This window comes from Tiliqua scincoides, chromosome 3 (genome assembly GCF_035046505.1).
Source record: "Tiliqua scincoides isolate rTilSci1 chromosome 3, rTilSci1.hap2, whole genome shotgun sequence".
NCBI classification, from domain to species: domain Eukaryota; kingdom Metazoa; phylum Chordata; class Lepidosauria; order Squamata; family Scincidae; genus Tiliqua; species Tiliqua scincoides.
In genome coordinates, this window is record NC_089823.1 from 225,083,900 (window position 1) to 225,222,863 (window position 138,964).

Here is a 138,964-nt window from a genome sequence, read left to right on the forward strand (position 1 = left end):
AATTCTGGCATAAGGATTAGGTGTTCATCTAATGGTCATCTAACGAATCCAATTTTGGTTAATAAAGGGGTTAGACAGGGTTGTGTTCTTGCCCCCCTCTTATTTAACTTTTATATAAATTCATTGATCACTTATTTGATGATCTGGCCTTACATCCCCCAAAGCTTGCTGATCGTCATGTTCCTGTTTTGGCATATGCCGACGATGTGCTTATATTATCAAGAACACAGGTCGGCATGAGGAGGGCTCTTCGCCATCTAGCCCTGGTCAGTTCACAGGAGGAATTAATTATAAATTCTGATAAAACAAAGGTGCTGGTTTTTGCTAGACATTATAAGGCCTTTCGATGGCTCCTAAATGGGAAACCCATTGAGCAGGTTAAAATAATAAAATACCTGGGGGTGATCTTTCATTATCAAGGAGGCCGTTTGGCCCACAAAAACTATGTCGGTCAATCAGCTCAGAAAACATCTGGTGCCATTTATCGTTTTTATTTATCCAAAGGCGCCAAATTTCTCCCTGCGGCTTTAAGGCTGCACACTGCTAAAACTAGGGTTCAATTGCTCTATGGCTCTGAGATCGCCCCATATTTAAATACCAGGTCTTTGGAGGTGATCCAGACCAAATTTTTGCGCTAATTGATGTATGTTCCCCGATGAGTGCCAAACACTGTGGTCAGGTTGGAATCCGGTACCCCAAGTATGGAGATGTCGATGTGGCTAAATGCCTTACATTATTTTTTGAAGATTCTCTCGCGACAGGATAACTTTACTTATTTGATCTTTTCGGATCCTTTTGTAGGCACCTGGGAAAAAAGGTGCTTGGATCATTTCAAACTCTGCAATCTCTCTCCAGAGTCTTTAATGATGATGAGCCCGGGAGACGCAAAAGAAATTTTGCGTCAGAGGTTGGTAGACCTTGAATTGAGATCTGCGAGAGCCAGACTTTCTGTGTATGTTTTTCTTGGGGATCAAGCTCTTGCATTTTCTCCTGCTAGATATTTTTATAATATTGTTATACCTAAATTTAGGATTGCTTTTACTAAAGCTAGGTGTAATGCACTTTTATCAGCAGTTCTTTTGGGGCGTTATGCAAGGCGTCCCTATTCAGAGAGACTGTGCCCCTGCCCTCAAAATGTGGTGGAGACAACTGCCCACATTGTTTTGCAATGTCCATATTATGACGATTTGAGATCTAAATTTATCTCCCCGATCTTCGGTATTGAAACAGGGATGCAGGTGGAGGAGCAGCTTGCTTTTCTGCTTTCTGATGTTTACTCGGATATATCACTCAGGGTTGCCCGCTTCTGTTATGCTGCACAGTTGGTTAGGAAGAAAATTGAGAGTGTAGACCTCTGATTTTATGATTTTATATATGTGTAACGGGGTGTTGGTTTTAATTCTGTGTATTTTGTTTTGTTGTTTGTGACGAGCTGGTCGGATGACCGTAAATAAAGTATCTATCTATATGCTCCTGGAGGCAGGGAATTGCCTTTCTTATAACTGTGTACTTGCTGATGAGCAAAAACCTTTCGACTATATGAACCGTATGGAGTCAAACACCATCATGTGCCATTAAACGGCACACAATAATTGAGGAGCATGAGGTGACCAGTGCTAAATCTGATTGCCTCTGACTCTTAACCTTTCTATAGCTTGGTACAGCAGTCTTCAAACAAGAAACGACTATGTCCCAAAAAAGCCCTCCCTGTCCTGAGTGGCACTTACTGATTGCCACAGCGCTGTGTTTCTTTCAAGCTGATCTAGGCAGAGATGCAGATCTGGGTACCGGGAGGGGAGTTTCTAAACCCTGGATCCAAACCGTGGGCTGGGGTTTGGAGAATCAAAAAAGGTTGGCAACCTTCAGTCCCGAAAGACTATGGTATCGCGCTCTGAAATTTTGGAGAATCAGTTATGCAGATTCAGCACACTGCATAACTAGACTCACATGGAGAATGTGTCAATTTTTGTGCTAATGTTTGCTAATCCCCATGATAGACTTGAGAGTTTGATGGGCCCAGCCCAAGTCGGTTTTGAGATAATTTCCTAGGATAGGTGTGCAATAGTTTTTGAATAACTTGGTCTATCATCCCACCCCTGTCCCAGAACTGTTTCTTACAGCTCCAGTTTAGTGCTACATACATACAACGAGCAATAACGCAAGATGATGCAATAAAGGAAGATGATTTACATTAGTCTCTGGGCCACATAATTAACATCTGTAATAAAGCAAAAAACTAGGAACTGAAACCTGCATAGGAGCAAAGAGGTCAGGATGATATTTAGGACAGTAAATGATATTCATGGAAATGACTGTCAGATGACTATTAGTACTAGGACTAAAATTTTAATTATAAAATTATTTTTATAAATTAAAAACACAACAAACAATTCTACACTTCTCCAGAATATATTCAGTAAATAGACTCTGTGCTACTTCTAACAGGAAGATCCAACAGAAAAATTGCCTATGTGGCCAGTGGGTTGTTCCCAAGTGCAGTATGGATACCAAAGGGACAGAGAGCTGGCTACTTGCTGTCTCCATGCATTCAGACCATGACATTATCTATCCAATTATAATGCAAGGTAAGTAAACCAAAGGTAACAACCAATACAGGAGAGCCAATTCTCATCTTACATTTTGCACTTTGATATCCACACTTGAGAACAATGTGTAGTGAAAATTGGCCCTGAGATAATTCAAAAAAGCTAGAGAAAATGCCTAGAAAATAATGTGCTTTTTTGTAGTTAGCTGTGCTCACGCAAACATTGGTATTCACCTTTAACAAGCCTTCTGTGGTTACCTCTGTGCCTTCTCTCCTCACTTAAAGGAGCATCAAAGGAAAAGGAATCTGCAAGGGAAGTGGTATTCTTGACTGTGAAGCAGGAAAGAACTGAAAGACCATCTATTTCAACCGCTTTCTAGAAGACCAAATGCTCCATGCATTAATAAGTAAATAGCCTCCTTCCAAATTAACTATCTGAATGGAGAAAAATGTATTAGTTCCACATCATCTAAGATAAAATTTGTACATACCAGCCCTAAGGCTGGTACACAGATGCTGTAGATATACACAGCATAAACAGATGCTATAGATATAATTGAAAACTCTTCCTAAAGATAGTTATTATGTAAGATGGCTGATGTACAAGATTAGTGCATTTTAATTTGTGGGGTGTTTTGTCTTGGAGGAAGCACTGCAGGGGCCAATCAAGTGCCAAATGTATATGCTGAACTGACAGACTCCACGCTAGGATACTATATACCAGCGGTTTTCAAACTCTCTTGGAGAGTTTGCACTGCTGCAAGTCCTATTGGGGGTGGGGGAAGGCAGTGACGCAACCCCCAGGATCGTGCCTCTCAGCAGGGCTGCAGGGACTGGGATGCACTCACCAGTCCCTGCAGCAACCTGTCAGGGGTGTGGGCACCCCTGTGTGAGCATCTGCAGGGCTCCCCAGCTCGTTAGAAGTGAAAGTGGAATGATCGTGCTCCACTTCCAGATCTGTGGAGGTGGACTGCAATTGCTCCACTTTCTCTTTCTGCAGGCTGCAGACGCTTGCCCAGGGCTCCCCACACCCACGACAAGCTACTGCAGGGGCTGGTGAGTGCATCCCAGTTCCTGCAGCCCTCCTGAGCGGCACGATCCTGGGGATCGCATCACTGCCTCCCCCTGCCCCCACCCCTTAAGGGGAAAGAGGCCAGGGCCTCCAGGCTGGGAAGTTGTGACCCCCCCAGTCCAAAAACCACTGCTATATACCATGGTGGCCAAACAACGGCACGCAAGCCACATATGGCTCTCTGACAGATAATGTGCTGCTCATGGTATACGTTGGCTGAGCTTCTTTTGCATCACAATTAATATAAAAGGTAAATAAAAATTTTTCAAGTTTTATAATTATTTACTAGGTATAAACAGAGAGTCCACTAGATTAAGTTTAATGTTCATGGTGAGTAAATGCATTTAAGAATTTAAATGTCTCTTAAATATTACGGCGCTCAAACATCTGAAGTTTATTGTATGTGGCTCTTATGTTAAGCAAGTTTGGCCAGACTGATATATACTTCTGAGGGCAGTTGTTTACAATCCCACATGTGTGAAGTGTGTAACTGGTTTCTTAGGGGAAGAAGCTGTAACAGACTTTTCCAACTGGGGCATTTGTGCTTTTCTTCTTATTTGTTACCTTCAGAGGGTCAATCCTCCGATACACTACATAAGAAAAATTATAATCCCCTTCAGGAAATAATCATTAACCTATACACTGTACAATGAATGACTCTGTGTGTGTGTGTTTGGTATTCATACAATGTTTATCTACTATAAATATGAGTTTGTGCTCTAATTGTGAATTACCAGAAATGGAAAATTGTTCCAGTATCCAGATGCTCAACAGACATTTCAATATCTCTCTTGGATATTGAAATCATTTACAAATCAAAATTAGCATAACATACAACTCAGTTAAACTGAAGTTTTTCAGTTTGAATTATTTACAACCAACTGCTTGTTTACGAGAATTAAGTCCTACTGAATTCAACAGGAATTGTTTCCATGTAAATGCACAAATTTACAGCAGGAGTGCAACAGTACAATCCAGTGGTGAACTTCCCCAACCCCACACCCGGGGCAAAGATCCACGATGGTGCCCCTGTGGGATGCTGCTGCCCCCCGCATGCAAATCTGCCCCCCCCCACCACAATGAAATGGAGCCTCACATGACTCTGGGAAGCCTTCTGAGTCACTGTGTTCAACGGGCTTATTCTCAGGTACGTGTGTTTAGGATTGCAGCCTTAATTTCTCTGAAGTGAACGGAACTAAACTGGCTTAAGTGCTTTCCATTTAAATGCAACATGGCTTGAACTGAACAATTCATTTCCATTCATGTACCAAAGAGTTGCTAGGAATATACTCTTAAGTCTCTAATCCTCCAGTTGTGCTTTGGCAAAAATGACCTTTTTGACAAATCTTTATCTGCAATTAGTAGTTCCCAAACACATGCTGACTATGAAACAGTTCATATGATCGGATTACAGCTTTGGCCACATGACATTCTATAACATATTTGCATGTTCCTGCCATATGTGAAAAATCTCTACACAGTAAGCAGGAGGAGTTGGAGAATGATGCAAACTTCGCAATACTTGAATGTTTAGCTTTACTTACACACACAGCTTGTGGCTCTCCTTAGTTCTGAAAGAACAGGATTACTTCAGGCTTCTGATAACCTTGCAACAGTTAATCTGTTAACAGTCAACTATAGCAATTAGAAAAATCGTTCTGAAGCTTCCAAAAATTCCAGATTAAAATCATGATCACACCATGCATGTATAAATTCTTTTTGCTAATTTTAAACCACCTTTAAACAAACAACAGGTAAGGTGTTAATGCACAAATAAAAACAAATGCCTTTTATAAGAAATCATAAATTTAAAAAATTGGGGGGTTTCCTCTGGTTTCCCAAAAATACTCAAAATACAGATAGAGAACTGTAACTGTACTATTTACTATTATGTTTGTCACTTAAACATCTAGTAAATTATTACCAAGGAATAAATTTATCTTAAGAGATTCACAGCACAATCCTATCCATATCTACTTCGAAGTAAGTTCCATTGAGTTCAATGGGACTTACTCCCAGGAAAGTGTGGATAGGATTGCAGCCTCATACTACTACTGAATTACATTATGTCTGACATAAAAACAGTCAACTTGTTGGAAGATTCACATTCAGGTACATGGTGGTTCACAACGTACTTGGTGTTTCTTCTGTACACGTGTCACTGAAACAGATGAAAATGGGCTTGCTCAGGAGATATTCTTGATGAACTGGGCCCTATATCACTTAGGGCACAATCCTAACCAGGTCTACTCAGAAGTAAGTCCTATTGTGTTCAATGGGTCTTACTCCCAGGAAAGTGAGGTTAGGATTGCAGCCTTAACCATGTTAATCTATTTCTGTCCAGCCCACAGGTGTACACATTTGATCCCTGTTGTGTATATGCAATGTTGGGCAGAAATGGCTTAACTGAATGAAAGCCAGAAGATCTTCCAATCTTCGATGCAAAGTCTTAAATACGTATATGCACTGGATAAACAGACTTCCAAACACTTTTGCTTAATACATGCCTTTGGTCTGAGGTCCTAAACCATAAGACAAATAGCTTTGCAGATAACACTGGGCCATAAGAAAATGTTAGAGCTCAAACCACTAATACTTCAAAAAGTGCTTATCCAAAAAGGAGAGGGAAGAGCAACATCCCTAGCAGCATCCAGCAGAATATCTACTGGGGGAAACAAGGGGAGGGAGAGACAACAGGAAAAAGAAAAAAATTCCAAAAAGTCTGCTGATCCAATTTGCCCTTTAGGGCTATCTGATAAATTGGAGCTGCACATCAGTTCATGGATGACAAGTTTCCATTTGGCTAGCACATAGTCGGGTATGCATTAACTCCTTTGGTCTATGTCAGGGGTGTCCAAACCCCGGCCCGGGGGCCACTTGCGGCCCTTGGGGGCTCTCAATCCAGCCCTTGGGTAGCCCCCAGTCTCCAATGAGCCTCTGGCCCTCCAGAGACTTGCTGGAGCCCACGCTGGCCTGACGCGTCTGTTCGACCTCTCACCTGAGCTGTAGGACAAGGACTCCCTCCACTACTTGCTGTTTCACATCTGTGACATAGCAGTGGCAGTGAAGGAAAGGCTGGCCTTGCTTTGTGCAAGGCCTTTTATAGACTTTGAGCTACTGCAAGACCTTCATTCATTCATATAAGTTCAATCTCTAATAATTCATTTATGTAAATGTATTCAAATTTTAAATGTAAATTAATTCTTTTTTTTTCCCCCCCGGCCCCTGACACAGTGTCAGAGAGATATGGGCCCTCCTGCCAAAATGTTTGGACACCCCTGGTCTATGTTAACTAGCAGCAAGAAAAAAACAGAAGGATAGCCACATAATGCCCTCTTTAGTGCATAGCAACATACAAAGAACCAACATCATGTATGTGCTTTTAGTACTCGTGGGGAAGGGTGCCATGCCCAGGACAGCATTGTCACTTTCAGCAGTGTTGTCACTATGGGCAGCAGACTTTCTGTACAACACCATTTGTCAAGAATGCATCCCTATCCCACCCACCCCAAAAAACATTCATACTTTGTATTCATGGGAGTGCTGCTTAAACTGACATGGAGTATATGTAGAGTTCAGGTGACCAAAAGTCTGATCATGGATGGTCTACTCACTGCATTCTCAAAACACATGTTTACAGAAGAGCGTCTGTGCTTAAAGAAAATACTATAATGGTGGGTGAGCTGCAGGGTTATGAGAGGTCAGTTGCAAATTCCCTTCAAATTGTACGCTCAAGATTAATTGAAACTCGAAGAGCACAATTAAATGCATAGCATTTTACCATAATCAATGCTTCCACAGACTCTGTGGACTCTTCTGTTAATCCATATTCTTAAAAAGCTTTCTACAAAGGAAAAAAGTGTATAGAAACACAATTCAAAACTGTAATCAAGGTTATTTTTTTTAAAAAAAGCTTAAATCTTGTATGGTAAATAATTGCCTTTTTTGGGAATAAGCATCACCCACATTATATATACTTCATAGAGCTTTTCACTGAATCTACCTCACTCTGTATTGGACTACAACAATTTGCCAATACAGCTTATGCTTTCCGATAAGCTGGATAATGGCTGGAAAGTTTGGAAGATAACATGAAATACGCTCTTCCAACAGTCTATGTGGGAAAAGATGCTTAGCAAAATACAGCAGTAATAATCACATCAAAAGCTAAGATGCTGTCTTATTACTTCATGAGTCCACCATCTGGTGGAAGCTGTTTAAAGCCTCAATTTTCCACTAGGATTCCTTCAAGGAGTTGATCCGTGCGCAGATTTTCAGTGCAGGTCCTAGCTTAATATTCATTGCACTCATGAGATGATCCTCTTTTAATAAGAGAAGAGCCTGCCCATCAATCTCCTGGACTCGAAATTCATCCGCAATATCCTGACAACCTGCAAGGAAAAAACAAATATTATGCTAGAAATAGACACTGGTCTATTGGCATCAGGACGTTTTCAGGCCTGATGTAATGACCTTCCAGTGCATAAGAACATAAGAACAGCCCCACTGGATCAGGCCATAGGCCCATCTAGTCCAGCTTCCTGTATCTCACAACGGCCCACCAAATGCCCCAGGGAGCACACCAGATAAATGAGAAAATGCAGATAAATGCAGAAAATGAGAACATATTTACTTGAACATTACTGAAAATTTATCTTTGTTTGCACTGTGGTTTATACAAAGGAGCACAGACTATCAAGCATCCTTAAGCAAATGGTGCCTTTTCTTACTGCCAGGCCGGAACAATCAAACCGTTGCTTCAAATACCACAACAGTGCAAATGGAACAGAAAGTGCAAGTGGCATCTGCTCCTTTTCCCTCCATATCTCTGCGTGCTCTGTAATAAATCATTTGTGTCTCCTGGGTGGAGCAAACGCTCATGTTCTATTTCAGAAGAAACAAAGATGCAATGGAGTGGGAAGTGTGAGATACCTGTGCTTCCTGTTCCCTTCAAAGTACTGTTGCATCTGAGTGGCTCTGACCAACACAGCTTATACTCTGCTGCACAGAGGCAGTAAAAAATAGGAACAGTTTCTTAAGCCACAGCGCTGGTCAACAGGTCTTCCTCATTCCTGTGCTCTAGTGACGTGATTTGGCCCTGGCCCTGCCCCTGCACAGGGGTGGCAGCACTATCAGTGCTACTACACTGGTGCTCAGAAGAAGGTCCTGCATGAAATAGTTGGGGTACATAGGTCTGGCAGGAGGTCTGGTCTAGAGGGTAGAGCCTCCATTTGCCTGAAGATAATATCCACAAGGTCACCAGTTCGAGGCCACCAGCACCGTGCGACCTTGAAGCAGCTGACAAGCTGAGCCATGTTATTCCATCTGCTCTGAGTGTGGGAGGATGGAGGCCAGAATGTGAAACCACATCAGAAAGAAACATCTGAATGTTGTGGTTCTTGGAAGATAGAACCTTCTTTCAATTGTAAAAATCCCTATGGGGATTTAAATAGCCTGCCTATGTAAACCGCCTTGAATAAAGTCTTGAATAAAGACCAAGAAAGGCAGTATATAAATACCTGTATTATTATTTCTACTACTACTACTACTACTACTACTACTACTACTACTACATAAAAGGCTTTTTGGAGATGGGGAGGGGAAGAAGCTGGGTCCTCTTCTCAGAATCCAATGCTGTTGGAGCAGACCCATCGTCCTACAGTCATGCAGTGTTGTGCAAGCAAGAGACTTCAAGGTGTTTAAAAGGAAAGTGGAAATGGACAGGGAGAGGTTGCCACATTAACTGTTATAGCTGAAGCCTCTCATCTGCCCCTACACAATGGCCTCAATGATATAGCATGAGACACCGCCCAACACAGCACTGATTACAGAGATAAAACAGTATCAGTTGTATGATGCCAAGCTGGATGGATGGAAGCAAAGAAATAAACTTTCAGAAGAATCTGAAAATGAAGCAACTATTTTAGAAACTGTTACTCCGAGTTCCTAACCTCAAGGGATTCCGAAACTAAGTTCCAAACACTGAACATGGAAGTAAATAAACAGAATAGTCAAGATCCTCCTCCTTTTCTTTATAACTATAACCAGTTACAATATTTGCCCTTTTCCTCTAACCTCAAGCTAGATCAGACAAGTTGTCCCCTCAGTATTCTTAGCGAATTCACATACCAGGCAAAGAACGTATGAAGGCCCAAACGTCTTCAACACTCCATACAGACGGATCAGATTGCAGGGCAGGTAACAAATCTATGTCTGTTGTCTTCCTAATTCTCAATTCCCTAAGTTCACGCTCCCTTTCCCTCTCACTTTGCCTTCGCAGACGAGTGGTCATGGCAACCGGCACATTGTCTTCCTGAGAAGCCAAGTCTTCTTCTGCGGATGGATAAGTAATTGGAAGCTGGAAAATGCAGTACAGATAAACCACAGTATAATCATTTTCCTTTATGACTCTTACAAAAGGGCACCACTGAGTTCAGTTAGCATTCCACAGACCTGTCTGAGAAAGTGTTCCCTTGGAGCTCCATCAGAGCCACTCGGCCGCTGCCCGCGTCGCCCAAGGCTTTGACTATCAGGGCTTCGGCTCCAACGACTGCTCTTGTCCGCTGTGTATAATCCAAATTTCTTGCTGCAACTGACATTGTACCTAAGGGTCAAAAACATTAAACACTGAAACTCTGGTTACAGAAGTGTTAGGTTCAGTGAGAACTGATGAAAAGAAAGTAATAGAATAAGGAAGTAATAGAATTCACAAGTTTGTGAATAAGGAAACACATTTCTGAATAAGGAAATAAAACAAGACCAACCAAACTTGTCTTGGCTTATCAGAAGAGTTGGAGGGATATTTATGAAAAATGCCTATTAAGTTGTGTTTTTCCTGCTCTCAAAAAGAGCTTGAGGGAAGAAAAGCAGGATATAAACATACTAAATAAAATAAATAGCATTCATGATGCCTGCTGAGGGCCAGAAGTGACATCATTAAGCTGGAAGTGAGGTCATGAAGCAGGTAGGAACTCATTCGCTGCAAATGACAGAAGAAAAAATAAACAGAAGAGATCCTGATGATATTTTCAAGCTATGGTATATAAACCATTTATCACACAGGTCGCCCTTTCAGCAGCACCACCTCTGCTGAGGCATCACTTCGCAACTAAGGAGCAGGAGAGGTGAACATAAGAAGAGCCCTGCTGGACCAGGCCAAAGGCCCATCTAGTCCAGTTTCCTGTATCTCACAGTGGCCCACCAAATGCCCAAGGGAGCACACAAGACAACAGACACAACCTGGATCCTGGTGCCCTCCCCTGCATCTGGCAATCAGAGGCAGCCTGCCTCTAAAACCAAGAGCTTGCACATACCTACTCTGTGAAGTGATACCTCGGTAGACATGGTGCTGCTGGAAGGACGACACACATGGTAATTGGGCCAGCGTTTTCCTCTTTCACCCTGCTTGGTCTGCCCCTTCCTCCACAGCATTCCTTGTCTTCTGAAGCCTCCTTCCATCCAGAGCCTTGGCAGAAGTGGGGCTGCTGAAAGGGCAGGGCTGGGAGAGCCCAATTAACATGAGAGCCAGGGTGGTGTAGTGGTTTGGGAGGTGGACTTAGACTGGAAGCTCCAGGTTCGAATCCCCACTCAGTCATGAAGCTTCCTGGGTGACCCTGGGCCAGTCACTTTCTCTCAGCCTCGCCTACCTCACAGGATTGTTGTGAGGACAAAAGGAGGGGAGCAGCTGCATACACTGCTCTGAGCTCTTTAGAGGAAGGGCGGTATAAAAATGTGAAAAGTAAAATAAATAAATAAATATCATGTGGGCTGGATAAAGAGCTTCCACAGGCCTTATGTTTGACACCCCTGGATTACTGAACAGTAGTATACAGTCCTAATTGCTAGCAAAACAATTATTCAGGGCTGGTTCCATTAGATGAGATGAAACAAGACGATTAATATGTTACACTTTGTCAAATATTTAGTAAATTATTATACAGGGTGTCCACAAAAACACTCCCTGATTTCACAATGTTATGATATCTAAACTAATTCAAATATATTGATAAACATGTTGTGAACCAATTCTCTAACAACAGTTATTTCATTTCTGCCGTATCAGAGAGGACAGTGGATGGCCCTTTCTTCTTTGAGGGAGGAACTGTTACTGGTCAAAGTTACCTGGAGATGCTGACCAACTGGATGTTTTGATAACTAGCTGCTGAGGGTGATGACTACTACCAGCAAGATGGTGTTCTGCCGCACTGGCATCTCGCTGTCAGGAGATTTCTCAATGAGCACCTGCTAAACAGATGGATTGGTTGTACTGGACGAGATGATCAGGTGTTCTGCAAGTGGCCTGCGAGGTCACCGGACCTAACTGTTTGTGACATCTTTCTTTGGGGGTATGTGAAGAGCACAGTTTACATACCACCACTACCTGCAACCCTGGAGGAGCTGAAAATTTCGATAACTGAAGCAGTTCGCATGATAACTCCAGATATGCTGCAGAGCGTCTGGACCAAACTGGACTATCGCATCGATGTTTGCTGAGCAACCAGAAGGGCGCATTGAGTGCCTTTAATGCTACCCTATACCACATGAAACTGAATGAAATCCTGCATCTGAAGCTACTAACTGTGAAAGATTATTACAATAAAGTTGCATGTTATACCTGTTTGAAATCAGGGAGTGTTTCTGTGGACACCCTGTATGTTTACCACCAAGGATAAGCACCATTTGGATTTTCTGCTTCAAGCACCAAAATGTCATGGTCCATCTCCCTTCCCATTACATTCCAAAAAGCTGCACTTCACCACTAGTGTGAAGAGCATGAAAATACTGGTGTGAAACCTCTTCTGGGGCACCATCAATTTGTTTTCATTTGAACCCAGATATTGTGTTATAGAGTCAAAGAATAACGGGCCTATATATTACAAAATATATTTTCTAAAATTCTAACAATAATGTAGAATACCTCTTGGCACAGGACATGGTGCAGAAGCGCTTTGACCGTAGAAACTTGTTTGCATACCCCATTTTTCCACAGAACTCACACTTAAGGAGATCAGTGTCCATTTCATCTAGTCCTTCTAGAGGAAAAAGTAACATAATTGAGTGAGTTCGAACCATTTCAATATGAAACTTTTTAAAAGCTCTTATCTATTAAGTGCTTTGAAAAATGTCCTTCATCTATAAAGAAGTTATGGTTGAATTGACTGATGCACTTCATTACTAGGGTTGTATATTATACTTACCTTCAAATGAAAAGATGTGTGCTAAGGCAGACTGTATTTGCAATCTGTATCAATTATGTAAACCAAACAAATCTGCCTCTATAGGCACTTTATTTGGTATTGGTCATTAAACATTAAGCTGCCTTAAAGTTGGTCAGGCCATTGTTCCATCTAGCTTAGTGCTTTCAGCTATGACTGCCAAGGTCAGCGGCCAAGTCTTCCCTACTAGGAACTGAAACTGAGATCTTGTACACGCAAAGCATCTGCCCTGCCAATGATCTTATAACCTCTTCCTAAATGATATAAATCCTAGCTTAACTGTTTATTGATACTGAATTGAGCAATTGGTCTCCTAGGTGAGAAAGGTCTTTGGCTGACACTCTATCTCCAAGATCTCAGGCAGATGATGTATGCTCGAAGACAGTGTTTCCCAAACTGTGAATCGGGACCACTTGGTGGGTTGCGAACCAATTTCAGGTGGGTCCCCATTCATTTCAATGGTTATTTTATTTTTAATAGACTTGATGCTACCATGGTATGTGACAGCATTTGGGGAAATGTTCCACCTGTACTTTTAACAGGCTACTACGTACAGGTCCAACCTTGTTCTACACGGATTTTTTATATACGGATTTGACTCAACACGAATGGCTACTGCAAATGAGAAGGAATGTGCTGATCCCTGGAGAAAGGGAAAATGCATCTTTTTAAAATCACAGTTTAAAAAACTGCTTTTCTTACTGTTGTAGAGAGACAGTCATGCAAGTGATCATTCTATTCTTCAGCTGAGCCAGGCAAATCAGGGGATCCTTTGCATTTCTAATTGCTGACTGCCTCTCTACAACAGTAAGAAAAGCTGTTTTTAAAACCACAAATGTAGAGGGACGCACTTTTTAATTTTTTTAAATTGCTTTTATTTAACACATTTTATGGCATCAGCAGGGAGTCCCAGAATCAAACCCCTGTGAATGTCAAGACACGACCTTATGAGAAGCAATGGAGGGGCAAGAAACCTGGAAGCGTGTCTTTAAATCTATTTTTCCACTTTTTTATCCACTAGGGGTTCTGGAAAGGAACCCTAGTGGATAATGAGACACAACCTGTATATGCTTTTAACAATTATAGTAAATGGAACTAAGTAGAAGTAGTTGGCAACCTTCAGTCTCGAAAGACTATGGTATCGCGCTCTGAATGGTGGTTCTGGAACAGCGTCTAGTGTGGCTGAAGAGGCCAATTCAGGAGCGAGAATCCCTTCCACACTGGGAGCAAATGTAGTCTGTCCCTGGTCTGTCTCCCTGGCTATGGGCCTTCCTTCTTTGCCTCTTTGCCTCAGTCTGTTGGCCAAGTGTCTCTTCAAACTGGGAAAGGCCATGCTGCACAGCCTGCCTCCAAACGGGCCGCTCAGAGGCCAGGGATTCCCACTTGTTGAGGTCCACTCCTAAGGCCTTCAGATCCCTATTGCAGATGTCCTTGTATTGCAGCTGTGGTCTACCTGTAGGGCGCTTTCCTTGCACGAGTTCTCCATAGAGGAGATCCTTTGGGATCCGGCCATCATTCATTCTCACGACATGATTGAGCCAACGCAGGCGTCTCTGTTTCAGCAGTGCATACTGGTTATGCACTGACCAGAGGAGGCTGGTTAGAAGGAGGTTGAAAGGGAGGGTAAAAAGAGTCCAGTCTCTCCAGAATGCATGGAGGCTGCTTAAAACAACAGTAATAGAGGCCCAGCAGAGGTGTATACCGCAAAGAAAGAAGGGTTCCACTAAATCCAGGAGGGTGCCCGCATGGCTAACCAGCCAAGTTAGAGAGGCTGTGAAGGGCAAGGAAGCTTCCTTCCGTAAATGGAAGTCTTGCCCTAATGAAGAGAATAAAAAGGAACATAAACTGTGGCAAAAGAAATGTAAGAAGGTGATAGGGGAGGCCAAGCGAGACTATGAGGAACGCATGGCCAGCAACATTAAGGGGAATAATAAAAGCTTCTTCAAATATGTTAGAAGCAGGAAACCCGCCAGAGAAGCGGTTGGCCCTCTGGATGGTGAGGGAGGGAAAGGGGAGATAAAAGGAGACTTAGAGATGGCAGAGAAATTAAATGAGTTCTTTGCATCTGTCTTCACGGCAGAAGACCTCGGGCAGATACCGCTACCCGAACGGCCCCTCCTAACCGAGGAGTTAAGTCAGATAGAGGTTAAAAGAGAAGATGTTTCAGACCTCATTGATAAATTAAAGATCAATAAGTCACCGGGCCCTGATGGCATACACCCAAGGGTTATTAAGGAATTGAAGAATGAAGTTGCAGATCTCTTGACTAAGGTATGCAACTTGTCCCTCAAAACGGCCACGGTGCCAGAAGATTGGAGGATAGCAAATGTCACGCCTATTTTTAAAAAGGGAAAGAGGGGGGACCCGGGAAACTATAGGCCGGTCAGCCTAACATCCATACCGGGTAAGATGGTGGAATGCCTCATCAAAGATAGGATCTCAAAACACATAGACGAACAGGCCTTGCTGAGGGAGAGTCAGCATGGCTTCTGTAAGGGTAAGTCTTGCCTCACGAACCTTATAGAATTCTTTGAAAAGGTCAACAGGCATGTGGATGCGGGAGAACCCGTGGACATTATATATCTGGACTTTCAGAAGGCGTTTGACACGGTCCCTCACCAAAGGCTACTGAAAAAACTCCACAGTCAGGGAATTAGAGGACAGGTCCTCTCGTGGATTGAGAACTGGTTGGAGGCCAGGAAGCAGAGAGTGGGTGTCAATGGGCAATTTTCACAATGGAGAGAGGTGAAAAGCGGTGTGCCCCAAGGATCTGTCCTGGGACCAGTGCTTTTCAACCTCTTCATAAATGACCTGGAGACAGGGTTGAGCAGTGAAGTGGCTAAGTTTGCAGACGACACCAAACTTTTCCGAGTGGTAAAGACCAGAAGTGATTGTGAGGAGCTCCAGAAGGATCTCTCCAGACTGGCAGAATGGGCAGCAAAATGGCAGATGCGCTTCAATGTCAGTAAGTGTAAAGTCATGCACATTGGGGCAAAAAATCAAAACTTTAGATATAGGCTGATGGGTTCTGAGCTGTCTGTGACAGATCAGGAGAGAGATCTTGGGGTGGTGGTGGACAGGTCGATGAAAGTGTCGACCCAATGTGCGGTGGCAGTGAAGAAGGCCAATTCTATGCTTGGGATCATTAGGAAGGGTATTGAGAACAAAACGGCTAGTATTATAATGCCGTTGTACAAATCGATGGTAAGGCCACACCTGGAGTATTGTGTCCAGTTCTGGTCGCCGCATCTCAAAAAAGACATAGTGGAAATGGAAAAGGTGCAAAAGAGAGCGACTAAGATGATTACGGGGCTGGGGCACCTTCCTTATGAGGAAAGGCTACGGCGTTTGGGCCTCTTCAGCCTAGAAAAGAGACGCCTGAGGGGGGACATGATTGAGACATACAAAATTATGCAGGGGATGGACAGAGTGGATAGGGAGATGCTCTTTACACTCTCACATAATACCAGAACCAGGGGACATCCACTAAAATTGAGTGTTGGGCGGGTTAGGACAGACAAAAGAAAATATTTCTTTACTCAGCGCGTGGTCGGTCTGTGGAACTCCTTGCCACAGGATGTGGTGCTGGCGTCTAGCCTAGCCGCCTTTAAAAGGGGATTGGACGAGTTTCTGGAGGAAAAATCCATTATGGGGTACAAGCCATGATGTGTATGCGCAACCTCCTGATTTTAGGAATGGGTTAAGTCAGAATGCCAGATGTAGGGGAGAGCACCAGGATGAGGTCTCTTGTTATCTGGTGTGCTCCCTGGGGCATTTGGTGGGCCGCTGTGAGATACAGGAAGCTGGACTAGATGGGCCTATGGCCTGATCCAGTGGGGCTGTTCTTATGTTCTTATGTTCTTATGCTAGGGATTCCAGCTCATTCCAGGACTGTGTTGTTTGGAACTTTGTCCTGCCAGGTGACGCCGAGGATGCGTCGGAGGTAGCGCATGTGGAAAGCGTTCAGTTTCCTCTCCTATTGTGAGTGAAGAGTCCATGACTCGCTGCAGTACAGAAGTGTACTCAGGACGCAAGCTCTGTAGACCTGGATCTTGGTATGTTCCGTCAGCTTCTTGTTGGACCAGACTCTCTTTGTGAGTCTGGAAAACATGGTAGCTGCTTTACCGATGCATTTGTTTAGCTCAGTATCGAGAGAGTGTCGGAGGTTGTTGAGCCAAGGTACACAAAGTCATGGACAACCTACTCCTGGGTAATTGTGGGTAAGAATGCAGCCTAGGATTGTTAAACATTTTCCTGCTTGATGATGTCATTTCTAGTCAGGATATCACTTCTGGTGGATCCTGACAGATTCTCATTCTAAAAAAGTGGGTCCTGGTGTTAAAAGTTTGAGGACCACTGCTCTCAACTGCATGCAGAGCACACATTCTTATCGCTGAGCTACGGTCCTTCCCCTACTACTCACAGAAAGGAGCAAATAGCTGGAGCAAAATTGTTGGAGAAAAGGGGCAAAAGCTGGGTACTAAAACACAGTCACACACCCCAACCTTATGAAATTCAGAGATCTCATAAGACACTTTCAAGCCTATCTTCACAACACTTCTAAGTGCTGAAAGAACGGCAGATAGCTGATGATATACGTTTTTCTTCACTAGATCAGACCAAGAATACCCCTAATATAACATTCTCTCTCAGTCTAACCTATGTAACAGGTAGTCAAGAAGCTAAAAGAGAGTTATCAGCATAACTCCGTGAGGCATCTGGTGGGCCACTGTGAGATACAGGAAGCTGGTCTAGATGGGCATTTGGCCTGATCCAGTGGGGCTCTTTTTAACTAACAAAAAACAACTGAACCACCATGTCAATAAGTTCTACATATACTCGGCAGTATATATACTATATACTATCCAAGTGAAAGGTCTCTTTTTAATTTTGCCTGGTGGTGAGCTGAAAATGAAAATAAATAAAATTCAAGATTTGTTCAATGAAATAATGTGGTCCTATTCCACAGTGGCTCACAATGTAAAAAAGACAAAGAAGAAACTCCAGCAAACAGTCAGAGAAGATTCTGTGGTGCAGTGAGTAGGGACAGTTACTCTTCCCTTGCTAAATATAAGATGACCACCACTTTAAAACTGTGCCTCTTTGCTTAGCAGGGCTTACAGAGAAGGCCATAATGCTGAATGCCCTTCAGGGAGAAAAAGCAGGCTATAAATTTGTAAACAAACAGTGTCTACTATAGGAACCCTGAAACAACATACAATTATTTAAAAGATTGCTTCCCATTGTCCCAGGATAAGTGAACTTTGCACTGAACATTCATATTTGGAAAGCAGTTTTGGGTATTCAATAGCTTGCAGATTCTTAAACATCTAATTGTCAAACAAAACAGATCAGTTCAAATATCTGATGGTTTTTGCAAAATATCAAAGAGGTGGCATAGCATTATCCTTTTTATGGTGTGGAACCTGATCACAGATCTGGAAACTTATATTTCCCCTATAAGCATTAAGATGTAGCAAAATTCTGGTGATATATTTTTTAAGGATGAAAAGATCTAAACTGTGAGCATAGCTGGTTTACACAGCAGGGTTTGGGAGGTTTCGGTAAAGAAGATCACTTTGGCCAAATCCTAACCAACTTTCCAGCACTGGCATAGCTGTGTCAATCCTGCAGCTGGGTGGCAATCACGGAGGCCTCCTCAAAGTAAGGGAATGTTTGTTCCCTTAGAGTTGCATTGCCTTTATATTGGTGCTGCAAAGTGGGTTAGGATTGTGCCCTTCAAGGTATAAGGAAAGGTGTTTTTAGTTGTTGCGATACCCTTGATTTGTAAGCCGCCTTGGGCATTTGCTTTGGCTTAGGAAAGGCAGAGTATAAATTTCTTAAAATAAAATAAATAGAAGGAAATAATTATTTATAGAAACTTTATACTTGGATAGGGAAAGAATGACAGAGAAAGGTCATGCTTGGTATCTAGCTGGACAGGGAGTTCTGGGAAGGAAGAGAGAGAAGAAAGGATAGCCTGAGATTAGCAATCTGCACACCAAAGAGATCTTTACTGAACGGTGAAGCCCTCATCCCAGCTGGCTAGCTGACTGCTAGATGCAGGATGCTTGTACTGTGTTGTTGTTCTTGCACCTTTCTTTACAAGAGTGCACCTTAGTTTGATACTTAGATTTGGAATCCCCCTTGTCCATGCTTTGCATCTCATCTGGAATTCCGGTCAGGAACAAACAGCAGCACAACAATACTCACTGTTGAGCGTTGTTACAATACACCATTGTCAAAATGGTGAAAAGAGGGAAGATGTTCCTATGAATCAACATGGTTTCCGTTAGACCCTATCGAACTGAATGGAATCTGGCTTTGTAGCACAGAGATCACAATTATTTTATGCAAGAGAAAGCCAGCGCGTGCAACCAGTGCAGATGTGCATCCCTGTCCAGGGCTATTTGCATGCAACAAAAATACAACAAGGGTTGGCTGTTTCTTTACAACTTCAGCACTCTCATGTAAGACTGCTTTGATGGACAACTATTGGGAAACTCAACAGAGTTTGAAACCTCAAGAAAACGGCCCACTGGAGGAAAAGCAGAGTAGAATTTTACATTTCAGAACATATTTACAGGTTGAGACTAATTATTCGCATGGGTTCCATTCCAAGCACTCATGTGGATAAAAAAAAAAACTGCACTATAGCAAATCAATTTAAAAAACAAAGTTTCTTTGCTCCAGTGATTCAAAAACAGCCTTGCTGACCTTTTGACTCTAAGATAAGAATCATTAAGAAGACAATCCATCAGCACTTCACTCAGCCCCTCCTTTCACCAATGCAAAATGATCAGTGCTGGGGAAAGGGAGGGGTCCAAAGGAAAGAGAAGGATTGATGGATTGTTAGCCTGCAGCCCTCCCTCCCTCACATTAAGGAGGCTGTTGTTAAAGGACTGTTCAGTTTTTAAAACTGATTTTAAAGGGATGCATTTTTCCCCTTCTCCAGGGATCAGCACATTCTTTCTCATTTGCAGGGGGCCATTCGTGTTGAGTCAAATCCATGTATAAAAAATCCATTTATAAATAGGCTGGACCTGTTTTTCTTTAAGTGAGGCCTCAATCCTCACTTAAATCCCCACTTAAATCCCTCACTTAAATCCCTCACTTAAATCCCCGAGTTAATGCACAAAGTAGCATTAACTTTAACATTAACTAGCATTAACTAGTAGCATAGTGAGGCCTCAATCCTCACTTAAATCCCCACTTAAATCCCTCACTTAATCCCCGAGTTAATGCACAAAGTAGTATAAAACAAGTATATTCAGTAATTAACATTCTGTGTAATAAAGCCACCCTGAATGCTTCAAGCTAGTAGAGTGTATATCTTCAATAATTCATTCTTATGCAAAGATACGATTTAAAAGAAGTGGTAAGAAACATAGGGAATTATATATGATGGGCAACAAAGTAAGACCAATAGATCTTACAACATATTTGAGTTGTTGGAGCTAAGTGTTGATATAAATTTTTTAAATTAATGATTTAGATCAAGGTTATCATTCTAAAAGAGCAATTACAAAAAAGAAGCAATTGTCCGCACTTTGTAAATAGGTACGGTAGAGTATGTGAAATTTTTGCCAAGTAATCAAGCTCCAATTATCGCTCCGCCTGATCTCCGGGTCAATCAGAAGGCAGAGCCTTTCAACTCTGAACAGTTTCCTTTCTCAAGGGCAGACAGGCGCCAAGTTTCTCAAGCAGCAGGCAGGCACCAGGCAGGCAGGGCAGAGATCCCTTCTAGGGCAACTGGTAAATTCCAGCCAAAGTTAACCTTTTAATCTCCTTCCTTCTGCTGCAACCTGGTTCTGGTTCTGCTTGGCAAATGCTTGCAAAGCAGGTCTGTTTTTTGAAATACCAGGATGGGACCCTCCTTCCCAGGCTACAGTTCAGTGTACCATGACTTCAGAATAACACCCATGGAAAGCAGTGGGTCCACTTCTGAGTAAAAAGGGCTGCAAATATATCCAGCTGCATCTCTTTGCTGTGAATTGAATTGCACACTCCCAGTTATGTGTTATATGCTGTATGTAGAGCTTCTGGCTTAACACACCAGACACCTTAAAGGTGGATTTGATTCATGGTTCAACCTTTTTCACTGGCATATCCCTTGGCAGCCCATTTCCATAAATTGTACCCTTCCTATTAGCAAAATGTTTGTAATTAGTAAGACAAGCCCTCATCTCCTCTATATGAAAGCCCAGACTTCATGTATCTATCACAGTGTTTTCTCTTTTTATCTGTTTGGAGAACAGAAGACTCTGCCTTTGCACTGTTTTGCACCAGAAGTGTGCTGAGAAATTCTGGGTGATGGATCACTTTCCATATTATGTTTCAGCTTTTTTACTGTGCTGGTTTTCAATCTCTGGTTCATAGATGAATTGATGACCAAAAACTAGCTATTGGTGGGGCTTTCATAGCCAGCTGGCTACCTCCCTTCTAGGCCGTGCATTCTGGAGCATGGCCTACCTTTTTCTGCCATTATTCCATTCTTTTTCTATTATTATTATTATTATTATTAACAACAGTATTTATATACTTTACCCTGGGGGCTGGGGGCTAAGAATAGGCCCTCAGTTTGGCTGTACTTGTCGTAAGAGGCGACTAAACAGCCACCGGGTAGATGGGACTCGTCAGCCTAGGAAGGCAGCTCATCTAAGAGAAGGAAACTCTGACCTCAAACCTCCACTGCCTTGTGGCTACATCCAGTTCTGGAAAAGGCTTCAGGAGTCAACCTCGAGGCAAAATCAGGAGCCGGAGTCCCTTAGGCAGTTCATGGCTGAACACAGTCACGTTCTGGCAACTCCTGCGACGCCGCTGGAACCAACCGTATTGGCTTCTGCCTTTCCATTGGACCATTCCAGCGACGTGGAGAGGGGGGATTTGCTGCATGGGTAACAGCCTATCCTCCATACCTTCTTTACCCAGGCTTCGCGCACTGGAGAGGACACTCCAACTTCGCCATACGGCGTCGGCACAACACGGGAAGCAGCAGTTTACCGGTTATAAGTCTTTGCTCGATTGGCGTAGAGCATGACGCCAGGGGCTGCTTCCGACGGTGGGAGAGATCATTGCATCTCATTGGGCAGCTACCGCCCGCCTTAAGCTGGGCAGTCCCCAGCCAGTAAGGTGTTGCCTCGCCACGGTCCGTTAACCTCATGGGGTGCGTGGGGTTTAGGGTGAAAACCGACAAGCGGATCGACAACTCTGCACCATGCAACAGAAAACAGAAAACTACTGCCCTAAAGCTGGGCACCTGGAACGTTAGGACACTGACACCTGGCTTCTCTGATGACCTGCAAGAAATAGACACACAAAACAGCTGTCATCGACATGGAGCTGAGCAGACTGCAGATGGACATCGTCGCCCTTCAAGAGACTAGGCTGCCAGATTCCGGATCTGTCAAGGAGAGAAATTTCTCATTTTTCTGGCAGGGAAAACCACCAAACGAAACCAGGGAACATGGCGTTGGCTTTGCAGTCAGAAATACCCTGCTGAAATCCATCATCCCACCTACTGTGGGAAGTGAAAGAATTTTGTCCCTGCAGCTCCAGTCATCAGCAGGACCTATCACTCTCATCAGTGCTTATGCACCGACTCTGTCGTCTCCAGCAGAAGCCAAAGACAAATTCTATGATGACCTGGCCACCACTGTCAAGAAAATCCCTGTAAAAGAGCCATTGTTCATCCTCGGCGATTTCAATGCTAGAGTTGGTGCTGATAACAGTTCATGGCCCACTTGCTTAGGTCAGTTTGGCACTGGGAGGATGAACGAAAATGGCCAACGCCTGCTAGAGTTTTGCTGTCATCACGGTCTCTGTGTCAGCAACACGTTCTTCAACACAAAGCCCCAACATAGAGTCTCTTGGAGACATCCAAGATCAAAGCACTGGCACCAGCTCGACCTGATCCTCACCAGACGCTCCAGCCTTCCCAGCATCAAGATCACACGCAGTTATCATGGTGCTGCCTGCGACACTGACCACTCCCTGGTGTGCAGCAGAGTGAAACTGCAAACAAAGCGACTGTATCACACGAAAAAGGAAGGAAGACCTCGCATTGATACCAGCAAGACCCGGGATCAGAGAAAAGTGGAGGAATTTGCACAAGCACTTGAGGAATCTCTTCCAGGCCCGGCTGACGCAAACGCATCCAACAGATGGGAACATTTCAAGAATACCGTTTACAACACCGCCTTGTCCATATTCGGCAAGACGACCAACAAGGCGGCAGACTGGTTTGAAGCCCACTCTGAGGAGTTGACACCAGTCATTGAGGAAAAGAGGAGAGCTCAAGCAGCATACAAGGCCTGTCCCAGTGAGCGCAACCTGCAGGTCCTCCGAACTGCTCGCAGCAAAGTCCAACAGACTGCCAGGAGATGTGCTAACGACTACTGGCTCCAGCTCTGTTCCGAGATACAGATAGCAGCTGACACGGGCAACATCAAGGGGATGTATGATGGTATCAAGCAGGCCCTAGGTCCAACACAGAAGAAAATTGCCCCTCTGAAGTCTGCCACAGGCGAGGTCATCCAGGATCGGGCGCAGCAGATGGAACGCTGGGTGCAGCACTACTCTGAGCTATATTCCAGAGAAAATGTAGTCACCGAAGAAGCACTGAACAACATTGAGTGCCTGCCTGTGCTGGAAGAGCTTGACAGTGAACCAACCCTAGAAGAACTTCACGTGGCCCTGGACTCCCTTGCCTTTGGCAAGGCACCTGGAAAAGACAGCATCCCTGCTGAAGTCCTAAAATCTGCAAAGAGATCATTGTCACTGAGCTGCATGAAATCCTCTGTCTCTGCTGGAGAGAAGGTGGAGTACCTCAAGACATGAGGGATGCAAACATCATCACGCTGTACAAGAACAAAGGTGACAGGGGTGACTGCAACAACTACCGCGGCATCTCTCTCCTTAGCGTTGTAGGAAAGCTGTTTGCCCGAGTTGTACTAAAGAGGCTCCAGGTACTTGCAGAGAGCGTCTATCCAGAATCGCAGTGTGGATTCCGAGCCAACAGGTCCACCACTGATATGGTATTCTCCCTTAGACAACTGCAGGAGAAATGCAAGGAACAACGACAGCCACTCTTTATAGCCTTCATAGATCTCACAAAGGCTTTCGACCTGGTCAGCAGAGACGGCCTCTTCAAGATTCTCCCCAAGATTGGATGTCCACCCAGGCTCCTCAGCATCATCAGATCTTTCCACAAGGACATGAAGGGCACTGTTGTCTTCGATGGCTCCACATCAGACCCTTTTGACATCCGAAGCGGAGTGAAGCAGGGCTGTGTTCTTGCACCAACCTTGTTTGGGATTTTCTTTGCTGTCCTGCTGAAGCAGGCCTTTGGAACTGCAACAGAAGGCATCTATCTCCGGACTAGATCAGACGGAAAGCTCTTCAACCTCTCCAGACTGAGAGCAAAATCCAAAGTCCAGCTGAAATGTCTGCGTGACTTCCTCTTTGCCGACGATGCAGCTGTCACTACCCACTCTGCCAAAGATCTCCAGCAGCTCATGGATCGTTTTAGCAAGGCCTGCCAAGATTTTGGACTGACAATCAGCCTGAAGAAAACACAGGTCATGGTTCAGGATGTGGACTCACCTCCCTGCATTACAATCTCTGAGCATGAACTGGAGGTTGTCCATGACTTTGTGTACCTTGGCTCAACGATCTCCGACACTCATTCTCTCGATACCGAGCTAAACAAGCGCATCGGTAAAGCAGCTACCACGTTTTCCAGACTCAAAAAGAGAGTCTGGTCCAACAAGAAGCTGACGGAACATACCAAGATCCAGGTCTACAGAGCTTGCGTCCTGAGTACACTTCTGTACTGCAGCGAGTCATGGACTCTTCGCTCACAACAGGAGAGGAAACTGAGCGCTTTCCACATGCGCTGCCTCCGACGCATCCTCGGCATCCCCTGGCAGGACAAAGTTCCAAACAACACAGTCCTGGAACGTGCTGGAATCCCTAGCATGTATTCACTGCTGAAACAGAGACGCCTGCGTTGGCTTGGTCATGTCGTGAGAATGGATGATGGCCGGATCCCAAAGGATCTCCTCTATGGAGAACTCGTGCAAGGAAAGCGCCCTACAGGTAGACCACAGCTGCGATACAAGGACATCTGCAAGAGGGATCTGAAGGCCTTAGGGATGGACCTCAACAAGTGGGAAACCCTGGCCTCTGAGCGGCCCGCTTGGAGGCAGGCTGTGCAGCATGGCCTTTCCCAGTTTGAAGAGACACTTTGCCAACAGTCTGAGGCTAAGAGGCAAAGAAGGAAGGCCCATAGCCAGGGAGACAGACCAGGGACAGACTGCACTTGCTCCCGGTGTGGAAGGGATTGTCACTCCCGGATTGGCCTTTTCAGCCACACTAGACGCTGTGCCAGAACCACCTTTCAGAGCGCGATACCATAGTCTTTCGAGACTGAAGGTTGCCAATACAAATCCTAACCAATTTTCCAGCATTGAAATAAGGGTAATGCAACTCTGAGGTAAGGGACAAACACTGCCCTACCCTGAGGAGGCCTCCATGACTGCCCCCCAACTGCAGGATGCAGCACATGCCCCACTGGCACAGCTATGCCAGTGCTGGAAAGTTCGTTAGGGTTTCGTCCTGATTTATCCACTGTTCATCAATGGAAATTATTAGGGTGGTTCACAACAAATAATAAAACAATGGGTTGTATCGTAAGGTGCTTTCTCTACTCATGGAAGAAGCTCCATTTGTGCATGGAGGGGAAAGGGAAATTTTTGACAATCTCCCCATTCCCTCTGCTATCCCCTGAATATCTATTTCTGAAGGTCCCCCTAATGGAAGAGAATAGAAGATGCTCTTAGGATGCAATCAGTATAATAACTAAAAAGTAAAAACAAATAGTAAACACAAGTTTAAAAACAGCAAAGCAAAAGGAGCAATAAAATACCATTAAAATCTCATCAGGCTCAGGAAAATAGAAAGGTCTTCACTTAGTGCCAAAACAATCTGAACATAAGTGCCTGGTGAGTTCTCTAGGGGAGAGTGAGTTCCACAGAGTGTGGCACGACTGAGAAGACACTTCCTGCTGTTGCTCCCCACCTCATTTGGAAAGGTAGGAGCAACCACAGAAGGGCCTCTTGTGGGGAGTAACAATTCACATACAAAGCTCCCAGGACAAAAAAAGGAAGTAGTTTCTGAGGTATATATAATAAATATAAGGCACAAACCTTCAGCAATTATGTCGTCCACCTCTGTGTCTGAGGAGTTGTCTGCATGTTTTGAATTGTCCTGTAGCTCTGGCTCAACACACATAACACCCATCACCTGGTCCTCCACCAAGAGTCTCTTTTTTGCAGGCTGTTCAACCAGAAGAGATGAACAACTTACCTGTTACAACAATAGCAAGAGAAAACAGTGATACAAGAAAATGGCACATGCCTTGCAGACTGCAAGAGTTGGTGTTCATTAATCTATTCACCAAGTGCATACAGAAACACAGGGCAGATATAAGCGTCAATTTCAAGAAAGGCAGCAGTTTGAGCCTTTTGGAGCCCACATATCATATCTGGCATAAGGAAGAAAAAGAGTAAGATGAGATGAGGATGGTGGAATGAGAAAAGGAGGGGCAAAAACGTTTGAAAGCTTCTTTGCTGGTTTCAGGCCTTGGGCAGCTTTTAATTTTTACAGGGAGACTATTTTGCCTCATACAAAGCGTTTGATCTTAACCGAATGGGATGAAGGTCTGGCTGTCCACAAAGGGGTGGAGGAGAAGAGAAGAACCAAGGGGAAAAACATCAGGAGCTATCAGGCAAGATATATGTTTAAAAAATACCCCAGACACTTCAAACTATTGCTCTTTAACCAAAGCTATTCTTGTACTCCTTTGCAGCTTATTTTGTTTTCCATCCTTCATGTAAGCACTTACAGGAAAGAAAACAAACAATGGGAGTCAGTTTGTCTCTTATAAAAAATGACGACATATACAGGGTATCTCAAAAAAACAAAACTACAAACATTTTAATTAATCTAATTCATGCATACTTCATTGTAGAAAATCTGCAACACTTGCACATTTAAGGGTTTGAAGAAATTGAATTGAAGAAATGGGTGAAACTATCCCAGTCCACACACTGGAGAATGTCTGCAGATCCCAGGCAGCCCAGTCCTGAGTTGCCTGGCACCCAGGGCTGCAATGGTTCAGAAAATGACTGCCGCTGCATCCTGAGCACAACCTGGGCAGTGCCAGTGGCTCCTTGGAAGAAGGGGACTTTTGTCCTCTTTCTTCAGCAAGGGTCTCCCCGACGCACCCCCTCCTCGCTCTCCCTCTGCCTCCCCTGCCCTAGAATGCCTCCTCCCTGCCTCTCCGCCACCCGGCAGTCCGTGCGACCACAGAGTGACGGAGCAGCGATGGTCCACCGGCACTAGCCCAGCACTGGCGCTAGACCGGCGCTGAAGGCCACAGACATGCCTTATGGCACATTTGCAACAGTGAGCACCGGGCAGTAAGCCAGCATGCACAGTATAGGATCTGACCCTTAGTCAACAATAGCAGGAGAGTATAGATGCCAATGGGGATCTTTCTGAGTACCTGGCCTGCGGTCTATTGGTCTGTCTGTCTAACTGGGTTAAGAAACTGCTTTTGTGTACACTATATGCAGTAAATATGTGAATTATAGTATATGTGTGAACTACAGCATAATAAATTTGACACTATAAAATTGTGTACATTTTCTTGAGAAGCCCTGTATATTTGATAAAGAGCAGTGCCTTGAAACTGGCTGGAAATATTTCAAGAATGTACCTATTTTCTACAGCACCTTTGAATGTCTTCTCCTTGCTATTTTTCCTCTCTCAAGTTTTAAGGATGGCTTGGACATAGCTGGTAGCTGTTAGCCAACTTTACCCAACAGTGTGGTATTTTTTTTAAAATGCCTAATCTGATTTTTTCCCCTTGCTACTGATCTCTCTGTCGCAAGCACAGATATAATCATTAATTTATTTTTTTGTCAAAAAAAAGAAATTTTTATTACATTTTAAAATGAGATATAAATTTTTATATCAACTACAACTGCAGTTCTAAGCATGTTTACTCAGAAGTCCCCCTGAATTCAACTCCCCAATAAGTGTTTAGAGCTGTAGCCTTATTTAGATGAGTCAAAACATAGAATGAATTTTAACTCTGATCAAAAAAAAGAATGAAAGAAACACAAGTGTCAAGGGATTACTTGTCTCCCCTGCCCAATGACCCAGACTAGTTTAGAGACAATATGGGGCCAATTTTGGACCATGCATATTTTTGCAGAACCATAATCTCTGACCTCATGGCTATTGTATGCTTCCTAAAACTGATTCACCCAATGTTGGCAATTCAGTCCAATAAATAGAACTGGCTGCCATTAACACCTGCAGTCTCCAAGCTCTTTACTTATCTAAACCATTCATAATACACTTAAGAAAGTGCTTCCTCTCCTGTGCCCATCATCACAATCCCTGTGGTAATTTGTTTGATGGATAGCAGTTACTGATAACAAGCTCGGTTTGTTGTAAAGTTATTCAGAGTAAAGAACTTTAGTTAAGCTATAACTCCAAACAACCGCAACATATTGGTTTTCTAAACAAAATTATTACACCAAAAAAATTGCTCATTGTGACATTTTACACTTACAGGAAAAGGCTCTAAACCCTCTTGGATCACAAAGCCCTCAATAACATGAGTCAGGATTTGTGGTTTAACGATAGCTTGTGGAGGTTTGTTTTCTATGCTAAGGTTCCTATTAGGCACTGATGCACTGTTACTTCTTGTTGTGACAGCCGGAAGCAAGAGAGGTGGTAGTGGAACAGACGCATGTGAAGGGTCTGATGGTGATTTAATTACAGAAGCGCTGACTGATGAGGCCACTGAAGGATGTCCCTCTTGTTCTGGAAGAAAAGTAATGTATTTTTTTTAAAAATAATATACTCAAAATGTCTTCATAGTTATAGAAAACATAACTTGCATTCATGGCCATGTACTGCAGAATTTTCTTCCTACTATGCATGTCATCGACCGACAGATTGCCAAGCTAATTTGGGCTTGATCCAGTAACCTCCTCTTACATGGTGAAAAGCCCTGCAGTTATCACATATGCATAGCAAAGAAAAAATGGCATAAAATAATCTTAATTTGCATAATATGATTAGGGCACAATCCTAACCAACTTTCCAGTACTGACATAGCTATGCCAGTGGGGCATGTGCTGCATCCTGCAGTTGGGGGGGCAGTCATGGAGGCCTCCTCAAGGTAAGGCAATGTTTATTCCTTTACCTTGGAGTTGCATTGACCTTATATCAATGCTGGAAAGTGGGTTAGGAAAATTATTGGGGCCCTACCTACATAATTTTGAATTAGTGCAGAAATGTGGCTTCACTAGCACAGAGCTGGTTGACGGGAGCGATACAGCATGTACTATCATCCCTCTGATTTCTTACCTAAAGCAATTTTTCTATCCTATTAAATATTTCAATTTGTAAACCATTCATCTTTTCCCTATTTATTTTAACAAAAAAAAGATACATTGCATGCTTAAAAACCCTAATACATTGCATCCTTATACCCTGCTACCTGGGCCAACAGGTACTTCCTCAAGTGGTGCTCTTCCTATAATTTGCAGGGAAATAGTACCTGAATCTCTTTACTCCAGCACAGTGTTTTTCCTAGTGACTGCTGCTGGTGTTGTTCTACATCTTTTTAGACTGTCTGCCTTTTGGGGATAGAGACTCATTTCGTTATTTGATTTTCTCTGTAAACCGCTTTGTGAACTTGTCTGTTGAAAAGCGGTATAGAAATATTCTTAAAAATTGACAATAACTACAACAATTTGTGTATACAACTTCCACTCAGAAACAAGCTGCTTTGGACAAAGAACTCATTTGATTCCTATACAACTTATATGGTGGTCCAGCTTTGAAACCTATTGATATTCTTGTCTTTTGTTAAGCAGTATTGACAGAGGTTCACAGAAGCTATCATGAAATGTGAAGCTGTCTTTGTGAAGTTTTGCTTTTAAAAATGTGAATTTATTAAATCATAGCTAGTTAAGAAACGCCTGTGTTCAGATAAATGAATTAACTGTAATACAGGTTATCAAATCAAATGAACCTGTGGCCTAAGATAGGAATTAGAATGCAACGTAACATGCAGGGCTGAAAATGCAATAAGAACTGTGTTACACCTATAACCATGACGTACTGTAAAACTGTTGGGTACTAACAGATGGTTTGCCATTCTTGGGGCTTTGGGAGCTCTAGAGGAGCCTGCAACTCAGCAGAGCTGAAAATTACTAGTACTGTACTTGCCTCTGACCAAGCAGCACCGAACAAAATGCTGAATCCTACATCTAACCTACCCTAACTAACTCCTCCAGCTCTTAAACCCAGTATATCCTCATCATCAATGCTGCCTGCTTTGGGGCCTTCCTCCTTTCTCAAAATCATGCTAGCCATCATTTATTGCAATCTTTAATTTGTCCTCTGCACTTCTCATTAGCCCTGGGTTCTGCTGGGCCACTCTTGCTCCTCACCCAATTCCCTCCACCTCCCTTCCCCCGTACAGGAATTACTAGACTTCTCTGTCCTCTTGTTCCACTGATACTGGGATGGTTTGCCAGTTAGGCAACTCTCCCTCATGCCTGTCTACCATGCCAGGACCTCCAATCACTCCAGTGTTCTGAGCTACAGAAGATATGTCTGGAAAATGAATGGTCCTGTTGCTTGCCTTGGAGTACAACCTTGGGTTGCCTGCTACCAAGTACATCAAATGAGACTAGTTGGCTTGATGACTTGATCTTCCCAATTTCCTTCAACCATGAACATGTGCCCCCTCATGAGTTTGCAATAGTTATGGCTGAAGTAACTTATCTTATGGAAGAGATTTCTGATATACTTCCTTTCTTGCTGTAGTTTAATCCTAAATGCAGGGGTGTCCAAACTTTTGGACAGGAGGGCAACATCATCTCTCTGACACAGTGTCGGAGGCCGGAAAAAAAAGAATTAATCTACATTAAAAATTTAAATAAATCTGCCGCTGCTGCTTCACAGATGTGAAATAGCAAGCAATGGAGGGAGCCCTTGGCCTGCAGCTCACAAGAGGTAGAACAGTTGCCCTCATGCTGAGAGAAGACGTGTTGGGCCAGTGTAGGCTCCAGCAAGTCTCTGGAAGGCCAGAGGCTCACTGGAGACCAATGGGGTCATCGAAGGCCACAAATGGCCCCTAAGCTGGGGTTTGGGCACTCCTGCTACAAAGCAACAAGATGGATGCGCAAAACTGCTTCAGTTCTTCACCAAGAAAATTTAAATATTCAGGATCTTGGGTGAGACTCCCTTTATCTGGTTGCACAATCATCAGGACTTAGTACTGCACTAAGAAAGAAGCACAGCACCAAAAACCGACCTAAATAACTATGCACATCTGCTTTCCTCCTTACCTGAAAAAGGTTCCTCATAGGTAAGCTCGTCTCTGTTTTGCAAAGTTATAGCTGGTGGTGACAAGGTTGGTGGAGTGGGGGTCCTAGCCATACGGTCACATTCTGATTCCTCTGGCATCTCTTCCTCACACATGTCATCTGCATGGTAAATCTGCATTGAACAAATCAGAACTTTTAAGTACACTGAGAATAAAATTGACCATTTAATACACACACACACACATATATATGCACCAATATATTATACAGTCACACAACATATAACATAGTAGTAGTCACTCATGCACTAGGATTCTCCAGACTCACTTCTCTAATGTTTCTACATCGTGATGACCTTGAAAGGCACCCTAAAACTTCAACTGGTCCAAAATGCTGCCCCAGACCAGGGATGGCCCAAGCCTCCAGCACAGCTGGGGCAGTGGGTTTTCTCTCCACCTCCTCCCTTTTGATGGGGTGTGTGTGCATGCACTAGGATTCATGTGACACCATTTCTTCCTGATTGCTTCTGAGAATCTGGAGAGCAATTGAAAAGGGGATGCTGTAATGGTGGCTGCAGTTTCTTACTAGTCAATTGCAGGTTGAGTAACAATACCTAGAGCAGCAGGCTCTGAGGAAGTGATTGGAAAGGGCTGGATGAGCTCTGCTGAGACTAGGTAAGTAGCTGAGTGAGTAGGGGAGGCAATGGGGTCCAGGTGCATGTAGGGCATCTCCCCAGCTCACTGCCAAAGGGAGGTGTTTTACTTTGCCTCATGAGTAGCCTGGATTGAACCAATAGAGATGCCAGAGGACTCAGGCACGTGCCTGGGGTCCAGGAGGTCCAAAGGATGATTCAAAAATCTAAGAATGGTCTTGATTTTCTTAACTCCATGTGAAACCCACACATGAAATTAAGATGTAGAGTCATAGCAACTCACAAGGGCCCTTTGTCCCTGGCCAAACAACTTGCTCCCGGAGATCCTGTGCATGGAGGGCACCTGGGGGCCAGACAGGTCAGTGGCACCTCTGCCTCTTCTCCAATGTCCAGAGGGTGGGAGGAGAATGAACTGCCCCAACCAGCCACAGACACTGACAGTTCGGGGTGTGTGTAGATGGAAAGTTTGGAATTCACACAGAGAAGGGAAGGGAGGAAGTTGCTCAGTGGGGAGAAGAGAGTGGGGAAAGCCATGATGCGTCACATAACCCTCGTATATTCTAATCCTGATCTGAGCTGGTTGATCTGCTTTGGTTACATTTCTAAGGTTTTCAACTCTAATGTCCTAATTGGCTTGAGACTTGGGTGCTTTAAGGAACACCTTCTCTCATGTTCCTCTTCCCACATGCTCTCCATTCAACATCTGAGATTCTGCTGCATTCCCCAACAAAGACAAGGCAGTGGAGTGCAATGTGAAACAAGATCTTTTTAGTCATGGCATCAACTTTCTGGAATTCCATATGGCCCCACAGTTACACTTTTTCAGCACTGGATAAAAAGAGCCTTTTTAGACCTCATTTTTAAAGTTAATGGTCATTAGCCATAATAGTAATATTAATAATATTATTACTTCTTAAATAGTAGTAAGTCAATTAATGGTTGACTGATTGTTGCTTGCTGTTGCAGTGTACCATTTGTGTCCTTTTTATGGACACAAATTTTTTTATTTTGAATTTTATTTATATCTGAGAAAGGCTACTGCTACTGTTTTATTATTTCAACATTCCACAATTGTTTACAACGTTCAAAAAAAAATCATTGGCTACTTTGATTTGCTTATAAGGAAAGTGAGATAGAAATACTTTAACATCCTGCTACTCAAACAGTGAAAAACATGGTTCTTGTTATTGTGACTTCACAGCATAGACTTCATTGCTGACGATTTTAGGTATAACTTCAGTCACAATTCTACTGACAATCTGTGGTACAACACAATTGCTTTCTCTAAGAGAAACTTTGCCTTAAAAATAACGTTGATTTAAAAAAAAAAAAACACTCCCAAAATTTTCAACATTTCACCTAGCTTTAAAAAGAGAAAGTAAGTTAACTGGAGACTCACCATGGGGGTCTCAACAGATACTGCTGGTTGAACTTGAAGGTTTACTGCAACTGTTTGGGGTGGTGGAAGAGTCTGAAATGGTAGCTGGACCAAAGCTTCAGCTGCAGGAAGCTCTTCCTCGGAAACCAAAGTATTGTGCACCAAAACCTGACCCTGGGACAAAATTTCAGGCTGCACTTGTAAAGACTGGACAGGAGGAAGGGGGAGTGATTGATTGTGGTTTGGAGATGCTGACAACTGTGGAGAAGCTGCCACTGGGATTGGTGTGGGCTGCAAAGTTGGATACTGTTGTTGAGAGGTTGGGGATGTTATCTGTTGGCCTGAGGACATCATCACAGACTGATCTGTTGTCCCAACGTGCACTACTTGAGAAGGTGAGAGCTGAGGTGGAAGATTAATTGGTGCTTCTGTAGGACTATCACCAACGTGCACCGCGTCATGTTCAGACTGAAGTGCTGACGATGCTAATGAATGTGGTTGCGAATGAGTAAGACTTTGGGGATGAATAATTATTGTAGGTGACTGGCTGGGTGAAGTAGGTGGGGGAGGAGATACCACCACTGATTGCTGTGAAGACTGGGATGGAGTTGGAGATAGTGGAGGAGGATGAAGGTGAACAGGTGTACCATGCTGTGATGGGGTACTGCTGGGCGTTGGAGGAAGAGTATGGCCTTGAAGTGGGGCACAGTGTTGTGATGGAGATGTTTCTTGATTGGGAGGAAGCTGGAGTGTGATTGGTTGAACCTGCTGTTGCTGAAAGATGAGCTGATGGTGGGAAATTTTTGGAGGAGGTGAATGAAGGGGGGAGTGCTGGTGCTTTAATAGAGGATGAGACTGAAGTGGAGAATAGGACGCTGCAAAGAGAAAAAGGAAAAACAAAAATCATTTAGTATTTATTTCCTTATGACCATTCAGATTTCACAGGGAAAAAATGGACATTTTCATATAGGTAGAACTATGTCTGCCCAGTGTTGGAACAAACAAACAGAGGAATCCATTATCTTTACAAACATCGTCCAGTACCTGTAAGGTGATGCCCTGAGTCTGAGAAACCCTGAGAGAAATATACCTATGAATAGTGAGATGAAAACCTCACTACGTGAATGCAGTCTTTAAAAATGCTACATTTGCTCTATCCAGGGAAATGTACATTTTGCTTTAATAAAAGCAGAACATTGTTTACACTACATGAAGTAAATATTTGCATGTATCTCTGGTTTAGCATACTTTTTTTGTTCTGTTAGTAACAGAGAGGGGAAAGGAGCTAAACCACTGTGTCAAACATAAGGCCTGGGGGCCAAATGTGGCTCGCGGAAGCTTTTTATCCAACCCTCGGGCTTTCAGCTGCTGAGCAGTGCTGAGGTGTCACTGCTGAAAGGATGGTCCGGATGATAACTGGGCTCTCCCACATCCTGAAATATGATCAATTTATGTATTTTCTATCATTTGCAATAAATGAGTTCCTGTGAGAAAAAAGTGTTATTTCTGGTTATCACCTGTTTAATGACACCACTTCCTGACAAATGACATCACTTCCGGCCCTCAGCAGGTGTCATGAATGCTATTTGGCCTGCTGTATGAAATGAGTTTGACACCCTTGAGCTACACAGAGACCTCAGAGTGCCTTGCTCAACCACTGAAAATTCAGGCCATTGTGCCAACACTGCGCCCTACAACAGGTGCTGAGCAAAGTCATTCCAGCCTATCTTCATGGCAGAAAGTGCGGAAACTTTTTAAAAACCAACTTTACGTGCCTAAAGGATTGGGTCATAAATAATGTATTTTATCCTTAAGATTCAAGAATAGCGAATATAGGTTTTTCTTTTTTAATCCTGTATTGGATAGTAGTATGTTCTTTTGGTACTTTGCATTGATTTTTAACATTTGAGATTTTGTGACACATTCCAAGCAGTGCTGCATGTGTCCAGTTGCAAAGAATGTACATGCAATACTGACTGCAAAGCAAAGAATGCCTTGTATTTAAAACAAATCCTTTTAAACAGTGAACTCTCCATCCTACCTGGAGCTATGAGCTGATGAATACTTGATGTACGTGGAACAGATGGACTTCGAGGTTCTGCAGTTGGACTGTCTCCTTTTCGTTTGCTTTCTAAAGGATCTGACTGGCTGGCTTTGGTGCTGGTTATAGGTTTATTAGGACAGACAGCTAGTGTCTGGGCTTGACTGCTGCTTTTCGGAGAGCCGTTCTGTGGACTAGACAGTACACCCAACTTCTGGCTGCGCAATGTCAAATTTTGGACCTGAAGAATAAAATATAAGAAAATCCAAACTGGTTTAATATTAATCAAAGGACCATAATCAACAGATGGCAGAAGTCTAATTTCAGGATTCAACTTTGCAAAATCTACTATTAGTATTTTGCAGATACACAGTACCAACACTAAGTCAGATGTTGAACAGAATACAGAGGTGAACATGGCCCCAGTCAAAGAGAGATCTTACATTAGACTGATGATAGGAACTGAAAGAAAAGAAAACACTTAAGCAATTAAATGAGTGATGATCTTCAAAATCTTTACAAGACTTATCCCTAAGAACACTGTAACTGCCACCAAAACAGTACTGAGAACATATGCTTTGCCTCCTGGAAGCTGATGACAGGGAATTTCTAGGAGGCAAATGCATATGTTCTCATATGTACTGTTTTGGTGGCAGTTACACTTACAGCAGAATGTTGGGGCCCTCTGCTGGCAAAAAAAACAGAAGCAAGAGACTGTGGAAGGATTATAGAGCCAAGGAAGAAACATTAGATGGACTGGTTAAAATGGGACACAGTAAATGTCCTTTAAAAATGTCAGAGGGATAATAAAAGTGATGCAAAAGAACATGAGAGCACACCTAAAAACAGCCTTGTATCTGACCAATAGCCCGTTTAAACAGAATGCACAGGATTGCAGGCTTATGTATCCATTGAGATTAACAAAAAATATCAGAAAGGTCAATAGCTATCAATGTATATTTTTCCAATAAAACAAATTAGACGGAGAAATTCTTTACATACAGAGATGGGGAACTAAATCAAAGGAAGTTTAACATGTGCTCAAAATCATATAGGAATTTTGATAGTAGATTTGCTTGTTCTTGAATGAATGAACATGTGATTAAGTATCAAGGGAGATCTAGGCTTCCTTGAAGCTTTGTTTCAAGGCAGACTTGCATGCATGCTTTGGGTCTTTTTTCTTTGCATACTGCTCTCCACTGAGGAAAGATATATGTTCCTAACAGGTTTACCACACATGCTGTACCAACAAACAACATGATTCTGTATAACATGTCAGTGACAAGCAAGTCCCTTGCCTGCTTTACATTTGCACAGTACATGGAAGAGTGATGGAAGATCTGGTATCTCACTTTGCATATACAATTCTTGTGCACTAGGGACCACAACTTGAAAAATAAAGTAAAAAAAAGTGAATGTGTGAAGTTACTTTGAGGCAAACTTCAAAATAAACCTTGGTCTTCAAAGTTAATGTCTGAACCATAAGACATCTAGCACCACTGAATATAATAAACTGTGCTAGCTATGAATTTTCTGAGCCTATAATCTTGTTCCTAAGAGATCACCTCCTTCCTTAAACCCAGTTACATTCTAATACAATCTGAGAGTATAAGGCAAGATGGCTGGAACATATGGTAAGGCACTCAATGACTACATCCCAACTGGAATATCCTTCTCCCTGGAGACTTGCCAAAGTCCAAATATTTCTTCAAAAACACTGTAATATCTTATTTGGGTAGCTGCTGTATATCGAAGCTAATGTATGTGTACCATGTGCATGGTTGTGGGCATGTGTGTTTGCAACTAATATAAGGTTGGGGCAAAGAGGCTATGTCATGCTATAATTTTAGTTGCTGTAACTGACTTTCAATGTAACATATTAATTACATACAGTGTTTTGTACAGCATACAAGTATAAATTTATATTTATACCATTATAAGACATAACTCAGTGGATGGGCTCATGGTTTGCATTCAGAAGGTCTCAGCTTCAATTCCTGGCATTTCCAGATAGGGCTGGGAAAGATCCTTGCCTGAAACCTCTTCAGCTGCTTCTAGTCAGTGCAGTTTGACCAGTTCAGCATAAGATAGACTTATATGTTCATATTTATTTTTTTAACTCATCGTTGCTCTAAGACCTTGCCATGGGGCACAGAACAAACTGTAAACAAAATATACATAAAAAGGGAGATATAATTTCCCCTTAATAAATAGGTTAATTAAGGGGTGGTTATCATATACTCAGCAGGGACAGAGCAAGTGTTTCTATTCACTTCAACATAGTTTCTTTTCCAATCAGTTGTGATCCTGGCTCCTGTGCCACCCAGATCCAGGACTGCAAAATGCCGCCCCTTCCTCCCATGAGGCCTAGAGGCCTAAAAATGGACATGTGGAAAACTGAAAGTTATGTTTTTAGGTCTTTCGGAAGCCTTCTAAAAGCTTCTTAAAAAGTCTTCTAAAAGACTTTTAGACTTTTAGAAAGTCTTTTAAAAGCTGAAGAAAAACAAAATACAAACAAACAAAAAACAGGTGATGCGGAGGGGAGGTGGAAGTTGTGGCACCCCGCCCGCCCCGCTGGGTGCGCCTCAGCACATCTGTCCCCCTGACGCTCCCAGGTAAGCCAGTGTTTCCAATGGCTGTTTGCTGGTGTCTCTTCTGCGTCCTTTTAAGATTGCAAGCTTCTTGCAAAAGAAAACTTTTTCATTTATTTTGCTATGTGAATTGCTTTACATAAGAACATAAGAACAGCCCCAGTGGATCAGGCCATAGGCCCATCTAGTCCAGCTTCCTGTATCTCACAGCAGCCCACCAAATGTCCCAGGGAGCACACCTGATAACAAGAGACCTGCATCCTTGTGCCCTCCCTTGCATCTGGCATTCTGATATAGCCCATTTCTAAAATCAGGAGGTTGCACACACACATCATGGCTTGTAACCTGTAATGGATTTTTCCTCCAGAAACTTGTCCAATCCCCTTTTAAAGGTGTCTAGGCCAGATGCCATCACCGCATCCTGTGGCAAGGAGTTCCACAGACCAACCACACACTGAGTAAATATATATTTTCTTTTGTCTGTTCTAACTTCCCAACACTCAATTTTAGTGGATGTCCCCTGGTTCTGGTGTTGTGTGAGAGGGTAAAGAGCATCTCTCTATCCACTCTGTCCATCCCCTGCATAATTTTGTATGTCTCAATCATGTCCCCCCTCAGGCGCCTCTTTACTAGGCCCAAGCCTTTCCTCATAAGGAAGGTGCCCCAGCCCAGTAATCATCTTAGTCGCTCTCTTTTGCACCTTTTCCATTTCCACTATGTCTTTTGTGAACTCTTTTGTCTTTGAAAATGATATACAGTATAAACATCAGCTTGTTCTTTCAAACCATTTTCCTTTTTTTAATTTTACACAAAATAGTATCTGCAGAAGTACTTAAAGTTAATCAGTTTCAAGCCAGTCTCATTTTTAAGAGATAATATATTTAGGTATTTAAAACCTATAGGGCAATATGGACAATAAGAAGAGCAACAGAAATAAAACTAAAAACAAAGAGAATACAAAGACAGCTGAGAGTATGAAGAATAAAGAAATCAATAAGGAGAGACCGGGACAAGCAAGTTAAAAGAAAGGGGGCGTTTACTGAGGTGGGAAGATTTCTTCTTTGTGAGGTCACTTCAAGTCTTGATGTCAAAGGCCCTACACAAGAAGGGCTCATCCTTAGTACCCTAGATCTGATGAACAGTCACATGGCATATTGAGTTGTATGCAAATGCAATAAATTCATATTTTTAGCAAAATAAAGTTTATACTGGATAGGTGGTGTTGTCTGCTTCCTTGACTGTGTTCTGAAAAAGGAATTCCTTTACAAACCAAAACATACTCCCATATTTTCAACTACTCAAAAAGACTATTTTAATGTTTTAGAAATACATTTCAGTAAAGATTAAGAGATGAGAAATGCAGAGTAAACTCAAACATGAGACAAGGCATCACTGATTGGTGGGTAATACTCATGCTTTATGATGTCACTGCCGTCATAGAAACCATGGGTACACACAAATGAAAATGCCACAAGTCAGTACAAGAGCATGGAAAGCTGAGAGAGGAGGCAACATCTTGAGTGAGCAAGGTCAGCAAAATTTTTAACAACATTCCAGGGTCTGGGGTTCATTTCTGGTTCGGCCCGAATAGTATGGCTCAAGAGATTGACTGGTTAAACAGTCAATCAGGTCTCTGCAAAGTAGACCTTTATAGTTCCCAGGGGCAGTCAGATCAAGATCGCAAAGTAATTTGTTTTGTTGATGTTTCCAGCCTTAAAGTGAATGATAAAGACCAAAGAACCAAGAGAAGTCACAGCGGTGCTACTGATCCTTCCCTTGACTTACGTAATCTTGAAGAAAAAGAAGTAATTGTAATAAAGGACAACCAGCACGACAATCACACCAATACTGAAGGAGCAGTCTGTCTTTTCAAGCAAGGTTCCTCTGAAGAAGTCAACGTTGTGACCTGGCTTAATAGCGACCTTCAGAAATACGCAGTTGGATTCCAGCATGCACTAACCCCCTCAGGCCCTCGTAGATCTGGTTACGATTCGCCTGCACACGCCAAGATGTCCCAAGGTAGTGACACGTCTTTCAGAGGCTCTGGCCAAAGAGGAGATGATCTTTCCTATTATGTTAACAAGCTCTGTTCCTTGGTAGTTCAGATGGCACATAAAGAAATGAAGGATAAATTTGACAGTGGACGGTGTATTCGCCAGTCAATTCGTGGGTCTGGAAGCAGTCTTCCAGATGAATACAAGTCCAAGTCACATGATGACCCCAGAAAAACTTCTCTCTTTTATGGAGAGATGAATCAATCTAACCAGAATGGATACAGACCAGGAGGATCAGACAGACAAATGTGCCAAAGAAAACCATCAGAACAGGACGATGGTAATGTAAGCAAAGGACTGATGGTGTACGCAAACCAGGTTGCTTCTGATATGATGTTCTCATTCATGAAGACCATGAAAGTGCAAAAGGGAAAGCATCCTCCACCAGCTTGTGTGGTTTTAAAGAAAGTACTCCTCAAACACACCAGAGATGTCATATCTGACTTAATTGATTCCACCATGAAAAATCTACATAATGTCACTGGAGTGCTCATGACAGACTCTGACTTTGTTAACACAGTCAAGAAGAATCTTTTCAATGCAGGAACCCAGAAATCAACTGAGATTCTGGAAGCAATGGTGAAACGCTTATTTAAAGCACTGGCTGGGGATGATAAAAAATCTCAAAGTCTGGCATTTACAGCATTGAAAGCAGGTGCTCGTACCGACTCCAGATCTCAAGGGCTGCAGTTTGCATCACTTAAAAGTGAAATGCATGGCCATGGGAGAGACAAAGGAAATGGACAAATGAGAGCTCTTCCATCTGGAAGCAGAGGTGCAGACAAACACTGTTCAATGGATGTATACGCCAAAGACCTTATTATAACAGCATTAATGTTAATTCAGCAACACCTCTTAGAAAAAAGCAAGGAACAAGGACACCGTGAGACAACCACATCATTTGGCTATGTTCATGGTCATGGTAGTTCTGGTAACTATGACAGAGCTGGCGGTTCCAAATACAGTTCAAAAGGCAGGCACGATGCTCACCTTGAGTCACAGAAATGTGATATATCTAGTATCCTGTTGTCAATCATCCAGAAAGTCCTGAGGGAAGCTGGTATCTGTGATGACAGTGTCTCTGACAGGGGCTATAAGCAGCCTACCTTTACTGAAAGCAGACCACACAAGGCAATATCCAAATCACACGGAGGGGCCGACATGTACGACAACATGGAACAGCTAAACAAACAATTTATTGAGGAATTGATGGAATCTGTAATGAAGCTGGCAATGCTGATGGCTAGAGGCAGTGACCCTGATGGAAGACATGGTGGACACCATCTAGGTGGCTCAGGCTCTGAGGTGATTGTGAACAACCAAAATTGCAACAACAATGTACAGAGCAGAGAACTTCAAGCTGTGCTCCAGTGGTTGGTTGCTTCGCAATTCAATGTGCCAAACCTAACATTCATGAATGAACAAGATGGGGAATTGGCCAAGCTTCCCCGGCTGGCTGATTATGCAGCCAAGAAGGGATACAGTGTAGGAGACATTGTTCAAGAGGTAATGAGGTACTATGAGAAACAGCAGGTGGAGGCCATGTCAGGACAGGCACCCCGGTGTGGATTAGTCGATTGGCTGCTTGCTAAACTGTAAGAACCAGCTCTTCCCTCTCACGTTACTTTGTGCCCAGTGTAGGCACCCAAACCATTCTTTACGGGTGCTACAGATACCACCACCACAGCCCCATTGCAAGCAACAATGACCTGAATCGAACTGGTCGATAAAATGGGTAGCTGGGCAAGCTCATCAATAAAAAAAGAATAAAAAAAGTGAGGGGGAGACAGGCTGTTTTATTGATCACTTCAAATAAGCTTTACAAAAACTAGGTCCTAATTAGCTACACCATCATAAATAATCCAAGGAACCCAGAATAATGCACAAATCAAAAATCAAAATTACTAGGCGAGATCACAGACAGATTTTGAGCACCCACGTTGTGTGCATGAGAACTAATGAGCAAAGAGAGATAAGGAACAAGCAAAGAGAGATAAGGAACAAGAAGCAATGGATTGATTCCACCAATAATGTTTTCAAAGCAGCCCACATCTTCAGGCACAGCACTTGGGAAAGCATTGCTTGCTACAACATTCCAGCTGGCTGCATTTCAGGTTGGCAGCCCAATCCTATGGGGTACTAGTGCCAGTGCTGTAGCCACAGCAATGGGTGTTGAAAATGTGTACCACAAGGCATGTTTGTACCTCCCTGTTAGTAAATGGTGCTGGTGGAGAGGAGGTAAACGCCAAGCGGTGTGGGGAGGGTGGTGTGAGGGTGTGGGGAAGGTGTTTCTGGGTGTGGGGAGGGCAGGAGAGGGAAGACCAGGCCTGGGAAGGGGTTGGGACTGACGAAGGCCTCCAGGAGAGGACTGGGACCAGAAGAGGCCATCAGGACTGGGAGGGGGTTGGGACCGGGCTCAGAAACCCAACACAAGGCTTCTCAATTCTGTGCCAGTGAGCTAGCTGGTGCAGACTTAAGAAGCCCCACTGAGCAGGCTGGGGCTTTACTCGAGGTAAGGGGATGAATATCTCCTTCCTCTGAGGAGACCTCCAGCCTGCTCAGATCCAGCACAGGATCAAGTGGTTGGTGCTTGGAGCTGCTGCTACTGTGCTGGATAGGACTGGGCATCAATCACATCAAATGTTAAAAAGTTTTTCATATTATTATTTATTATTATTTACAGTATTTATATACCACTTTCCAACAAAAGTATATGTTCTTTGTAGTCATTTTAAAATGACTACAAAAAAAGATTTTTGGCCTCGTCTAGTTATACATGGAAAGAAACTTTCCGTCCCTGCTCTAAGGAGCTCCTGCACCCAGAAAATAAATCACAGAACAATGCTTTTTACCCTAGTTAAGTTTATTTAAAAGGTACTCCTTTTCAATAAATAGCCCTTGTGCTCTCACTTTGCTGCTGCCCACAGCAGGACAATAAAGAATAATGCAATTAAACTTTCAGTGACCTGTTCACTATGCCACAAGGGAGAATCTCCTCAGTTCTCAGCTATTTCAAGAGTCGGTTTTCCTTAAACTAATATATGCAGGCTGGCTGTAATCAGAGAGGAAGATGAAACACTAAGCGGCTGAGGTGGAATCATACCATATAATTCATCCTCTGTTGACAAATCTTGCTCACTCAGGGCCAAATCCTGTCCAACTTTCCAGTCCTGGTGTAGCCATGCCAATGGGGTGTGCACTGCAACCTGTGATGGGCAGGTAGTTATGGAGGCCTCCACAAGGTAAGGGAACTTTTGTTTCCTTGCCTCAGGGCTGCATTGCAGCTGCACCAGCACTGGAAAGTTGGATAGGATTGGGCCCCCAGTCAGGTACCACTGATAAATGAACCTTCAATCAGCAAGGATTTTCTCCTAATAGGTACACTAACAAATGGCAGGTGGTGGGATGGGAACAAAATTCTCTTCTTGAGCATGATTATATTTCCCTTTGTCATCTTGACATACATAGATTTCAGCTGCATTGGTACACTTTTATTTCTTGTGCTCTCTCTAGCTGATTCAATTTGGTTTCATGGAAGGCTATATAGTTCTAGGTAATTCCGTGTGATCAACAGGGAATGAGATGAATGCCTGCCATTCTGAGTGTGACAAGGACTGAATTAGCTAATTGTTGCAGTTCCTTCTAACTTGATAGATTTTAGGATCTGACGTTTAGGCCAGCTGCAACAAAACTGCATCTGCATTTTGTTCTTATACAAATGTATCAAAAAGGCACTTAATTTAAGCTTCATTCTACCTGGTTGGTACATCTCTACTACAGCATCACAACATGCGGCAGGCAAAAATAAGTCTCTAGTGCAGGGATGAAGTGTCAAACTCATTTCATATAGAGGGTCAAATGGCATTCATGGTGCCTGCATTCGTGGGCTGGAAGTGACATCATTAAGATAATGATCAGAAATAAGCATTTTATTCACATGTAGAAACTCATCAGCTGCAAATGGCAGAAAAGAAAATGTACACATCTTTATCATATTTTCAAGATATGGGAAAACTTAATTATCAGATGAGCCACCCTTTCAGCCACGTTGCCTCTACTGAGGCATCGCTTCACAGCAGCTGAGAAGTGCTTTGCAAAGTAATGCTTTGGCAGAAGTAGGACAGCTTGCATGATAAATGGACTCTCCAAGTGCATTAGCAGTCCCCTTCTCTCACCCCTTTTGGTCTACTCTTTCCCCCATAGCGTTCCTTGCCTTCTAAGGCCTCCTTCTGTCCCAGAGCCTCAGCAGCTCAGCTGAAAGGACAGTGCTGGAAGAGTCCAATTATCACCTGAGCCAGATAAAGAGCTTCCATGGGCTATATCCAGCCTGCAGGCCTTATGTTAGAAATCCCAGATCTGTCCCAGATGATTATAGAAGATGATTGTCCCAGCTTGTAGACAAGAGGAAGATGAAGACTGTTTTATGAAATGTAGGGAAATTTTCATTCATAAAAGCATCTTAATGAGACTACAATAAGATTCAAAAGAATCTTGATAGACTGCATTGCATTTTAAAAGCAAATGCAGATTTGAGAGTTATAAAATATACATTCATGTTTCAAGAGAGGCAGTATATATAATTTACAATGCTCTAATCCCCTGTGTCTCATACCACTGTCCACTGAAGATGAGATATAGGAAGCTGGACTAGATGGGCCTTTGGTCTGATCTAGCAGGACTCTTCTTATGTTCTTATGTAAGGCTGACCTTATTCTAGGCCCAGTGGTAGTACTTTATTAGAGGTAAGATTTCTCACCTAGTTATGAGGTACCAATAGTTGATAGTTTGGACAACTGCTGAAGTCCATTAAGGGGCCTGAAGACAAAGAGCACTGCCATTTTGGTTCTCATTTTGTACACCTGTCTCTGACGATGTCAACCTCACACTATGCAAGAGTCTATGTCAGTAAGGAGATTCTTCTATCACTTCGTGCAAATCTTTCCACTTCTCAGTTCATCTTATTTACACTCCTACCCCACACACCCTCCCTTAAGGCAATCTCCGCTGAAGTTGCACAAGGTCTTACAAAAACTTGAAGTCAGTTCTGGTATAGCAGCATTCAGACAGTTCCCATTATCCACTGGGGTTAGGTTTCTGAAAACTACAGCAGACAGCAAATCAGATAGTCAGCCATTGATCCAATGGGATAAGTGGGGTTAGGGGGAGGGGTGGCTTACTAGCCAGCAGCAGAAATAGAATTCAGCAGAGACTAGTATGGCAGAATCAAGGCACTGTAGATCTTCAAAATGGTGCCTGTGACTGGCGTGGAGCCCTTTAAAATGGCCATAGGAAGCTTCAGAAGCTCCCTGTGGTCATTTTAAAGGGCTCTGTCCTAGTTTTGGGTGCCATTTTGAGCACTTGCTGCTTGTAAAGGTTTCTGATGCAGAGACCACAGACACTGAGAACACCCCGTGAACAGCATGAGGTAAGCATAAGTCTGCTGGCAGCGGATAAGCAAATCAGCAGGTAGCAGGAACTGACTATACTTCATAAAGAAAAATAGTGACTAACTTTTTATGCAAAATTTATCTTCATAAAATCAACACTGATACAATCATATTGCTACAAATCCGATAGAAGCAAATAACAGGACATGAAGAGCAAGAATATCAGCAGGAAGGAACTACAGACATGGTGTATTACAGGGTTTCTCAAACTGTGGGTTGGGACCCACTTGGTGGGTCGTGAGCCAACTTCAGGTGGATCCCCATTCATTTCAATGGGTATTTTATTGTTAATATTTTAGACTTGACGCTGCCTTGGTATGTGACTGCATTTGGGGAAATGTTTCAGATCCATACTTTTAACAAGGTACTATGTACTGTATATGCTTTTAACAATGATAGTCAATGGGGTTTACTCTCTGGTAAGTGTGGATAGCATTGCAGCCTTTGGGTTGTTTGGGGAATTTGATTTTGTCATACGGGGCGGGGCGGCAAAAATTTTCCTGCTTGATGATGTTACTTCCGGTCATGACATCTCTTCCGGGTTAATGACATCACTTCCAGCAGGTCCCAACAGATAGGTGTTTCTAAAAAGTGGGTCCCAGTGCTAAAAAGTTTGAGAACCACTGGTGTACAATATAATAATGCAAGATGCAAGGGAAGGCCAAATAATTTTATCAGCCGCTGGGGGGGGGAGTTATTTAGGAGGCAGTTTGTTGGTTATTTCAGTATTGCTTCCAACGAGTTCCTCTTTCCTCTCTTAGGTTCAAGATAAAAGTAACAGTTTAAAAATATTTGCCAGTATATACATTAATCAAAAATACTCATAGTGCTCATACAAATATCCCCATACCTATCCCTCACTGAAAGCCTGTTAAAATTCAAAGGCTCCACATTGCTTTTTGAAAAAAATGCCTGGCCAAAAATCTTGAACTCTGCCTGGCCAACAGAAGCAATCCTCAGTATCCATGAAGGAAGAAAATGAGATCAAATATACATTTAAGTGGTAAACTATCTTACCTAAATATACCTACATAAGTTGCTCACCAGAGAAAATTTAACGGTTTAACATTAAATGTTTCCACTTCTACCTTCATTGTGACAGTTATAATTTAAATATAAGCCAAGGTTTGTAAACCCAGAAATTCCCTTACTTGCAGTACCCTAGGATTTGATAGTGCAAGTCTATGCATATCTAGTCAGAAGAAAGCTCCACTGAGTTCAATGGTACTTACTCCCAGGTAAGGGAGGCTGGGGCCAGCAGAATTGAGACTTTAGCAACAGACGACTCAAATGTCTTTGCTGTTATTGCTAATTTATGATTTCAGAAAGACGTGCAAAGATTTGTTTCACCAACATGCTGAGTGTGGCATTTAGAATGCTTGCATTCAATTGCTTATATAGGGTGGCCCTCAGTATCTATTGGGGATCTGTTCCCAGACCCCCCATGGATACACTAGTCAGGCACCCTGTTGACCTCTGAACACAACCAAAGTTTTGCTTCAGTCATGTCCAAAGGGCTTCTGAGGTCTCTGGAGGGCCAAAAGGCACGATTTCTGGTTTAGGGCCGAAAACCTGGAAATCATGCTTTTTGGCTCTCAGAAGGCCTTAGAGGACCTTCTGGAGACACACTGTTGTGATCCAAGATTGGTGACAGATGGTTTAATTTCAGCTCTTACTAACAGCCTTTATAGATTAAGAGGCTGACAGAAGACAAGGAGAGGAAGCTTGCCAAAGTCTCTGGCAAAGTGTGGTGAGAGTTGGTAGGTCTCCTTAACTGCCAGGTAATAATTATGAGGTGCTGGTTGATAACACAGGCCCACAAAATCGAGGGTCAGAAAAGTTTTTCCCAAACTTTATGGTGGTTTGATATAAATTTGGGGTGCCGATTCAAAAAATGGCATCCGTTTTGTCCTATCTAGACATGATAGGAGATATGGTATAGCCTCATTAGTGAATGGTTCAAGCAGCTTCCTCATGAGGAAGCCATGGTGTAGGAGACACCATCAAATGGTCACCAGGAAAGAAGTTATGTTGGGATGCCTAGGTAAGTTGCCTCCTTCTCTTATATTTCAACAGAACCACCCCTTAAGAAGTATCTCTTTGCCTTATTAATAGGTGTGTACTTTTATATTTGTACTATTTACTAGTAGGGTTGTTTGAAAATGGATTTATTTTTTTAAAAATTTGTTGAATAAAAATGCAAAATGTGTTTTTATTCAAATACAGCTTACATTTTAATTTTTTTTAAAAATACCAATTACTATCTTACCCTATCTAAGCAGTAATTGCAATGTCTACTTAGCCATATACCATCAGAAACAAAAAAATCCTTCCAACTTAAACCCTGCAGATCTGTCAGCACAGGTAACTCAATGCTTCTGCACGATGGCTGTTCTCACTCACGTCCATCAATGTGTTCAACAAATAAACCATTTATTTCCTAAACTTTCTCTTCTTTATTCAAACTTAACACTTTGCAATTAGAGGTTATCATGCCCTCAGATCACCTCTCTGAAAGGAGATGAAAAGCAAAAGTTCTCCAAATCAGTCCATTCTGGTTTCATCTGGAATGAGGGATGCTGGTTGCACCTGCAGGGTTGCACCTAAACTTGCTGCCATAGTAGTGGGGTGAGGTTGGGAGCTACCTGATTGTACCTGCAGAGTCGTGCCTAAGCTTGACAGTTTCAGGTTGTTCTTGCTGAGATGGGATGACAGAAGGGAGGCCCTGTTTGCAACCTTCCCAGGTACAGCCAAGATCAGATGTTGCCCTTGTGATGTTGACAGGGTTGTGCCTATTCATGTCTCTCAAGGTAAAGGAACAAATGTTCCCTTACCTTGGGGTTGCGTTGGAGCTGGAAAGTTGGTAGGATTGGGCCCTTGGACTTGCAAAGCACATAGCATTCATATCAATGAAGAAAGCTTGCTGTCAATTTGACTGTACATGAGACAAGAAGACAGAAACAGATGTTCAGCTCCCAGTTTGGAACTGGAAAAACTGGGAAACACCCTCCGCACTTCTTCACAAATATTAGCTCCTAACACAACAGGGTTAAACTTCAAAAGAAAGGAACACACACCACTTCCTAGGACAGGCAGACAGTGTTTAGGAAACCATCACCTTTGTCTTAATCAGAAGTTTCATAATGGGAAGTCTCCCCCAGGTGATCCTATTATATCATTCAGAAGAAGAGAATGCCCAAACCTGAAGTGGTGGGTGGGATGCCCTCTTTTCCAGAGCAGGAATTAATAGTAAGAAGCTACTATTTTGTCTTGTGGGGGGAGGCATTCTTGATCCTCCAAGAAATATCTTGATCCTCCAAGACTGTGGAACTCCTTGCCACAGGATGTGGTGATGGCACCTGGCCTAGATGCCTTTAAAAGGGGATTGGACAAGTTTCTGGAGGAAAAATCCATTACGGAGTACAAGCCATGACGTGTATGTGCAACCTCCTGATTTTAGAAATGGGCTATGTCAGAATGCCAGATGCAAGGGAGGGCACCAGGATGCTGGTCTCTTGTTGTCTGTGTGCTCCCTGGGGCATTTGGTAGGCCACTGTGAGATACAGGAAGCTTGACTAGATGGGCCTATGGCCTAATCCAGTTAGGCTGTTCTTATGTTCTTATATCCAAGAAGTTCCAATTCTGGGCTGGCCTTCAAGGTGAAATCTGTCAGAATCCCCTGCATATCCTGCCTCCTAAAGGCTACTTCCATTGAGGAGAATACAACTATTATGTAATACCTGGTGAAGGTATGAACTGAGAACCAGGTTGTTGCCCTAAAGGTCTCTTTCAAGATGCTGCTACCCTGTTCCTTAGAGAATGAGCTTCTGCTGCCTGAAAGGGAAGATTTCCTCACAGATTTATAGGCCAGCTCCATACAACCAACAAGACCAAGTGCTTGCAATCGCTCAATGACCAAGGTTGACTTCTGGAATGACATGAAAAAGGCCTCTGATTACCTGGCCTGAGCCATCCTGCCCAAGAAAAAAAAAGCAGGGCCCTCTGGATGTCCAAAATACAGCAACTCAAGATGCACAAGATTAGGGCAAAAGAATGGACAGACTAACTCCTGGAACTTGTGCTACAAGGAACGGACTTTGGGCCCAAAGGGAGTTCTGGCTTTAGTACAAATGTGTTCTTATGGAACACACACTACTTTGCAGTAGGGGAAAGGGCCCCCCAGCTCTGAAGCCCATCTCACAGAGGCACTAGCACTTAAGAAAAGAGTCTTGAAGGTCAGCTCACACAGTGGTACCTCAATCATCTGCTCAAACAGAAGTCTCATGAGAACTGCGAGCACCTAGGTAGGAATCCAGCTGGGACTCCTGTGCAGTGGTGTCACTGGGGTTTGTGTCACTGGTGCAGGAGGACAGCGTGTCCCCCCATGATAAACCTCCTCCCATGCAGTGGGTGGGGCAACACCCTGGGCAGTGAGCACTGGGATGTACCATTGCCCCATCCTGCTAGTTTTTTGGTTATAACTTTTGATAGAATAGAGGTATTTCAATTTGGTTTGTTTCATTGCATTCTGCATGATAAATAACTTGATGGTATTATTTTAAAAATTTTGATCAGTACTGGTGTCACCCCCACTGTGTATGTCACCCAGGGTAGCCTGCACCCCCGCACCTCCCTAGCAATGCCACTGATCCTATGCACCAGCAGCAGTAGGTTCAGAAAGGCCATACCCTCCAAAGAACATGTTATTTGTAGGTGGGAAGACAGCACTCTCTCCTTTTGACACCCCAGTACACAACTGTATGTTGCATTTCTTGATCCTTGCGCCACTGTAGAAAAACTTCTGTGTGGAGCCACATGCCTTTTGCATGAATTGCCTCGTATCTAGCAGTGCATCCAGTACTTTGTAAGATAGCCAAAGTGTTTTAGGCAATGCTGCTCAGCCTCCAAGCTGACACATATATGGTCGAGGATAAAGAATTAGACACTATAACAGCAGACCCCATGCTGGCAAGACCCACAGTTATTCTATCAGCCAGGAGCTCTGAAAACCAGAGCCTTCCTGGCCACTCTGAAGCTATGAGGATGACATCTGCCACTTGCACTCCGATCTCCCTTAGGTTTGGGAATCAGATATTGATAGAAAGGTATACAATAGTCCCCAAGGTCATGTTTCCTCAAGTCCACTGACCCCTTCTATGCTTGTTAGGCATCACATGCCATAAACCTTAGGATATGATAGCTTGGTTTTGTTGCAAAGAGGTTCATCACTAGAATCCAGAAAGAGCATGTCATCCCATGGAGGGCCACTCTCAAGTCCTGAATCTATCTCCAACTGAAGCAGTTGGCTACCATGTTGGAAAGGTGTTCCAATTATATTGCTGCAAGATGGTCCTCTGCCCACGAGACTACATGCTCCCTTGTGCAGAGATCTGGACAGAAACTTATCTTGACAACTGCTATATGCTTTTGCTGATGGGCTTAAGATTTTTTGACCTCTTTGCAAAGCGTAAACCCACTTCCAAGGCATAGTATAAAATCATGGTAGTGAGACAATTCGGATGAGTATTAATGATGCAGTATGGTTATAACAAACCATGGAAGGAAGTGGGGGGAGGCTATCAGTCTTCAGGACATACTTCATTTCCCAACCATTATTTGGAGATTGGGGATGCAATATTTGAATCAACCAAGAGCCTTGTAGCAAGATTTTACTCTAGGTTGGGGATGGGTAGCAAATGAGGAAAGAAAAAGGAAACTGTTTTTATGTTTTTATATTTTAGAAGTATTTGTAAATAAAGCCTGCAATGAAAGCCATGTTTTTGCACAATTTTTAGACATTTCTAGCCACAGAGCTTCTTTGGAGGGGAGGTTAGGATGATCTTCTGGAGCTTCTTTGAAATGCCTTTGCTAAAAAGCTACTTGTGCAAAAAAAAAAAAAGTGGAATAAACCATCTAGGCTTCCCCAGAGACAATAGCTCCTAACCAACCCCTTACTGAGTGGGCATGTGCCCACTGATTGAGCAGTCAAGCCCACCTGTCCAGGTAAAGAGGTGGGACGGAGTGGCTAGCTGGTTTCCCCTCATCCAATCAGATAACTCCATGACATCATTAAATCTAGGTTACATAAGGTCAAGTACAAGGATGCTTGGGTAGATTTTTGCCACATCTCCTGTTAGAATCAGCTGCTGGTTTGCAGAAGGCATTCACTTACTTCCCAGTAAGTGCAGAAGGCCTGTATTACTGGGACAGAGTATCATGTTTTTAAACCATCCTTCCTCCAAGGGGATCAGGGTGGTATACATAGTTCCGTCCCTCATTTTCTCATCACAACAGGCGAGGCTGAGAGTAACTAGCACAGGAAGCTTCATAACTCAGCAGGGATTTGAACCTGGAACTTCTAAGTCCAATTCCGAAACCACTATGCAATATGGATTGCTAGCAACATGGATTGTATTTCTAGCTATATAGGGAATTAATTTTGGGCAGGAGGTCTGGCTCAGTTGGTAGAGCTGCCGCCTTGTATGCCTGAAGATCTGAGGCTGCCAGTTCAAAACAACCAGAAGTACCCGAGAACTGACAACATGTTGATATACTGATGAGCTGACCCTCGGTGGCAGAAAGGAGTTGCCGTCAAGTGGAGCGTGGGAGGCGAAGGGCCAGAGAGAGGCCAGACCGGGAAGGAATCCAGCTGGAACGAGGGAGGAGTTCTATGAAAGACGAGAACTATTCAATTGTAAAAATCCCTATGGGGTTTAGAACAGCCTGCCTATGTAAACCGCTTTGGATTAAAGTCTGAGGAGAAATCTGACAACCAAAGAAAGGCGGTATATAAATACCTGTATAAATAAATAAATAAATTTTGATTTGCTTGCTCTCTGAATTCCAAGCCAGCCTGAAAACTTGGGGGAGGAGGGGTAGCAAGGGTCATTGGGATTTTATGTTTTTCTCTTAGATAAGCACCTGACTCTCCCTGATGGGCATTACTAGTTATTGCACCAGATTTATCATGCTGTCTCCTTGTGGTCACCCAGGCATTTTTTCACTAGCCTGCTTGTTGTACTTCTCATTAGCTGTTTGTTTGATTTTCTCTGTAAACCGCTTTGTGAACTTTCTGTTGAAAAGTGGTATATAAATACTGTTACTACTACTTACTACTACTCTACCTCTCCCCCATTTTATTTAACTCCTTTTAAAAATAAAAACTCTATTTAAAAAAGGAGTTAAACAAAATGGGGAGAAACTCTTAATTAAAAACTCTGACAAACTCTGTTTTATATCCGTCACTTGCCTGCCCAGTTTACGTGCATTAGTGATTCAGCAAACTGTCATATCCAGTCATGGGAACTACTGCAATTTGGTGTTAAACAACAAATCAGTGTGTTCTGTGCTTTCCTTCAAAGAGGATGTTTTTCCCAGCCCCCCATTTGATCTCCTCAGCCTGGGATGATGGCAGCAGATGTCTACCAACTACCCTCTCTGTTCAGCTGGTGAGTCAGTAAAACAGCAAGTGCGGAACAAAAAGGGCACACTGAGTGCTAACCATTAGGCCCTATTCCCTTTGATCAGCCTCTTGTTTCCCTAACAAAATAGTCCAGTCCCAATCAATTTTCCAAAGCCACTGTGCCAAAGGTGAATGCATTGCATGGAACTTTTGTTTCCTTACCACAGGGCTTCATTGCGGCTGCATCAGCGCTGGAACACTGGTTAGGACTGGAACTTGCAACAAAATATTGCATCTCCCCACTAACCAAATGACTCAAGCAGATCAATCCCCCCCCCCCATGCTGTACTGTTTTTTTCCAACTCACATCTCAATAGTTCCTGGCTTCTGGGGTACATTGAGCACGTCTAGTGTGCACCAGATTGTTTTTTTCTTTTAAATTTTGAACATAGGAATTATTTGAGAATTAGCACCCACCAGCTATGTTTCAGTGTTGTAACACTGCCTTTGGAAAGGTACCATGATCAAATATGAAAATTAACAACCATTAATTCTCTAACATTAGTTCTAGTGGCTTAGATCCAAAGAGTTGTTTGGGCATACCTAAGCACCTCTTTGGATTCCAGCCATTTGATGCACTCATAATTTTCCCCTACATGTGACAATTTCTCAAAGGCTGGGTAGAGTAGATGGGGAGAGAGGCTGTGTATCAGTCCCTTGTTAAATAATTGAAACCACACCACTGGTGGGTGGTGATGCTGCCTCTTTGTGATGTCACTGCTGCCATAGAAACCATGTGTGCACACAAGTGAAAATGACATCTGGCAGCAGAAGAGCATGGAAAGTTGAGAGAGGAGGTAACATCTTCAGTCTGGCAGGGTCATCAAAGCAGCTCAGCTGAGAAAGAACACCCCCTACAGTCCTAGGTAGAATTCCACATCCAAATCTCAAAAGATGTCTCAGGAAGTTGACTGGCTACACAGCCAGGCAGGCGTGTGTAAGGTCGATCTCTACAATCCTGAGGGAGGGAAAGACCAGGACCGCAAAGTGATTTGTTTTGTCGATGTCTCCAGCCTGAACATAAAAGACTCAGATGATACAGATAAAGATGATGCTGGCCAGTCTAAAGCCAGTGACTCTGCCACAGGACTTGATCTGGGGAAAATGCAAGACAAAGAGGTCATTGTAATAAAAGACAGTGAGGCACCAGAACAGTCTAAGACTGAAGGAGCAGTATGTCTGTTCAAACAAGGTTCAACAGAAGAACTCAATGTTGTGACCTGGCTCTTTGATGACCTGCAGAAATATGCATGTGGATTTCAGCATGCACTGACCCCTTCAACTAGTACTAGCACCTCTCAACAACAAAAGCCATCAGCTGCTGACAAGATGTCCCAGAACAACAACAATACAGCTTTCAAATCTTCGGAAGGTCAAAAAGGACCTGCAGATGAAGTAGCAGGTACTGTTCAAAAGCTCTGTTCTTTGGTTATGCAAATGGCAAGTAAAGAGATCTCTGAAAATCTGGAAGATGCAGCCAGCAAATGTATACGCCAGGCAATTTATGCCACAAAAGATGGGAAAGCTCTCAACCCTGCTTGTGTAAGTAAAGTTGCATCCCAGATGGTGAATGAGGCTATGGATAATGCCAATGAACCTAGCAACAAATCATCTCAAGATAAGATTACAGGCAAGAAGGAAGAAGGTAAAGGAGGTCCCAAGAAAACATCTCTCTTTTATGGCGAGGTATGTTCTAACCAAAGTGAGTCAATGAATGACGAAGAAGTAAAGCACAGTGCCCATATAATTCATCCAAAGAAACAATCAGCTCGTGATGGTGGCTCTTTTAACAAAGGGCTAATGGTTTACGCAAACAAAAATGCTAAGGATATGACGTTCTCGTTTGTAAATGCCACAAAGATTCACAAGAGGCAACCACTTCCCGCTTGTGTGGTTTTAAAAAGAGTGTTTCTCAAACACACACGGGATGTCATATCAGATTTAATTGACTCTACCATGAAAAACCTACACAATGTCACTGGGGTTCTCATGACAGATTCTGACTTCGTTACTACTGTGAAGAAAAATCTCTTCAATGCAGGAACCCAGAAGTCAACTGAGATTTTAGAAGCAATGGTACTACGGATGTATAATGCTTTGATGACAGAAACTAAGGAGAGAGGACATAGTCTTGTATACTCTTTATTAAAAACAGGATGTTCCATGGACCCTAACTCTCCAAATATGCACTTTGCATCGTTGAAAGGGGGATTACATATGAGGGAAAAGACAAGATCAGAGGCAGGACAGACATCAGCCCAGAAAGTAGGTGAGACAATAATTAAGGACGGAATTAGCATGTTACGTTCAAAAACAGGAGGCAAAGCTCCAGACAGGGGTTGTCATGACAGGAGGTCAGAAAAGACTAGCTCCACAACTGAGTTTCTAGCAAAAGACCTCATTTTGACAGCTTTAATGTTGATTCAGCAACATCTGCTAACTCAATACAAGGAACCACATTGTGAGTCAAATACATCTTCCTTTGGGTATTATGAAAAAGGAGGAAAACATGGTTCTAAATCTCATGGCAGCAGCAGGGGTGAGCCACAACAGCAAGATTTCCAGAAGGGAGAAATACAAAGTGCCCTCCTATCAATCATTCAGAAGGTCCTGCAAGAGGCTGGTTTCAATGTAGATGAGTGTGAAGTTAGCAGCAAGCCTTATAAGCAAAACTTTTATGATGATAGGACTGGCAGAAAGTCCACATCCAAACACAGCAGTCCAGAGGTGGATTCCGAAAACATGGACCAAATAAACAAGACATTCATCGATCAACTGATGGAGTCTGTGATGAAGCTGTGTATGTACATGACTAAAAGCCCTGATTTTGTTGTTGAAGATTACTCTGATGATCAAGCCACATACTTTACTGCAAGAAACAAAGGCGTATCATCTCCAGATTCAATGACATCCCACAAACCTCCACGATCGAATATTGGTAAGCCACTTGTGCCTGCTGGTTCTGAGGTGATAGTGAATAACCAGACATCCAATAACAGCTCGCAGAACAGAGAGCTCCAGGCTGTCCTTCAGTGGATGGCTGCCTCCCACTTCCAAGTGCCCAATCTCACATTCATGAATGAGAATGATGAGGAACTGAAGAAGCTTCCTCAACTGGCAGACAAAGCAGCCAAGAAGGGTGCAAGTGTGGGGGATATTCTGCAGGAGGTAATGAGGTATTTCGAAAAACAACAAGTTGATGCCGCTGTGGGAAACATGCCTCGTGGCGGACTTCTTGACTGGTTGCTTGCTAATCTGTAGACAAGTGCCAAAACCTCCCTCTCATTACTCCCACCCAGCGAAGCGCCATCTTAATTACCGGATGGAATAACAATACAGCTCATTTTCCATAGACAACACTTCATCAAATTCCACAGGCTGTCACACACTAGCTGGGCAAAATCATCAATAAAAAAATACAAATGTCAACTGCTATTCATTTGTTTATTAATTCATGTGTACGTATTGTAAATGAGGCAGGAAAGTGTTCAATATGCTGGAGATAAAAAAAACTTGTGGCTTTTTGTAACCAGATTGTTACCCATATAGCTGGTAGATCAAACCACAGATACAATTTCCTGATCACTAGTGGGCAGACAACATTTCCATTTCTTTCTTCCTTAAAGACTGAGGACAGATCCTTTGCTCAACTCCACCCACCTTCACTGCCTCTATCCATCCCACTGTCAGCTGCAGCAACTTTGACACTGGGTGATAACATTGTGTTTCTAAGAATTTCTCCTTCTAGTTTCCTAGCAGGCAAAGCCAATGCAGACTTTATTGTCAAGCAGAATAAGAAAATGAATCTTCTTTGATTTATCAAGGTTCACCATTTTCTTAACAGCACCAGGAAGATAAACTAGAATACAATTCATCATCCCACATGGCTCCTGAATTGTAAAGAAAAGATGGGAAAATGGAATATTTTGATCCACAATACGACTACACTAGTTTATATATTCCTAATCTACAAAGCTTCTTCCTCACCCCAAATATTAAAGTAAAATATTCTACTTTATAAATGTAGCTTTCTGCCAAATTTGATACACTTTCACAGTCACAGGTTCTTTTCATTGTTATATTGAATAGCCATTGTAACTGACTGTGCCAAAATCATGCTCATGCTTGCACAAACAAATCTCTGAGTAACAAAAGTGGGGAAAAAGGTATTTTTCAATTGGATTAGTTGAACCATAGAGTTTCACTAACATCAATTTTTATTCACTGTTTACAAGACAGAAATGTAAACAATGTCAGAGAAACTGAATGACATGTGGGTTTTAAAACTAGTTTAAACTTCCAACTATTCTATCTTTCAGATAGGATTCATCAAGGCTGCACAAGGTGTGGATTCCTACACATAGCAGAATCCTGGGGGAGTGTAGCACTCCTACAATACAAAGTCTACATTTTATTTCTTTGTCCCTGACCCTCAAGCCTTTCTCTTGACAGTGCCTGAAGGATTGTTCCATACCACATGAAGCCATCTCAGACCAAATAGTTCTGCTTGATTGCCTTTTTAATATAACACCACCTGCTCAAAGGGAAAAGAAAGAAGGTGAACTATGACAGTTCTGACTGCTCTACAATTCCCCTAAAAGTGAAAGGCACCACATGTCTTATCAGTTTATGATTACTGTGCTATTCTATGCATGCAAACATATAACACTCAATAATACTGTGTACTGAGGAAGAGGGACTCAGAAATATGAGTCTAAAAGGTTTTAAAGCAAATTTCATCATTTATGTATTATTTATTTAAGAAATGTGTATCCCACTCCCCCCCAACAATTGAGACACTCAAGCCACTGCACAATATAATGATAAAATACAATGAAAACAAAATACAATGCAATAAATACATTTATTTGTTCACATACTATGATTTAGTGCTTGACAGTATACTTCTGGGAATCACAAACTACTCATCTACAGTCCTGTTGCTTTTGAGAGAGAAACACAGGAATTCAGAAAGCACTCCTCTTTCTGGAAATAAAATTTACTTTCAAGTCAGTGGACTCCAGTGGACTGTATCCTAATTTTCAGTAGAATATAGCTGCACAGTCAGAAGTTCCTTCTACTTGTGGAAGAAATGCTGGGCTCACGCAAAGGGTACTCCCACAACAGAGGGGTGCTTGCAAGACTGCAATACTCCTTTGGCTAGCACTAGGAGCTTTAAATGATTGACTTGCACTCAATCAAAGATTATGATATAACCTACAGCAGCGGTTCTTAAACTCTCAAGGAGTTTGAGAACTGAGCTAAGTTTTTGAAGTGGATGGAGGAAGACAGTGATGTGAACCCCAGGACTGTATCACTGCCAGGGACAAGGGTGTTTTAAAAAACCTACCTTAGGTCAGCGCTAGCCTCCTGGAGTATGGGGAGCCCCTCAGAGCCTTCCGCAGGGCTCCCCAAGCCTCCAAAACAGTAAAAATTGCAATTGGAATCCACTTTTGGTTTTACTATCAACCTAAAGTGGGTTCTAATCATGATTTTAATGTTTTGGAGGCTTGGGGAGCCCTGCAGAGAGCTTGGCAGGGCTCCCCAGACCCCCAGAAGTTAGTGCTAACCTTAGGTAGGTTTAAAACCCCCTGGAAGTGGCACAATCCTGGGGATCGTGTTACTGCCTTCCTCCCCAACCTTGCCCCTTAAGGAGCCAGAGACAGGGCTTCTCAGGTTGGTGGCTCATGACCCACCAGTTTGAGAACCCTGACCTACAGCTTTTAAGATTGCAGCCTAAAATAGCAATACCTTTAGTTAGCCTCAATAGGTCCAATGTGCAGAACTGCCATTTTAAAAGCATGGAAAACTTTGTCAAGTATATAACAAATGTCTCTTTTTTAAGCGTTTGCGCAAAAACAAATATGCACTAGGTATTTGTGATTTTCTGCATTTATTCCTTGAAGTTTTAGCATTATCATACTTTATTTGGTTTAGGTAGCACCCAATTCCTCTTCTTTCAGAGCAAGAGTCCCTTTTTCTGCAGCACAATACCCTGGAGCAGTGTTTCTCAAACTGTGGGTTGGGACCCACTAGGTGGGTCACGAACCAATTTCAGGTGGGTCCCCATTCAAATCAATATTTTATTTTTAATATATTAGACTTGATGCTACCATGTACATGACTGCATTTGGGGAAATGTTACAGATCTGTACTTTGAACAAGCTTCTATGTATATCCTTTTAACAATGAGAGTAAATGGGACTTACTCCTGGGTAAGTTTGGGTAGGATTGCAGCCTAGGATTGTTAAAAATTTTCTTGCTTGATGATGTCACTTCTGGTCATGACATCACTTCTGTTGGGTCCTGACAGATACTCATTCTGAAAAGTGGGTCCTGGTGCTAAATGTGTGAGAATCACTGCCCTGGAGAATGCTACCCTTATTTATGAAACTTAGGGCACAATCCTAACCCCTTATGTCAGTGCTTCCCAGCACTGACTTAAGGGCAATGCAGCTCTGAGGTAAGGGAACAAACATTCCCTTATATTGAGGAGGCCTCCGTGAGTGACACCCAACTGCAGGATGCAGTACATGTCCCATTGGCACTGCTATGCCAGTGCTGAAAAGTACTGACTTAAGGGGTTAGGATTGCGCCCTTAGTCATCCTGTTTTATTAATAAAGCATCTTATGTTTGTTTCCTGTTGATTTATCAAAATATTGATATAACATTGCTATAACAGGGGTTTGGCAAACGGACCAGGAAATGTCTCTCTCACTAATGGTAATTTGAATGACAATTATGCCCCTTTCAAAAGTTCTGCCTACAAGGAAAACCGCGCATAATCTATAATCTATAACACTACAGGTACCTTTAGATAATTCTGAATAACCACCTTGTACTCTGGCAAGATTCTAACATTACTGTAGCATTTTAGAGATCAAAAGAATTAGAATATCTGGCCTTTAGTAGAAGATTATCTTCCCTGGACATCTATCTGTTAAAGTTTTTAAACGATATTATGATGAACATATAATGCAATATAAACAAAAAGCACAGAATTATATGCCGGTTCCTCACAACGGTTCTGTGAAATGGATACATGTATACACAAAAATTAAACAAGCTCACCTGAGTAGCTGCAGACTGACAGGGAAACGAAGATGATGATGAGACAACAGGAATGTCAGACTGGACAGCCGCCACAGTGGTAGCAGGTGTAAAAATCAGCTGCGAAGGCAGTAAAAAGAAGACTGAAAGTGATACTGTGCCATGGATACAGACATACAGACCAACTGTTCTACTGAAAATTACAGCTCAAGAACAAAAGTGTTCCATTTGGGTATTGTGCAGCGCAATCCTATTTTGCACTAGAACAGGCAGGCCAGGAGGCCTACACTGTAACCAGCACAAGATTGGGGCCAGCAGTAGCTTAGCTAGAGGCAAGGGGAAACTCTTCCCCTTACCCCGGGTAAGCCACCACAGCCCCAATGGGTCTCCTCGAACTTGTGCCACCTCAGGAAGTGGTACAAATCCGAGGAGAATGGAGCAGCTTTGAGCTGCTCTGTGCTGCTCAGGGAACAGGGTTGGGATCCAGCATAACAGCCAGGCTCCAGCCCTGCCTTCCACCCCCCTGGAACGTCCTCCGCCCACTCCATAACACCCCCCTCCCGCCTCCTCAGACCCGTGTCAGCCAACGCAACTTTTCCTCCCCATGTTGGTGTAGAGGCTGGATGCAGTCTCCGTGGGCCAGTGCGCATCCCTGCACAGGCCCAGCCGACTCCTGAGGAGGTGCAAACGTCCTTTACAATAGTTTGGACTGCACACTAAGTTTCCAGTCCCAATACTATTCTCTTTATTGCAACTTTTTTCAATATCATTCCAGAAACATTTTGGCATTTCTCAGGTTGGGTTCAACCATGTAACCCATTTCTGCCCACCCACAGGTGCACACATTTGATCCCTGTTGTGTATATGCAACATTGGGCAAAAATAGCTTAATCTGGAAGGAACTGTCTTACTCTTTCAGTACCTAATTGAACTATTATGTGCTCCTATTGATTTGCATCGGAAGGTAATTAAGACAAAAACTAAGATGAGCTGAAGTTAGAGAATTGCTTGCCACAAATTTATTTTGGCTAAACACCACCAAAACAAGTCATTCAAAGAAAGACGGGTTCAGCAGCCATCTTTTCTATGCAGTAATTCATGTAATATAGATCAACACCTCTCTTTCTTTTACTGGCCCAAGGATTAGTACTGATTTACGAATCAGGAGCTAGCAAGTCATAACTGAAATCAGTGCTACTCGCCTTTAATAGCCGTATGGCAGAGAAGCTCATGATTGTGTCATCCATCTGAGAAACTATAGCTATCAAAAGAGTTCTACCTGCTATACATATTCCAGTTAAAAAGTTATTCATGCACAGGAGCACACTTGCAGGCAAGAGTTGTCAGCTGTACCCCAGCAGTCTTTCCTACTCACCCAAGATACTCAGCTTATTCCGTTATTATTTATTATTAATCATTAATGGTATTTATATATGGCTTTTCAACGGGAAGTTCACAAAGCGGTTTACAGAGAAAATCAAACAAACATTCCATAGTCTGGAAGAACTTCTAAAGTAAGCCATCCCCTTCTCTTTAGCAACAACTTCTCAAGTTGGAAACAAATAGCAATTTGCTAAATGACCGGTACTTTAAAGCAGGGGTGGGCAAACCCCAGCCCAGGGGCCATTTGTGGCCCTCAGGGACCCCCAATCCATCCTGCAGGGAGCCCCAATGAGCTATGGCCTGTCAGACTGTTGGAGTCCACGCTGGCCCGTGACTGCTGGACGCGACCACCAGATGTGAGCTGCTGGCCAAGTTAAGTGAGGACTTTTATAGTCTCCATGTGTTTTCTGCTTTTCCCTGAGCATTAGTTTAATCCCCCCCCCCATTGCCTCTGAACAACATATGTCTCCATTTGTGTTTCTGGCTTGGTCTGGATGTTTTCACTGTGCAAGAGGTGTGTGGCAAACAGTTCATAGTTCTCATGTGGTTCTACATGCCGGTATTAGAGTTCTTGTGTGTATTATAAATAAGTTCATCCATTCATATAAGTTTGGTCTCTAATATATTCATTTATGTAAATTTATTCAAATTTGAAATGTAAATCAATTCTTTTTTTCCTCAGCCCCCGACACAGTGTCAGAGATTATGTGGCCCGCCTGCCAAAAATGTTTGATCACCCCTGCTTTAAAGCGTCCCCTGGACTGGATGTATATGTACAGCTATCAGTCTTGTATTACAGAGGCACTTCAGCACGGTTCTTCTTCTGAGCAAATTTCATCACCTGTCTCAACTGAAGTTAAATATTACATCAGCACCGCTGTTAACATACATAAAACTAACTAGGGTTCCATCCTAAACAAGTGCCTGAAGTCTAGGATTCAAATTCTAGCTTGGCAGGTATTTTGGGTAGTCTTAGCTACAGTTAATATTGATGTGATGTTGACTAATATGGAAGGGGCGGAATTTGTGCCCAACAAAAAAGCAGAGGAGATCCACTCTGTGATTCACTTTCTTAACTGTGGTTAAGAATAATGTTACATCTGTCCCAGACCTTGGAAACCAAAGACAAGTCTCCACTTCTCCATGCAGTTAGAACTGCCTTGAGTTTTCAAGTAATGACCTTGAGGTAAGTGGTTCCCACTTACATTACATTACTTACATTACTGTTCCCACCCCGAATCAGACCCTTACAGATACATAGGTGGCATTCTTTAACAGATTCAGCCAAAGAAAAGACTAACCTACAGTATCACAAAAGAATGATCAAGGAAAAGAACAAGGAAATGACACTGTTTAGAAAATGAAGAAAACACTAGTAAGAGAAAGTAAAGATGTTTCAGAAAAAATAAAGATGTTTCAGAAAAATGAAAGTTATGTTGCGGAAACAGGAAGGCAAATGTCTGAATTGCTCACACTCTCAATGTGAGGAAGTAACATGGAAAACCTACATGTGCCTATAGTTCTTCTTTTGCGATGTTCTCAAGACAATGCTCACTCCAAGGGCAGGCTTAACATCTGGAATCTCATAGTTCTACCACATAATATTAACACAGGAATGATTGGGCTTCGGCAGGGACAGGTCAAAAAAGGTGAACTCTCATTCCAGTTGCATTTCAGTGGCCTCTGACAAAGCTGGCGTGCCATAAAGGGGTCTACGCACTGTACAGTACGCACTGTAAACAGGCCACTGATTGAGCAGACTGTTTCTACCCAAGACACCACCAGTAGGGTTGAAGCTAATATGCCCACAAGGAGACATCAGGGGTAAATCCAGCTACTGTATACAAGAAATCAAACACTTAAGGATGACTCCAGGAGCTAACAAAGGATAGCATGGGGAAAATATTCTCTACTATCTAAATGCGTTTGACTACAAAACTAGCATAGCTTCAGGGAACACAGCAAATAATTGTTAAACAATTGGTTAATATCAGAATTAAGACATTTTAAAGCCTGCAAGTTTCCCTTCCAACCTAATATAGGTGGAAAAGATTCAGTTTTCCAGTTAAGGAGGCCTGGAACGTTACATATACCACCACCACCACCACCACACACACACACACACAAAATTCCTTTATTCCCCCAATAATTTTCCATCCCCTCGTTGCTCTGATGAATTGTTCTAAAATTGCTCTGCATAAAGGAGGAGAATCATTTAACAAACACTGAACACAATTTTTTTCCTTTTAGATTTCAAATACATATGACAAATTTTCAGATTCTTAGAAACAAGATATAGAACAAAAAGAACCATAAACTTCTTGCAGAGCCCTTTACAGGCTATCTTCATGGAAATATAACTTCTACAGGTGACAACTCAAACTCCAGATTCATGTCTCTCATATATGACCAACTGGATTTGAAGATATGTAATTATGACACCTGCCCTGGTACTTCAGTGAGCTGCTAATTGATTAGTTCACATAGTGAGAAACTATGGCTTCCTGTCATATCTGAAGACTGTAAAGGTGAATCTTTTCTCTGTAGAACTATGATGAAATAGCAGCGATTCTGATCAGTTTGGATGTGTATGTATTAAGCAAGGCCAGTGGTACATCAACATAAAAATGTCTCAGGCACCAACTTTACTGCTCTTAAACATTTAAGAAAAAATTTGCTTCTCAACAGCATAAAGGTCCTCTGTAGGTTTGTATCCTAAGGAAAGCTGGTCAGAACTAACAGCCCAATCCTGAGCTGCCCACCACACAGGGGCTGTCACGGTGCCAAAATGGTTACCATGGTATTCAGCATGCAACCAAGGAACCACTGGCGGCTCATCGGGGGAAGGGAACCTTTGTCCCCCGATGAGCCGCCAGTGGTTCCTTGGTTGCGTGCTGAAGGTTCCCGTGGTTCCCGGGTAAGGGAAGTAGCCCTGCAATGGGGCTACTTGATTCTATGGCAGCTCTGGAGCTGCCACAGAATCACAGTCCTGTGTCGGAGAGCAGTCTGACATAGGGCTCAGGATCTGGTGGAGTGGGGCTCCACCGGTACTGCCCCCTTACTCCCTGCTCCCTCCCTTGCCATGCCTCCTCCCTGACTTTCCCCCATCCCGGAATGCCTCCTCCCTGCTTCCCCCCATGCCCTCACTCAAGTCTCCACCACCCACTGGACCGGGCTACTGCCACACAGTAAATTGCCAACCTCCAACCCGCACTGTACCAATGTGGGCTCACAATGGGCCAGCTCCAGTGCTCAGCCGGTGCTATCCCTTGCAAATGTGCTTTACGGTTGAGTGCGCCAAGCTCAGGATGGGACTCTAATTTACCTTTAGAACCAATGTAACTTAGTTATGACTAACTTTCCTCAGGATGCAACCCTTAAATTACAAAATATCTGCTACAAAACTGCTCTCCAGCAGAAACCTTTAAAGGGAAGAAGAGCCACTATCCAAAAAGCGCAACAAAAAGTAGCAACCTTTTGAAAAATTATAGAAGTTAACATAGGCAACCTACCATTTGAGCACGAAGATACATCTGAGCCTGGCTTGCAGTCAGAGTAGGGGAGGTGCTCCCCAGTAACATGGTCTGTTGGGTAAGGCTGCTGCTACTACTGTTGGAGGTCTGTGAACGGCTTATTAGCTTTGCAGGCAGAGGAGAAACAGAGGGATTAATCTAGGGAAGTAAATTAGCAGTTTTCATTCCACAATTTCATGGGTAATTATCAACTGTAAGCTTAAACACAAGTATTTGGAAGTAAATCCCACTGAAAACTGTAATGCTCATTTCTAAGTAAGCATGCATAGGATTGAACTTCAGTAGCTAGGATACCCAATAATCTGACTTGTACTTTGTAGTACAAAAATGGGTAAACTACTAGGTGTCTCAACTTGTTTTAAAAATTACATTTTAAACAGAATCTTAGGCCCAATCCAGTCCAACTTTCTAGAGTTATATATTCTGATACTGAGGATTGTGCATTTTCCTTCTAGGATATTTAATCATACCCAGCATCTCATTTTGAATTCTAGGATTTAAACATTCTGAATGCAACATATTGCTGCATAAGATTTGCCTTCTTGAAAACATAATTATACTTCCAAATTACGAGCAAGCTGTGTAGGATATGGCCTGATTTATTTAACAGCACACAGCACAAATTAGTAATCAATTTCAGTTATTACATCACACTCATAACAATTAGATTCTACATGACAATGTTGTTGTTTTTTAACGTCCCTAACTACTATTCTGGATTAATTTTCTTCTCCAAGGGCTATGGCAAACCCATAACTAAATACCTTCAGAAAATGATGTGAGAATCAGGCAAACATTTAGTGTCAGGACAACTTAAATTTTATGCTTTAAAATATTAATTCATTGAATTTTTGAAGGAAGAGTGACTTAAAATTACAAGTTTACATTCTTCTAAGTTTAATCAACTATAAATGGCAGCATTCTTTACTTCTAAGAAATTGATATAAAATGTAATCAGAGCTGGGAGATCAGACTAAGCACATTCTTCAGATATAATTTTTGTAATCAACAAAAAATAAAAAATACTTACCGACGTCTCTGACACACTTGACTGCTGAGTGACACTGCCATTGGGGGATGCACACTGCCTCCCACCTGACAGGTTTGCCTAAACAGCAAGCACATCATCAAATGTGAAATCTACACTGCAATGAAAGTGTTTAAATAAAGTTGAATATAATAAATTAAACATCTTGCTCAATGACAGTGACATTCACTAGGAAGCCCAAGGGCCCCACAAAACACCCAGTAGCTTCGTGTGTGGCTCTCAGTCCTGTTATCCATGAAATGAGCACCTTTACCACTCCTGATAATTTTTTACATAGTCAAGATACCCAAGCGTCCATTCTAAGCTAATAATCCACTTGCATGAAACAAGTGTCCACAGTGCTCTCACCACACACCCTTGAAATCGATTGTGTTTTCATTCAAAGGCTACAGTGTATCTCTACAGAAGAATTCACTCCTTCCATCAGAAACGGCAACCCTTACTCTTTACATGTTCATTTGCCCAGAGTGAAAGACTAACTAAGGCATTGATCAAACTAGATTACTGACTCTCCATTCTCTTCCAATTGCCTCCTTGCTAAATAAATTACATTTATTTCTCTATTCCTCACATATTTTCTATTTAAATATATTTCAGGTTAATATATTCAGAGTTGCTCTCACCTGTGGAACACTGGCCAGACTCTGGAACTGAGTGCTGCTCAAATGCTGCTGCTGCAAAGCAGCAGTTTGTAACATGAGATGTTGCTGTTGTGCTGCATACATCTGCTGAAGGTACTGTGCTGCTGAGCTAGGGGGACGATGCAAAGCCTGCTGAATAACCTGTGGATTGTTCAATACCATCATTAGAGAGGCAAGAATAGTTTTGTTAATATTACCACATTACTTGTTCAAGCACTGGCAAAGGTTTCACTTCCAAGGAATTGCACCACAGCCCTGGAACAATTACTATCCCCAGACCCGTCACTCTAAGCAAAATACTTCATACAGTGGAAACCACTGATCTCATTGTCATCTCTACAAACAACCTCTGAACACAGGTACTCAATTCAGATCCAAGGTTTGAGTTCAGAGTAGGAAAAGCAACATGTTGTACACTACTGTGTCCTGTGCTTGCAAACACTCAAATCATAAGGATAAGCTTGGAACTGTAACAGTTTTCTGAAAGTGCCACCACAAGCTATATGCCCCCTTCCTGCTCAAAATACTGCCTAAAAGGTATAAGATACAACATACTTCCCATGACCCTCACCACTTTTCCATTTGCCAACAGCTCCCAAACTTTCTCTTACCCCAAGTTCTTTTTCTTCTGTCCCATGGCTACCTCTCAGGCCCCATTTCCCCTTAGACCTGCTCATCTCTACTTTTTCCCTTCCTCTCCTGTACTGCCTTCTCCTGAGATCCAACTACAGGTGTGCCTCTGCATCTGCAGGGGTTCCGTTCCAGAACCCCCTGTGGTTAAGTGAAACTGCAGAGATGAGGGAACATCCTCCCTCCAGAGGGTCTTCTGAGCCCAGTAGAGGCCATGCATGTCTGCCCATGGCCTCAGCCAGCTCAGAATGTTGGAGGCCAAAAAACAATACTTCCAGTTTTTGGACAAAAACCACATGAGGGGGGCCGTGGACCCAGTCTGTGGATAAGTGAAACAGCGGATACGAGATCCATGGATACGGTGGGGGGGGCGTACACAGTGTGGAGTATTCTTAAATACTCCACACTCCAATGCACTTTACTCCAATGCACTTTACTGGTAACATATGACAAAAAATGTGAGATGTGCTGTAATCACTTCCAGCGTTTCCCCTACTCTTACAAGCAAAAGTCAATAACGTATACAGTATCTCCAATCAATTTTCTGCAATCACTATCATTTTTAATGCCTTTGCAACCTTTTATACACTAGCTTCCAAGTACCTGCACAGCATGTCGATCTGAACCACTATAAACTGATATCTGAGGTGGCTGTGTACGGGAGGGTGATGATGTAGTGGTGATGGTTGTTGTGCATGTGGAAGATGTCGTTGTGCTTGGTTCATTCTCCATAGCTATGGAGTGAATGATCCTTCCACCTAATAAGAAAAGAAAACATAAATGGCTAAATGCATGTAGTATCTTAACACTTTGAATCCAAAGAGAAACATCCACTAATGTCATCCTAAGAACAGAGTGCGTTTGTCTTTGCCTCTAGAAGATGAAATGTTCAAAACCCAGGGCACCCACGAATGCAAGTTTCAACCACTCGGTTGCAAGGGTGGTGCAAGTATGACTTCAAGAAGGAAACAGCACCCATTCTTAGGACTCAGGGTAAATGGGGGAGGAGAAGGCAATATCAAAATAAATGTATTTCACAATAAATGTATTTCACAAAGAAGCAACTGGTCATAATTCAAGTAACAGAATGAAACAGCTTTGTTTTTACAGGTATACAACAAATTAATAAACAGGAAAGAGGTTATTTCTTTAGATTCTAAACAATTTCAGACTTAAAAATTAACAAAATATTTTGTTGATCAAAGTTAAACATGAGAAAGTGCACATCACAGTCAAAATGACATAAGAATTCCTCAGTGCCGATATCAAGTTTTTAGGTGTCCTTCCTATAGTATAGAGGGGAAAAAAATACAATATTCCTTATTCTAATGGACCACCACATCTTTAGGTGATTAAAATTTGGCCTTTATATTTATCACTCTTTGTTGCACATAAAAGGCACAAAGTTGCACATAAAAGGCACGAAGAGTAACTGGCCCACCTCACCCCAGCACTGTCTGTTCTAGTGGCTGTCTGCTGGTATTCCTTTGCATCTTTTTAGATTGTGAGCCCTTTTGGGACAGGGAGCCATTTAGTTATTTGATTTTTTTCTGTAAACCGCTTTGTGAACTTTTAGTTGAAAAGCGGTATATTAATACTGTTAGAATACTGTTAGAAGTTTCTCTCTTCCCCTTTATCTATAATGTACAGGTTTATTGATCTTTCTCTGATAATTTCATGGGTAATATTCCTTTAATTCTGTTGTTTGGTGAACACACACTTTGCAAGAAAGATAATCTTATCTTCAGGCATAGTATCATCCCTAAGAAAAACTACAGATGAACTCCAACACTAGGCTTTCTGACATTTCTAAACAAATTATATCTCTACAAGATACAATTTTCCAACAGATGTCTTGCATTAAATCAAAAACACACACACACCTGGTCATACACATCAGGACATTTAAAATGTCACATTTTCCTTATGTATTCCCTACATATCAGTAAAGCTGGTTCTTCTTCTTCTTCACAGTGGTAGAGAGAAACATCACAACTAATTCCAATGTTCAGGATTGCTACATTAGTGATAGACGGGGAACTAATCTTCCCATCTCACCAGAAGGAAATTCCTATGCGCTTTAGCGGGGGTAGAGCGCAATTGCTCCGCATCCACTTTCCCTGCTGCGGGGAGCCCTGCCAGAAGTCTGGTAAACCTAGATGGGTGCCATTCAACTGTTTTTAAAATGTGAGTCCACGGTGCTAAAAAGTTTGGGAACCACTGAAATAAATCCTATCACATCACATAGCACAAATGTAGATGAAACACAATGGCGAGAGGAAGTTGCACCAGATGGATTCCACCTGCCAGGCCCTTTCATTTATTATTAATTATTATTATTATTATTAACAGTATTTATATACCGCTTTCCAACTAAAGTTCACAAAGCGGTTTACAGAGAAAAATCAAATAACTAAATTATCTGATTCTGGCTGCAATCCTATCCACTCTTACCTGGGAGTAAGCCCCGTTGACTGCAATGGGACTTACTTCTGAGTAGACCTGCATAGGATTGGACTGTGAGGCTGCCATCCCAGCCACACTTTCCTGGGAGTAAGCTCCACTGACTACAGTGGGACTCACTTTGGAGTAGACAGGCATAGGATTGGACTGTGAGGCTGCCATCCCAGCCACTTTCCTGGGAGTAAGCCCCACTAACTACAATGGGACTTACTTCTGAGTAGACAGGCTCTCAATGACTTTAACGGGAAATGTGGGTAGCCTGTCCCACCCCCTGGGCACTCTGGGGGCGGGTGCCCGGGCCGAGGAGGGCGGGCCGGGGCGGGGCGGCCTTCCACACCCCTTCAGGCTGGCACAGGCTCCGCCCAGAGGGGTCCAGCCCGGGCAGTGCTGAGGCGTCTCTGCCGTGCAGAAGGCCAGGCGCCCCATCCCTCCCTAGCCAGCGCCAGGGCGGGCTCCTCCGCCCGCCAGCGCCTGAGGCCAGACTCCCAGCGCCGCAGACCCGCGGCCGCCGCTCCCGCCTCCCTCCAGCTCCCTGCCTCGCCCCAGCCGCGGAAAAGGCAACGCACCCGCTTGGCCATCGACCCCTCACTCCGCTTCCGCCATGTTCTCGCCTCCCTCACCAGGACGCAAGGCGCATGCGCCTCGCGGGTAGGGGCGGGGCTCAGCCCTCCTAGAAAGGTCACGTGCCTCTCTCCCGCTGCTCCCTGCTGGTTTGGCTGCAGCATCTTCCCAACAGGAGCCTAAGCCTAGGCATGCCTACTCAGAAGTAAGCCCCATTATAGTCAATGGAGCCTACTCCCAGGTAAGTGTGGATAGGATTGCAGCTTGGAGCTGTAGCCTGGAGCTGAAATCCTATATACACTTCCCTGGGAGTAAACCCCATTTAACACAGTGGGACTTACTTCTGAGTAGATATGCATAGGATTGTGTTCTCACAGCCCAATCCTACCCACACTCTCGGGGAGTAAGCCCCATTGACTCTAATGGGATTTACTTCTGAGTAGACACAAATAGGATTGGGTTGTTAGTGTCACATTTGATTAAGTGGGATTTACGTCTAGGTAAGAGCATTTAGGGCCTCAGCCTCAAGAGCCTAATCCTATGCATGCCTACTCAGAAGTGACAGGTTGGCAACCTTCAGTCTCGAAAGACTATGGTATCGCGCTCTGAAAGGTGGTTCTGGAACAGCGTCTAGTGTGGCTGAAAAGGCCGATTCGGGAGTGACAATCCCTTCCACACTGGGAGCAAGTGCAGTCTGTCCCTGGCCTGTCTCCCTGGCTATGGGCCTTCCTTCTTTGCCTCTTAGCCTCAGACTGTTGGCCAAGTGTCTCTTCAAACTGGGAAAGGCCATGTTGCACAGCCTGCCTCCAAGCGGGCCGCTCAGAGGCCAGGGTTTCCCACTTGTTGAGGTCCACTCCTAAGGCCTTCAGATCCCTCTTGCAGATGTCCTTGTATCGCAGCTGTGGTCTACCTGTAGGGCACTTTCCTTGCACGAGTTCTCCATAGAGGAGATCCTTTGGGATCCGCCCATCATCCATTCTCACGACATGACCAAGCCAATGCAGGTGTCTCTGTTTCAGTAGTGCATACATGCTAGGGATTCCAGCACGTTCCAGGACTGTGTTGTTTGGAACTTTGTCCTGCAAGGTGATGCGCATGTGGAAAGCATTCAGTTTCCTCTCCTGTTGTGAGTGAAGAGTCCATGACTCGCTGCAGTACAGAAGTGTACTCAGGACGCAGGCTCTGTAGACCTGGATCTTGGTATGTTCCGTCAGCTTCTTGTTGGACCAGACTCTCTTTGTGAGTCTGGAAAACGTGGTAGCTGCTTTACCGATGCGTTTGTTTAGCTCGGTATCGAGAGAAAGAGTGTCGGAGATCGTTGAGCCAAGGTACACAAAGTCATGGACAACCTCCAGTTCATGCGCAGAGATTGTAATGCAGGGAGGTGAGTCCACATCCTGAACCATGACCTGTGTTTTCTTCAGGCTGATTGTAAGCCCCATTTTAGTCAAAGGAACTTACTCCCACGTACGTTTGGATAGGATTGCAGCCTTAGTGTTCCATTCAATTCAATGGGATTTACTTATAAGGAAGTGTGTTTAGGGATTCAGCCTCAAGAGCACAATCCTAGGCAGGACTGCTCAAGTCTGTGCTCAGTGGGGCTTATTCCAAAAAGTGTGCGTAAGGATTGCAGCCTCTGTGTCTGAGGCTGCAATCCTATCCACACTTACCTGAGAGTAAACCTCATTGACTACAATGGGACTTACTTCTGAGTAGGTATGCCTAGGATTGGGTTGTGAGATTGGCCTTTTGCAGAACTCCTGGTCTCAGTCTGAAAATCAAGGACAACAATAAAAATTTTAATAGAATATACAGGTTCACTTGGGGATGTTCATATAATGCTGTACATTCTTACCACTGTTTGGTATTCACACACTTATATTTTCACTATTGTTATTTAACAATAATAATACAATAAACTATGTGTACATTTGTTGTTTGGTTAACAACATTGCTTGTTAACTGAACACAGTTAACAACATAGTTCAATAGATTTTTGTTAGCAGATCCAATATAGATCTTATGATCCTCACAAGCTACTGTGACTGAGCCATACTTAAAATTAGCTGCATTTGAACTGGTGTTGCAGGTTTATGCACAGGAATCCTCAAGAAAATGAACTGAGAGGATGGCATGCAGGAGTCTCTTTTCTTTCTTCCCACTCACTGGAAGTTGTTTTTATGTGTGTGACCAACATAGTATCTTTCCTAAAGATCATTCCATTTACAATACATACTACATTATTTTGATCCTTTCACTTAAAAGTGAGAACAAGAAGTAAGGTCATGAAAAATATAAAATATGTATTATTGACATGGGAAGTTTCTTTATTTAGTTTTCCTTCCTTGTTTTCCAGGAGACTCAGCATGCAATCCTATCCACACTTACCTGGGAGTAAGCCCCATTGGCTATAATGCAGTGATTCCCAAATGAGAATGTCAGGACCCACTGGCAGTGGGTTTTAGCACCCACTTAAAAAAAAATGTTTTATGAACCATTCAAGCCTCAGTGGCTATAAAGGTTATTTGGCCATATTGCTCCCCTCAAGTTGCAGATGATTTAACCTTGATGCACATAGTCTAATCTAATTACCTAGTCTAGTCCAGCGGTCTCCAAACTTTTTGGCCAGAGGGCTGCATGAAATATTTGTCGGAAAACATTTGGAAAAAAATTTAAGTTTAAATAAATAAATTAGAGATGGAACTTAGATGAATGAATGAATGAATGGGCTCATTCACTCAGCACTCACTCATTCTCCTGCCCTCAGAACACCCTCCAGGTGCAATCAGAGCACAGCTCTGGTCATGTTCAGTCAAGTGGGCCAGAGGCTTTCAGGGGACAACAGGCTTGCTGCGGGCGGAATCTGGCTCCCGGGCCAGGGTTTGGAGACCCCTGGTCTTGTCTAACTGTCAGTTTCATGACCCACCAAAATTGGGTTGAGACCCACTGGTAGGCCACGGGAATGACTGCTATAATGGTACTGACTTCTGAGCAGGCATGCATAGGATTGGGCTCTCAGGCTGCAATCATATCCACACTTTCCTGGGAGTAAGCCCCATTGAATATAATGGGACTTACTTCTAAGTAGACAGGCCTAGGATTGGGCTGTCAAGCTCCAGCCCTAAAATAGCATTTCATTAGAGGCTGCTAGAGTTAACCCTTCACGCTCCACAGTGCAACCTTGACATCCCCATTGCTGCTGTAACATCTCAAGTATGCAATGCATACAATGGGAGTAAGTCTCACTGAACTCAAGGGGGCTTACTTCTGAGTAGACATGCATAGATTTGTACTCCAAAAACTAAATGCCTGTAAATGGTACCATATATGCTAAGGCAGTGGTTCTCACACATTTAGCACCGGGACCCACTTTTTAGAATGAGAATGTCAGGACCCACTGGCAGTGATGTAATGACTGGAGGTGACATCATCAAGCAGGAAAATTTTTAACAATTCTAGGCTGCAATCCTACCCACACTTACCCAGGAGTAAGTCCCATTTACTATAATTGTTAAAAGCATATACAGAGCAGCCTGTTAAAAGTACAGATCTGTAACATTTCCCCAAATGCAATCACATATCATGGTACCATCAAGTCTAATATGTTAAAAATAAAAAATTGAAATGAATGGGGAGCCACCTGAAATTGGCTCACAATCCACCTAGTGGGTCCCGACCCACAGTTTGAGAAACATTGTGCTAAGGTTTTAAGCTGCAATCCTATCCACACTTACCTGGGAGTAACCCCACTGACTCCAGTGTGACTTACTTCTGAGTAGTCATGCCTAGGACTGGGCTCTTAAGGAGCCAGCTCCTGTTAGATTCCTGTCAAGCTCTGACGTCACCATTCCCTGTAACAGGGAACAGTCGGACTGTAGTGGAAAACCTGCTCTCTCATTTGGAAACCACTCTCTGCATGGGAAAACTACATTTCCTATAATTCCTCGCGGCCAGGTCTGTACCGCAGTCGTACTACATGGGGTGACGTGATATGTTCCAACTGCACACACGAAGTCTTTTGGCTTTAAATGCAGGTGGTGGGGAGCACTAGAGGTTAAGGTTGGGCGCCTTTTTGCTCAACATGTTTATATCCAGCAATAAGAATGGCACGAGCCTGAGGAAATATCCTTAGTCAAGTGTGGTACAACCCACTGGGCATGTCCAAGTGTAGCTGGAAAAGGGGTGGTCACTCTACTGATATAACTCCAATCGCCGTTGATTCCCTTCCCGAGGCGAGGCGCTTGGTGCTGGGCCCACAGGCAGTGTACGTGCTCCGTACGGTCTCCAGAAGTGCCAGCAGCTCTTCGAACAGAGGTATTTTCGCCCAGCACTTTCTGCTCGAGCCCCCCTCCCGGCGAAGTGGTTTGACCCACACTCCCTCAGAGCTTCCCCCTCCCTTCCGTTCCGGGAGTTCGGCGTGTTCTGTGAGGGGAGGGAGTAGGAGGGAGTGTGGCTAAGGGGCGCGTGCAGCCTGGGCGTTATCTTCGCGCCGCCCCCCCCCTCGCGCGACCGTTAACGGCTCCGTGCCTGGAGCGAGGCCGCGAGTGTGCGCAGCCCGCTCGCCCCCTCCCTATCCGCAGCTCCGGGGTGGGGCTGCTGCCGGAGCCCAGCGGGCGGGGTTGGGCACGGCGCGTCGCGGCAAGGGGGCGATGCCGACTCAGCGCGAGAGCAGCGGCGGCGGGAGCAGCATGTCTCACCCGGGCCTGGGAGGTGTTGGTGTGGGCGGCGGGGGGCTCGGCGGCCCCGGCGGGGACAGCGCCCACCAGGTCCGCGTCAAGGCTTACTACAAGGGGTGAGTGCGTGGCCGCCTGGGCGCTGAGGGGCAGCAGTGGGAGTGGTTGGGGGGTCAGCTGCCTGTGTGGGGGGTCAGCAGCCTCTATGGGTAAGTGGTTGGGGAGTCAGCTGCCTGTGTGGGGGATTGTGGGAGGGTCAGTAGTCTGTGTGGAGGTGTCAGCTGCCTGTGTGTGGGGGGATAGCTGCCTGTGTAGGGGAGTCTGCAGCCTCTATGGGGAAGTGGTTGGTGGGTCAGCAGTCTGTATGGGGGAGTGTGGGGGAGTCAGCAACTTGCATGGCTTAGTGGTTGGTGGGTCAGCAGTCTGTATGGGGAAGTGTGGGGGAGTCAGCAGCTTGCATGGCTTAGTGGTTGGTGGGTTAGCAGTCTGTATGGGGGAATGTGGGGGGGGGTCAGCAGCTTGCATGGGTTAATGCTTAGTGGGTCAGCAGTCTGTATGGGGAAGTGTGGGGGGTCAGCAGTCTGCATGGGGGAGTGTGGGGGAAGTAAGCAGGCTGCATAGGGGAGATGTTGAGGGGCAGCAGTCTGCATGGGGAGAGTGGAATGAGGGACATTCTTTTCTCTTCCCCCAACACCAGACCCAGGGGACATCACTAAAATTTATAGTTGGAGGAGTTAAGACAGACAAAAGAAAATATTCCTTTCCCAGCATGTCATTAATCTGTGGAACTCCTTGCCACAAGATATAGTGATGAAATCTGGCCTAGATGCTTTTAAAAGGGGTTTGGACAAATTTCTAGGGGAAAAGTCCAATCACAAGTTGCAAGCTGTGAAGGGCATGTGCAACCTCCTGGTTTTATGTTACCACAGAAAGACAGGTGCAAGGGAGTGGAAACAGGATGCAGGTCTCTTGTTTTCTTCAGTGTTCCCCGAGGCATCTCGTGGACCTCCTGTGAGATACAGGAGGCTGGACTGGATGGGCCTTTGGCCTGACACAGCTGGTCTCTTCTTATGTTCTTATGATGAAATCTGATCAGCCCAGGCGAAAGGAAATTTTTTTCTATAATGCGTTCTGAACTTATGGAATTTGCTGCCATAGGATTCGGTAGTGATATTTCTAAAAGACATTAGGTTTTCCTCCCACTCTGAATTTTCCAATCAACAGCTGTTAGCAACATGGAACTTCCATGTCAAGGGTAATGCACTTTCACCTGCTGGAGGGGGTAAATGTTGGGAGAAACTGTTGACCTGATGCCTCATTTGTGGCCTCCTGGAGGTGACTGCCAGCTTGCTGTAGGAATAAGATGTTGTACTGGGTGGGCCTTTGATCTAGTAGAATTACTTTAAGAAACAGTGTAAGAATTGGCCTTGAGGCAGCTAGAAAGAATGAATGGTGTGTTTTATCGGGATGGTTTAATGTAAGGAATGGATGTGGAGGAGAAATGTATGGGGATAGTGGGAATGCTGGTGGGTAGAGGGTCAAGCTTATGGAGTTGACAGCACAGGTTCAGCTAGCTTCTTTCTGATGTAGAAAGGTTTATGATAAAATATCAAAAGGTAATGGTTATTCTCAGTAAAGTTATCAGGCAGTAGATTGAGGTGGGAGCTATAGAGATACTGGTATGTAAAGACTAAAGGTAGAATGGGATGGGGGAACTTGTGAGAAAAGAAGTATGATCTGTGAGGTAGGGTGAGCATGCTTTGTGAGGAGTTGATCATTGTGAAGAAAACTGCCTGTGGGATGGGAATTGTTGTGGTGCTGATGTGTGGTGGTGGGAAGTATATGTGAGCAGAAGGTTTGCTCAGAGGGCGAGAACATTTTGAGATCAGAATTTCAAAACTGAAGTACATTGAAGGTGTGGGAGTATTTGTTCTCTGGTATTTCATGAAAGTACAGAAGGAACTGGAATTTAGGCTGCCCTTGGTAGTAAAGAGCATCTAGCAAATTGAGAATAGAATGTAAAAGCAGAATTTCTTGTGTATGCCTAGTGTAGTGATTTTCAATCTTTTTCATCTCGTGGCACACTGACAAGGCACGAAAGTTGTCAAGGCACACCATCAGGTTGTTGGCAATTGACAAGTCACACCATGCTGCCAGTGGGGGGCTCACATCCCCCATTGGCCCTACTAATAAATGACCCTCTCCCAAATTCCTGTAGCACACCAGTGTGCCACAGCACAGTGGTTGAAAATGGCTGGCCTAGTGCATTGGCCTATGTCTGTTTTTCTCATACCAGTTGTCTGTATGGATTGATTTTGCTAGGTATGACAGTGGTTTGCTTTCAGTATATATATTTAGCGAAGGTCAGTATTTATATTCAGTAAATTACGTGGTATGCAAGTTGTTTTGTGGCAGGTGCACATTAAATGGAAAATATCAAATACTGAATGAGTAGATAGTCTGGTTTAATTTAGGTCTCTGCTGAGTGGATGCTGATCAGAGTTAAAGAAAGGTATGATTGAAAGAAGAAGCATCCGAACTAGTTCCTGAGAAATGAATTGGAGATGAAATTTGATGGAATTCTGGTAGTATTTTCTGCAGTACCCATTACAGAGATACTGAGTCAGTGAAGGAATGCGTAGAACAGTGTAGAAAAGACTGTGGAATTAAACTGTTGAGCAAGGATGTGGCTCCATGGGTGGAGCGTGACCACAGGGTACGTGGAGAATGTCCTTGATTTCCTGGGCAACTTCATGGATCCTATAATCTTGGTGGCATAAATTTTCTTGCCAGGGTTTATATGTAAAGAGGAAAAAGAACGGGCATGCTGTTTGTTTTTAATGTGTCTTATTTGTCTCCTGATTCCATACTCAAGTCCTTACAAGCATATTGGGTAGGCAGGAAGTGCTCCAATGCTGATTTCACTTTTAGCTTTGAGGCTGTTCCCACCATGGTATCCCAAAGGTGTGTTTGTCTTAGACTTTGGGGAGCCTGTTGTTGGCTAAAAGAGGTTTCCTGTGCTGTTAATTTGAGACAGTTCTTAAATGAACCATGCATTATTGTGAAACAAGGAAGGAAAATGTGTCACATTTTTTGGGCTCTGTAAGCTGCTTTGTTTGTCCTTCAGGGAGAAAACAGGATACAAGACAAGTAAATAAAATAAATAGATAAAATCCAAAGTAGAATATTACACTTAGGACCAGCTAAAAAACTGCAAAATAGTGAGGAAGATTTCGAGTGCCCTGAAACTCTTCTTCAGGGTGATGTTAAGCAAAATGGAAGAGAATAGGCAAAGGGCATTCTGGAAAAGCCCCCAAAGTCTGCACATTTTGAGTCTTGAGAAGGGAGTGCAGGAGGTTGTACAAGATTTAGATTAGCCTTTCAAGTGCAAGACATATTTCATTTTTAAGTGAGGGCTGCTGAGGCAACAAAACATAGTTGTTCACCTGTTTAAAAAAACAAAAACAAAATCTAGCACTTAATGAGAGCTATCTCTAACGCTCAGCAGAGTACATGGATCTTTTGCAAAATAGAGAAGTAAAGAGAAATGTGGTGATCTTTATATTAGTGAAGCTGTATATTAACTTTAGGTGGTGCACTCAAAGTTAATAAAAGTCAAATTGTGTAGTATGGCATAGTGGGTGGAGGGCATGTAGCTCCCAAAGGCCAGCTCTAAAATGTGGGGCTACTGCAGACCATATTTTTCTTCTACACATGAGCGGTCCAGACCCGACTTCAGTCATTTGTGCGCTTTTGTGGCAAAGCCTCTTTTCCCAAATTTGATACCTGGGTGCATGAATGCAGCCAATGACAGTTTCCATAATCATGGCAGCATATTTTTTAACTGAGATTATGAGTCTCGCTGTTTCTGTGCTTCCCCATGCAACTTATTTCTATACTTGAGTATGACCCAGCATAGCTGGGACTGCTTGTTCATGTAAGAAAAGTATTGTTTGCCAGTCTTGTTCTGGTTAATGGCCCATCTAGTTAAATATTGTTCCAGTAGTGGCCAGTCAAATGTATTAAGTCATTTCTGCCCAAAGTTGCATATTCACAACAGGGATCAAATGTGGGCTGGGCATTGGTTAAAGAAGTTCAGTAGCAGCATATTAGTGATGGTCATGCCCTGCTGCTGATCTCCAGGGTCTGCTCATCAAAAGTTCTTGAATGTATGTTAGGAATCTGTTACTTTTCTTGCTTCTTCCCCATCATCTCATACATCTTTTATATCTTCCTTCAGTATCCTCCTCCCTGGTATTAATGTCCCAGGCAGTAATAATCCGTAAATAAATAAGAGTTCTCTGAAGAAAGAAAAATCTTATTTCTTTGTTTTTTGATGCATTAATGTAGTGCAGCAGAAAAAGCATTCCCTTTATGTAAGAAAATGGCAGAAAAGGCATTCCTTCCTGTGGAAGAGAGGAGGAATGCTACTTCTAAGATAGCATGTGCTATCAATTGGTCTTTAAACTGCTTGTATTAAAATAGGCTTTTAAATCCTTCTTTATAGGGATACCTTTTTAATACATGAATAGTTGAGTAAATGTTTTCCCTATATGCAGTTTTGGGGGAAAAAGATAATGTGATGGAAGATTCATGTCTGCTTTCAACAGGTCTATTTTTTAAAGGTTCTCCAGGGTTTTTTTAAGTGTTCTGAAGTTTGCTCTGGCCAGAACTGGATGGAGTTGTGACAGTGACTCTCTCTGAGTCCTGGCAGTGCTAGTTTTCATTTTTTCACTGGTGGGGCTGATGCAGGCAAGAGTCAGAGATCTGTGCAACTAAGGGCACAATCCTAACCAGTTCTACTCAGAAGTAAGTCCTATTTGTTCAATGGGGCTTAACTCTCAGGAAGGTGTGGTTAGGATTGCAGCCTAACAGACATTTGCCTCTTGTGGAGACGATCTGAAAACCAAGGGTGGTATCCTAAGAAAGGATAGTTAGGTGACTGACTAAGGATAGTGACTAAGGATAGTTAGTCATAACTAACTCGGTAATCATATGCATATTTCCTTGGAAGCCTATCCTACTATGTTTAAAAAGCACTGTTGAAAACAGTGAGACAAGTTTGTCAAGACTAACTTTCCTGCAATACAACCGAAATAACTTCGGCAGAGAACAGCTGAAGCAGAGACTTTAGTGGTAGTGTGTCTGAGATACATGAAAATGTTCTTCTACAGTTTTTCAGACAGCAGATGCTTGTTTGAGCAAGCATAGATTTGGCAATTTTTGGTAATTTACAGTATGGTCTGAATTTTGTATCTCTTTTGGTATCTGCTTGTTAGCTTGTGTTACTGACTGATGATGTTGTCTAGATCTTATGCCTGTGTTGAAATGTTAACTTCTAAGTTTGTTTCAAAAATGCACGTCACCATTAGCTTCTTCATGTACATGACTTCTGGTAGCTTCTGAACATAAGTTAACTTTGAGTAAATGTTGCACTAAGTCCTGAAGGGTAGCTACTGTTAGAGCAAAATCTAGAAAGGGTTTTGTAACATTTGAAGTGTAATATTCTTAAGGTGATTTAATAGTGGACGTTAAAAGGCAAGACACAAATATTTTAAACTTAGTAGACAGTGGCATACATTGAATGTATCCCCCCTTTTCAATAGCACTGTTATAAAAGTGTCCACCCAATGTGCGGCGGCAGTGAAGAGAGCCATTTTTATGCTTGGGATCATTAGAAAAGGTATTGAGAACAAAACAGCTAATATTATAATGCCATTGTAGAAATCGATGGTAAGGCCCCACCTGGAGTATTGTGTCCAGTTCTGGTCACCACATCTCAAAAAGGACATAGTGGAAATGGAAAAGGTGCAAAAGAGAGTGACTAAGATGATTACTGGGCTGGGGCACCTCCCTTCTTAGGAAAGGCTACGGCATTTGGGCTTCTTCAGCCTAGAAAAGAGGTGCCTGAGGGGGCACATGATTGAGACATACAAAATTATGTAGGGGAAGGATAACGTGGATAGAGAGATGCTCTTTACACTCTCACATAACACCAGAACTGGGGGACATCCACTAAAATTGAGTGTTGGGAGAGTTAGGACAGACAAAAGAAAATATTTCTTTACTCAGCATGTGGTTGGTCTGTGGAACTCCTTGCCACAGGATGTGGTGATGGCATCTGGCCTGGACACCTTTAAAAGGGGATTGGACAAGTTTCTGGAGGAAAAATCCATTACGGGTTACAAGCCATGATGTGTATGTGCAACCTCCTGATTTTAGAAATGGGCTATTACATATCAGAATGCCAGATGCAAGGGAGGGCAGCAGGATGCAGGTCTCTTGTTATCTGGTGTGCTCCCTGGGGCATTTGGTGGGCCGCTGTGAGATACAGGAAGCTGAACTAGATGGGCCTATGGCCTGATCCAGTGGGGCTGTTCTTATTTTCTTAAATGCTAAGGAGAAGTGCTCATGTCAAGTCATAAAATTTGACCTAACTCTGATTTTATTAGATGGACAAAGGTGTCAAAGGAACTGAACGACCCTTTCTATTCTCAGGTAAAGCCTGTTACTGTCAACACAATTTCTGTTTAGGTTGGTATTGTCTTTCAGTTTCATCACTCTTTCTTTAAGTTAGTCATTTCAACCTTTTTCCTCTCATGGCACATGGAGAAAGTGCTAAAATTGTCAATGCGCACTATCAGTTTTTTGTACAGTTGATAAGGCATACCACACTGCCATCAGGGGGCTCACATCCCCCAATTGCCCTATTAATGTACGATCCTCCCCCAAACTCCTGTGGCACACCTGCGGACCATCTATGGCACACGGGTTGAAAATCCCTGCTTTAAGGCAACCCTCCATACTTGTCACACAGTCCAATCCTAACCCACACTGGAACAGGAGGCCAGTTGGCTTTCCCTGTATGCAAAGTGGGTTTTGGGCTGCCAGGTAAGGCCATAGCAGCCCCAATGGGGCTGCTTGAATCTGCACCACCTAAAGAGATGATGCAGATCTGAGCTGCTCTGTTTAGCCTGGAACTGGGGTTAGCATTCGGCACAAGTGCCGAATCCTGTTCTCACCCCCTGCTTGACCACGGCCTGCCTGCCACCCACCTTCCCCCCCTCAGAATGCCTCCTTCCTGCCCTCCCCCACCCCCCCACATTGGCCTGACACGGCTGGCCTAAACTTATCTGACTCGATCAGTGTGGAGGCTGGATTTGGCCTCCATGGGCTGGTGCGCATCTGTGCATGGGCTTGGCTGACTCAGGAGGAGGCGCAAACGTGCCTTACTGCCCATTTGCAGCACTCCCAGGCCAGCATAAAGGACGTACACTGGCCCAGTGCAATCTCAGGATTGCGCTCACCGTTGACTTTTGCCAGGTACTGGTGTATTTCTTGGAATTGGCTTCCAGTCTGGCAAACAACTTGATAGTTAATGGGCAAGAAGTGTTCTTTTCTAACAGTTGTCATAACTTCATTGTCATAATGAAGACTACCTTGGAAAATGTTTTTCTAGTAAAATAAGAGACTTCCCCATGGCAGAGGACACAATGGGACTTACCTTCAAGTACACATGCATAGGAGTGTTTAGTTAATGTAGTTCACCAGACTAGACCTACATGCAAAGGAATAATTATATCTGATGCCTCCAGTAAAATGTATATTTATAACCTGAGCTCTGTTGGAGGCTACCCTTTGGAATTTTATTTATTTATTTTTATCCCATTTTTCTCCCCAAAGGGCACCCAAAGCAGCTTACAAAAAAATCAATAAACCGTATTTAAAACAGTTATTACAATATTCCATTAAAATAACCTTGAAAAGTGAGAACAACCTAAATTTTTTTATAATAACACAAGATCAGCAGCAGACACCTTTTAGGAAAGGGCATAACCTGTAAAATCTAATCAGTGTAGCAATAATATACAGGTACATCAATTATTAAGAAGTCCATGAATTCAGAAAGCTTGTTTAAAAGAAACATCTTTAGGCACTGCTGGAAGAGCTCTGAGGGAGCTGTTTGTAAAGTAACAAGGAGAGAGTTCTATAAGGTTGATGCCACTACTGATGACACAGCTGAATTTTTCATCAAACTAAGCATTCAGTCTGAAGGGTATAAAATTTATGCATTGAATCAAAGGTTCTGATTTATAACCTGTCTGAGATTTTGAACACAAAAGAGACTTTTGCAGCATTTTGGTCCTTTCCAGTGACATACTGTCCTTAAAATTCTTGAAGTGCCTTTTTAGTGCAATCTGTTTAAGCTGTTCCAATTTTTTGTGTTCGATGGTGAGTGCTACTACAGATGAGTGCTGCTTTGGGATGCTCTGACCAGCGATGGGCCGCATATGCAACGCCACTGCTGGTCCCTGCACACACCCCCAAGCCTCCGACACTGAGGGGAGCTCTGCTCCCCTTGCCTTGTAGGCTTTTCTGAGCCTTGCAGAGGCACCGCACAACTGCACACTGCCTCTATGAGGCTCAGAGTGCCTGAATTGCATGAGAGACGTGTCTTCCGGTTGCTTGATTCCAGTTTCTTTGGGAAACCGAAAGTTGCATATCACATGATTAGGGCATTTTGAGCCTCACAGACGGAACGCGTGGTTGCTGCCTCTGCGAGACTCAGAAAAGCCTCCAGAGGCAAGGGGAGCGCAGCGTCCCCTCATCTTCAAAGGCTTCGTATAGTGTCAAGACTTGCTTGATGATAGGGCTGCCAGTCCGCATCCCTGTTGCTAAGTGACGCTCGACTGTATTCTTAATGTCTAGTATGAGTAGTAATACACTATCCCTTAGAAACTGAGAATTTTTTAATACCTTCATGGTATTAACACATGGAAAATTCTGTCTCTCGTGTTCTATGAACTTTTACAAAAGAATGTTAATACAGTCAGGAGTTGATTACTACGTACTTTTCAAAGTAGAGTGAGTCACAGAGGGAGTTGGTTCAGGATTTTAGCATGAACAGGTTAGTTAACTTAGTACTTAGTCACAGCAACAGTATCGCACTTGTACTATTGGACAAGAGGTCCCCATACCTTAACAGTTTTGCTCCTCCTTAGATTCTTGCCTTGTCTCTTCTATGCTGCAATTCTGACTAAGGGATGTTACTCATTGTTTCAAATGCAATCTTAAGAGTTTGAAAGCATTTTATAGGTCATCTGCAGTATCTGGTATGCACTTTCTGTGAGGTAGTTGGCATTTAAGAACTAGGATTAAGCCATGTGATCATTTTAACCGATTTCTGTCCAGCCCACAGGTGTACACATTTGATCCCTGTCGTGTATATGCAATGTTGGGCAGAAACGGCTTAATTACTGTATTTTACGGAATTAATAGTATTTTTAATGTCTTTGTTTGAATTTTGATTTGATACTGGTTCTTAATGTTTCGTAAGGTGCAGGATAGAGATTAAATTAATAAGTAGTTCTGGGTACCTTAAACTTTGTTGAGATAATATATACATAAATCATACATCAGATGTTTGTTGAAACCTTCCTTAGGACTAGGATACCTCAAGGTCTGCCTTCCCCCATATAATCCTGCACATTCCCTACAATGTTCAGACAGGAGACTGCCACTATCGGAAGCCAAAGGAGTGGCAACAAGATTGGCTTTTTTGATTGTAGTATAATGCCTCTGAAGCAGCTGACAGAAAGTCTGAGGACGACCTCCACTTTGCATCTTTTCCAGCTTGGTGGAAAAAAATTGTTCTACTTGCTATTTGAGGAGGGAGGGAACTCTTAGGAACCCTCTTTTAAACTAATACAGGGGACTCCCATATACGCAGATTCAGTTATCCACGGATCAAGTCCACAGGCCCCCCCCCCATGCACTCCCCCTGGAGATAAGGGAAGCCCAGCACCCCTCTCCTCTTGATGGGCTTCTGAGCTCACCAGAGGCCATGAACGTCCATCGGCCTCTGCCAGGCTCAGACTTAGTTGAAGAGGTGAAAACACATGACTTCTGATTTCATGGAGTAATTGGAAGTGACGTTTTAAATTCTTTATAAGACATTAATGCCGTGATTTTCAACCTTTTTCATCTTACAGCACACTGACGAGGCACTAAAATTGTCAGTGTATACCATCGGTTTTTTGACAATTGACAAGGCACAGTGTACTGACAGCAGGGGCTTTCATCCCCCGATGACCCTACTAACAAATGACCCTCCCCCAAGTCTCACAGCACACCAATGTGCCACAGCACAGTGTTTGAAAATGGCTACATTAATGTCTTATAAGGCATTAAAAAAATTACTTCATAGCCTCTGGTGAGCTCAGAAGCCCCTCCAGAGGGGAGGGGAGCTGGGCTTTCATTGCCTCTGGAGGATTCTAATTGTGGGGACGGGCATTAGCCCATATCCACATGTTCGGCTATCCATGGGGGTTTTTGGAATGGAACCCCCGCAGATAAGGGGAGTGCACCTGTACCTACAGTTTTGTTGCTGTTCACATTCTTAATTGCATCTTTATTGTTTTAAATGCTTTTAATGTTTTTATTTAAATGTTAACTATTGTGTGATATTTTTTCTTGTGATAGAAGTACTTTGAGCACTGGAAAACTGGTATAGAAATCTTTTAAATAAATAAAATAGCGTGACACCAAGGAGGGTGATCGCAACCTTTTCCAGCTAACTTTTTTTGTTGATCTGCTTGTTTTCAAGGAGCTTCCTACTTCTGATCCTTGTGTGCTGTTAGTATGAACTCTGGTCATTGACCTGAAATACACTGGCACTACATAAGAACCTTGCTTTAAAATCTCTTTACTGTTATGACTGGCTACATTGCCTGTTTTGGCGCTTGATAATGTGTGTTTGGGTTTGGTGGTAGTGACAGGATGGTTATTCCTACAATACTAGTGTGGCATAACAGCTAGCCCTATATGCCTCTGCCTTGTACTGCTGATGGGTTTGGGTTTTTTGTTTGGCTCTTATCAGAATTGTCACATTTGTTTAAAAATCAATTTTTATTAAGAAAACTTGTTTACGCAAATGAAAAAGGCAAACAACTGAAAACTCTGGCATGATAAGAAAGTTAGAGTAGAGCACATGCACACAATTTTTTTTTGCTGAGAATATTATAGCAATAAAGACAATTACATTATGACTATATCAGACCAACATATGTTCAGGAATGCATTTCACCAATGAAATAGTAGGAACCACTCAATAAGAGTCTCAGTTGTCTGGCTTGTTGGAGGCATGGATTTGTTATTAGTCAACTAATGCTAAGTTATATGTGTTTATATACCATTGTTGAGTTGTGTGGGAATTTTGGCTTTTCCAGTGGCAGGTTTTTGCTAACCTTGCTGCTGGTAATAAGGTGATTAGTGTCTTATGTGCAGTGTTCTGAAGTTTATGACATCTGTGGTATAAAAGTTGGAATGCATGAATTTATTAATTTCACTAAGACTTATGTAACGCTTTTGCCTATTGTCCTAGTGATCTGTAAGTTTTGACTGATTTTTAAGCTCCACATAACTATATACCTTCCACTGCAACTGGGTTATAGCTTGTATTTCTATTAAACCTTACCAAACCTTTGTATGGTAATTTACTTTGTGGTTAGTGGCATGCATTAGCAGTTTCACCAAGTGGAAAAACGACTTTCACTAACTGAGCTGGATCTTGAATGGCTGATGGGAATATTATGGTGCTCCAGCACCTAAATGTATTCCTGCTTAAATGTTCATACCCTATTCAGCATTTGGTTCATGTTGGCTGCACTTCTCTGGTAATGATGGAGCAGTTTGGCACAGCTGAGTTGTCGTGCAACATTATGTGTGTCTAATGCTGTGCCTCTTTAGTGGTATTCATTTAAAAAGGTGAAATAAAGACCAATGTGAAATAGTTTCAGAATGCTCATACAGGTATACAGATTAAAGATTACTTGACTTAATTAGCTTTTTAAACCAGGGTGGATAAAAATCAATGAATTTTATAAATTGGAGATACACACACACACACACACACACACACACACACACACACACACACACACACACAAATATGTATAGATAAAGTGTGTTATGTGTGTAAGCAAGCACACACACATGGAGCAAAATTCTTAATTTCATAATTGCTCCCATAAGCATGTACTGTACGAACATGGATGCCACAAAAGAAACAGTGTAGTGGCTAAAGTGTTGCATTAGGATCTGTGAGACAGGTGTTCAAATCTTGCCTCAGCCATAAAACACAACAGAGTGTTCTTGGGCCTGTTACTATCTCTGTAGTCCAAATAAGCGCTTGAAAAATTGAGAGAGGGTTAAAACTTAGGTGTTCCAATAAATGTTGTGTGGCAGAAAGGGAGGAAAATTCATAAGAGCAGAACATATTAAACTTTAATCTCAGAAGAACGATTTAGGTCTGTCCAAAACTAATGTGGCAATGGTTTTTAGGCTGATTAAACAAATTCCAGGTTCTGGAAGTGTTATGGAATACTGTGCTCCTGAAATTCTGCAGTGTCTGGGAATGCTTCTGTTGACTTACCTCACAACAGATCATTTTTAAATTTATGACAATTCTGTTTTCAGTCATTACTAGCAATGAGAATTGAAAGACATATAACTTTTTTAAACAGACCTTGATGTCTGTGCTTTTTTAAACTGGCAAATTTTCAATAATTTGAGATTCTCATGAAGTCAAATGAAATTAATCTGGGTTTTGTAAACATTTAAGGATTAAATAGACCCTGCCTCCCCTCTCACTGAGCACTTCTGCCAGCATTCTGGTATGGAAACATAATAAATCATGTGGAGGCGCTGTGAAAACTTGCATACATTCCAGCTGTGACTGTGCTTTTTTGCTAACTAACATTAATTATTGACTTCTACCCTTCCATAGTATTTGATTGCATTTTGCCTACTGAGAGAGAGAGAAACAAACGATATATCTGGAGTGTTAGCTGACCTCTAAAATACGTCTAAATAAGAAAAGTTTGTGTTAAAGGCATAACATTGTAAACAGGAAATTAATGTCCAGTGAAACATTTAAACTTTAAGTTTAAATACTTAAGTTCTTAATAATGGCAGGTAAGCTGCTTCAGGTAGAAGCAATTACCTCACTTATGTTAAGTGACCTATGTAGTGAAGGTGGGAGTAGTGTCCCATGGGAAGAGAACTCCAGCGGGAATTGAACATTGAAGCCCTCTCCGTGACCTTTCACTCTAGTTCTGAGATTTAAAAAATATTTATCCTGTTTCTAGGCAACCCTTCCTCAGAAACGTGAATCTTGAAAACATAAATCAAAATTTAAAACAAAACTGGCAATATGTAATAGAAATGATTGCATAAAAACAGGGAGAAGTCGTAAAACGGTGGAGATTAAAATGAGTTTAGATGATCATTTGAAATGTCCAGGTAAATATAAACATCTGCTTGATGCTGAAAAGAAAATGACTGGCACAAAGCTGGTATCACTGGTGTGGGAATTTCAAAGTCAGTGTGCCATGACTGTAAAGACCCTCTCGCTAGTCACATCCCCTAACCAGGTTTCAGGGGATGGGATGGCTTAGACTAGAGGCAAAACTAAAGAGGAGTGAAGTGTCTGAGAAGGTTCATTTGGTAGATAACAGTTACAGCACTGCACAGCTGTATATATAACACCATCACTGGACATTCTTTCTCTTGTAATCTTGTTTTAAACACCCTGATAATTTTGAGTAGCAAGTACAGGGTAGCCAGTCAGAAATAATTCAGCCTGTGGGCAACCCCCAGCCCTTCTGCGAACTCATCTGAGGAACCATTAGAGAAGGACTATTGGTGTCCAGAAGAAATATTATCTGCCTGTCCTCATTCTTTCAGAGAATTATCTGCGGTGGTAATGAACACAGTTAAATTGTACTGAGTGACCAAAAATTTTTGGGACAAAAAAGTATGAGGTTTTCAGAACGTTTTGGCTCACAGAACAATTTCAGTTTCTAGAAGAAAAATTGCAAACTTTCTTTCAAGAGTATGGATAGAACATTCATTTATCTTTGGTTTAAAGTACTTCATGTAGGTGTATCTTTGTATGCCTACTGATAGTTTGGTAGGTGAGATGGCACCCTAGATTGTCCGACTTCTTTGCCGCAGTTCCTCTTTCCTTTTTTTTTTTTTTTGCTTTAAAGGGCAGCCAGCACTTCACCTTGTTGGTGACAAATAAGAGACAACAGTGAAAGCAAGTTTTGCTTCAACTTTTGCTCTATCTACTTAAGATCTCGGGGAGAGGAGCTGGAGGAGGGGGAACCCAAAAGGTCTTTGATGGTCTTCTGACTGGAGGGTGGGCAGGAAGGTGCTGTCTGTGTATATTACCCTATGTGTGCCAACTCAGAAGTCCCATTGTGTTCAGTGGATTACTTCCAGGAAATGTTAGTGGATTGCAGCCCAAGGCACAAAGAAGAAGGTTTATAAGCTGTCTCACAAGCTACTAGCTCTCCACTTTTCTCAGTCTCCTTGCTGAAAGTGCCTGCATTAAACATGTGACTTTCTCCCATTGAGCAAGTCTTTTTCTTCCTCCCCTGGTTCTTTTCCCAGAGACACTGTCTTCCATAACATAGCTAAAGATATATAGGGGTGAGTGGGTGGGTCCTGATCTTGGGGGGAGCAGCCTTTTGTTGGGGTGGGGAATTGTCAGGTGTTAGGCTCCTTTGATGCATGTGGACAGGGTTAAAATTTCTTTAGACAAAGTAGCTCTGTCTGAGCCCCCCTCCAACAAATTTCTGTCTCCGTCCCCCAGCATAAAAAGGAGGAACAGGGAACTCTGACACAATGCCTGTTTAGAAGTAACCTACTCCCAGGAATGTGACCCTACGTGAACAGGTCAGCCCAGTACATGCTGGTTTGGATAATAAACAGCAAATGGATCCTGCTGTTACTGGGAAGAACAGGATCTTTACAGACCTCAGAAGGACAAATCCTCAGGCAGAAACTTCCACCTCTTTTGGTTGGTATATGTGCTGCTGAGATACATGCAGATGCAAGAAGTCTGCCATAGGATGACTGGCAGCACCAGAGGAAGGACTAGCATTGGTTTAGCTTCAAAGAAGGCCCTGGATTGCTGGGAATGTGTCACAAATCCCATTCAAGTTGAAACTCACAGATGTGTGTTAGCACAAAATAGCTGCATGTTTGATTTGGGCCCCAGCTAACACATTGGGTGCTGCCCTGGTGTGTGCCCACTTACTTGTTACATCATACCTGAAAATGTAGTACACAGTTCAAAGTGAATTGGAGATCAAGTGCTTCCAAATTATGCACATTAGCAGGTTTTCTGCAAGGACAGAAATTCTGCTAAAGTGCTTAATTTGGGTCTCTAGCAATTGCTCTGTATTTCATGCCAAGTTTTCAGATTTTATGGAAAAGTAAAGGCTAGGTAGGCCATTAACCATTTAAAACATGGTTAAAATTGTGGGAACCTGAACGTTGGCATCTAAGAATTGGAATCCTTTGAGTTGTGTAGGGCTGGAGCTTGTACCAGTTTTGACTTAGAGGGCTGGATTGATGCTTTAATCAATACGGTGTTAACAAGATGTGCATTTAAGACTTGAACCTACCAGTAATCACATATGCATGCATTTTCCTTACGATCAAGAAATGCAGACCAATGACATTTATGCAATATAAATGGATTGCAGTCCTGAAATTAAAAGTATAATTATTGGACTCTTTCCAGGGATATTATGATAACATATTTTGAACCATCCATCTCCTTTGAGGGACTGTGTAATGAAGTTCGAGACATGTGCGCCTTTGACAATGAACAGCTTTTCACCATGAAATGGATTGATGAAGAAGGTAAGTTAGTACATTGCATAATTACTTGCATGAATTACCTGCATTTTGCCCTGAGTACTTCTGCTTCTCTTAGGACTAGAGTTGTGAGCATTTTGTTTCCTATAGCCTATTTTTGGCAGTTAAATTTATTAAAGTTTATTAGAGCCAGAGGCCCACAGGTAATTAAAAAAAATTGCTTTTAACTATGTGGTCAACAGTGCAACCATACATATTTCCAGAGCACCCAAATATTAAATGTGGGGAAGGAGAGCTTGTGAAGTCCTAGTAGAAATGTCAGAACTCTATGATCCTTTGTTCTTTAGTGCAGTTAATTTCATATACCTGTTAACAGTCTCCAAGTTACATGGCAAATGAATCTGAAAAGAGCTGAAACCTTTTCTAATCTTGATGGAAGCTTTGTTGTTCCTGTTTCACCTTGAGCCTTATGTCACTGCAGTTTCAAGAAATGTTTTCTGGAGTTTTAGAAGTCACCTGTACTTTTTTAAGTGCTGCCTATAGAAGAACAATTGCCCTTTGTTCTAGCCATAAATCATATAAGATTACTAGCTCAAGCTGCTACCAAAGTGTCACCCTTAAGTTTTACTGAGAGGAGGCTGTAGAAGAGCTTTAAGAAAAAAACATTATAAAGTGTTTTTCATACATGATGATAAACAAAAAAGTGAAAACAGCAGTTACTGAAAATTGTGATCTGTTTGTAAGTAGCAAAGAGGTCAGATTGAGACTGATTTTGGTTGTATAAGAATTTGTCAGTGAAAATTTAAATGCAAATAAAGTTATTGGCCTTGAAAGTGGTAAGACAAGTTCCTTCTTGTTGCTTCAAGTGGATTGTAGTGTAAGCTTCCTGGTGTTTTTAACCTCTGTTCAGAATACAAATATGAATGGGAAACTTATGTCTTGCAAGTATACTGTATTTAGCATACTTTTTTTTTACTTGATTGTGTGCTATGGAACACATTAGTGTAACCCTGCAATTGGTTCTAAGGTCCTGAAAATTGCTAAGGAAAGCTACTCTCAACACAGAATTCTTTGCGCCATGTATGCCATACTCTGGAGAGCGACCATTGTTTTCATGTTTCTCTTTAACCATGAAGGTTACTTAATTGATTTTTTCAAACAAAACTTAAATTGAACAATAACACCTGTGCTGAATTAGAATTCCTTAAGAAGCTGTGTACCAGACATGTTGCTCATTCCTATGGCACTGCATGTACTGTAATGTGTTTATATTATATGATGGCTCCTATTCTTCTTGCTCCTTTTATTCTGAAATAAATTATTTGGTGGAGATGAAGGGATACAGCAGCCAGTGTTTTTGTTTTAATCTTGGCACACCTAGGAGCATTGTTATAGAAAATAAACATTCATTCTGGTACACTTCAATGAGTAGGAGGATTAAAGGCACTAAATCTCCTGAAGCATATTTCAGAGCACCACCCCTTGTTTCTTTTGTATTTTTGAAACTTGTACCACAGTTCTTTAGTTTGGCTATAAAAAACTGGTTTGTTCTCTCACCAGGTCTGAATAAAAACGCTCTCTTAACATCTAGAGATCTTGAGCAAGCACCTCTGAAATCAGTGGAAAAAATTAGTTGTGATAAAAGTCCCTTTGATTTCAGTGGTGCTTAGTTAATATTTTCAAAGATTTATATATCTCCAAATGGTTTGCAATAAAATTTAACAAAGCAAAAGAACAATAGAATCAGCAAAACAATAAAAACAGAATCTAAAACAGCAACCAATGAGCAAAAAGAGCAGTGAATCTCAACATGTTATCAAAACCATCTTGAATAGCCGTATTATTGGTGCCTGCCTTACTTGCAAGTGGGTTCCACAAAGCTGGTGCCACAGCTGAAAAGACCATTCTTCTTCTAGAGTGCCTGACAGCCTGGGCTCCCAAAGCAGGGCCTCAAATGACAGCTTGAGCATACAAGAGAGGATTTACATGAAGGACTCTGGTCCCTGTTTTTAAAAGTAAAAACCAGCATCTTGAATTAATCCAATAAGTACATGGGAAATCAATGCAACTTCCCTGGTGGAAACGGGGGCATTCCTGTCTGATGGGAATGTCCCTTGTTGCTCAGCCTAGGCAGGTCAGCCCAAAAGGAGGGGTGGAGCTCCCTGTGCTCGGGGACCAGACCCAGATCGTTCCTGCCTTGCACACAGGCTGGTCGCCCTTTTTGGAGCTCCCCTGCATTGCACATCGTTCCTCCTTTGCACCTCTTTTTCTCTCCTCTCGGCCTGTTGGCAGGGGCGGTGGGGAGTTCTCCAGAGCTGGCAGACACTTTCCTCCTCTCTGCAGCACTCACTGCCTGCTCCTCCTGTCACTGCTCCGGGGTCCCTGGAAGGATGCAGCCATGCCTGCTCTCCAGGACCCAAGCAGCACTTTGGCATCACAGGTATTGTGTGGTCCTAATGATCTGTCCTACTCAAGAGCCTTGCAGCTGCATTTTGTACCAGTTGATGCTTCCAAGATGTCTTCAAGGGCACCCCACATAGAATGCATTACCGGAATACAACACTCAGTGTCTGTGTAAACTGGCCTTTTTTAAGTGTCTTTGGATACAGTACAACAGAAAAGATGCTTTCTTTTGATCTTTGAATGATAAATATATATTCAGATTACACAGGCCTACAAAATTGAGAAACGTTTTTCCCAAACTTTATGGTGATTTGATATGAATTTGGGGTGCCGATTCCAAAAATGGCATCCATTTTGCCCTATCACGTCTAGTTTTGGAGACACGGCATAGCCTCTTTAGTGACTGGCTCATAAGGAAGCTGCTTGAACCAGTCACTAAAGAGGCTATGCTGTGACTCCAAAACTAGACGTGATAGGGCAAAACAGATGCCATTTTTGGAATCAGCACCCCAAATATACCCAGGAATTGGTGTAACATTTAAGGAAGCAAAATGTGTGTTGGCCTGTGTTATCAAGGATGAGGAGTTCCTATGTAAACAAATGATGTAGCGGGTAATGTGAAATCTCAGAAATCATAGAACCTCAGTATCCATTATTGTATTTCACCTTTTTTCCATGGCTCTCAAGCTGCATACATGGGATAAACTCCACCTCAAACTCCATTCTAATTGCTGTCCTTTGAGGTTGGTTAAGCAGAGAGATAGTGACTAACCCAGGATCACCCAGTGAGCTGAGAGGAAATTTGAACCCAGATCTCACTAGCTTTAATCCAACCTTTAAACCACCAAATCACATTGTATCTTATCAGGTAAAAGGGTCATTTTGTGTATTACATAGTTGTAAACCTGGGAATTGGAAGCTGCAGCCAATCACAGCTCTTAAGCAAGTATATGTGAATAATACTTACGTTTATAAACATATTTGTCATATCCATGCTATATATTTTAGTTGCATGTGTATAATATGTGCATAAAAATTGTAGTGTTTAGAAAGGCAGACTGACTCCAATTTACATAAAAATGTCTTATGCAAGGTTGTCCAGAATTGAACATTTATATGTTGGAAACCTACTGTATTTGTAAACTTTTTATAAAATGAACATTTAATAAAATTACAGGTTATTTACATTATGTAAAATTAAAAGTTGTCTATATTATGCTCAGGCAGTTCTGCATCAAAGTAATTGATGCCTGTTTATATCATTTTTTTCCTAATGTACTCAGCCGATGGCTAGCCTGACAAATGAACATAACTAATGCTAGACACTGAAATGTGTGTGGAACATTGTGGCTTCTTTGATTTTCGGATCTCAACGTTGTCAGTCATGTGACTACTCACCGTTGGGCATGTCAGCATCTGGACATTCTGTACGCTTTTTCCAGTCATGTATTTCTCCTTTGCACACATCCTATGGTGGTGTCTTGAAGGATGGAATAGGATGGGGGCTTGTGTATGCACATATGCAGGTGCATCAAAAGCAGATGTATATCTCTGGTTATTGAGTAGTGTGGCTGATGGCTTGTCCCACACTTTTTCACTACCATTGTTCTTAAGATGGCACAGTTCATTATATGGAGCGTTTTTAGAAGTGCATATATCTTCTCCCTAATATTGTCAGGATTCAGCATTGCTAAATGAGGGTCTAAAATTAGGAATGGTGTAACTCTCAGGAAAGGCAATCTTAAGTGACTCTCTCATAGAAAATATCCAGAATCTAAGATGATAAAGAAAAGCATGGCTTTAGAGACAAACTGATGTATGTTTAGTGTATTGTGTTGATGTGGGCATGTGCTGAAGCAACAGATGTTGTATACTAGGTTTATGTCAAAATATTGTTAAAATATAGTTTTCCTTGTTTAGCTTGGAAGGTGTTCTAAGTATTATCTCTGATCTTCTAAGCTGGCATAAACCTAGATTTATTTATTTAATAGAATTACTTTTTTCACTCATTTTAAAATTGAGTTTCACTTAAATTTAGATGTATACCTTGAATGAATTTGTTTCTTTCTTTTTTTTTTAAAGGTGATCCATGTACTGTCTCTTCTCAGCTGGAATTGGAAGAGGCTTTTCGGTTGTATGAATTAAACAAGGATTCCGAACTTCTGATACATGGTATAGCAGAGCATACTCTGTGTAGTTTGTTCCAGTGTTTGAAGTGACACTTAAGTCCTAGAAAAATCTAAGATAGCTGTCCAAGCAAAGGTGGGGAATAAGCATGCTCCAGTAAATCTAGCACATCATGCTGATTCTTTTCCGAATCTCTGGCCTCCCACATGTACAGAATGCTGGGGGTGGGTCTTGCCAGCACACCCTCACACTTCTCTCCTTCCCCATCATGTGGATGCTTTCCATATGATCCTAACACCTTCAGTATATCAATGTTTATCACAATATGAGCTAGATGTAGTTGTACTGTAAGCTATCTATCATTAGACATCACAGGGTGTGCATCCAAACGTTCTGGCCCTGTTTTATGGTGCTTGTTAAGGATTGTTGCATTGTATATCTTATTTCAAATACTTGAACCAAAAGTTAATCTAGTATTGTTGGTTGCACCTCTAGTTTTTCCATGTGTACCAGAACGACCTGGAATGCCCTGTCCTGGAGAAGACAGTAAGTAAAATAGCTTATAATGCAAAGTGATAGAACACCTGCTCCATATTGTCCATTATTCGTTAAGACATTTTAGTTTCATTTTCAACCTTTTTGGTGTGTACGTATTTGTTGCTGAGCTCCCCTGGGAGGTGCATGTGTGTGTATTGCCTTGAGAAGTAACATTTTGCTGCTAATATCCAAAATAGCAGGTTAGCCGCAGTATTAGTAGGGGTTCTGTTCCAGATCCCCTGCTGATACCAGGGATCTGCAGTAACTGGGGACACCCATTAAAAAGTTAAAGGGAAGACAAAAGGCAGAAATAGCTTTTCATACAGGTGCACAATGAAATGCTGCATTTTCAGAACTGTAGCCCTCTTTCTGGTCACCCTAGCTGCTCTCTTCCCAGAATGCAACATGTTGCATTCTCTTCCTGATCACACTGCATTCTGCGGTGACATTGGGGAAGGAGAGCAGCCTCAGAATGACTAGAAAGAGGCTGCTTGCAGCCCTAAAAACACAGCAGTTTATCTGCGCACATGAGTAAGAAAAGCTATTTCTGCTTTGTCTTCCCTTTACTTGACCTTTTAAAGGGCACCCCACTACTAGTATCCCCGGATCCACAATTAATTGAAACCGCGGACACCAGGGCCTGCGTGTACTTTTCTCTCTCTTTTTACCATAGCCCCTTGTGTAAATATTTGAGTTGTGACTTGTGTAGAGTGCTGATCATGAAAGCTGATGCATTAGGATAAACGGAGACATGTAATTTCCCAGTTTACTTCTGTTTCCCTGTTTACTGTTCTTAGAATTATCTTATTTCTTGCACATAGTCATAGTGTAGTTATTGGAATGTTAATTTGGCATTTGCATGTTTTATATTGGTGCCACAAATAAACACTAAACCAGGTACAAGAATTTCTTCTTCACGTCCTAAGAAATTGTAAGAATGTTTAGAAATGGCATTGATTTGAGTTTGTGTCAGTGTTTGCTTGGAAAAAAGACCCTGGTTTATTAGTAGCTCATCTGGGCATGTATAAAAGGCTGTATTAGATTTTGGGTTGATCTGTTTAACGTGTTACTGTCCTTAGTTTGAATTCCACATTATAGAGGGCATCAGGTGCCAAACACCAGCCCTTAGGCCAGATCCGACACCTGTTACAATTCTTCCCCTGAGTGAATGGAGCTTACTGTTCTGCTGGGGAGCCACATATTTTCCTTCCTGATCTCCCCCAAATATCACACTATCCAGCCACTTCTGCATTCTGTCACCTCAGAAGGCTTTGCACCCAATATCTGGGCAGACGCAGTGCAATGTTTGGGGGAAATCGGGAAGGAAGATATTTGGCTCCCCAGTGGAACGATAAGCTCCGTTCACACCAGGGAAGGGAATTTTGGTGTGCAGCAGTCTCCAGTTTGGAGACCTCTGGTATAGGGTAACATCCTAAGTATACATACTTATGAATAGATAACTTTCTGGGGGGCAGCATTTTAGGTTTTAATGATAGCAGTAGTGTAGACATCTGGGTTTTATAAATTACCATAATATTAAAAGACCCTGAATAAAAATATGTATAACACTCGAGCTTTGTGACTTTGGCTGACCAGTATATACAGGGGTTAAAAGAAGAAACTGGAAGTCAAAGTGCACCACTTAAATCTCACCTCAGTCAGCTATGTTGGTATCTGTTGTGCAGATAGAGATACATATGTGTGACATGGGGATAATAATACTGGCAGAATCTTTCACGTTGACTGTGAGGTGGTTCAGCATATGAAAATGCTATATTAATGTGAATTAGTATTATAGTAGGTGTTAATTCTTGGCTGTCTCGGTCTATTATAGTTTCTTACAGCACTTAAATATGCATGCTATTTAATAGTGGTGGCTAACCTATGGCATGCGTGCCAGAGAGGGCACGCAGAACCCTCACTGTGGCACACGCGCCGTCACCCCAGATTCCAGGTGCAAGCCTCTAGGCTCGCGCATCTGCTGGAGGAGCCCGCGCAGCCACAATGCCAGCCTCCTCCTGCTTGGCGGCAGCCAGGGCAAAGAAGGGAGGGGCAAGGCCAAGGGGGGGGGAAGGAATGGACAGCAGGGGGAAGAGGGAGATGGGGGGCTGATGCCAAAGACCCAAGTGTGCTCCCGAGGCGCCCCTTCTAGCCAGGCCACCCGGGGAGGAGGAAGGCTGAGAGGCTCTGTGAGGGGACATTTCTCACATCACCTCCCCCTCTGCCCAGCAGCCCAGTGGGAGCGCTTCCTCCCTCCCCTGTCTGGGGAAAGGCGGGCAACTCACATGCGGCGTGTGGGTGGGCACAGCGAAGCTGCTGCTGTGGGCTTTCGGGCGCCAACCCTGCACGTGGTGCTGGTCCTTACTTACTAAGAAGTAAGTCTCATTAAAGTCATTGGGGCTTGCTCCCAGGAAAGCGTGGCTAGGATGGCAGCCTGAGAGCCCAATCCTATGCATGCCTACTCAGGAGTCAGTCCCATTATAGTCAGTGTGGCTTGCTCCCAGGAAAGCATGGCTAGGATGACAGCCTTGGAGCCTGCTCCTGTGCATGTCTACTCAGAAGTAAGCCCCATTAGAGTCGATGAGGCTTACTCCTAAGAAAGTGTGGCTGGGATTGCAGCCTTAGAGCACACTTCTGTGGGTGGGGCTTTAAAAAAAAAATTTCTTGTTTGAGAAAATGAGCAGTGGCAAGGTCTTGCAGCCACGCCCTCCCTGCCAGTATTTCTTTACCCAGCATGTAATTAGTCTGTGGAACTCTTTGCCACAGGAAGCAGTGATGACAACTTGCCTAGATGCCTTTAAGAAGGGATTGGACAAAGTTCTAGAGGAAAAGTTAATTACAGGTTACAAGTAATAGTAGGTAAAAGATGTTAATGTATGAGTTGTTTTTTCTAAACTAAAACCTCAGTATTCAGGTTAAATTACCGTGTTGGCACTTTGCAATAAATAAGCGGGTTTTGGATTGCAGTTTGGGCACTCGGTCTCTAAAAGGTTCACCATCACTGCTATATGGTCTGTTCTATACTCTGCCTGTTCCTGCCAAAATAAATCTATTTGCTATGCCTGATCTGCATAATCCTTGAATTTGGGGACATGGGTTTACCTTGATAGCCAGGACTAAGCAAGAAGCCTTGTCTGTAGTTCTAACAGTTTTATTGGTTTGATTTTTATCATTGATAAAGTCTGTCGTCTGTTTAGAGTCTATTTATCGTCGAGGTGCACGGCGATGGCGGAAACTCTATTGTGCAAATGGTCATACATTCCAAGCTAAGCGATTTAACAGAGTAAGTTTAATAGATTTTACTCTGACTGTTCTTATTTGTAGTTTCTCTCTGAATAACAATGTGAAACTGTTCTGAAAATGGACTTTGTCCTTCTGTGATATCAAGTAATTTGTTTCTTTTTATTCTGAGGACTTATGAAAAGATAAGTCTTAAAGGATCGAGTTACTTTGTCCACTTCCAACTCAATCAGAATTTATTTGCTTTTTAATACAATAAAACTTTATCTGTAGAATTTTGATTATTGATAACCCCTGCTTTTCAACAGCGCCATGTGTTGCCCTTAAATGGGGGTGGGAATTTAATTTATCTTCCTGTAAATATCCACAAGATATCATCTGTAAAGCCCAACTTTCCAAGTGGGTTGGGCATCAATACTCGTGCTTCTGTGTACCTGGTAATCATAAATAATAAAGGTTCTAAACAATAACCATTATATAGAGTGTTGAAATGCTTTATATACACTATCTAATTCTTGCAACAGTCTTCTAAAGTAGATCAGTACCTTACCATATTACAGCTGCATATAGCTTGCCTAAGGCTACTGACTATTGCATGGGCTAGATTTGAACTAAGGATATCTTGATGCATAGCTTGGTCTCTTAGCCACTTTACTACATCAGCATAGAAAAGTGTAGGTCTGAAGATGTGGCCAACTACCATGATTCTTAAAACAGCATCCTCAGACAATTTTAAACGTCCTGTCTTGGTACCCCTATTGAATACTATTCTGTTTTGAGTTAGAAGTAGTCTTGTGCTTTAAAAAATATAAGCATGCATTTTGTTTTCCTTCCCCTAAGAAGTCTTGGAAAGGAAAGACTACCAGGTTAGATATAAGAACTGTTGCATTCAGGGAGATTTCATATTGAAAGTTACTGAGTTCTAGAGGATAAAAGGATAGGAATAACTAGAAAGTATGGGCTTGTGAAAATCAGAACTTAGGATATGTGTAGCGGTATCTGTCCTAGGTATCTTCATGATACAGTAGAACCTTCAACCAACTAAAGCTGACCACCTCTCTATAATGACCACGTCCTTAAGTTGACCTAATTTTCACAGTATGGACAGGCACTGCATATACACTACAGGAGACCAACCTCTCTATATTGACCACCTCCGTTAGTTGTATCTTGACCACTTCGACCATTGCACAGAGTATTATTTTACCCTCTGTAAGTTGCCCACTGAACACGATACTGTGGGCTTGTGTTTTGTCTGGTTTGTCCCATCTTGGAAAAGCAAGAAGCCACACAACAATCCCTCCCCTACACCTGCTAGTGCGTGTGCAAAAGGGTTTTTATAGGTGGGCACACTGCAAATAGCCAACAGACCTGCGCCGGCTGCCGATTGTACCTGGACATGTACCAAGTTGTGAGGGACATGAGGTTGCTTGTGCATAGTGAAGCCACTGTCCTTTCACTTTGGTTCCCATCACCAGTGCATTACTTTACACTTACATTGAAACACAATTGCTATTTTGCTGCCTATTCTCCTGGTTTGGAGAGATCCTTCTGGAACACTTCACAATCCCTTCTGGTCTTCATCACTCAGAAAAGTTTAGTGTCATCCACAAACTTGTCCACCTTCCTGCTTATCCCTGTTTCCAGGTCATTTATGAAGATGTTGAAAAGCACCAGTCCCAGGACAGATCCTTGAGGCACTCCACTTTCCACCTCTCTCCACTTTTTTTTGTCAATTACCCATTGACACCCCCTCTGTTTCCTGGTCCTCAGCCAGTTCCCAATCCATGAGAGGACTTGTCCTCTTATTCCCTGACTGTGGAGTTTTCTCAACAGCTTTTAGTGAGGGACCACATCAAACACGTTCTGGCATTTAGTGAATCTGAGGAGACGCAGTGGAGGCCAGGCAGCCTAAGTAAAAAAAAAGTGTTGTTTTTTTAGCTGTTGGGGCTATGTAACATGCTACATGCTATGGGCTTGCAAGGGATAGCATTGGTCTGCCTGTCTGCTATGAAACCAAGTATTTTTTTAACTTACAATTTTTTTTAAGCTTAGGAATTGTCAGGGTTTTTTAAAAAACACTGATTGTGGGCTGTTTATTCTCTGCCTCTTGATATAGATATAGATGATATAAATAGTAAGCATCACAAGAGGATCAATTCTCATTTGATATTTGCAATAAAACGTTTTAAAAATCCAAATAATAACTTGGCCTTGCATTTGTTGTCCTGGGAGCTAAACATGATAATATTTAAATGCCTTTTTTCCGTATGTTGACCACTTCCCTATGTTGACCAATTTCCTCCAGTCCCTTGGGTGGTCAACTTAAAGAGGTTCTACTGTATTTTATGAGCAAATTAGAAAAGGTTGAATATGTAGAGCTGCTGCATGATCATAGGTATTTTAGAATTACTATCTAGATACTGATAATTCATGATCATTTGTGTGTGTTTTTTTTTTAGAGAGCTCACTGTGCCATTTGCACTGACCGGATATGGGGATTGGGGCGCCAAGGATATAAATGCATCAATTGTAAACTCCTTGTTCACAAGAAATGTCACAAGCTTGTCAGCATAGAATGTGGCCGACATGCAATACAACCAGTAAGTGATTCTGATAGCTACAACTCTCTGAAAGAAAATTTTGTTTAATGTATAATAAGCAATTAATGCTCATTCCACTCACCTCATTTAGGCTTTGATGCCTGCCTTGTAGCCTCACTAGAAAATCACTCTCATGTTTGTCTTTATTTCTCTCTCTATGTGTGTTTTAATTTTGATTAGTTCAGTGATGGATACTAGACACTTCTGTCATTCTGCATGATTTTGCTAACCAGATTAAGATCGTTCATAATGGTTGAGTGAAACATGAAAGTTATAGGTCCTTTACATTTCATGGCAATGTTTGATTTGAGGTTTGTGCAGCCCAATTCTGTGTAAGTACTGTCCTACTAACTTTAATGTGACTTTTTCCCAAATATGTGTGTATGGTCACAACAGTAGACTGCCCGTACATGTTCTGCTGCTTTAAGTCAGTGACACAGTTTCGTATAGAAAATTGAAAAGTCACAGTCTTATCCTTTTTTACTTTTTTTTTTTTTTTGCAGGAGCCTATGCCAATGGACCAGTCATCAGTGCATCATGATAATATAGAGCCAGGTAAGATAAGTCTGTTTAGTTAGTGAACACTGCAAAAGTTCCCTATGCACAGAAATTGCACAATATAATTTGTTCGTATCTTCCTGCTTAAGTTATAACGCAATCTTAGGCATGTCTCCTCAGAAGTTCTATTGTACTCAGCGGGGCTCACTCCAGGAAATTGAATACGGGGGGGTTCCCTATGTCTGTGGTTTCACTTATTTGCAGATTGGGGACCTGCAGGGCCTTCTCCAGAGGTGAGTGGCATTCTCCTCACATTTGGAAGGTGGGGGGTTCCGGAAGAAAGCCCCTGCAGATACAGAGGCATGCCTGAATAGGATTTCAGTCTTAGTGAATTATTTTCCTATGTTCTCACTATACTACTGTCTGAAAAAATAGATTAAGTATAAATATTTAGTATTGAGGAACTGCAATATATGGGCACAGCCTTGCTTTCTAACTTACTAGGATCTTGGCGTGAACTTCCATCTGGATTCTCAGAAAGGCAGTATCATATTAAGGCAATATTAAAGATTCCATGGAAATAGGTTTCTTTGTAGAAGGTCTAGGAGACATGCAACTTGTACCTGCTTATTCACAAAGAACAGTCATCAACTCTTTCAGAAAGAGCACTTTTAATCATACTTACCTATAAGATTTGATTTCTTTATCTTTTCACATTTAGTGATTCCATATCATCCTTCAAGTCATGAGAGTTTGGACCATGTTGGTGAAGAAAAGGAGGTATTCTAACTCTTTTGTATGCTGAGTTTGTACAAACTGCAATTTCTGGGCATCTACAAAGCTTACATGTATCATCAGCATGTAATGTTAACGTAACATTCTACTTAGCCACTACTTATTTTTATTTGAGCATTTGTTGGTGGGAGAAAGGTCTAATAAAATTGCTATAAGAAGACTATTTGTCTGTCTCTATCTACTTACAGGCAACAAGTATTCGAGAAAGCGGAAAAGTATCCTCCAGTCTGGGTCTGCAAGACTTTGATCTACTTCGAGTTATAGGCAGAGGAAGTTATGCAAAAGTACTCCTGGTTCGGTTAAAAAAGACAGAGCGCATTTATGCAATGAAAGTTGTGAAAAAAGAACTAGTCAATGATGATGAGGTAAGCAAATACACTTTTTTGATGTTGCATTCTCTGAATGGTGGTTCTATATTTTTGTTCTCTTGCGTGCTTCATTATATATAGCTAGAACAACTTTCCCATCAGTTAAAACTTCTCCTGTATTTTGAAAGGATTGTTAACTGAGTTAAGTTGGTATTCTAGTGGCATGTATAATGCAGAAGTTGTAACAATAGGCAATTTTAAAATGTATGAAAAATTTAATGCAGGGCTTTCTTGATGGGTTGTGCACTGAGGTTGTGGGATTCCCCTCCTCTGAGAGACCTGGGTGTCTTAGCCACTGCCTCTGTTTAAACAGGCAGTAGAACTCACTCATTTGGGTTAGAGTTTCACCTGTTAATTTTTTGTTTCAGTTGTTAGTGGTTTTTCCATTCATGAACTTCCTTGTATTTTTGGTTTTTGTCTGTTAGTGTTTCTCAACCAATGGTACTCTTACCACTCGTGGTGCTTGAGGTGATGTCTGGTGGTACTTGCAGGATTCCCAGATCATCACCACCAGGCAGTGAGATTAGCAATGCAACATGACAAGTAGCAGTAGGAGGCTTGGCTCAGTGGGTAGAGCTTCAGTGTCTGCTTTTTATGTACTTTAGAAAGCCTCCCATCCACACTCAGCCTCTTAACGATGTATGTTGCATTGTGTCTGGCCTCCCAATTTGGAAATGACTAGCAATAACGTCATCACCAGTTACTTCTTCCTGTAGTACTTCCAATAGGTGAATCATGCAAAGTAGCACACTGGGGGACAAACATTGAGAAATGCTGGTCTATGTGATTCTTTTGTGTTGTCAGCTAGCCTGGTGGTCCCTTTGGGGATAGAAAATAATAATAATAATATAAATGTAATCCTCTTTTGAAATTGTATTGGCTTGTATCCTAGGAGCTCAGTACTCCACACTCTTCCACTTTCAGAAGTGGATGTGGCTTTACCTTTCAATGGTAAACTTATTTACTGATGTTAACAGTGTGATCCTATGCATGTTTATCCAGAAGTAAACCCAATTTAATGGGACTTACTCCCAGGAAAGTGCGTATATGATTGCACCCTTAGAAATATTAGCAGTGTCTGAAAAGAGCCAGGAGTGGAAATGGTGTCGCTGCTTATCTCCTTACTGATAATTGAATTGAATTTTTTTTAGTTTTGACCATCTTAATAGATCACTTTCGCTCTGATACAGGGTCTTTCTATTAGACCTTAATTGGCATTTTACCAAAGATATTAGAATGAAGATTGTGTTCTGACTTTTGTTTTCTTTAATAGGATATCGATTGGGTTCAGACAGAAAAACATGTCTTTGAACAGGCTTCAAATCATCCTTTTCTTGTGGGTCTTCACTCTTGTTTCCAGACAGAAAGCAGGTAATTGTGCAGTAGATTGTTGTTGTTGTTTTTTCCCCCCTTCTTGCAAGATCCATTCATAATATACATTTATCTGAGAAGTTATAATTAGCAAAACTTTTCTCCAGCATTTGTGCAGCTTTATCAAAAAAGACTTGAATGGCAGGTTCCTTCCTGTATCGGAGAAAGACAGTCAGGAGCAAATCATCATTTAATTGCAAAAATGACTTTTGGAAAGAGTTAGTCATTAAATAAGGAAACTGTGCAAAGAATTACATAATGGAAAAATAGCATGTAGCAGTGTTTCTCAAACTGTGGGTTGGACCCACTAGGTGGGTTGTGAACCAATTTCAGGTGGGTCCCCACTTGTTTCAATATTTTAATATATTTAATGCTGCCATGGTATGTACTGCATTTGGGGAAATGTTACAGATCTGTATTTTTAACAAGCTACTATGTATATTCTTTTAACAATGTTAGTAAATGGGACTTATTCCTGGGTAAGTATGGGTAGGATTGCAGCCTAGGATTGTTAAAAACTTCCCTGCTTGATGATGTCACTTCCAGTGGGTCCTGACACATTCTCATTCTAAAAAGTGGGTCCCGGTGCTAAATGTGTGAGAACCACTGGCATATAGGAAAGATGATTTCCTAATAAGTATTTTATTTATATAGTATTTTATATACTGCTGTTCAACAACAGGACAATTCTCGAAGTGGTTTACATACCAAATAGGCTGTTCTGTGCCCCAAAGGGATTCTCAACACAAGGGAGACACTATTGACTGCAATTGAGAGGAATTCTATGTTGGGTTGCATAGGTACTGTTCTCATGCTAAATATAAAAGAGCCTCCACTGTAAAAAGTGTGTCGTTGCCCAGTTATCAGGACTGCTGATTAGGACCGTAGTTAATCGAAGAATGTGCACAGGTGTTAGTATGAGAGCATAAGAAGCATTAAGCCTTGGAACATAATATAGATAAGAAGGGTGAAATCTAGAATGTGCAGGAGGTAGTTTTCCCTCCTCCTATAATTACTATAATTGTAAAAAAGAGTAAGAGTGCTTAAGGATGTAAGGTATAAAACTAATGGGTCAAATGACTTGTTGGAAAACAAAAACAAGGATATAAAGCTACAGTATTTCCTGGTACTGAGATTAGAATCCATTAGCAGAGGATGGGGAAATTGGTAGTTAAAAGTACAAAATGATTCATTTAAATGTCATACAATCAACTTCTGTTCAGAATTCATTTTGAATGATTTTTTTTCTCAAAGTCTGTCGCTACATCTTCAGGCAGAATTTTTGAGGGAAGGGTAGCTGTTGCTGGAAGACATAATACATTGAAACATGAGATCTGGTTGACGTGTTTGGAGTGTTTCCAGCTTTCAATAAAAGAAATAAGAGGAAAAGTAAAACTGAATTTGATCACATTGTGAAGGCCTACAAAGGAGGAATGTTTATGTTGATGAATTCCTTTCAGCTTAAACAACAAAGGAGAGGGAAAACACTTTGGGAATATGAATTCTAGGATTTTAAGGGTGAATGTATGTCATAAACCCAAAGAGAATATGTAGTGAGAATCAATCCGTTTAATTTCCCTTTTGTGTTCCAGACTATTTTTTGTTATAGAGTACGTAAATGGAGGGGATCTCATGTTTCACATGCAGCGTCAAAGGAAATTGCCAGAAGAACACGCCAGGTATGTATTATCTAGTGTGAGGTTTGATTTTTGCATTCGCTTGTGGAGAGTGTACAAAGTCACATATTACCTGCAACTTTTTCCTTGTCTCCTGAGGCTAAGTTTCTAAAATGGCACAATTCCATCTTGATACTTTTGATCGTGGTCATTTTGACAGATGCTAAAAAATATCTCATTTCAGTTTATAAAGTTGTTGGACTAGAGTATCTAGGCAGAATTACCACCATCTAATGAGATTTTCCTCAGATTGGAACTGTGCAAGAATTGCTAGTTTTTTCTTAGTTTTGTGTAAGAAAATGGTGCTGCATAGTCTACAGAGAAGCAAGTTCACTGCTTCTATAAGAGTGGCTTACATTCTTAGAAGGCTGCTTCTTACATATCTTTTTCCAACACTTCTTTACCTGAATGCCTGCATGTTTATATCTTTGCTTTCATGCCCAAGGGTAGAGGGAGTTCCGAAGCTGAATTGCTTCACATCAATATGATAAATATGAGCAACAGGCTGACTCTTGCTGCTTTGCTTTTTCAGCAGAGCCCTTCCCATCAGTCAGCTGCCTTATCCTCTTTATCTGGCCAGGACCATTTAGTTGCAGTCTGCAGGTTGCTCCTGCCATTGTCTCTTTTCCATGTCTCTGTTTCCTGAGCGCATGCTGTTCTAGCATAACTGAGTGGAGAGAGACATGTCCTCACTTGCATACTTTAATTTTCTAAATTCATTCTCAAACTTACCTGGAATTATACTTGAATTGCTCAGGAGCCACTGGTTCATTTGAGTATGTCCCCCTCAGAACTGAAAAGAAAAGATGATGTTTCATCATCTAAATAATTTGCTTTGGGTGGCAACAAAGAATTCTTTTTATTGTCGTGGTTAGTGTGGGTTGGTGTTGGAAATTGGAGGAGTGGGAAGGGGTCAGGTTCTGCTGGTGATTATGCATGATGATTATAGCTATCCTACCTTGGCTTTTCCAAAACCCTAGAACGTGGGTTGCTTAAGTGGCTATGAAGAAGGAACAACAACAAGTGTGTGCAAAAGGCAAACCTTAAAAAGTAATGTGGCAAAAGTAGAAAACTCTTGCACAGAGGATGTAGGAGCCTGAGCAAGATGCTTCGGATGCCGCATAAGCTTAGAAGGGGAGCAATGTCTAATATTTACAGCCCTAAGACATTTTCTTTTCATTTTAGGTTTTACTCTGCAGAAATCAGTTTAGCATTAAACTACCTTCATGAACGAGGGATAATTTACAGAGACTTGAAACTTGACAATGTATTGTTGGATTCTGAAGGACATATTAAACTGACTGACTATGGCATGTGTAAGGTGAGAAGCAAAAATCATGAAATGTTTCAAACTCTGGATATTCCTCCTTTTTTAATATGTGGTAACTTGATCAAGTTGGCTTCATTAACATTACACAGCAAATCAAACAAATTAACAAGGAAGAAAGGCATTTCAGTGGTCTGAGTGAGGTGTGACATAAAAGTCTGTTTTCTTGCACTATGCACAAGAAGCAGCAAATCTAGAATAGTAGGTTGGTGCAAAAGAATTAGAACATCATCAGTGGTTATCTCCTATGCAAGCAGTAAAACAAAGTCACTCAGAGCAACAGAACCCTAAAGTATATGCAAATGTACGTATGTATGTGCATATCATACAGACACTAATTATCTTAATATTTGCACTTGTCACAAACTGGTCATTATTACTATGTAAGTTGTATACATTTGTTATGTGTCATGTTGCATGTATGATTTGTATGAAAATAATGTGTGGATGGGACGTGGTGGCTCAGTGGGTTAAACCGCTGAATTGACGAGCCTGCAAGGATGGCAGTTTGAATCCGTGCAGTGGGGTGGGCTCCTGTTGCTTGTCCCAGCTCCTGCCAACCTAGCAGTTCAAAACCATGTAAAAACGCGAGTAGATAAATAGGTACCACTTCGGTGGGAAGGTAACGGTGTTCCGTGCAATTAGGCGTTTAGTCATGCTGGCCACATGACCACAGAAACTGTCTACAGACAATGCAGGCTCTTTGACTTAGAAACGGAGATGAGCACCACCCCTAGAGTCGGAAATGACTAGCCTTAACGCCAGGGGGAACCTTTACTTTTTAATGTATCGTACATTATTTTCTACGTATGTTTTTTGTGACATTGAACAATGTTCAGGCTGATACGTGTGAACAGCTTTATTCGATCGCAGTCTAACATTTTACCTACTACAGTATTTCTCAAACTGTGGGTTGGAACCCACTAGGTGGGTCATGAGCCAATTTCAGGTGGGTCCCCATAATATATTAGGCTTGATGCTACCATGGTATGTGACTGCATTTGGGGAAATGTGACATACTTTTAACAGGCTACTATGTATATGCTTTTTAGAATGATAGTCAATGGGGCTTACTCCTGGGTAAGTGTGGGTAGGATTGTTAATAATTTTCCTGATAGGTGATGTCACGTCTGGTCATGATATCACTTCTGTTGGGTTCTGACAGGTTCTCATTCTAAAAAGTGGGTCCTGGTGCTAGGTTTGAGAACCAAACTACTTTGGTAGGTGTTTTCAAAGGACAAGGCTATAGCAAGTAGCTCTTCAAACTGCCCAGTATAACTGGTGTAACTTGGGTTACATCACTTGATGATACTGGGTACTGAAGTAGTCGGCGAAATGTTAGGTGTGAACAGCTTTATTTGACCATGGCCTATCAACCTGAACACTGTTCATTTCAATGTCATGAGTACTGGCCATGAAAGCCTTAGTTTCTTTGTGTTTATATAAGTTGTTAGACATTTTTGCCAGTATTTTTAATATACTTCAGGGTTCCACTGTCTTGAGAGAGACTGTTTTACTTTTGTGAATGTGGAACCCTTCCGTTGGTTTTTCTGTGTTACTTCTATGAATAACACAACTAGCACACACATTAAAATGGGTTTTCTACTATTTCATCATTCATATAATCTGAAACTATTTTCCCAAAGATGTTCACTATCAGTTCTGAATCCCTTTGGGTCATAGAGAGAATTCTAGTTTATTTTACCCTAGCCCTCTAAAAGAATTATTTTTTTCCCTGCTGGGTGATCTGTGTACTGCAGATCTGAATACTGTACATTTCTATACGTATGCAGTTTCTCATCTCCTAATGTGTTCCTTGGTTTCATTCTTAATAAACTTTGAACATACATTCACCCACACATGCATCAAAATATTCACTGTTGGTATCTTGGGAAAATGTGGCCATAAAGTGAATCAGCAGTAGATTTATGTGGAAACTTAAACGTGTTACCGTATATAACTCAGCAGTGAAAACAGGTGACAAAATGCAATGTGGGCTGTACTTGCTTCCCTTCAGCTTTCATGAATGAAAAACAACCAGTATGTGCACACTTTAAATCTTTCTCTTGTCTGCTGAAGAACAGAATATGTTTAGATATTGTATAATACTGTCTAAACCAACTGATTTAACTTGCTGCTATGATTGCAAGCAGAAGAACATTTTGAACTATATAAGAATTTTTTCCTTGTTGTCATGTGAAAAAGGAAGGATTAAGGCCTGGAGACACAACGAGCACATTCTGTGGCACTCCCAACTACATTGCTCCTGAGATTTTGCGTGGAGAAGATTATGGTAAATATTACTTTGATTGTAATTAGGCCTGTGCAGTAATAAATAAATTGGGCTTGAACCCTTCTTATAACTTTTCATTATCAGAAAACTGTTCACTATGGAGAACCAATGTTGTGATTTGTTGTTGACCACAGAAAGCAACATAATTTGCAAATGAAGATGTTTAGGGCTATAATCCTATCCATACTTTCCTGGGAGTAAGCCCCATTGACTATAATGGGGCTTACTTCTGAGTAGACATGCCTAGGATTGGACTCTAAGTCTGTTTCTTAATGGAACAGCATGGTTGCCTCTCTTGAGGCACCATCTTGCACAGTAGGTTACTCAGGCATAGAAAATAACCACATCTGCTCCCAGGTTCGACGTTTACTTGGGGCAGTATAAGACACAATTATATCTGTCCCATAACAACTAGTCCTTATTATGTAGCCACAAATATGAGGTGGGCAGGGTAGAGATGATGGTCACAGTTTGAGAACTGGCAAAAAAACTGTTTGCACAGATACAAAGAAGCAGTTGTTGAGGGTTCACTGTCTTAAAATAGTTTTCTGCTTCTTTTAAGTGTCTTTCAAATCAATCCAATTAATACTATAGGATTCTTTATAGTCAAGGCAGTAGAGGCTACCTATTATAAATTATAACCAGATTCAATTAGTCTGATAGTGATCACAAATTTTGTTTTGATTTAATCTGTTATCAGGTAACATAGGCCTGCATGCCACCAAGAAATAAAAGAAGGCTGTTTAATGCACATAGGATTGTAGTCAAACCTCACTTGACTGAACTGAAGGTTGCTTTGGGACAATTTTTAGTAGGGCATATTGGATAGATAGAAGTCCTTCCTGATAAGCCTGTTAGGAGATGGATTTTATTTATTGGTTCCTTGAATTCTCAACTTATGATAATGTTCATCCTTATAACTTGTGTTTTTGATTTATAAATTGCATTATCTGTAATGTATCTTTCAGCTTATAATAAAAAAAATTTTTAAGTGCTGAATTGTTCATGCTACAGAATATTTATATACCACTTTTCAACAAAAAGTAGTTTCTGGTTTATTTAGCAAAATAAATCAATAAATAGTTCCCTGTCCCCAAAGGTCTCACAATCTAAAAACGATGTACCAACAGCCACTGGAAAAGACACCATGCTGGGGTGAAGAGGGACCATTTCTCTCCTTCTACTAAAAATGAGCGCACCACTTTAAAAAGTGCCCCTTTACCCATTTGGCAGTGATACATGAATGGCTGAAGACGTTGGCCCATTTCTCACAAACAGCAGATTAAGCAGTAAACCATTTTATTGACTGCACCACTTCAGAGAGGGAATTACCTGTCAGTGGGAGGATTGAGGTCTAGTATTTTTTGCAGCATATTCATTTTCTGTAAGGAAAGAATTTTTGGAAGCAGTAGTCAATCATTTCAGACCATTTGCAGCCTGAAGTATTATAGTGAAGTTAATAGGTGTGCCAGTTCAGTTGTTTGAGAGCTAAGCTACAGTGTCATAATGAGGAATTCTTCATTGATACAGATTATCTCCAAGTCCTTTATTACATAATGTAGCCTCTAAATACTGCTCATCCACCTGCTATCTATTAAACTGTATCACACCTTTAAAAGTTTTGCCTGTATACATGCTGATTATGTACTATCTTGTTTTAAATTGTAGGTTTTAGTGTGGACTGGTGGGCTTTAGGTGTGCTGATGTTTGAAATGATGGCAGGCAGATCACCTTTTGATATTGTTGGAAGCTCTGATAACCCTGATCAAAACACAGAAGACTATCTTTTCCAAGGTTAGTATGACTGAATTTTAAATGGTCAAATGTTGGCCTTGTTCAGCCAGCGTGTCCCATCATTGTTTGATGGGTGCGTTCAATGAGGATATGGCAGGACAGCAGTTAGGTGGTGAAATTCATAGTGAAGAAACTTCACACATGCACCTGATTCTCATCTTGATTCTTACTCCCTTGAACACTCAGTACAATACTAGCTGGTGGTCAACAGGCTGATTTAGGGTGGGGCAAACAGAAAGGAGATCGGATTCTGCTGTTAGAGCTCTGCAATAGATTGACAAAGACCTCTGGCTCCCCATTATTTAACAGCAGTTGCAACAATAAAACTTTCCTTCTTAAATTATGTATTGAAGAAAACTTGGTAAAAATGGGGAGTAAATATTTGAAAGGACTGCAAGCTCAGATCTGGCATTGAAAATAAATTTCTGGTCTGGGCATGTGCTCATTAACATCCTTTTACTGAATTTTAAGTGTATGTCTCTTTGAGGCTGTGCTCTGCGCATAGCTTTTGTTAGTGGACCTTGGGGTTCTAGTTCTAAATAAGCTTTACCTTATTTTTTTAACATTACCATAAGCTTTACCTTGAGGCACCTGTATGTTTCCATGTGTAGTAGTCAGGTATTCAGAGTAAACTGCAGTACTCTTAATACTGCCTCATAGGTCTTAAGTTTGTTTTTTTAGTATTTTACCAATTTTTATTTTTAAAAATATAAGAAATGTGAAGTTGCTATAAATTTTTGCATAAGTCATTGAAACTCAGTATGCCTCATGTATAAAAGGAAGAGATGCCAGTAGTGTCACTTACATTGACCAAAAAAGATTCATATCCTTTGAAATGGGTAAAAGGACACCATTTGGTATTAAAAGTCTCTGGTTTATTCTATATGGTTAGATTTCTTCCATCGTACCCTAGTTCAGGCATGTCTCTAGAAATCTAAAATACAATTCTTGAAATTTAAACACCTATAATTATTTCCTCTAGTTATTTTGGAGAAGCAAATACGTATTCCGCGTTCCCTTTCTGTGAAAGCAGCAAGTGTTCTAAAAAGCTTCCTTAACAAGGTAAGAGCTCATGACATTTTCAGGATGAATGTGTTTTAAGTCTGCAGTTTTACAGGTGTGAAACTGAGGTCACAAAATTAGGAGGAACAGGCCAAAATCTAATGAATGACTAATGTCATTTCAATCCATATAGGTTTGTTTGGAAATGAGTCTCTAACTAATTTCGATGGGATTTACGGCCATCAGTGTACATTAAGATGGTAACCTTAGTATGTAATCCTATGAATCAGTGGGGCTTTCTTCTGAGTAGACATACCTAGGATTGCACAGTGAGAATTGCAGCTTTAACAGTTTTAGATAACTATGGCACAAGCCTAAAGAACCACCAGGCTTGTTACTAAGCTGTCTTTTAGGTCTATTGGAGCAATTTTAGATAAGCTGAATAACAGATAAGTGGCCATTGTACTTAAAAGCAAACCAACCTATTTACACTTTCTGTACATGACTTTACTACTACTTTGACTACAAGGAGCTGGGAACTTTTCTCATTATTTATTTCTGAGATGAACATAACAGAGGGATGTAGGAACATCCTTGCTTTGCAGACAGTACAGTTTTTTTTTCAAAATGGTTGTACCTGGGAGACGACCTAGCCATTGGAATAACAGAGACCATCATTTGGTAACATCTGTAGATCTACTCCTAGTTTAACACATAGCCCTAAAATTGGAGCGTGAAGATCTTAACCTACAGAGAAATTTTTAATGAACTTATCTGGGTTCTGAATACACCAGTATTTGAAATCATGTACATACTTCTTGCATTTTTATGTAAGAGTTTAATAACTGGTATATTCATATGCTTGACTTCAGAAAGGGCTACTGTCATGTCCTTCATATATGGACATACTCCTGAAGTCGCAGGATGCAGCAGGAAAGCCTCCATGTGTGGATGGCATATTCCCTGGGAATTTTGTGTAGTCCCTTTTCCATCCCTTTGGAAAGTAGGGATATAAATGAAATACAGGCATACCCCCAAACCCCCCAAAGGTTTGGGGGTATGCATGTATTTCATTTATATCCCTACGTTCCAAAACTCAGATACTGGGGTTGCCCCCACCCTCTAGAGGCGAGCTGCACTCCCCTCACCAGTAAAGGATCTTCTGAGCGGCCACATGTGTGCATGTGGTCTCTGTGAGCCGCAGAATGACTGTTTAAAACAGGGGTGCCCAAACCCTGGCCCTGGGGCCACTTGCGGCCCTCGAGGCCTCTCAATGCAGCCCTCAGGGAGCCCCCAGACTCCAATGAGCCTCTGGCCCTCCGGAGATTTGTTGGAGCCTACACTGGCCTGATGCAACTGCTCTCAGCTTGAGGGAGACTGTTTGACCTCTCGCGTGAGCTGTGGGATGAGGGCTCCCTCCACTGCTTGTTGTTTCACATCTGTGATGCAGTAGCGGCAGCAAAGGACAGGCCAACCTTGCTTTGTGCAAGGCCTTTTATAGGCCTTGAGCTATTGCAAGACCTTCATTCATTCATCTAAGTTCATCTTTAATATATTCAATTATGTAAACTTATGTAAATTTATTCAAATTTTAAATTTAAATTAATTCTTTCCCCCCCCCCCGCCCCCGACATAGTGTCTGAGAGACAATGTGGCCCTCCTGCCAAAAACTTTGGACACCCCTGGTTTAAACGAAAAACATGTGACTTCCAGTTTTTTGTCAAAACCGGAGGTGCCGCTTTTATGCCTTTAAAACGCATTAGGAGAACCCGGGAAGGTGCAGGGGACTCCTGCATCTGCAGATACTTGAAAGCGTGGATAAAGGGGCTCCCTGTAGTATGTTTTAGGCATCACTTTTTTAGTGGTGAACAGAACTGAAATAAATAGGACATAAGCTAGGTATGCAATGTTCTTTGGCATATCATATGCCAATCATATTTTTCAATCATATTACCTAGTAAAAGGATAGCCTTTTGTAACTTCACGCTTTTTTTCTACCATAGGATCCAAAAGAACGTTTAGGATGCCATCCTCAAACAGGTTTTGCAGATATTCAGGGCCATCCATTTTTTCGTAATGTTGATTGGGATCTGGTAAGTGTGCAGTGTTGGGTAGTTTGTAAAACTTGTGCACCCTGATTTTCCCCTCTTTCCCCCCCCCCCCCCCCGCTTTCACATTTTTTATATATGTAGTTGTGACACAAGACAGAACAAGTTGCCACAAAAGCTGATCCAAACCTGTTTGGTATGTTTTACAAATTCTCAGGGTAAGCCTGACCTCTGCAGTGTGGTGGTCAACTTAAGTGCTTCATGAGTAAAGATTCCATGCTAAATATTCCATTGTTTAGCTTGCATTTAGTAGTTTTGCAATGATGTGTTGAACAGAATCTGTGCTCATTATGATAAAGCATCTGAACATTAAGTCAGCTAGAATCATTGCTCACTGAAGGCACTGTAACCTACATTTTGTCCTCCCAACAGAGATGTGAATTAACTTTAACTTGGATGTCATCCAATTCTTGCACCATTCTTTTTTAAAAGTTACACTCTAAAGCTCTGTGAATTAATTTCTAGATGGAACAGAAGCAAGTGGTTCCTCCATTTAAACCAAACATATCTGGGGAATTTGGTCTGGACAACTTTGATTCCCAATTCACTAATGAACCTGTTCAACTCACTCCTGATGATGAGTAAGTACAGGATTTCTTAAGTTTGTAAATCAGATGGAAACTAAATTGGTAAGCATTTAACCCTGGAGCTCTCTTGATGTTGGATAACTGTGGAGTGTATTAACCATAATAGCTCAATGGAAGTTGCGTGTTCACATGCCTCAAATACCAGTTGTTGGAGGTGGGGGCAAACAGAGGAGGGCTGCTTCATCGGCTTCCCAGAAGCATTTGCTGGCCACAGTTGGAAGCAGGAGGATGGACTCCTTGGATTCTTGGTTTTATCTAGCAGGGCTTCCCTTACAAGCGCAGTAATGACTGCCCCACTTTGATGAACAGGAGGACAGTTGAGAGACAACACAATCTTCAAAACCAGCTTAAACAAGCCAGTGGTTCCCAAACTTTTAAGCCTGGGACCCACTTTTTAAAATGGCACTCTATTGGGACCCACCTATGTTTATCAGACTTTTTTAAAAAAAGGAGGTCTAGAAAGAAATTTTTTTATTTGCAAGTAATAATAACCACAAAAAAACCCTCAAACAGTAATCTCCCTATATTTACACAAGGTTGCAAACTGCAGGAGTTCAGCTTCTTGCAGAGCAGTTAGCTATCTGGTTATTGAATAGCTTCAATCAGTTACCTGATCTTTCCATCGTCCTTACACAACCACCAAAAATCAGATAGTGACCCACCAGTGGGTCCCGACTGACGGTTTGGGAACCACTGGCTTAGAGTATTTTGCAAAGATCTTTGGGGCTCTTTAGCTGGTTCAGTTGATGTAACCGCTTTTTCTTTTGAGTTAGAAAATGTTTAACAGATGGTATTGAGAAGAGCCATATATGAAGGAGCAGACCTTGGAGAAATAAACCAGGGAGTATATGGACATATGGAAGCAAGTCTGGCTGTACTTCCAACTTCAGAGAGCAGATGCTTATTTATTCATTATAGCAGTGGTCTCCAAACCACGGACCTCTGTATTCGGGAAAAGGCGTTCCAGTGCAGTGGTTTCTGTTCCATGCTGCATCTTTCCAACCGATCTGCTCAGAAACTCGCAGTGACCTCAGCAGGTTCTGCACCCTGGTTTCTGGGCAGAATTGATTGCCCAGTGCAAGTTTCTGAGCAGATCAGGCAGAAAGATTAAGATGCTTCAGCACGGAATGTAAAGTGCTGCACCGCGTGGGGGCACCTTTTCTGAATGCAGATCTGGCCTGCAGGCCGCGGTTTGGATCCTGCTGATTTAGAAGTACGTGTACAAATGCCTCTCCCCTTCAAAGCATCCAAGGCAATGTGCAGTATATTTTGGAAGTCTGAGAAGAGACCTAGGAAAGACTAACGACCAGGGCTGCGATAAAAGAGCAGTGTAGCACTGTTGATAAGTGAGTTATATTCTTGAAGCCTAAATGTACTGCATATTTGTTATAGGACAATTCAATCCTTGAATTATAGTTCAGTGATGAGGGGAAGGGTTTAAAAGTAATTCTGAACATCCTGAAAATTTTAGTTTCCTAAAGGTATCTTGGGAAGGAAATACTAGTTCAAGCTTCAGTCTATAGTGCAGCTGTAGCCAGTATTCCCCTTTAGGGGTACGCGCTGCTGCTTGCTTTCTGTGTGGCCAGGCAATGATGTCCTACTTCCTGCAAGCAGAGTGATGAACACCAAACTGCACTGACCTTTGTTAGCTCATGTTTGAACTGTGTGGCCGAATTGTCTGTAGCCTTGGTCCAGTGCATCAGAACCCCAACCAGGGCAGATTTCTTTAGGGCCCATTATTTATTATATATTATTCTCTGTATTTTCTCAGTATGCACTATATTGTAGTGGTTTTTGAGAATAGAAATGTCACTGTCATTGTGTTCTTATTTCAGTGATATTGTGAAGAAGATTGACCAGTCTGAATTTGAAGGCTTTGAATATATCAATCCTCTTCTGATGTCTGCTGAGGAATGTGTCTGATCACCCACTTCTGAACTGTGCCATTTGTTACTGATTTGGATGAACAGTTTGCTGTTGAGGAGATGCAAACTGATAAAATGCATTATTTACCTTTGTTGTCTACTTTGAACTATTCATTAACTTGCTGTAAACTGAATACTTTTATCAGGCTACAGAAAAAAATGAAATGTTGAAGCAGATGCTGTCAAAGTTGAACTTCAGTACCAAGGCAACTATTCGCTTAAAGTCTGCTTAATATGAAGTAGTGGATATTGCCAGCTATGTAATGCAGTGCTATGTTCAAGGGAGTCCTGTTAAAGAGCAGCTGTTCCATCAAGGTTCATAGAGAAGTTAGCATAGCAGATTGCATGTATGTTCACATTTTAGGCTGAAAGCTGGATTTAGGGAGTAGGTTGCAGAATTGTGCATGTCATCGTCCTCTCTCTACCTGTGTTCAACTTTACATGTGACTGCTGCCAGTCTGAATTAAAAACAGAAATATGTTTTGAGAACCCTGATTAAGCTGCAGGTCGTGGCTTCAAATGTGATGCGGAAACCAGGTAAAAGGTGGCATGGGAATTCACACAATACCCAAATCTTAATTCAGGAGTAGACTTAGATCCAGGTCACAGCTATTTTTCCTGTTATTGATAGAATCCAGAATGTGGAAGATGTGGAAGTTATACTGAGAAAGCCACCTTCCCCATCCCCTCCTTCCTGTTGAAGTGTCTGACCCCAAGAAAAAGCACTGCTGAGGGTTTGGGGTACCTGCTGCATGGTATGTGGTGCAAGTGCTGGCTGCAAAGGTGAGGGTGAACTAACTCTCAGGAGCAGGTTTTTGGGAGATCTTAAGAAGGAAGGGGAAGGTGGCTTATATCAGCATAACTTCTGCAAATGCCATATGTTGAATGCAACCCAATGATTTTAGGGCTGCAGTCCTATGTGCACAGACTTTGAAGAAAGTCTCCCCAAGTTCAATAGGGCTTCCTACTTGATAAACACACATGGCATTCCCTGTAGTTCCTGCAGCCAAGGCACCTCTCCTTTATTCATGTTTTTACACACCTGAAACTTGAAAGTTTCCCAGCATTTACTTTAAGCTTGGTAGAGCCAAGGAAAGTTAGTGCTTTCTTGGTAATGTGGCTCATGGTTCTATCTCAGAAATGGATACTGCTCTCAATTAATAAACTTTAAGACTGCTTTTCATTATTAACTAAAATCCTTTGCTATATAAATGAGTGCCTTCCTGAGCCTGTCCTTTCAGAAAGGGCTTAATGAGTAATGTGGTGTCAGTTTAAATACAAAGAACTTGATAGTTGTTAGATATCTTAACCCACTTCTGCAGAGCCCACAGGTGTACACATTTGATCCCTGTTGCATATATGCAACATTGGGCAGAAATGGTTTAAATAAAAAACTCTTTAGCACAAATAGGCAGCTAATATTCACAAATAAGACCTCATGCTATTTTTTCTTAATCTTGTAGCTCCTGATCAAGTAGATCAGCATCATCTCTGCAGGTTGTCTTGTCTCACTGTTATAAAGTTTGAAAACTATTCCACTGTATTAATACAAAATTGATTTACTAACGTGATTAGGAATGTATGGCTGACGCTTAGTCCTTTTATTATCTTATATTTAGCTAAAAATGTCTGCAAAAATATTCTTAATAATAACTGTTATTTATATACCGCCTTTCTGGCCATTAGATTAAACCTTTGGCTTTATTCAAGGTGGTTTGCGTGGGCAGGCTTTCTCTAAAACCCCAATGGGGTTTATCACAAATAAGTTCTATCTTTCAAGAACAATCCAGGTGGATCTCTCGCAATCACATGCTGTTTCCCACTGACAGACGGCTCCTTTCCCTCGCACGGAAAGAACTAAAGCCGACTGCTTTTGGATACCACCCAAAAGGGCTTGGCTTATCAGCTCTCAAGGGCTTGCTGCTCACTGAGACTTCTGGTGATCTTGAACTGGTGATCTTCAGATGTTATGTAATGAATTCACTTATATTACTACAGTGCAAGAATAAAAAAATATTCAAACAAATTAGGTGACTGAAAATGCATACTCTAAGGATTACCAATTTAACTGCTCGTTGAAGGTCTAGGAACTGGCTGGGTATGTCAGCTGTGTGCTTTTGTTTGGTTTTAAAATGCTTATGAAGAGAAGGGATTTCAAGAATTTTAGACAACATACAGCGCAATCCTATCTTGCTCTGGAACAGGCAGGCCAGGAGGCCTGCACTGTACCCAGCACAAGATAGGGGCCCAAAGTGGCTCAGCTGGAGGTCAGGGGAAACTTTTTCCCTTACCCCCAGGTAAACTACCACAGTCCCAATGGGTCTCCTTGAACTTGCACCACTGCCAGAGGTGGAATAAGTCTGAGGATAGCAGAGCGGCTTGCAGCTGCTCTGTGCTGCTCAGGAATGGGGGCTAGGATTCGGCATATCTGCCGGCTTCCAGCCCCACCTTCTGCTCCCTGCCCCCAGAACCACCTCCACCCACCCTCCCCCATCCCTGGATTCAGCCTCTGTGGGCCAGCGCACATCCCTGTGCTGGTCCAGCTGACTCTTGGAGGTGCAAATGTGCTTTATGGCACGTTTGTGACCCTCCTGGTCCAGTGCAAGGGACTTGCACCGGCCCAAGGTGCAGTTTGGATTGTGCCCTTAGAATCTTTAATGCAAAGTGGTTGAATTTTAGTTTGAATGGACTTCACTGAATAATAGCCCAAAACCCAACTCATCATAGTTTACCTTCAAGAATAACTTCACTCTCTGTCATTCCATTGTCCACTTAAAATCGATGGTACATTTGCACATTAAGGCTTACTGCCTATTGAAGCAGTAGGAATTATCTTAATTATACTTTCAAAAATACTAATACATTCAAGGTAAGGAGTTGATCTACCCTGGTACTTGCCCTTACTACTTGAGCTAGCTCATGTCAGTTACTGGATACATTTAAAAACACTACTTGTGCTGTTTTGGACCTGAATGTTTTGGTTTTATTTTTTATTTTTTGGGATGATGTATTTAGGTGCTTAGCGCTCTCTTTTTCTGAGTCCTTTTCCTAAAGTATCTGAAATTAGGCCACTAACAGTGACTTTGCTTTATAAGCTGCACGGTACAAAGTGGCTTTATATCAGAGGTACATTTTCGGATTCATTCCACTGTAGAGAGAGTGAAATTCCCACACCCAAGAATTTCCCGCTTCCAAGCACAAAAGCAGTGAATTTACCAGTGTTACAATGTGCTTTTTCTAGTGTGTGTAATATATATATATTTCATGTCATGGTGTCACATTTGGCAAATATTTGAATGATTTGTTAAAGAAAATGTCATTTTTTAATTTTTAATATTGTTTTGAAGAAGTGCCATGGTATTACATAGTTAATTTTTTTTTAAAAAAAATTTGTTAAATATGTAGAGGCTATCTTAAAATACTGAACAGGGAATTCAGTCTTGTACAGCTGAATGCAGCATGATGTTTGAGGAGTAACTTAATTTTAGTGCAAAAATTGGTGGGTGCTTCACCTTGTATTGCATGTGTATTTACTTCATTTTGCAATCTTGGATATTATACTGTGTAATCATCTCCTGTATTTCTCCACAGCTTTTTTTTACTTTCCATTTTAAGTTCAAAATAAAACACAGCAGGGCTTTTTGTTTAACTTGTGTGTTAGCTTTACTTAATTACCTTTTCTTGTTTTTGGTGAGTTTGTGGAGTATTTGAGCGGTTAACACAGAATTTGATCTAAACCAAAGATGAACTCCAAAAGTCTGATCCACTTTGTCTGTACCATTGTGTTCTACAGGAGAGAACATGACTGAAGAGTTGGGGGTGCTTATTGGCGGTTGAGAGTACAGTGGTGCCTCGCATAACGAAATTAATTTGTTCCGCGAGTCCTTTCGTTATGCGAATTTTTCATTATGCGAAACACGTTTTCCCATAGGAATGCATTGAAATTTAATTAATCCGTTCCTATGGGCAAGAAAAGTCAGAACAAAGTCAAATTTGGTTTACAAAGTGTTTATTAAGTGCTCTTTAAAGGCATACATACTGTACTGAGGATTTCAAAAATTTCAAGCACAAAACTTCAACTTTTTAAACATGACAGAAAAACATTTAAAAATCAGCATACATGAGGCAGGACCATCTGACTTGAGGCTCAACACTGAAACTGAACAGAAACAGTCACAAACAGTCCTTGGACTGTGCAAAACTCTTCAGAAAGTACATTTTTAAGGCATGTAAACAGGGACATCATACAGAAACCAATACAGAAACTTTTTAAAATCACCAAAGGACTCTCTAAGGCTCTAGGGGACACTTGTACACAAACATTTTAAGGTGACCAAGTCAGGCTGAAGTGTCTCAACCTACAGGACCAGTCTTTTAAGTCAGGAAACTGGAGGCAGACAGAACTGTCTCCACATCACAGCAGCAGTCATTTACGTTCCCAGAGCTGCGGAGGGTCTCTCTGGGGATGGCACGAACGCTGGTCAACTGGGAAGGCGCAGTAGAGTAGGCAGGGACACTGGCAAACGTGGAGAAGACGCATGCAGGAACAGGCTGTCTGGCTAGGACAGAAGCAGTTAGCCAAAGACAACCTGGAGACAGACCCCTCTGTCCCCCAAGTCTCAGCATCACTGCTCTAACTTAACAACTTGGACAATGCTGGCAAACTGGGAGAAGGCGCAGTAGAGTAGGCAGGGACACTGGCAAACTGGGAACAGTCTCAGGCTGGCTAGCTAGGACAGAAGCAGTTTGCAGTTAGCCAAAGACAACCTGGAGACAGACCCCTCTGTCCCCCAAGTCTCAGCATCACTGCTCTAACTTACCTTAACTTAACAACTTGGACAACTGGGAGAAGGCTTCAAGGCTTGACTTCAAGGCTTCTAGGAGGACGAGGAGGAGGAAGAAGAAGGCAACTGGGCACCACTGGTAGAAGCAGCAGGTTCCTCTTCCACTCTTTGCTTCTTCATGAAGAACCTGTCCATGGTCTGCTGCTTCAGCCGCCTTTTCAGCACCCCTCTGAAAGGGGACATGATCCTTCTATCAAACATGTTCGCAAGGTCATGTGCCAGAGCCTTGTCTGGGTGGTGCCGCTGTGCATAAGTCTGCACGTTTTGCCACTGTTGGCAGATGTCCTTCAGTTCCGTGGAGGACAGCTGTTCCTCACTTGTCGCTTCTTCCTCTTCCAAAGAGGCCTGCTCCTGCGTAGCCTCTGCCTGCAGTTCGACCAGCTCCTGGGTGAACAGCTCCCGGTCGTGGTCCTCCACCAGCTCGCAGATGTCCTCCTCTGTGACCTCGAGGCCCATGGTCCTCCCCAAGGAAACAATGTCCTCCAGCACTGTTGACTCTGGTGCAGGCGCAGAAGCATCAGAGTCACTTGTTGCCACACACTCTGGCCACAGGTTGCGCCAAGCGGAATTCAGATTTCTCTGGCTGATCCTGTCCCAGGCCTTGGTGATCATCTTCACGCAGCTGACGATGTCGAAGTGGTCTCTCCAGAATTCATGCAGGGTGAGGTTGGTGCAATCGGTCACCTCGAAGCAGTGCCTGAAAAGCTCCTTGGTGTACAGTTTTTTGAAATTGGCGATGACCTGCTGATCCATTGGCTGGAGTAGTGGGGTGGTGTTAGGCGGCAGGAACATGATGTTTATGAAGCGGAAGTCCTCTAACAAGTCTTCCTCAAGGCCTGGAGGATGAGCAGGAGCATTGTCCATCAGAAGCACGGCCTTCATTGGCAGGTCGTTGTCCAGCAGGTACTGCTTGAAAGCAGGGCCAAAAGCCAGATTGACCCACTCCACAAACAGGATGCGTGTGACCCAAGCCTTAGCGTTGGATCGCCACAGCACGCTCAGCCGGTCTTTGTTGACCTTGTGCTTCCTGAAGGCCCGTGGGTTCTCGGAGAGGTACACCAGCAGGGGCTTTATCTTCAGGTCCCCGCTGGCGTTGGCACAGAAGAGGAGGGTCAGACGGTCCTTCATGGGCTTGTGGCCAGGCAGCTTGGTCTCCTCTTCAGTGAGGAAGGTCCTTTTGGGCATCCTCTTCCAAAACAGCCCAGTCTCATCGCAGTTGAAGACCTGCTGTGGAAGGTAGCCCTGTGTAGTCACGACCTCCAGGAACTCCGAGGCAAAGTCCTCAGCCGCAAGAACATCGGAACTGGCAGCCTCTCCATGCCTGACCACACTGTGGATTCCAGATCTGGTTTTGAATCTTTCAAACCAGCCTCTGCTTGCCTTGAAGACTTCTGGCTCGGCTGAGGTTCCTGGCTCTTGCTGTACGAGGTCTGCGTGCAAGGCCTTGGCCTTCTCACAAATGACAGCCTCAGTCACGGTGTCCCCTGCACGCTGCTTCTCTTCCATCCAGATGAGCAGCAACTTCTCCACCTCCTCCAGAACAGGTGGCCGGTTCCTCACGATCCTGGTGACTCCCTTGGCTGCATCTGTCGCAAGGATCCTCTCCCTCATCTTCAGGATGGTCCCGATGGTGGATGGATTCCTCCCGTACTCCCTGGCGAGGTCTGTCAATCGCATGCCTCCGTCGTGCTTCTGGATGATCTCCTTCTTCATTTCTAGCGTCATCTTTGTCCTCTTCCTGGCCTCTGCAGGAGCAGCCTTCTTGGGACCCATGTCAGCAGTTGCTACGTTCGCAAAAACAAAAGGCAGTGCTTCACATCCGCTTCACGCACACCTTCCCACCCCTGGCCAAACCTGCCTGGGACCAAAAAGTGGCATAACACCCCCCCACCCCCCAACACAGGAGAACAAATGCACATGGTGAAGCTACGCTCCCTACCTGGCCAAACCTGCCTGGGACCAAAAAGTGGCATAACACCCCCCCCACCCCCCAACACAGGAGAACAAATGCACATGGTGAAGCTACGCTCCCTACCTGGCCAAACCTGCCTGGGACCAAAAAGTGGCATAACACCCCCCCACCCCCCAACGCAGGAGAACAAATGCACATGGTGAAGCTACGCTCCCTACCTTTCCACTGCTTGAGATGTCCCTGTGAAGAAGCTCCTTAAATCCTGGTCTGAAAAAACGGTTGCAAATGAGTTCCACAGATTCCCCAAACTGCTGGAAAAACTCCCCTAACCTCCCCAAAACAGCAGCCCAAAACTGCTGTTGGCCAGCTGGCCCCCCAAAACGTACCTCAAATGCTGCCCACCACTTCCCAAAAGTTATGAAAAGTTCAAAGAAACTTACCTTAAGTGCTGGTAGTAGGTTCCCCAAGGAGTTGGTGAACTGCTCAGAACAGTTGACCAAAGACAGGGTTCGCCCACAGCACAGGCTCCTGGAAGTCAACCCTGGAACTGCATGTGGAGAAGTGAGCCCAGGCTGCATTGGGGAGGCTTTTTAAACCTCCAGGCACAATGCATCCTGGGTATTAACGGTTGTGCGATTTAAAACAAACCAGGACAGGACAATAAAAAAAAAAATTCGTTATGCGAAGCATAAGTCACAAAAATTCGTTATGCGAGTTACCAAACTTCGCGAACCGCTTTCGTTAAGCGGGTTTTTCGGTGCGCGGGGCATTCGTTATGCGAGGCACCACTGTATTTACATCATAAAACAGATTCTGCTTGTTCCAAATTATTTTTGCCAACAAAGTACAATCCGAAGAGTCTGTGATCCCAGATATCTCTGGGAAGATATAGCTGTGCAGCACAAGGGAACTCCACACAGCAGTGCTAATCCTTAGACAGAACTGGTTACTGGCAAGTTCAGTCTGCATCCCTCTCAGTGCAATGTCGTGCCATGTATAAGGAATGCTTTCCATTTAGCTTTGTTGGGAAACTGGGAACTAGGCGTTCCAAATAGTTTTTGGGAGCTACTATAAAGTTGCTGTAATTTAATTATTGCATCTCTGTGACAACAATAATATCCAAACCCTTTCTTGAGCTATCACTGTCTTTTATGCTCATGCAAGTGAAGGGGGAGGATACAGTTTCTGGCAGTTGCCTCTGCCTTGCCACTCCCCAAAAATCCACTGTTGGCAGATTCTCTGGAACAAGATTCTCTAGAAGCAAATGTTCCCTGCCATGTATTTCATTTATATCCCTACTTTCCAAATCTCAGATACTGGGGTTGCCCCCACCCTCTAGAGGCGAGCTGCACTCCCCTCACCAGTAAAGGATCTTCTGAGCTCTGCAGAGGCCACATGTGTGCATGTCGCCTCTGTGAGCCACAGAATGACTGTTTAAACGAAAAACAGTCCCCTTTGGGAAGGGGCCCAGAAGAAACTTTGTACCCCCTGATAAAATTCCTCTCATAGGCCCTGCAACAAATGGACCTGCAGTCATTAGTATGATTTTATTTCACATATAAACAACATCATTCACCTTGAGCCGCCCTGGGTCCCTTCAGGGAGAAGGGTGGGATATAAATAAAGTTTATTATTAACTACTCGAAAGTTCCTGAACTTGATCTTCACTTGAACTAGAAACAGACAATGCCAGTTTTAGGCATATTTACTTGATGGACAGGTATAGATTTAGCAGGCGGTTTGTGGTAAATTAACAGCCGAACCCTATGTATGTCTTAAGAAATTCTATTGGTTGCAATGGGACTTCTAGGTAATTGTATATAAGATTGAAGCCTAAGTGGTAGGAGCAACAGGCATTGGGAGTTCTTCTAAAGTAACATGAGTCCTGCACCTCCTAAAACAGAGTGAAATGCTCAGCCCTAGCAGAACTACCTTTTGGGTCTCAGGTAATTGCCAACAGAACTGCTAATATTGCCTCTGTTTAAATCTGATGTGGTCACAGGTGGAATTTGTATACAATTTTTGTCTCTCCACTTCAAGAAGGATATTGTAGAGCTATGGAAAGGGTGCAAAACAAGGCAACCAAAATGATCAGAGGGTGGAAGCAATTTTTTTATGAATCAGGGCTACACTACTGGGACTCTTTAGCTTGAGGGGAAAAAAGATTACTAAAGGGGGATGTGGTTGAGACTTTAAATAAGTGTGAAGAAGTTCTCCTTCTCTCACAATATTGGAATGGGAGAGCATCCTATGAAACCTTGATAGGAGACTTAGGATGGACGAAAAGAAGTGGTACACTACACATCACATAATTAATCTTGGAATTTGTTGCTGCAAAACATGGTGATGGTCACTAGCTTGGCTTGTTTTAAAAGGGAGTTGGACACAGTCATGGCAGCAATGTGCTATTTTTGGGTTCTGTTGTGATATCTGAGAATACCAGTTACAGGGGAGCAATAGCAAGACAGAAGTATGGCTTCCTCTTCTGCTTCTGGACTTCCCAGAGGCAGAAGCTGCTGGTGAGCTTCTGTGGGGAAACAGGATGCTGGCTTTTGGTCTGACCTGCTAAGGCTTTTCTTATGTTCTTATAAATTATGATTCATTTGACAATGTGCATGATATTCTAACATAACCACTTTGTGAACTACTTTTTTATTGATAAGTCAGATATAAATTTTTTTATTAATCTGAGGTTTATTGTAAAGCAGAAGAAGTGTAAGAGACCCTAGAACATTTATAGGAGCTAATGTCCAAGGGAATCGTATGAAAAAGCACATCAGTTCTTAGGGCCAATGCCAAGCCTCACTACTAGGTGAAAAGACACGCTTTTGGGAAGTAACAAGTTCAGTGTAAATGGCAGAGAAGATGGGTGTGTATTTATATAACGCCTGGAATCCCGCCTCAAACCTCTTCAAAATTTACCGAGACATTAAAATCAGAAGAAAATTATTCTTGGACAGTTGCTGACTTCTACTGATGGAATCAAATCACAGTCTTTAAGATTACCTGAAGGTATCATTGGGGGTATTTGCTACATTTTGATCCTGTACACATATTCCTGGGAGTAAGCCCCATTGAATGCTATGGGACTTCTGAGTAGACATGCAAATGATTGCGCTGTTAGTGTTAAAATATTTGAAATAACTTAGAAACGGGCAAACCCTGATAAAAATAAGCAGTATGTAGGCTACGGCTGAGGGATGTGCACAAGTGAGAATGATAAATTTGAAGTAATTCATAAAACAGTGTGATTAAATTCCATGTACATTTTAGCAGTTTGAGAAGCAGGTTTAGTGTGTATGCTGACCAGCTTGATAAGAAAGTTATTTTTACGTTTTTGTACAACACTAGTCAACACCTTTCTTTAACATGAAGTAATTTCGAATAGCAATTTTCACTTGTGCATTAGAATTGCAGATTGGTTGTCTCACTCTTCCTTTTGTGTGTGGGTGAGAGAGACATCACCTATCAGAAACTACATTAAAAGATGTGAAAGTTGAGCTAAAAAGAGATTTATAAATTGCCTTGTGGCACACAGAAAGGAACTCTTTAAAATAACTTTCATCTTGAAGGAGAATGGGAAGCTCTGATCTCTCAGGCTTTGCTGGAGACTACATGGGTATAATGAAGGGTGGAAGCTGAAACACTTAAGCAGCTTTCAGTCTCTGTGTGTCATCAGATTTTTCTTTGCTTGCTCCCAGTCCTGAATAGCTATTATTTAAATCAGCCATTTTCAACTGTGCTGTGGTACATCGGTGTGCTGCGAGTGGTCCACAGGGGTGCCACAGGAATTTGGGGGAAGGTCATTTATTAGTAGAGCCAATGGGGGATGTGAACCCCTAGCTGGCAGCAGGGTGTGCCTTGTTAATTGTCAAAAACCTGTTGGTGTGCCTTGACAACTTTAATGCCTTGTCAGTGTGCTGTGTGATGTGGATACCATAGTCTTCTGAGACTGAAGGATGCCAAGAAGGGGGGGGGTGAGATGGAAAAGGTTGAAAATAGCTGATTTAAATGTACCTTATTGTCATAAGTACAGTATAAGCATGCCTCAACAGAAAATGAAACTTTAGTTTTTAAAATGTAGCTATCTAGTAAGAACCAGCTAGTTTTTAGATGTAGTGCCATCCTCCAAAAGTAACTTTATGAATAGTTTTTAAAGTGAATTGTTTGGGCAGGAGATGTGGTCTGGAAGTTGGTGTCCTTTCTGAAGAAGCCCTAAGCGTGATCAGCCTATGTTCTTGCCTTGGAAGGGAGATCTGCCTTGGAAGGGAGACTGGAAAGCTGATGACAGGCACTGTGGGAGAGTGTGGAATGTGTGGAATGCAGAGGAGTCAGCTGGAGACAGATAACATGAGAACTGATTGAGGGTGAACTGCGGAAACAGCCAGGACGATGGCTGCACTTGGACGGAAACATCTGGTGAATCTGAAGGTTCTGTGAGTTCCTCTCATAGAACAAATATGTTAAAAAAAAAAAACCCATTTGGAAAAGGGGGGGGGGGGTTATGAATAACCTGCCTAGGAAAACCACCTTGAGATCTGTATTAAAAATAGGGAAAGGTGGTATAGAAATAAATACTTGTAAAAGATTTTCCAGGTACATCTGAAACAATTGACTGTGTGGGCAACTATGGTCATCCAGTGAGGGTGCTACTGCCTACCTGGAGAGGATGGGGGAAGAACAGCAGACACAACCTATGTACCTAATATTCCTGTGCGTCCTTGGGTACCTTGCAGGCAGCTGAAAGCCATTTAGGGGTAGTTGCTTTAACTGAGAAAAGACCAAAAAGGGGGGTATGCTTTCTCACCCCACTTTCCATCTGGTGTAATCCTAATCATTGGGATTCCATCAGCATGGAAGCCAGTTACTATAGAAGCTACCTGGAAAGCTCCAAAGCATCCACACTTGTCCTTTGTAGCATTGGCCCTGGGCATCAGCCCTTACCACTAGTCAAAAAGAAAGAGTAAGTAACTTGTAAAAATGATGAGCTGTTATTAAAAGTGACAAAATACTAAAAGGAGAATGGGAAAAGTTTGAACAGGCACTTGAACTTGAGGCAAAATAACAATAAAACCTCATGTGAGTACCTAGACATAAGCCTTACCTAGAAAGCACTTAGTGTATTGCAGGTCCCTTGTTTACCAACTGGGGTTGGGGGAATGCATTTGTGATGTTGACTAAGATGACTAAGACTGTCATCTGTTGTGATCTCTTGACTAAGATATGCAACTTGTCCCTCAAAACAGCCACGGTGCCAGAAGATTGGAGGATAGCAAATGTCACGCCTATCTTTAAAAAGGGAAAGAGGGGGGACCCGGGAAACTGTAGGCCGGTCAGCCTAACATTTATACAGGGTAAGATGGTGGAATGCCTCATCAAAGATAGGATCTCAAAACACATGGATGAACAGGCCTTGCTGAGGGAGAATCAGCATGGCTTCTGTAAAGGTAAGTCTCGCCTCACAAACCTTATAGAATTCTTTGAAAAGGTCAACAGGCATGTGGATGCGGGAGAACCCCTGGACATTATACATCTGGACTTTCAGAAGGCGTTCGACATGGTCCCTCACCAAAGGCTACTGAAAAAACTCCACAGTCAAGGAATTAGAGGACAGGTGCTCTCACGGATTGAGAACTGGTTGGAGGCCAGGAAGCAGAGAGTGGTGTCAATGGGCAATTTTCACAATGGAGAGAGGTGAAAAGCGGTGTGCCCCGAGGATCTGTCCTGGGACTGATGCTTTTCAACCTCTTCATATATGACCTGGAGACAGGGTTGAGCAGTGAGGTGGCAAAATTTGCAGACGACACCCAACTTTTCCGAGTGGTGAAGACCAGAAGTGATTGTGAGGAGCTCCAGAAGGATCTCTCCAGACTGGCAGAATGGGCAAAATGGCAGATGCGCTTCAATGTCAGTAAGTGTAAAGTCATGCACGTTGGGGCAAAAAATCAAAACTTTAGATATAGGCTGATGGGTTCTGAGCTGTCTGTGACAGATCAGGAGAGAGATCTTGGGGTGGTGGTAGACAGGTCGATGAAAGTGTCGACCCAATGTGCGGCGGCAGTGAAGAAGGCCAATTCTATGCTTGGGATCATTAGGAAAGGTATTGAGAACAAAACGGCTAATATTATAATGCCATTGTACAAATCTATGGTAAGGCCACACCTGGAGTATTGTGTCCAGTTCTGGTCGATGCATCTAAAAAAGACATAGTGGAAATGGAAAAGGTGCAAAAGAGAGCGACTAGGATGATTACGGGGCTGGGGCACTTTCCTTACGAGGAAAGGATTACGGCGTTTGGGCCTCTTCAGCCTAGAAAAGAGATTCCTGAGGGGGGACATGATTGAGACATACAAAATTATGCAGGGGATGGACAGAGTGGATAGGGAGATGCTCTTTACACTCTCACATAACACCAGAACCAGGGGACATCCACTAAAATTGAGTGTTGGGAGAGTTAGAACGGACAAGAGAAAATATTTCTTTACACAGCGTGTGGTTGGTCTGTGGAACTCCTTGCCATAGGATGTGGTGACAGCATCTGGCCTGGACGCCTTTAAAAAGGGATTGGACAAGTTTCTGGAGGAAAAATCCATTATGGGGTACAAGCCATGATGTGTATGCGCAACCTCCTGATTTTAGAAATGGGCTATGTCAGAAGGCTAGATGCAAGGGAGGGCACCAGGATGAGGTCTCTTGTTATCTGGTGTGCTCCCTGGGGCATTTGGTGGGCCGCTGTGAGATACAGGAAGCTGGACTAGATGGGCCTATGGCCTGATCCAGTGGGGCTGTTCTTATGTTCTTATGTCTGCAACCGCTGGAAGAAAAGAGCACAGTGGTTCAAACTAGCCAGCTCCTTTTATGGTGCGGGGATTTCAATTAGTCAGTGAGAAGGATAAAATCACAAGGTGGGAACCCTGCAGTCAGCCCCTTGCACCACTTCCTGATCATAGTCAGGTGGATAGACTTGACTAATGGACACAGGTGCCAGTAAAACTACTGGGGGAGTGGTGGTTGCTTCTATTTTTTCACCTAGGCTAGGGCCAGACACACTGATGTGCTCAACACACAGACTAAATTCAGCCACTTTTAAGGAAGCACAGGTTACAGGGTTAAAAATGGAGAAGATGTACAAGCTGATTCCTCCAAGCCAGAGCCTAGATTTAAAAGATTTATATACCACTTTTCTGGTACTCAAAGCAGTGTACAACACAGAAGTAAAATGTTTTGATCTGAATCAAAACATCAGAATAAAAGTATTTTTAAAAAATTCTAGTGCAGATGAAAATATAAAAAAAGCTCAAACACAACATACAAGCAGCAACAGGAATTAAAAAGGAGTTCCTAGGAGATTCCTCCCTCCTCAAAAGAAAAGTCTTTAAACTCCACCTAAAACCATGTAAGGAAGGGGCTGTTCTCAAATCCTCTGGTAACTGATTCCAGAGATATGATGGTAAAACAGAAAGCCCTGCATCCTACCACCATCCCCTTGGCTTCAGATGGCAGCGCTATCCTAAGCAGGGCTCTATCTGATGATTGTAGGAGACATGTGGGATTATGTGAGGGAAGGCGGTCCTTGAAGTATTCTAGTCCTATGCCATATAGGGCTTTGAAGGTCACCACCGACACCTTGAATTGGGACCAACAAGGAATGAGCAGCCAGTGTTAGCTGTCAGAACAGCATGACAGGCTCAGCCCCGGTGACCAACTGAGCCACCGCATTCTGCGCTAACTGCAGCTTCTGAACCATTTTTAAGGGTAGCCCCATCAAGAGTGCATTACAGTATTCTAAGTGGGATGTCACTAGGGCATAGAACACTGTTCCCAGATCTAACTGATTGAGGGTCATCAGCTGTGCATTAGAAGGCCCCCAGTGCCACCTGAGCATCCACGGAGAGCTGTGGATCCAGGAGGACGCTCTGGCTATGATCTTGCTCTTTCAGTGCTACCCAAGTCAGAACAAACTGTGGATCTAGCAGCCTTCCAGATCAGGAGGACCTCTGTATGTAAATTAACACAGAAATTCAAGTTGCAACTACTGTAAAAAAAATCCATGTCAGATATATTTCTGCTGTTTTTACCTATATCTCTCTCCCCCTTCCAGTTCCTCCTCTAATCCTGCCTTTTCCAAAGCAGCTTCTAAACTGAAACTATGTATGTTCTGTGTCAGTGTTCTCACACATTTAGCACAGAGAACTACTTTTTAGAATGAGAATCTGTCAGAACCCACCAGAAGTGATGTCATGGTTGGAAATGACATCATCAAGCAGGAAAATTTTGAACAATCCTAGGCTGCAATCCTACCCACACTTACCCAGGAGTAAGCGCCATTGACTATCATTGTTAAAAAGAATATATGTAGTAGCTTGTTAAAAGTACAGGTCTGTATTTTCCGCAAATGTAGTCACATACTATGGTAGCATCAAGTCTAATATATTAAAAATAAAATATTGAAAAGAATGGGGACCCACCTGAAATTGGCTTGTAACCCAGCTAGTGGGTCCTGACCCACAGTTTGAGAAACACTCAACCTATGAATCTATGTAAATACTTGCATTCATCCCTTCCCTTTGTTTCAGTGTAAAAAATGTAGATAATTAGCTCCTCATAACAGCAACCTGACATTTTTGCTTTTAATAACCGTTTGAAGTGCTATGCATACTAATGCACTGCATTTAAAAAGTTTAGGGAGGCTTATGTTGCAGTAGAGACAGGCATGTGCATTCCCAGCAACTCCTTGGGCTGCTTATGACTACCTCTGGATCAAGAAGGCCCACATGCTTTTGTAGAAAAACATGCATGCTTATGCATGACACATGCAAGCATTAGCCTTGTGAACGAGACAGCAGGCTACCAAATGCAAAACTCTGCTTCCTTTGCCCCCACCGCAATCATGTGAGGCAGTCTTATGGAGGAGGTTAGCTATTGTGAAGAGATGCTTTATATGGATGTGTGTGTGAGTGAGAAAGTGTGTGCGTAGGAAGAGGGTAGGTTAAGTGATTTTTTTTTAAACTAGGCAATCTGAGAGCAACTGTGATTACATGAGGCGGTCGCCTTGGGCGACAGACAGCTCTGATGAACTAGAGGCACAATTCACCAGGAAAGTCTGTCTCTCTGGGTTAACTCGTGGCCATTTGCATTTGCTTCCTCAAGCCTGTAAATGTCACAGGCTAGCTCTGAAAACAGCAGTGGAAGTTTCTGGCTAATTAACAGAAGAACATAAGAGCCCTACAGGATCAGGCCACAGGCCCATCTAGTCCAGCTTCCTGTATCTCATAGTGGCCCACCAGGAGCCTCAGGAAGCACACAAGACAAGAGACCTGCATCCTGATGCCTCCCTTGCATCTGGCATTCTGAGGCAACCCACTTCTCAAACCAGGAGGTTGCATATACCCATTCTGGCTTGTCACTTGTGATGGACTTTTCCTCCGGGAATCCAACCAATCCCCTTTTATAGGCATCTAGGCTGGATGCCACCCCCACTTCCTGTGGCAGGAAGTTCCACAGATTAATTACATGCTGCATAAAGGAATATTTTGTCTGTTCTTACAGTCTTAGTGGATGTCCCCTGGTGCTGGTGTTGTGTGAGAGGGAAAAGAACACCCCCTATCCACCACATTACCATATCCTGTGGCAAGGAGTTCCACAGACACTCAATTTCAGTGGCTGTCTCCTAGTTCTGGTGTGGTGTGAGAGGGAGAAGAGCATCTATCTATCCCCCTATATTGTGTGACTAGGAGTTCTGCAGATACTCAGTTTCAGTGACTGTCCCCTGGTTCTGGTGTGATATGAGAGGGAGAAGAGCATTCCCCTATCCACTCTATCCCCACTTCCTGTGGCAAGGAGTTCCACAGGCACCCGGTCTGGGTGGCTGTGCCCTGGTGGAGGGAGAAGAGCGCCCACCCACTCTCTCCCCACATCCTGTGGCAAGGAGTTCCGCAGACACCCGGTCTGAGTGGCTGTGCCCACTCTCTCCCCACATCCTGTGGCAAGGAGTTCCACAGGCACCAGTCATCGAGCACCCCAGCCACCCCAGCCTGGCTGCGCGTGTCCCCCAGCTGCACCCGGTGCATGGGCGGGCGGGGCGGCGAGTGAGTCAGAGCGACTGCTGACTGACTAGGGGAAAGGTGACGGGAGGGCCGGAGGGAGGGACGCCGTCTCGCCTTCCCCGCGGATGCAGCACAGCCAGGCGTCGCCTCCCTCCCCTCACACACGTACGCAGCCAGCCAGCCAGCCAGACTGCGGGCGGAGCGTGGCGGGAGCGCGCGGCACGCAGAGCGGAGCGGAGGCGCGCCCCCGCGGCGGGTTCGTGCCCGCGCGCCGCCGCCTGCTCAGCCAGGCACCCGGGTGGTTTCGCCGCCGCCGCCGCCTTCCTCTGTCTCCGCAGTGAGGTCACGGGTGGGCGGCGCGTCGGCGGCTCGGCTGGCTCGGCTCCTCCGCTGCTGGGGACGGCCCGGAGCCCTCCTGGGATGCCCGGTAGGGGGAAGCGACGGGACGGGGGTGTGGGGGGCAGCAATGGGGGGAGGGGGCTGTGGGGGAGGAGGAGGTGGGGGAGGGTCATTAGTACTTTAGGGGTGTATTGGGGGTTCCATGTGGTGTGCAGTTCCAGCCACGCTTACCTGGGAGTAAGCCCCATGGACTAGAATGGGGACTACTTCAGAGTAGGCACCCCTAGGACTAGGTTCTGAGGCTGCAGTCCTGCCCACACTTACTCGGGGATAAGCCCCACGGAACACAATGGGACTTACTTCTGAGCAGACACCCATAGAATTGGGCTCTCGGGCTGCAGTCACTTACTGGGGGGGATAAGCCCCATTGAACGCAAGGGGGCTCACTTCTGAGTAGACATTCATGGAACTGGGGTCTGAGGGGGAGGCGAGGGGGGCAATAATGGGAGGGTGCGGGTGCAGTGGGGGTTGGGAGAAGAAAGGGTTATCTCCCAGCTGGAGGATATGTGTGGTATTTGGGGGGGGGGGGCAGGAATCGCTGTGTAGTGTGAATTAAGGCTGCAATCCTGTCCACACTTACCTGGGAGTAAGCCCCATGGAACAGAATGGGACTTCTGTGTAGACACCCATGGGATTGGGCTCTCAGGCTGCAATCCTAGCTATGCTTACTCAGGAGTAAGCCCCATAGAACATTATGGGACTTCCTTGTAGACCAGCAAAGGATAGGGCTGTAAGAGACTGTACAGTGAATTTCCACCTCCTCCCACAAAAAAAGAGAATGGAAAATAAATAAGGAGGGGAGGAAGACTCTCCATAAGCTGGGGGAAGGGAGGAAGTAATGAGGGGATGTGAATAAGATGAGGGCAGTTGAAGCAGCAGACTCCCCGCCCCACACAGCCTAACCTTCCCTGTCCTCTCTCTCTCTCTGCTAGACTTAACCTTCCTCACCCCCCTCCCCGCTTGTGGGGGGGGGGGAGTGTCTACAACAGCAGGTTATTCTGATGCAAGAGAGGAAAAGGTGAGAAGTTGAGGACAAGCAAAGGAAATTCCTCAAGCAAGGGAATGGTTCAGGAGGGTTGTAGAGCTTAGGTTGCCTAAAACAGTAGGTCTTCAACCTTGAGGTCAGGGCTAAAGCACCACCTGGTGAACGGGGGAGGCATCTGGTAGACCAGTATTTCTCAACCAGTAGTACGGATACCACTAGTGATACTTGAGGTGGTGACTGGTGGTACTTGTGGTACTTCTGGGTACTTGCTGTCTGGCAGTGAGATCAGGAACATGACACAACAAATAGCAGTATGAGGTTCCAAAGGATGCTTTTACACACTCTAAAGCCCTCCTGTCCACCTTGAGCATCTAACTGGTGTCTGTCTTGTTGCCTCTGGCCTCCCTAACTAGAACTGGCAATGATGTCATCCCCACTTCCAATGGTACTTTGAATAGGTGGACCATGTGAAGTGGTGGAGGACAAGCATTGAAAAACACTGTGGAAGACCCCTTCAGGTACCAGGAGATGGTGTCCCAGTCCTGCTCAGGTTCATAGCAATTGTGCTTAAAATAGCTGTCACTAATGTCGGGCTTCATGGTAACGTTTCCTGCCCTCTCTAATAAGAATATCTGGTTACAGTGAACTGTGCTGGGGGGGGGGCATTATAGGTGCGGTGGGTGGGCAGTGACAGGATGGGTTGGGGAGATAGGGTACTGGGAGGGGGCAGGATCCACAGTGGGGTCCCAGTCTTTATATATTTATATATTGGGATCATGGTACAAAAAAAGTTTGATCACTGGCCTAAAAGGTAACGTAGGAGATTGCAAGTAGCTACAAGCTCAGAGGAGTCTTGCAGGTAGGGGGCTAGCAGCATCCACCAGGAGTGATTTAGTACAAGATGGGATTGCTGTTGGGGCCAGAGAGATTCTGTTGGGTTTCATCAGTTGATTGTAAGCAAAAAGAGAACTCCCACCGGTGGGCTTAAATCGTGCACAGTTTAGGTGCTACACTATCCATGGCAGTGGCATAGCTAATGATTGTGCAGCCAGTGCCAAGCTCAAAATGTTGCCCCGGAAGTGATGTCACAACCGGAAGTGACATCACACCCAGACCTTTTAAGAAGTGAAAATTGGGAGGAATCCACCTCCTCCCCCCAGCTACTCACCACCCACTTGGTCTGCTGCCTCCCCCCAGTCAGTGGCATAGCTGAGGCATCTATCTGCTACCCGGGTTCAAAGAAGATTTTGTAGGCCCCCCCCACCCGCATGATAAAATCAAATTTAATTAAGGAAATAAATATAAAGTTATTGGTTCCATGCTATATCATAATAACATCTCATTGGCACTCAGAACAAAAAGTCTTATAGGTCAGTTTGGAGTTAAGCAAATCCACTTTTTGTTCCACAAGACAGTTGTGTTTTCATTTTCTGGTTAATTGGCAATTAACTTTTGATAAAATACAGATATTCCAGTGCAATTTGTTTCACTGCATTCTGCATTAAATTACCTTTCCAATGATATATAACATGATGGGATTATTCATACAAACCAAGATTTTCACGATTTTGGTCACTAGCTCGTTACCTCCCTAAAGCAGATGCTTGGTGCAACTGCTACCCCTTGCACCCCCTAAGCTACGTCACTGAACCATGGAAGATCTGGGAGATCTTCCATGTGGGAGATCTGGATACCTGGAGATCTTAGTGTGGGAGATCTGGATACCTGAAGAGTTTATGGGGAACAGCCTAGGGAAGCCTGTAAGACAGGGGTCTTAAAACTGGTTCAGGGAGCTCTTTGCATATTGACTGGTCTGCTTGCGTAGCCTTGCCTATCTGTCATTGAGTTACCTGTACATTGTAGAGGTTTCTGGGAAATTTTTGAAGGTGCACACTAGGTTCACACAGAATAATGGCCAAGGCTAGTAGACTTCACCTTTGCTCTGTCTAGACAGAAAGTGAGTCTTAGAGCACACCCAGTACTCTTCAGCGGCTATATTCTGTAGAGCAGTGTTTCTCAAACTGTGGGTCGGGGCCCACTAGGTGGGTCGTGAGCCAATTTCAGGTGGGTCCCCATTCATTTCAATATTTTATTTTTAATATTTCTTGATGCTACTTGATGCTACTATGCCATGTGATTGCATTTGGGGAAATGCTACAATTCTGTACTTTTAACAAGCTACTATGTATATGCTTTTAACAATGATAGTAAATGGGACTTACTCCTTGATAAGTGTGGGTAGGATTGCAGCCTAGAATTGTTAAAAATTTTCCTGCTTGATTATGTCACTTCCAGTCATGACATCACTTCCGGTGGGTCCTGATAGATTCTCATTCAAAAAGTGGGTCCTGGTGCTAAATATGTGAGAACCACTGCTGTAGAGGAAGATTGGTGGCAGGCAAACTTTCAGGGACATTTATTTGCCATCTTCTTGTTGAGAAGTGTACAGTATAGGAGAAATTGTTGTAAAGTGGGTTTGAGAAGGAGCTTGTGAGAGAGCTTGTGTGGTATTTGGAGTACTGTAGAGAGGAAATGTGGGTGGGTTTTTCTGAAGGTTATGTGAGGGCTAGAAAGATTTTTCAGAAGATTAACATTTAGAAGGGGTTGATGAGGAGGGAGAGGAGAGGAAAGTGATGTTTTAAAAAGTGACCTTAGGGATCCGAAAAGCTCAGGTTAACTTGTTCTGAAGTAAAATGTAAGTTGAGATTGTGTTCCAAAGAAATCCCACATCTGGAGATGGAATATTTGATTGCATTACAAAAAATTAGTCATGGGAGGAGCTGCTTTGCATGCTAAGTTTTTGAAACTTATGCAGTTCCCATGCTGAGGATGCTTTCTGCCCTTCCCCCTCGCCCCAGGGCAATCTGCTTTAGTGAAAATGCAGGTAGTGTATGTGTTGTAAGGGACAGGACCTAGTTTTAAAATAAGTTGTGTTGGAATTGTTTTGTGCATTAAAACAGAACACAGTGGTAGTGTTTTTTTTCCTTGCACGTTAGCTAGGAAGGGGCTTTCCATCTAACTTCCATATAACTTTGCATTGATTGGAAGAACAAGGCAGTATCTGAACAAGCAATATGAATAATTGGAGTGCAAGTACTGTACCTTCATTTATAGTATATGGCAATATTGAAATAGTAAAAGAGAAACCACCTGATTTTCTCCAAGTCTTCTCCTTGCTCTAGCCTCTGAATTTGCAACATATGAGGTTTCCTTTAATTTTTTACATTGATGTGTTGAATGTGCTCCCCATATTCCAAGAGTATGCTCTTTACACAGAGATACAAGTATTTATTTGCAGATGATAGAATATATTTAATCAACACTATTTTCAATTGGAGAGGTATTGTGGATGTATTGGGCAATGAAACAGCCCTACGGAGAATATAGGAATCGACCTCTGGTCAGGTGGCTCAGTAGGGAGCAAAATCATGTTTTTGGCATGGGGGACAGGACCTTGCATTGTTTTTAAAATAAAAAAATTGTCTTTGTAGCATAGAGAATTTTGGAGAATTTTGAAGCTGTTGAGGATAAGGAGAGGAGCACAGTTTTTGAGAAAGGGAGAAGCACTGGATGAAACGTGCCTCTGAACC

General features: G+C 42.8%; 3 protein-coding genes and 1 pseudogene across 5 annotated transcripts; 3 read left to right on the plus strand and 1 right to left on the minus strand.

Moving 5' to 3' along the window:
• Positions 1 to 4,743: 4,743 nt before the first annotated feature.
• PHC3 (polyhomeotic homolog 3) lies at positions 4,744 to 70,243 on the minus strand. 2 transcript variants are annotated; one of them, XM_066620933.1, is made up of 15 exons: positions 70,195 to 70,243; positions 67,769 to 67,923; positions 66,518 to 66,676; positions 65,877 to 65,954; positions 64,826 to 64,951; positions 59,952 to 60,050; positions 35,326 to 35,566; positions 33,306 to 34,159; positions 31,276 to 31,426; positions 28,479 to 28,732; positions 26,041 to 26,170; positions 12,535 to 12,649; positions 10,071 to 10,221; positions 9,747 to 9,975; positions 4,744 to 8,008 (listed from the first exon to the last, which is right to left on the minus strand). In XM_066620933.1, the coding sequence occupies exons 2-15, from the start codon at positions 67,895 to 67,897 to the stop codon at positions 7,854 to 7,856; spliced, it is 2,871 nt and encodes a 956-aa protein (XP_066477030.1). In that variant the 5' UTR covers positions 67,898 to 67,923; positions 70,195 to 70,243; the 3' UTR covers positions 4,744 to 7,853. The 2 variants fall into 2 exon arrangements, with proteins under 2 accessions (XP_066477030.1, XP_066477029.1); XM_066620932.1 differs by having other exon boundaries at positions 26,041 to 26,200.
• Positions 39,509 to 41,569, plus strand: LOC136645683 (A-kinase anchor protein 4-like). The gene has a single exon (XM_066622043.1). It carries the CDS (start codon positions 39,509 to 39,511, stop codon positions 41,567 to 41,569), a length of 2,061 nt encoding a protein of 686 aa, XP_066478140.1.
• Positions 53,774 to 56,140, plus strand: LOC136644789 (A-kinase anchor protein 4 pseudogene; annotated as a pseudogene).
• A 4,205-nt stretch (positions 70,244 to 74,448) lies between the features above and the next one.
• PRKCI (protein kinase C iota) lies at positions 74,449 to 120,819 on the plus strand. Of its 2 annotated transcripts, none has more exons than XM_066620595.1 (18): positions 74,449 to 74,503; positions 90,458 to 90,579; positions 95,020 to 95,109; positions 95,560 to 95,610; positions 98,799 to 98,884; positions 101,304 to 101,444; positions 101,948 to 101,999; positions 102,664 to 102,722; positions 102,926 to 103,102; positions 104,379 to 104,476; positions 106,069 to 106,155; positions 107,338 to 107,473; positions 109,685 to 109,772; positions 111,441 to 111,566; positions 112,549 to 112,628; positions 114,572 to 114,661; positions 115,142 to 115,257; positions 117,099 to 120,819. In XM_066620595.1, the coding sequence occupies exons 2-18, from the start codon at positions 90,465 to 90,467 to the stop codon at positions 117,184 to 117,186; spliced, it is 1,680 nt and encodes a 559-aa protein (XP_066476692.1). In that variant the 5' UTR covers positions 74,449 to 74,503; positions 90,458 to 90,464; the 3' UTR covers positions 117,187 to 120,819. The 2 variants fall into 2 exon arrangements, with proteins under 2 accessions (XP_066476692.1, XP_066476693.1); XM_066620596.1 differs by lacking the exon at positions 74,449 to 74,503 and adding an exon at positions 74,673 to 74,981.
• The last annotated feature ends 18,145 nt before the right edge of the window (positions 120,820 to 138,964 follow it).

What these genes read in the sequence shown, in the direction of transcription:
- LOC136645683 (XM_066622043.1), top strand. Translation starts at nt 39,509, where the DNA reads ATGGCTCAAGAGATTGACTGGTTAAACAGTCAATCAGGTCTCTGCAAA.
- PHC3 (XM_066620932.1), bottom strand. Translation starts at nt 67,897, where the DNA reads ATGGAGAATGAACCAAGCACAACGACATCTTCCACATGCACAACAACC. An exon ending in TGTATCTTCGTGCTCAAATG is followed by an intron (nt 60,051 to 64,825) that starts GTAGGTTGCCTA and finishes CTGCCTTCGCAG; the next exon opens with CTGATTTTTACACCTGCTAC. An exon ending in CTTCATACGTTCTTTGCCTG is followed by an intron (nt 8,009 to 9,746) that starts GTATGTGAATTC and finishes TTTTCCTTGCAG; the next exon opens with GTTGTCAGGATATTGCGGAT.
- PRKCI (XM_066620596.1), top strand. Translation starts at nt 74,839, where the DNA reads ATGCCGACTCAGCGCGAGAGCAGCGGCGGCGGGAGCAGCATGTCTCAC. An exon ending in AAGCTAAGCGATTTAACAGA is followed by an intron (nt 98,885 to 101,303) that starts GTAAGTTTAATA and finishes TTTTTTTTTTAG; the next exon opens with AGAGCTCACTGTGCCATTTG. An exon ending in CAACTCACTCCTGATGATGA is followed by an intron (nt 115,258 to 117,098) that starts GTAAGTACAGGA and finishes TTCTTATTTCAG; the next exon opens with TGATATTGTGAAGAAGATTG.